The sequence below is a fragment of the Ascaphus truei genome, chromosome 2 (assembly GCF_040206685.1).
Source record: "Ascaphus truei isolate aAscTru1 chromosome 2, aAscTru1.hap1, whole genome shotgun sequence".
Taxonomy (NCBI): domain Eukaryota; kingdom Metazoa; phylum Chordata; class Amphibia; order Anura; family Ascaphidae; genus Ascaphus; species Ascaphus truei.
In genome coordinates, this window is record NC_134484.1 from 473,469,055 (window position 1) to 473,613,233 (window position 144,179).

At 44.9% G+C, this 144,179-nt stretch overlaps 2 protein-coding genes across 4 annotated transcripts; both read right to left on the bottom strand.

Moving 5' to 3' along the window:
* Positions 1-36,276: 36,276 nt before the first annotated feature.
* On the bottom strand, positions 36,277-96,100 carry LOC142488332 (uncharacterized). Of its 3 annotated transcripts, none has more exons than XM_075588710.1 (7): positions 95,965-96,100; positions 91,954-92,064; positions 91,640-91,767; positions 88,381-88,483; positions 85,070-85,183; positions 67,405-67,518; positions 36,277-42,968 (listed from the first exon to the last, which is right to left on the bottom strand). In XM_075588710.1, exons 4-7 carry the CDS (start codon positions 88,397-88,399, stop codon positions 40,291-40,293), a joined length of 2,925 nt encoding a protein of 974 aa, XP_075444825.1. In that variant the 5' UTR covers positions 88,400-88,483; positions 91,640-91,767; positions 91,954-92,064; positions 95,965-96,100; the 3' UTR covers positions 36,277-40,290. The 3 variants fall into 3 exon arrangements, with proteins under 3 accessions (XP_075444825.1, XP_075444824.1, XP_075444826.1); XM_075588709.1 differs by having other exon boundaries at positions 95,669-96,100; XM_075588711.1 differs by lacking the exons at positions 91,640-91,767; positions 91,954-92,064 and having other exon boundaries at positions 95,669-96,100.
* A 31,507-nt stretch (positions 96,101-127,607) lies between these two features.
* LOC142488329 (uncharacterized) lies at positions 127,608-133,166 on the bottom strand. The gene has a single exon (XM_075588705.1). It carries the CDS (start codon positions 133,067-133,069, stop codon positions 129,551-129,553), a length of 3,519 nt encoding a protein of 1,172 aa, XP_075444820.1. The 5' UTR covers positions 133,070-133,166; the 3' UTR covers positions 127,608-129,550.
* Between the last annotated feature and the right edge of the window lie 11,013 nt (positions 133,167-144,179).

Genomic DNA, 144,179 nt, shown 5'->3' on the forward strand with positions numbered 1-144,179 from the left:
ATTTGGTGGTTTATTGCATACTCCCACAAACATTTTCTTTATATTTTTACCTCCACTGCTAATTTCTATCCACAAAGACTCTACATTTTCATCACTCCCTTCATAGACATCATCCCTTATAATAGGTTTTAGATCCAGTTTAACAAATAAACTTACTCCACCGCCCCTTCTATCTGTTCGATCCTTCCGGAAAAGAGAATAACCCTCTAAATTAACTGTAAAGTCATGAGTTTCATCCCACTATGTTTCAGTAATGCCTAGGGGCAATCTGTCTACCCCAGGGGGGCGCAAACTTTTTTCCCTGCGCCCCCCTGCCGGCTGTCCCCTCACTCCCGCGCCCCCCCCAACCCCAACTTACCCTCGCACGGCGTAATGACGTCACGTTGCCATAGCAACGTGACGTCACATGACCTCGCAGCGTCATTTTGACGCCGCGTTGCCATGGCGACGCCGGGAGGAAGCAGCCGGAGCCACGGGTAAGTATGGTTTACAGAGGCCCTGCAGCTCCCCCGGCACTTAATTTAAGTGCCTTCGGGAAGCGCGCGGGGCCTCTGTAAACCCCGCGCCCCCCGTCGGCAGTCTCGCGCCCCCCCTGGGGGTCGCGCCCCACAGATTGCGCACCGCTGGTCTACCCGATCCACAATGTGCCGAACCTGAGCACCCGGGAGACAACAAACTGTTCGGTTCATGCGGTCCCGGTAACAGATTGCCCTATCTACCTGTGAAGAAATTAACCTCCTTCATTCTTACAGCGGCGAGATGTGAGGTAGCGGCCTCCTGTAAAAAGGTATCTACCCCCTCCAAGGGAATGATAAAAAAGAGGATCAATGAGGTGATGCTCATGGAAAAGCTGACTGCTTTCCTTAGGCAAAACACAATAGCCTTCTACAAAATTTGTGAACCATGGCTAATCTTATAGATGAGTTCGGACATTCACCCACTTTGTATGAAAATAGGATAATATAAAAAGGAGGGCCAAGACACCCTGACCTCAAACCCGAATTGATAGACTTAGTGGCTCAGAAAGACGGAGGAGTCCCGTATCAGTGACCACGACCGTGAGAGGCGGATGAGCCTACCACTTGTGGAAGTAACTGGTGGCTGATCCAGGTATTCTCCGGTACAGATGGAGGTACCTTCCGGTGCCAATGTCCATGTGGATGACGACAATGCCACACCCGTGCAACGACCGGATGTCGATGTTCTGCCGGTGAGGGATCTGGAGATGTACCAGAACCCCGCGAGACCTGCCGGAGATGATGTCTTACTACTAGCGACCGCTGGGGCGGATGAGAAGAATCCGATTCCTGCTCCGGTGAGTAATGCTATAGCTCCGGTGAAAGGAACCGTCTTTATACAGTCCAGGAAAGAAAGTTTGGCCCGCCAGGATGCAGCCGCTGCAGGGGGCAATAGGGCCTTGACCCCTAAAGAAGTGGCCTATTATCATGCCCACTTATTGGCATGTAGTCCGTATCACGTTGGTGACGGTCCAGGTAATATATCCACTCAGGACATTGACCGGGACTCTACTACATTTAAAGCCCCATACCCATCGACTAGTATTACCCCTTCTTTGCGACCCGCTAAGGGCAGTGTATCTACTGCCAGGGTGGTGCCCCACCAGGAGAAGCTGACCGGGCCTCTAGAGACTATTACTCCAGCAAGAAGAGCCGGCGGGCCGCTAAGACCTTAAAGTCTTCTAGTGATTACCGGGATTGGGATTCTGAGGGTGATGTGTAGGATGATAAGGCCGAAAGTGTTACTTCTGGGGTAAGTCAACGGCAATGTCTGTACATTCTAAGGGTTCAGGGTTCTCTTCGTACACTCCCTCACACACACAGGGTCATCCTTAGCAGCTCCAGTTGAGTCCCTAGATTTCAGGGTTATGTGCCGTACATGGATTGCACCCATTTTCTGTTAGAAACAGATGACATAATAGATCATTGGAGGGTGGAAGGAAAGTTCAGCCCGAGAAGGCCGCAGAGGCATGAGACACAGACATCAAGAGATAAGGCTGGGTATAGTGCAGCCCAAGGGAGTGGCCTTAGATGATTACGAACCCCCTGTTCAGGAACCATTGTTCTGGGTTCAGCCAGGCCAGGCTGAACGTCACAGGTTAACTAAAGTCCGTCAAGCTGAGCGGCATGTAGTACAAAAGTATCGGCATTCGCAAGGGTTTGAGTACCCCTATGTTTCGGAACCGTTGATGAGGGAGATTGACAAGAATCGGGAGAGGTGGCTGATAGAGATTGTCAGGGCCTATGTTATGGAAGACAGTAGGAGCACCTTTCATAATGTGGAGGAAAGCGTAGCCTATGTTGTGGGGGTCTGGAAAGTGGGGAGGTCAGTTTACATGGACCGGGTAGAGTATGTGTCTGAACGGCGGCCTGATGAGAGAGTGTTCTCTATCATGGTGCCTGATGATTCAAGAGCTCTAGTAAGTTAACCAGACCCAAAGCACTATTACTGATGAGGTTCTCCAGGTTGAGTGGGACTTATGTTTCTGTCAAGCAGCTATTTGATGGTTATCTTCAAATAACGCTGTAATGTACTGTGATCACAGATAATGTTATCATGCATATAAAATGTGATAATCATTGTGTGAAATGTTTTTCTGTTATGTTCAGGTTACCTTTAAGGAAGGTACCAGTAAGTCCTGGTAAAATCAGGCTTCCAGTAGTCAATATGGGTTTTCCCCACTCACTGGTGCTGCACTTGAGTGACAGGGGGAGGCGGTGACATCAGGCCTGAGCATGGCCAATCATGGGACAGACCTGATGCCCCCTTCCTGGCTGTACTTAAGGCCAGTGCCACCCCAAATTTAGCAGTGCCTCAACCCCCTTGAGAGAGGCAGGCTGCACAGCCAAGAGCCTATTGACTATGGGCCTTCTCTGGTCCTCCTCTTCCATTCGGGGGAGAGTGAGTGTGGGCCATACCTCTGCCTCTGCTAGAAGGGCAGGGAAGAGCTGGGACTGCTGTGGGTGCCCTTGGCCTGTAGTGAAGGTCCAGAGACCACCCTTCAGTGGGTAGCTGAGAATGAGACTGTATTGGGTAGAAGATTGCCATGTACTGCTGTTGGTGTACAGACAATAAACCGTTCCTGTTATTATACCTCTGGCCTGGTGTGTGATCTTACTGGGAGGAGGAGAGGTAATCGGTTCTACCGTGGGAGATCATCTTCAATTCCCTGGAGCCTATGGCAGATGGAGGCGTTGCCCTGCTAAAGATATGTAGAGTATGAACCCCAGAAGCCTAGTCCGGTGTCCCCACTACCATCGGCGGACAACTCAGCTCTCCTGTTACTAGCAGGTATACACACCATACATGACCAGTAATGGCAGAATCTCCCAGAGGGTGGGGGAAACACTGTTACATATGCAATGCAGGGAAAGCACTCAGGCATGCAACACCTTCTCTTACATTTCCACCCTACTATCCCATACTTTAGGTTATGTTTCCTTTCTTGTCATACTAATGTAGCCATGTATAAGATTGGTGTACATATCTCTTTCTCATGTTGGCAGTAAACCTGGTAAGTATGCAGGATTGCCAGCAACAATCAATGGAGGTTTGCCCTCACACCCTGGTGAGGTGTCATATGTCCCCAAAGGAAGTGACAACATGCAGTGTTGACAACATGCAGTGATACATGACAAGTGACAACATGCAGTGATACAGAGCATGTTTGTTCTCCGGGGGGTGATATAAGATACAGCACTGCCTAAAGTTAGAAGTCAGTTTCCTGTTGTTGTGCTGCTCTGTTCACTGAGAGGCACGTGAAGGTCTGCAACAATGTTGCAGTGTCTCCTGTTAGCTGTGAGTCAGTGAGCAGACGCAGCAGAGTTAGAGGAGCTGAGAGAGACAAAGCAGCTCAAGAGAGGAGTTACAGCAGCCAGAGAAGCTGGGGAATCTCTTTAAGAGTAGAGGTGGAAAGCAGATCTATTAGGGTAAGGGACCTTCCTAATGGAGTGCTGCAAGGAGATGAGCGGCTGAGCTGCTAGCTGTGAGGGGCAGCTTGCCCATACCACCAATAAAGATGCCCTGTTTGAATATACCTCCACTGTGTGAGTGTGAAATTACTCGCAAGTGGATGGCACCACCAAGAAGGAGTTCCTCACCAGGACCATCTCCCTGCGGAAGCATAGACCCTGATGAGGTGGAGGCGCTGCACAAGATGTAAGTTGAACTCGCACCCACTACCTCAGCTACCTGCCTGTTGATAATCCACTACTAACATCAAGCGGGAGACTCAGGAGTTCTGTTGCTTACAGGTGCACCACCAGACACATACACGTAATGGGGGATTGGTTAATAGAGTACCCGGGCCAATGTGAGATTGGTGGGGGATAAACCCGTTACAATTGGAGGTGCTGCTGAGAAATATATACCTATCAACAGGACATGCTTTTGCTAGGCACGCTAGGAAACAGGGAAAGTGTATACTGCCACTTTGTGCTGCGTTGGGAAGGAACCGCAGGGAGACCCTGGGAACCTGAGAGGAGTGAGTGGGTCTGGAGAGGGACTATAGCTGTCCGAGTCACCTTGAGGTCGCGCTAGGGGTAGGACGCCTGAAGGGATAGACTGGTAACTAGGTCAGGAATCCTGGAGAGGGTCTGCACTAGGCTGACCAAGAGAGGTAGACGCCCAAGTACTGCATGGGAGCCCCAGAGTACTCTAGCCATTCCAGATCACTTACCAAAGGGAGGCCAGACTGGGAGGAAGGAGATACAGTAGACACTGAGAGAGTGAGCCTAGCCTGAGGTAGTGCACACACGAGTTAAACGTATGTTAGGTACACAAGGTGGTGCACAAGGCATGTTTGTTGTATCGGTATGGCAGCTGCCCCGCAGAGAGGAGCTCCATATACAATCAGAACAAACACCGCAATCAAAATGGCGACGGCGTTGGAGTCAGTAGTAATGTTCACTCAGTCCGTTGCGTGTGAAGAGGACATAGGACAATTGATGAAGCGGTACTACAGTCTTCGTCAGAAAGACGGAGAGGAGCTATTTGATTTCCTCATGCGCATTAGAAGAGTCTTGTGGGAGATACGGAATAGGGATTGTATTACGGACACCGAGATGAATGTGTGGTGTTGTGATCAATTTCTGAGAGGAGCGACACCTGACCATCCTATTGTAGTCAGGACGAGGTGCTCCTGGATGCGGGGTGAACCCCTTTCCTGGGCGAAGATAAGGGATGAGATACGGAAATATGAACTTACCCCTGCTGCTAATGGGGGTGGCAGATCGATCCAAAATGGCGGTTCCCGCTTCCCTGGGAGACCGCGTGGGCCAGTTGCAGAAAATTCTGCAAATGCTAAAATTGCAGAAAGTTGGCCGGGATTGGCGCCACAAGGAATACCACACCCTGCGGGGAGGTATGGCGCGAAAGCTGAGGCCGCGCCCTCAGAGACTGTGACGGACTCAGAGCCAATTAGGGGCCATGATGTGAATCTGTGTGACCCTCCCCAAATCTTCACCAGGGGGAGCGAGAGTTTTGAGCAGTCATCAGCCATGTCTGTTCACCAGGAGGAGGAGCCGGGACTCTATATCACTATGAGTGCTGCTGAAGTTCAGGCTGTCTTCAGGAAGAAGTTACTTAGTGCCTCCCGCAACCAACACCCAGCTGTGGTGATGTCCCAGCCGGCGGACCACACCAGTGAAGCTGGAGATAAAGAATCACCTACCTCAGCTGTGGAGGTTGTGGAGGGCCCGTGTGCCCAAGTGAACATTTTAGACCCGGTTCCCGAGCAGGAATCACCTGCCCCGCTATCTATGGAACCAAGCGAACCATCGGCGGAGAAGAGCGCGACCGCAGTGGAGGTATCGGAGCACGCCAGCTTCGTACCTATATCCACTGGTTGTATCACAGAAGAACCCGGTGACTACCTTGCGGAGGATCCGATCGTGATATCCTCCGAGGCAGAGGTTAAAGTCCCATCGGTGGTGATGCGCCTACCGGCGGACCACTACAGCGGTGTTGGAAGAGAACCAGCCCTTACCTGTGTAGCGGCGGAGTGGAGTCTCGTGTCGCCGGTGCAGAAACAACCTGAGAGGCGGAGTCCCACGGCCGTGGTGACTGATGGAACAGACGGTGGAGAGGAACCCATCCCGAGCCGACGGAGCGGTGAGATACATCCTTACCCTCCCGAGGCACCGGTGGTGGCAACGGCGGAGAAAGGCCTAGCCCAGACCCGAGCGGAGCAGAGAGCAGAACCATCACTTCCGGCGGCGGATGTCGTTCTGGAGGAAGAGGTTCCGGTTGGGAACCCAACGCAAGATGGCGGCGAGTCCAGCGAGATGGCCGTGTCCTCTCGGCCAAGCAGCTATACCCGGTTGCCGGGGTCCGAGAAGAGCCAGCAGGCCCTGGAGAAGCCTAGGAGTAAGGAGGCGAGTGAACTGGAGTGCCAGTCCGATGGTACTGGGCAAGGTAGCGAGAAGTTGCGGGTCGTAGCCCCGCGTATGCCGGCAGTGTTTCCCTATGCCCAACCCCCGGCCATAGTTAAAATCCCTGCCCCTGTCACTTTTTCCTACGGGTCCCAGTTTAGCCAAGGGTTGTCTGGGGAGTCCCGAGCCACTTTTGAAGAATGGACTGGGGAAAATCTGGACTGGGGTGACTGTTTTACCTCTGATGAGGGATCGGGGAGGAAAATGGCTATGCAAAGGATGTTATACAGCCCTAATGATGACAATCGTGCTGTTGGGGTGGGATGTGATTCTAAGAGCATTGGGTCAAATTTTGGGTCTCCAGGAACATTGGGAGTTTCATCTGGGGATTTGGGTAATGTTGCTCATATGGTGCCTATTGCCCGGGGAGCCCCCTATGTGCCTTCACTGTCAGAAAGAGTTACTAGGGATCGCCAAAATTGGGTACGTAATTTTCACCATTCCTGGGAGGGCGAACTTACGTTCGAGATGGGTTCCCTTGATGCAGAAAATTGGGATCCTGGCGGGTTAGATGAGATGTGGTGTAGTCACGAGGGGATATGCTACATCTTCAGGAGATGCCTTCGGGAGGTGTATGGGCATGATCCTTTCGGTCCATTAGCATCCATGCCAGAATTTTGGGCTGATTGTGGGTGTCCAGTATGTCACCTAGAGTGTTACAGCATTGATGCTCTAAGCCCAGTGGACCATGCTGTGCGCAAGCCACCTTAAGAGGGTATGGTAGTACCAGTAATAGATACTCCAGCATGGAGAAATCCTAGTTGTTACACATCTACGTTAGGATGTATCTTTAATAATGTGTTGTTATGTTTTGCAGTGCTACCTGAAGGAAGGTTCCGCAAATTTAGGTCCCAAGCGAGGACGTTGGGGTTCCACCAGGGGGAGAATGTGGCCATGTATAAGATTGGTGTACATATCTCTTTCTCATGTTGGCAGTAAACCTGGTAAGTATGCAGGATTGCCAGCAACAATCAATGGAGGTTTGCCCTCACACCCTGGTGAGGTGTCATATGTCCCCAAAGGAAGTGACAACATGCAGTGTGTTCCCACTTAGTGATACAGAGCATGTTTGTTCTCCGGGGGGTGATATAAGACACAGCACTGCCTAAAGTTAGAAGTCAGTTTCCTGTTGTTGTGCTGCTCTGTTCACTGAGAGGCACGTGAAGGTCTGCAACAATGTTGCAGTGTCTCCTGTTAGCTGTGAGTCAGTGAGCAGACGCAGCAGAGTTAGAGGAGCTGAGAGAGACAAAGCAGCTCAAGAGAGGAGTTACAGCAGCCAGAGAAGCTGGGGAATCTCTTTAAGAGTAGAGGTGGAAAGCAGATCTATTAGGGTAAGGGACCTTCCTAATGGAGTGCTGCAAGGAGATGAGCGGCTGAGCTGCTAGCTGTGAGGGGCAGCTTGCCCATACCACCAATAAAGATGCCCTGTTTGAATATACCTCCACTGTGTGAGTGTGAAATTACTCGCAAGTGGATGGCACCACCAAGAAGGAGTTCCTCACCAGGACCATCTCCCTGCGGAAGCATAGACCCTGATGAGGTGGAGGCGCTGCACATGATGTAAGTTGAACTCGCACCCACTACCTCAGCTACCTGCCTGTTGATAATCCCCTACTAACATCAAGCGGGAGACTCAGGAGTTCTGTTGCCTACAGGTGCACCACCAGACACATACACGTAATGGGGGGTTGGTTAATAGAGTACCCGGGCCAATGTGAGATTGGGGGGGGATAAACCCGTTACACTTAGAGTTGATGTTATCTGAGTAAGACAGACATGTCTAAGCAAATTCATATTGGCGGCCATATTTAAGGGATCCGGAAAAGGTTATCCCATAAATATGTATGTAAAATGTAAAACAGCTAAACACACTATTCTTATGGTCACTATATAAATACCACTGGAAGAGTGTTTTTTGTTGTTGTTTCAAACAGTTTTTTTTATTTATTTTTCAGTTATAATCCAGGTGGGGGGCTACAGAACAAAGAAGGGGTGGGTTGGGAACAAAAAAACAATCAACGTAATTAAATTGACAATACATTACAGAAACAATAATAATAACAGTATTACAGGAGAACTCGTTGTGCATTGTCTAAAACCACTCTCTAGTCAGTCTGTTGAGAGAGCCATTTTGCAATCCTATTGGTGTGGTTAGATTTGTTTACGGAAACCGATTAGGTTAGGTATTTAAAGGATCCATTCCTCTTCTACAGAATAACTTAATCCTGTAATCAGAGGGGTTTGTGGGGAGTGATATTTTATTTCACATTAGAAAATAATTATAGTCAACAATATTTTAAAGTTAAGAAAGTATTTAAAAAACGTATTAGAGAATGTGAAACAATGTGTTAAATTATTTCCTCACTATGAAACTATTACAGGGCATATGTGGTATAGAAGAGGTTAACAACTTGAATTATTTCCTTCTGTAGCGGTGTTTCCCCCACCCTATGGGAGATATGGCCGCTATGGTGTGTGTGTGTTGCGTTACCTGTGGCTCACAGTAGGCCTGAACCTCCGCCGCTGGGAGCCTGGGGTGTACTTTTCTCTCTTGACTACGCCTCCATTAAGGGATCCCAACTTGGTGGGATAAGACAATTACAGGAACAATACCAATAATACACACACTCATGTATATGCCAACAACCTTTATTGAACACAATAATATCGGTACCCTGTACCACACAGTAATATAGGCCCCAGCCTGATACCACCAGTGAGTGTCCCCAAATTACATTGGCTGCCAAGCACCAATACCATGATGTCCCTTTTTCCCAATGTCAAGGCCCACCCAAAGTGTAGGAGATAGCGCTATCCTGTGAAGTGTTGGTGCACTTAGGTGGGTACCTACCCGGGAGCTCAAGCACCCGGGTGATGCAGATAACGAAGAGGATCCGTTTGATCCAATTTTGTCATCCGCGATGGCGTCCGTCTCCGCGTGGGGGGAATTCCGGTGTGGATTATATCACCTTGCAGTCTCTCGCAGGGAGCTATTCTGGTCCCAGACCACAGGCCACAATCACCGTGCAGCATCTTCACTGTGTCCCTGACACTAGACAGTAAATGGGGAAGCGTTCCTATCTAAGGGGCCATCGCTGAAGAAACCACAAGCTATTGTGAGTCGGGGTCTGGCTGGGGCCTAATGGGGGGTCTGTGGCCTAGTGCAGGGGCCTACTGACACCACGCACATACACCCTTACCCTCTGATGTCCCCGCTCCAACTGGCGTGGTCCCACCAGCGCGCCAAATTTATCTTCTTCATGGCCAAGATTCTCCTAGCCCTATTGGCTGCCAGGCAACACATGGTATGCAACCCCTGAGGCTGCATGGACTTATAGTTCCCCTGCAGAGCTTTTGGGTGTAATGGCTGCCGCAACTATCTTAATGCGCATGTGCGAGGTGGCGCAAGATGGCCGCCACGCTATTGCGATCTATTGCACATGCGCGGCATGTATGGCTCATGCGCTGCCCTTAACAAGATGGTGGAGCCCCGGCGACCCGCTCGCCACTCCCTGACACTAGCCACCTCCACAATCCAACAGCCGCCTCCCTCCCGCAGCCCGGAGGTAAGAGGGGGACCTGGCTACACTTCTAAATATAGTGCTCATGTAGTATTAATAAGTCTAATTAATGTGTTGCACATGGCAGTCTGGGCTAATAAAGTACTGCACTTTTTATCTTTATTCTTCCTATAGCAGTGATGTGTGTATTATGCTGTACAGTAGGTACAAGAGGAAACATATCACACTGTAATGCTCACTATCTATGCCAGGGTTGCGCAAACTTTTGCCCCTGCGCCCCCTGCCTCTTGTCCCCTGGTGCTCGCGCACCCCCCCTTCACTCAGTGTGGCATCAAATGACGCGTGGAGTCCTGCGACGTTATGTCACATGGCGCCGCATTGCCATGGAGATGCTTCCAGACGCCAGCTAAAGCAAGGTAAGTGTAGGTTCCAGAGGCCTCATGCAATCACCCGGCATTTAATGTTAATGCCTTGGGGTCTCTGCAATTGCCCACGCCCCCCCAGAAAAATCTCGCGCTCCCCCATGGGGGTGCGCCTCCCCCCAGTTTGTGCACACCTACTCTATGCTGTAGTATAAGAAAGTGTTACGCTGTGCTCAACACGGACAACGAGGGACCCCGAAACTGAGGAGAGATGGGTAACAAACTGCACCCACAGCTACGGGGACACGCCTGGAAAGTGGAAATTAGGCGTCTGGAACCATCTGGGAGTATAAGATAAAGTAAGATACTCGCCAGACGAGAAGGGAGATTCCAGAAGATAGGTGGTACCGAGAGCCTGGGGTTCAGAGCCGGGTGGTAGGTCAGAATCCGCAAACCTGAGCTAAAGGGGTCGGGGTGTCCAGAAGGTCAGGATACAGACCAGGGGTAGAAGAGCAGGGCGGATCCACAGCCAGGCCAGTTCGGTACACAAAGGACCACTAAGGAGACAAAGAGACAGGGACTGAGACAGGCACGACCGTGGTTAACACAGCACATACAAAGCTATGCTCAGCCAAAGAATGAATGGCTGAGCAAGGTATAAGTAGGAGGAAGGACCAATAGGGAGAAGGGGAGTAACGAGGGAGCGGCCCCAGGGAAGATAGGGATTGGTAGGGAGACTTACCACAGGTGTATCAGATGTGCAGCTTGTGAGCGGTGCACGCGCATCAGGCGTGTGTGCCGCGCGGGAGAGACGCCCGCGGCCTCAGCTGGGGGTGGGAACTCCCCCTGAGGGCGGACGCAAAGGTCCCCTGCCGTGCGCGCGCATGCGAGAAGTTAGCAGCCGCTGCGGGAAGCGGAGGAGAGAGGAGATCCCGCCCGCGACGGCGTGGAGGCACATCAGGAGCAGCGGCGATCACAGCCGCGGGGGGGAACCCCTCCAGAGGAAGGTGCCCCCCTGGACCTCACACCGCGGCGACGTGAAGGCACACCAGGAGCGGCGGTGAGTCCCCTCGTGGGGGGAACCCCTCCAGAGGGAGGTATTCCCCTGGACCTCACAGTACCCCCCCCTTGAGGAGCGGCCTCAGGACGACTCCAATATGGCTTTTGGGGAAATTTGGAGTGAAAGAGCCTTAACAGTCTGTGGGCATGTATTTGATGGTAGGGTACCCAAGATCTTTCCTCTGGGCCAAAGCCCTTCCAGTGAACCAGGTATTGTACCGAACCCCTCGTTCTCCTGGAATCCAGAATAGACTGGATTTCGAACTCTTCCTGACCCTGAACTATAACTGGTTTAGGGTCAAACAGTGTCCTATGGAACCGTGAACTCTGGGACACAGGTTTCAGCAGTGACACGTGGAACACGGAGGGTATCCTCATGGATGGAGGAAGTTCCAGATGATAAGCCACAGGATTGATTTGTTCCATTACTGGGAATGGACCCAAGAACCTAGGAGCCAGCTTGTAGCTTGGAGTCTTCAGTGTAATATTCTTGGAGGAGAGCCAGACCTTATCCCCTGGTTTGAAAACTGGTGCCCGACGACGGTGACGATCTGCCTGTGTCTTTTGTCTATGGGTTGCGTTCCTCAAAGCCTCTTGGATCCTTTTCCAGGATTCCTGAAGATCCTTGATTCGGTCATCGGTTGCTGCAACCCCGGAAGGAACCAAGGTGATGGGCAGCTGACCCGGGTGAAAGCCATAATTAATGAAAAAAGGGAATTTTAACGTGGAGCTATTCTTTAAAGCGTTATGGGAAAACTCTGCCCACGGAAGTAAATCTACCCAATTGTCTTGGCTGTCTGCGATGAAGCATCGGAGGTATTGCTCCAGAGTCTGGTTCGTTCTCTCGGTTTGCCCATTAGTTTGGGGATGATACCCGGACGAAAAATGGAGGGCGATATCCATCCGGTGAGCGAAGGCTCGTCAAAACTTCGAGACAAATTGTGTACCTCGATCAGATACGATGGAAAGAGGAACTCCGTGAATGCGGAATATATCTTTAACAAAAATGTCTGCCAGGTGTGACAGGGTCATTGACTCAGTATATGTTAATAGGAGATGGCAGTATGCATGCTTTCCAGTAGACGAGGGGTTAACCCAGCTTGTTAAGCAGACCACAGGTGATTCAAATTAAGCTAGTTCACCTGCTTTAAAACAGGAAGAGGAAATGCCTCTGGGGCGGCAGTCTCTCTCTCTGAGGTGCAGAGAGAAGACAGAGGAGTGTTGACAGACAGACAAGCTGCACAGATTGACCCTGTCCCAAGGGGGAGAATAAAGCTCCCAGGTAAGGAGCCAACTGCTATTGCTGAACCTTGTTGGGCTGGACTAGGTTAGCTAGCCAGCCAGGTAGTTAGCCTGCACTTTTTGTTTAGCCAGTGCCCCGACAGGGGTTAGGCTTTTGTTTACGTTTCAATTTAAAGGGACAGTGTACCCATTGTTTTAGTTACTTTTTTTTGGACAAATAAATCCACCAGCACTATTTCACCAGAAAAGTCGTGTTGTCTCCTCACTTACCACGACCATCCTGCCACACAGGGTAGGGGAAATGGGTAGGCCTTTGATGGGGAATGAAATGGGCCTGTTTGGAAAACGATCCACGACAACCAAAATGGTGTTCATCCCTTTAGAGTTTGGAAGTTCCACCACAAAGTCCATGGACAGATGACTCCATGGACGTTCTGGTATAGGGAGGAGTTGTAAAAGGCCATACGGCTTTTTACCAGCGGTCTTAACCTGGGCGCAGATTGGACAAGTCTTTATGTATTCTGAAATGTCCTGCGACATGGTTGGCCACCAAAAGGTGCGACCAATGAGGACAGAAGTCCTGCTAATGCCTGGATGACCGGCTGACCTAAAAGAATGACCCCACTCAAGAATCTTCTTAAGGAAGCATGGGGCTGCATACAGACGGCCGACCGGTACTTTAAGGCCCCTCGGAAGATTAGACTGTGCTGCCATAACCTGATCCAGGATATCAAAAGAATTGGCTGAAACAATATATTTAGAAGATAAGATTGTGTCGGAGATAACCTCGGAATTGTCCTCAAACAGGAATTGACGTGAAAGTGCGTCTGCCTTTTGATTTTTTGAACCAGGAATGTAAGATATGAGATAGTTAAATCGCGGAGACCATCGAGCCTGACGTGCCCCAAGGCAACGTGCACTCTCAATGTAAAGTAAATTTTTATAATCAGTGATCATCGAAATGGGGGTTTCCGTTCCCTCCAGGAGATGTCTCCATTCCTGAAGGGCAAGTTTGATGGCCAGGAGCTCTCTGTTTCCGATGTCATAGTTCCGTTCTGCCGAAGAATTTTTTTTTTAAAAGAACCCACAGGGATGGAGTTGGGCCTGTGGGGACTGTCTCTGAGAGAGAATGGCGCCAGCACCGACGTCGGATGCGTCTACCTCTAGGGTAAAGGGGAGCCCGGGATCAGGGTGACGCAAAATAGGAGCAGAAGCAAAAGATTTTTTGAGGGAGTTGAAAGCTTGGAGAGCTACAGGACACCAGACTGCTGTATTAGCTCCCTGTTTGGTGAGGGCAGTAATGGGGGCCACGATAGAAGAAAAATTCTTGATGAATTTACAATAGTAATTCGCAAATCAGAAGGATCGCTGTATGGCTTTCAGGGAAGTGGGTTGTGGCCATTCTAAGACAGCCTTAAGTTTGACTGGGTCCATAGAGAAGCCAGTGCTAGAAATGATATATCCAAGAAAGGGAATGGAAGAAAGATGAAAAGAACATTTCTCTAGTTTAGCATAGAGATTGTTCTCCCGAAGGCGGGATAGGACTAACTTGGTGTGTTGAATGTGGTCAGAGAGGGATTTGGAAAAAATAAGGATATCGTCAAGGTATACGATGACGAAGCTGTCGAGAAGATCACGGAAGATCTCGTTGACAAACTCCTGGAAGACCGCCGGGGCATTACACAGGCCGAAAGGCATGACCAGGTATTCATAATGCCCATCCCGGGTGCTAAAGGTGGTTTTCCACTCGTTGCCCTGGCGGATGCCGACAAGGTTATAGGCTCCGCGGAGATCAAGTTTGGAAAAAATCGTTGCCCCCTGTAGACGATCGAAGAGATAGGAAATGAGTGGCAGGGGGTAACGATTCTTGATCGTAATCTTGTTAAGACCTCTGTAGTCAATACAGGGGCGCAAGGAACCATCCTTCTTCTTAACAAAAAAAAACCCAGCACCAGGAGATGAAGAATTGCGGATAAAACCCTTCCGTAAATTATCCTGAATATACTCGGTCATGGCCTTAGACTCGGGTATGGATAAGGGGTAAGAACGGCTCTTGGGTAAGGTAGCACCGGGAAGAAGGTCAATAGGACAGTCAAAGTCTCTATGGGGAGGTAACACTTCCGAACGTACCTTATCAAAAACGTCCGCCAGGTGCCAGTAGACCGTTGGAAGGGAAGTTTTATACTCTACGGGTAGTTCCACTCCGGATAACATCCGTTTGGGGAAAAAAAACGTCTAAGGCACTATGGGGGTTCCATCGTATGGGCTCCTTACAAACCCAATCTAATTGTGGGTTATGAAGTTGCAGCCAGGGGAGTCCCAGAATTACATCTACCGATGGAGTGAGGATCACGCCCAAGATAATCTTCTCTTGGTGACCGTCCTCCGTGGAGAGGGATAGGGAACAAGTCTCCAGGGAAATAAAGGCTGGTTGGAGTGGACACCCGTCTATGGCCTCCAGACCAACTGGAACAGCCTTAGATCGGAAGGGAATCCCATTCTTATAGGCAAAACTCTGATCAATAAAGTCTCCCTGAGACCCAAAATCTATAAATGCAGAAGCGGGGATCAGGAAATAATTCCAGGCCAGAGAAATAGGCAGCATTATACAAGTGGGAAGTACTTTAGAAGAAGAAAGAGGAGAAACGATTACACCCAACGAGATCCTCTCATACCTTATTGGGTCCTGGCGTTTCCCGGTCACAGAGGGCAGCTTACCTTGGGTCCCGGCGTCTCTCGGTCGCTGAGGACAGCTTACCAGCAGATGGCCCGGATGACCGCAGTAATAGCACAGTCCACCATCTCGTCGGCACTGTCTCTAAGACGCGGATAGACGATGACCTACGAGCTGCATCGGTTCTGGCTCATCCATGGGTTGGGGGACGTGATGGACGAGACTACGGCTGGAAGATCGGGAGGAGTTGGTAAGAGGAAGAGTGCGTTCAAGTCTTCTCTCTCATAACCGCTGGTCCACGCGGATGCAGACCGCAATGAGATCCTCCAATCTGGTGGGTCTCTCCATAGTGGCCAGCTGGTCCTCTCCATAGTGGCCAGCTGGTCCTTGATGTCATCCGACAAACCCTGCCAAAAGGCTGCTGACAGTGAGCCATCATTCCAGGAGGTCTCCACCGCGATGGTCCGGAAGTCCAAAGCATACTCGGCTACAGGACGAGTACCCTGGGAAATGTGGAAGAGAGAAGAATCTGCCATACTTTGACGACCAGGCGTATCGAACACTTGCCTGAATTCTCGAAGAAAGCGCCTCTAGCTGGAGAAGTCGCTGCATAGGGCTTGGTTGCTCAACCTCTTTGGGGTCCATGTCTGTTGGGCTGAGCATAATGTTAAGCTGTGCTCAACACGGACAAGGAGGGACCCCGAAACTGAGGTGAGATGGGTAACAAACTGCACCCACAGCTACGGGGACACGCCTGGAAAGTGGAAATTAGGCGTCTGGAACCATCTGGGAGTATAAGATAAAGTAAAATACTCGCCAGACGAGAAGGGAGATTCCAGAAGATAGGTGGTACCGAGAGCCTGGGGTTCAGAGCCGGGTGGTAGGTCGGAATACGCAAACCTGAGGTAAAGGGGTCGGGGTGTCCAGAAGGTCAGGATACAGACATGGGGTAGAAGAGCAGGGCGGATCCACAGCCAGGCCGGTTCGGTACACAAAGGATCACTAAGGAGACAAAGAGACAGGGACTGAGACATGCACGACCGTGGTTAACACAGCACATACAAAGCTATGCTCAGCCAAAGAATGAATGGCTGAGCAAGGTATAAGTAGGAGGAAGGACCAATAGGGAGAAGGGGAGTAACGAGGGAGTGCTTCAGGGAAATTTGGGATTGGTACGGAGACTTACCACAGGTGTATCAGATGTGCAGCTTGTGAGCGGTGCACGTGCATCAGGCGTGTGCGCCGCACGGGAGAGACGCGCGCGGCCTCAGCTGGGGGCGGGAACTCCCCCCCGAGGGTGGACGCAAAGGTTCCCTGCCGTGCGCGCGCATGCGCGAAGTCAGCAGCCGCTGCGGGAAGCGGAGGAGAGGAGATCCCGCCCGCAGCGGCGTGGAGGCACATCAGGAGCAGCGGCGATCACAGCCGCGGGGGGAACCCATCCAGAGGAATGTGCCCCCCTGGACATCACACCGCAGCGACGTGAAGGCACACCAGGAGCGGCGGTGAGTCCCGTCGCGGGGGGAACCCCTCCAGAGGGAGGTATTCCCCTGGACCTCACAGAAAGGGGACAAATCAGGCTCATAGGAACTTTTTCTGGTCAGACTAATAATTGTAGAAAGATATCCTAAGGAAATAATCTATTAGAAAGATTCACTTATTTATTGGGAATTTATAACCAGTCCTCGACAAATCTGGTCGGAACGGGCGACTAAATTTTGCCCGCTGGCAATCTGTGCTGCGGTTTTCTTAAAATTCCCCGGCACGCACCGCAAAAAAAAAAATAATTAAAAAATTCCCCTACCTGATTGCGTGTTGGAGTGCTGCCAGGACTTTGGTACAATTCACACAGGACCCACCCACCGTAGAGACGGAGGCGTCGCGGTTCGCCCCTCTGAAATCGTGGATCTCATTTTTTTTTTTATAACTTTGGTTTTATTGTATTTTTCATCAGCATACATGTACAGTCATTGCATCCGCAGACATTGTACCAAAACATTTTGTTGTACTTTGACACTTATCCAAAACGGGTAAGGGGAAAAAGGGGAACACAGGGAGGAGAAAGGGGGGGGGGATGTGGTGCGGGGCACTCTCCCACCGGATCGATTGGTATTTGTTAACCCCGACTCCTGGGTGTTCCAACGCCTTACTCCCTTCCGGGCTCTCTCGTCGGGTAGGGGGCCTAGGCTCCAGCTCTGTTCACTCGTCGAGGGCACTCCTGTCGCCGATTGTCCCTAGTAACTCCTACTCTGGGCCTCGATCAAGGGAAAACGCATCTACCACTATCATAGCAGGATGGAATCCCGCTCTACTCCCGGGATGTCCATCTGGGCCAGCCAAGGCGTCCAGGTGTTTAGATAAATTTCGCCAGTGTCATTAACTAAACTCGTTAATTTTTCCATCTGGCATACGAACCAAATTCTGTTCCGAATCTTGGGAATTGGTGGAATTTCGGGTTGTTTCCATACTGCTGCGATCTCACACCGAGTTGCTGTTGCGAAATAGGCAACCAGTTTATTACTTTATTTAGTCAACCCCAGTGTCGGCCTGTTCAGCAGGAACCGCCATGGGTCCAAAGGGATTTTGAGGTTAAGAATCCTCCCGAGCCAATCTCTAATTTCTCGCCAAAGCGGTCTAATCCTCGGGCAGGACCACAACATATGTAACAGGTCATCTGTTCCCCGCACTGTCTAGGGCACAGCGGGGAGTACCCTGGTACAAATTTCGATAATTTCATGGGAGTGTGATACCAGCGCATTAATACTTTATATGCGTTTTCCCTTAATGTCATGCAAATAGAACGCTCAGCAGTAGCCATAATAATCTTAGCCCACTCCTCTACATCTAGTACCTCACCTAGATCCCTCTCCAATTGATCCATGTACTTCAGTTTGTGGTCGACCTTTACCCCTGAACCGATTACTTCTCTGTACAATTGCGATGTGAGTCCCCGGGTATCAGTCTCAACTAGACAGAGCTTTTCAAACATGGTTAGTGGGGGTCGAGGGGTAACATTAGTATCGAATGCTCGCAGTTGGAGGAATCTGAATATCTCTGAGGCGGGGATGTTTGTTTCCTTTCGAATTTGTGCAAAGGGCTTGATATCTTTTCTCCCCTCCAGATCTCGGAGCCTATGTATGCCCAATTGTTTCCAGATTGTAAATTCCTTTCTGTAGAGGGCTGGAGCAAAATCCGGGTTGCCCCAGAGCGGGGTCATTAGCGATCCTCTAGATGACAGAGTGCACCTACATTTTTGGCCTCCCAGATAGCCAGCGAGTTAGCCATTGAGGCCAGCGGCTTTTTCATCAGCTTCAAGGCTGTTTTGGGTAACCAGATCAAGCTTTTCAACTCTATTGGGGAGCAAGCTTCACTTTCCAATGCAACCCACCTTTTCGAATCCGGGCTTGTGTGCTATTGGGAGATTTGGCATAATTGTGCCGCTTTGTAATAAGATAGCAAACAAGGTACCGCCAGGCCCCCCTCCAATGTTGTTTTTTTTAGAATCATACCCTTTACTCTCAGCTTTTTCCCCTCCCATATGAATTTGGATATAGCAGACTGAAGTTAGAGTATGTCCGTCAGTCTAAGTGGCACCGGCAACGTCTAAAACAGATACAGGATGTGTGGGAGGAGATTCATCTTAATGCTATGTATCCTACCGATCCAAGATATTCGTGGATCCCATTTTACAGCTGGAACCTACCTTCTCTGACCCCTGGACCTCGACTACACACAACGACCATTCTGACCGTTCTACTTCTGGACCCCTGCTACGCACAAAGACCATCCGACTTCTCCTATCATAGACCGCGGCGAGGACGACGACTATTCTGACCACTCCTATCCTGACCCAGCTACATGACTACAACTCTAGAATCCGGATGTGGTTGCGCGGTTGTTGGTCGGTGTTCTCTAACGCACCCACCTCAGCCCTGCGGTCCCATCCTGTTTGTGGTAAGCACCCATTACAGTATGCTCAGCCCCACAAACATGGACCCCGATGAGATGGTTGAGTACTGCACAATCACTCTGACATGTTTAACCAAATATAGAAACAGCTTGACCAGAATAGTCGGAGAATGGAGCAACTTCTACTTACAGTACAAGCTTTGACTGACCAGGTTAAAAATGTCCCATGTGGAACCTGTCCCCTCAGCGGTGTCTGCTCCCACAGCTTTTCCCATGAACGGAGCCTACAAACCCAGACTACATACACCCAACCGCTATGGCGGCGAACCTCTGGGTTGTCGCGGGTTTCTTAACCAGTGTTCTAATCAGTTTGAATTTATCCCGTCACGTTTTCTATCCCAGCGATCTAAGGTGGCCTATATTGTATCCCTGCTAGTTGAGGATGCCTTGGTGTTAGCTTCACCCATCTGGGAACAAAGGCCGGACCTCACGTGCGACATAGGCCGCTTCACCAAGGAGTTCCGCAGAGTATTAGACAAGCCCAGACGCAAGGTAACTGCTGCCTCATCCCTCTTCCATATTTCCCAAGGCAGTCACCCCGCGGCCCGGTACACAGTTGAATTTTGGGCCATAGCCACTGAAACCGGTTGGAACGATGAGGCATTGGCGGCAGCATTCTGGCAAGGTCACTCCGAGAACCTTAAGGACTAACTTCCTGCGCAGGAACGCCCCATGGAACTAGAGGAGCTCATCGGCCTATGCATATGAGTGGATTTAAGATTACAGGAAAGAGGGGCAAAAGAAATCAACGCAAATAAGGTATGCAGTCCCTCAAAAGAGGCCCTGGAAGCTCCGCTTCCGGATCTGGAACGACCATGCAGGCTATTGCCCTGTGAGAAACAGCGCAGACGTAATGCCGGACTCTGCCTTTATTGCGATAATACTGGACACCAGGTAACTGCTTGCCCCCAGAAGTTGGGAACCACCAAGTTCCCAGCAAGAGCCGGGAGGATCACAGTGGGAAAATTAGCTACTTCTCCTACCAAGATGCCGACCAGGCTTTTGATACCTACAGTATCAACCAAGCCGGTGACAACTTCAAGGCCACAACTCGGGCCTTTCTGGACTCTGGGTCAGGGGGAAATTTCATGGACCAGGGGTTCACGGAAAGAAACAAAATCCCTTTGGCATGTAAGCGTCAACTAATAGGCCTTGAGGCGATTGACGGTCGACCCTTACAACCCGCCTTTATTTGTGTTCAGATGAAAAAAAACTCTGTGTGGTGCTCAAATAACAAAGCAGAAAATCGTGATGGTCACTTATGATTGAATAAAGTCTTAAGTGGAGTACCCCTCCAATATCCTGAATAATAATCTAATGAAAGACCCAATAGAGATGTATGACTGGAGTTTATATCCCACAAAGCAAATGAGGTAAGAATAAACCACCTTCTGGTGTCCAGAACTAGGTAAACATCTATATATAAAAGGGTATCATCATAGACAATATAGCCAACATAGATGGACTCACATGGATGAACTTCGTCCTGATGGTGATGTCCACTTGTCCAGGGGTACTGTGTGTGCTTGGTCTGTTGTAGCCAATGAGTAAAAACAAAAAGGAAGGCAGAGCACTACATCGAAGGGTTGCAAAGGATTACAAAAAGTGCTTTCCGACGAAAGAAACATTTTTCCACCTTGGGAACGCGGAGATAGCATGTGAAGACAGAGCACAGCCAGTGACTTCCAACTTTGAAGAGAGGAAAAAAAACAAAGGCAACTCCAAAATGGCAAAATAGCATATCAAAATTTATTGCAAGCTATAAACAATCCATGGACTACATGAACGCACCCACGCATTTTATGCAACAGCCCTTTATCAAAGTTTACAAGATCACATAATGTTTGCCTATTTATACACACCTGAACCGTCCGTCACGCTGCCGAGGGTGACGTCATCAGCGCATGCCTACAGCCGTGTCGCGCTGAAGCAACAGGCATCCCCATAGGCCGGACGTGTCAGGTGGTATGCTTTGTTTCTTAAAATAAACTTTATTGTTAAAAAACAACAAACAATAACAGACAAATAAAAAAATGGAACTCCCAATGCATGTTAAAGAGATGAAAATCAATAACTTATGCAAACCCCTGAGATTGTGAAAGCACACAAAGCCTAGATATAATAATGTATTGACAGAAAAAAAGAAAAAATCTTAACTTATGGTAAATATTACATATTGTTAGATAGTAACATTAGCTATAAACACTATATATATAGCATAGGACCAGCACAGATAACATTCCAATAGACACTGTTTATAGTATAGCTTTTGCTTGCTTCATTCATTGTAACATCGCCGGAAGAGATCAGTGTATCTCGAAAGCTCGCACAAATAAAAGCATTTCGTTAGCCACAGAACGGTATCATCTATTTATTTTTTTGATTATTGAAGCTTGGCTAACACGGTACTGATACCTCTACATGTATATGTATATATATATATATATATATATATATATATATATATATATATATATATATATATATATATTTATTGGGTCCACTATAATGGGTTCACAATGTCTGCAAAAGTCCAGAGTTGAAAGGCTCAGTGTCTCTGAGGTGTCAGGTTGGGAGGAGTAGCCCATGAACCCCCATCCTAATGTGAAGTCCGGGCCGTTGGCAAATGGTTGCCCAGGCCAGACTTACTGTCGCCAGGTAAAGGGGCTCAGAGGCTAAGAGGCAAAGGTGCTATGAAGCAAAGGTGTTAGGAGGCAATGCTAAGAGGAAAAGGTGCTAAGAGGCATAGGTGTTACATAGTTACATAGTAGATGAGGTTGAAAAAAGACTTCCGTCCATCAAGTTTAACTTATGCTAAATTTAGACAACAGATACTTTATCCTATATCTATATTTATTGATCCAGAGGAAGGCAAATAAAAAAACCCATTCAGGGGGGAAATTAATTCCTTCCTGACTCTAAGAATTGGCAATCGGATTAATCCGTGAATCAACATCCTTCACATGCATTTGCAGGAACTGCATTGCCATGATATAGTGAGCCATTTAAAGTGAGATTTTAAGTGACAAGTTATAGTTCGACTATAGTTAATATACTTACTTTCTTCATGCAAGACCAATAACCTCAGCTGATATGACATGGATCTAATTGCATTCTCTTCACAGGTATGTTCCTGATGTGCAAGTCCTGTTTTAAAGATTGACTCTGGCCTTTAGCATTGATATAAGTATGTTCCTGATGTGCAAGTACTGTTTAAAAGATTGACTCTGGCCTTTAGCATTGATATAAGTTAGTATGTTTAATATAAAAAGGTGTTTCCCCCCCCCCCTCTCTTAACTCTGTGCTGTTAATTGACCAACTGGAACAAGCTGATTTATTGGGGAGGGGGAGGGTCATGTGACTGCTTTAGCTGTATAAAACTATTACCCCTCCTGCATTTCCAGGAACTGCATTGCCATGATATAGTGAGACATTTAAAGTGAGCTTTTAAGTGACAAGTTATAGTTAGACCAGTGTTTCCCAATCTGTGCGCCGCGGTGCCCTGGTGTGCCGTGGCTTGCCTAGAGGGGCACCGCGATTAGCCTCCCCACCATCACTACGATTATCCCTCCCCACCATCACTGCTTCATGCCGGCCAGGCCGCAGGGGATTGGCTGCAGGTCAGAGGAAGCCGGGGGCGGGGCTTCCGCTTTGTAGAGCACACGGTGAGTGTATGTGTCTGCCTTCCTGCTCCTGGCTCCTGTGGCTGCGCGGTGTCCCAACCCCTTCTGCCCCGGGTGATATGAGAAGGTAGGGGGGTGATAGGAGAAGGTGCGGGGGGGAGGGAGAGGTGTACATTTGCCTGTCCAGTGACTGTGTGCAGGGAGCTGCCTGCACGGATCGCATGCCTTTCCTCCCCCTCCTCCCCCCCCAGTCACTCACATCCATCGCTGCCTCTGCTCTCCACTGCTCTACAATGTGTGTATCTATCTGTGTGTGTGTGTGTATCTGCATCTGTGTGTGTGTATTTATTTGTGTGTGTGTGTATTTGTGTGTGTGTATTTATTTGTGTATTTATTTGTGTGTGTGTGTATTTATTTGTGTGTGTGTGTGTGTGTGTGTATTTATTTGTGTGTGTGTATTTATTTGTGTGTGTATTTATTTCTGTGTGTGTGTGTGTGTATTTATTTGTGTGTGTGTCTGTGTGTATTTATTTGTGTGTGCGTGTATTTATTTGTGTGTGTGTATTTATTTGTGTGTGTGTATTTATTTGTGTGTGTGTGTATTTATTTGTGTGTGTGTGTGTGTGTATTTATTTGTGTTAGTATTTATTTGTGCATGTGTGTATTTATGTGTGTGTGTGTGTGTGTGTGTATTTATTTGTGTGTGTGTATGTGTATTTATTTGTGTGTGTATTTATGTGTGTGTATTTGTGTGTGTGTGTGTGTGTGTATTTATTTGTGTGTGTGTGTGTGTATGTATTTATTTGTGTGTGTGTGTGTGTGTATGTATTTATGTGTGTGTGTATTTAGCTGCCTGCACGGATCTCCTGCCTTTCCTCCCTCCCTGAGAGTGTGTGAGAGAGTGTGTGTCTGAGAGTGAGAGAGAGTGTGTCTGAGAGAGTGAGTGAAAGAGTGTGTCTGAGAGAGTGAGAGTGAAAGAGTGTGTCGGAGAGAGTGAGAGTGAAAGAGTGTGTCTGAGAGAGTGAGAGTGAAAGAGTGTATCTGAGAGAGTGAAAGAGTGTGTCTGAGAGAGTGAGAGAGTGTATCAGTGAGAGAGAGTGTGTCTGAGAGAGTGAGAGTGTGTGTCTGAGAGAGCGTGTCTGAGAGAGTGAGAGTGTCTGTCTGAGTGAGAGTGTCTGTCTGAGTGAGAGTGTCTGTCTGAGTGAGAGTGTCTGTCTGAGTGAGAGTGTCTGTCTGAGTGAGAGTGTCTGTCTGAGAGAGTGAGTGTCTGTCTGAGAGAGTGAGTGTCTGTCTGAGAGAGTGAGTGTCTGTCTGAGAGAGTGAGTGTCTGTCTGAGAGAGTGAGTGTCTGTCTGAGAGAGTGAGTGTCTGTCTGTGAGAGTGTCTGTCTGTCTGTGAGAGTGTCTGTCTGTCTGTGAGAGTGTCTGTCTGTCTGTGAGAGTGTCTGTCTGTCTGTGAGAGTGTCTGTCTGTCTGTGAGAGTGTCTGTCTGTCTGTGAGAGTGTCTGTCTGTGAGAGAGTGTCTGTCTGTGAGTGAGGTCAGAGAGAGAGAGAGTGAGGTCAGAGAGAGAGAGTGAGGTCAGAGAGGGAGAGTGAGGTCAGAGAGAGTGAGGTCAGAGAGAGTGAGGTCAGAGAGAGAGAGTGAGGTCAGAGAGAGAGTGAGGTAAGAGAGAGAGGTCAGAGAGAGTGAGGTCAGAGAGAGAATGAGGTCAGACAGAGAGTGAGGTCAGAGAGAGAGTGAGGTCAGAGAGAGAGTGAGGTCTGAGAGAGAGTGAGGTCTGAGAGAGTGAGGTCTGAGAGAGAGTGAGGTCTGAGAGAGAGTGAGGTCTGAGAGAGAGTGAGGTCTGAGAGAGAGAGGGAGTGAGGTCTGAGAGGTCTGAGTGAGGTCTGAGAGAGTGAGGTCTTAGAGAGAGAGTGAGGTCTGAGAGAGAGAGTGAGGTCTGAAAGACAAAGGGAGTGAGGTCTGAGAGAGAGGTCTGAGAGAGTGAGGTCTGAGAGAGTGAGGTCTGAGAGAGTGAGGTCTGAGAGAGAGGTCAGAGAGAGAGAGAGAGTGAAGTCTGAGAGAGAGAGTGAGGTCTGAGAGAGAGTGAGGTCTGAGAGAGTGAGGTCTGAGAGAGAGAGTGAGGTCTGAGAGAGAGTGAGGTCAGAGAGAGAGAGAGAGTGAGGTCTGAGAGAGAGAGAGGTTTGAGAGAGAGAGTGAGGTCAGAGAGAGAGTGAGGTCTGAGAGAGAATGAGGTCTGAGAGTGAGGTCTGAGAGAGAGAGTGAGGTCTGAAAGTGAGGTCTGAGAGAGAGGTCTGAGAGAGTGAGGTCTGAGAGAGAGAGTGAGGTCTGAGAGAGAGAGAGAGTGAAGTCTGAGATAGAGAGTGAGGTCTGAGAGAGTGAGGTCTGAGAGTGAGGTCTGAGAAAGAGAGTGAGGTCTGAGAGAGAGAGTGAGGTCTGAGAGAGAGAATGAGGTCTGAGAGAGAGAAAGAGAGGTCTGAGAGAGAGAGTGAGGTCTGAGAGAGAGAGTGAGGTCTGAGAGAGAGTGAGGTCTGAGAGAGAGTGAGGTCTGAGAGAGTGAGGTCTGAGAGAGGTCTGAGAGAGAGTGAGGTCTGAGAGAGAGAGATTGAGGTCTGCGAGAGAGTGAGGTCTGAGAGAGAGAGAGGTCTGAGAGAGAGAGGTCTGAGAGAGAGGTCTGAGAGAGAGAGGTCTGAGAGAGAGAGGTCAGAGAGAGTGAGGTCTGAGAGAGTGAGGTCTGAGAGAGAGGTCTGAGAGAGTGAGGTCTGAGAGAGAGTAAGGTCTGAGAGAGAGTGAGGTCTGAGAGAGAGTGAGGTCTGAGAGAGAGAGAGGTCTGAAAGAGAGTGTGAGGTCTGAGAGAGAGTGAGGTCTGAGAGAGTGAGGTCTGAGAGTGAGGTCTGAGAGAGTGAGGTCTGAGAGAGAGTGGTCTGAGAGAGAGTGAGGTCTGAGAGAGTGAGGTCTGAGAGAGAGAGTGAGGTCTGAGAGAGTGAGGCCTGAGAGAGTGAGGTCTGAGGGAGAGTGAGGTCTGAGAGGTCTGAGAGTGAGGTCTGAGAGAGAGAGGTCTGAGAGAGAGTGAGGTCTGAGAGAGAGTGAGGTCTGAGAGTGAGGTCTGAGAGAGAGTGAGGTCTGAGAGAGAGAGTGAGGTCTGAGAGAGAGAGTGAGGTCTGAGAGAGTGAGGTCTGAGAGAGAGTGAGGTCTGAGAGAGTGAGGTCTGAGAGAGAGAGAGTGAGGTCTGAGAGGGAGAGTGAGGTCAGACAGAGAGAGTGAGGTCATAGAGAGTGTGAGTGTGTGAGAGTGTCTGAGAGACACCAACTGCGCACTGCAACTGTTAGGTATGTATATACACCTTTGTTTTTACTTTGGGCGCCGCGTAAAAATCCTGATCGCCTTGGGGAGCCTTGAACCGAAAAAGTTTGGGAACCACTGAGTTAGACTATAGTTAATATACTTACTTTCTTCATGCAAGACCAATAACCTCAGCTGATATGACATGGATCTAATTGCATTCTCTTCACAGGTATGTTCCTGATGTGCAAATCCTGTTTAAAAGATTGACTCTGGCCTTTAGCATTGATATAAGTTAGTATGTTTGAATATCAAAAGGTGCCCCCCCTCTCTTAACTCTGTGCTGTTAATTGACCAACTGGAACAAGCTGATTTATTGGGGAGTGGGAGGGTCATGTGACATCTTTAGCTGTATAAAACTATTACCCCTCCTGCATTTGCAGGAACTGCATTGCCATGATATAGTGAGCCATTTAAAGTGAGCGTTTAAGTGACAAGTTATAGTTAGACTATACTGTCCAGGCCGAGCTGAGTCTTACAAAAGACGGGCTCCGGCCGGGCACGCGACGGGCAAGTCGCGGAAAGTTGCGGGCACGCTCCCCGCACGTTCCCCGGACTTTTCCACGCGTCAATAGATAAGCGCTATGGCGCTTTCTATTGAAAGCGCCCGAGGCTAGGGAAAGCGGCCGTGAACCTGCCCGGTTATCAGCGGGTGGCGGCGGCCGCGTTTTTTTTTAACCACGGTGACAGCCGCTTTAGATTCAGTTGTGCCGCCACTGTAGTTAAGATACTTACTTTCTTCATGCAAGACCAATAACCTCAGCTGATATGACATGGATCTACTGTAATAGCATTCTTTTCACAGGTATGTTCCTGATGTGCAAGTCCTGTGTAAAAGATTGACTCTGGCCTTTAGCATTGATATAAGTTAGTATATTTAAATATCAAAAGGTGTTTTTTTTTTCCCCTCTTAACTCACTAGAACATTTAAAAACTTTAACCCACAACAGTTTCTGGATGACCTTAACAACTGCCCATGGCACAGAATCGATTTAATTCCCAACCCTGATTCTGTACTCGACTATTTCCAATCCGAGTTCTTAAAACTCTGCGATACCCATGCTCCACTACGCAAAATAAGGGTACGGGGGGCCAACCTTCCATGGGTTACAACTGACCTTATTGCACTCTACCAGCTCAGGGATACCTTGTGGAAAAGCTATAAAGTAACTGGCACTACCAAGGAATTCAATCACTACAGATGCCTACGGAACATGTGCACAAGGCAAACAAGGCATGCAAAAGCACAATATTACTCTGACAATCTCCACCAAAATACATCAAACCCAGCTAACTTCTGGGAGGTTATCAACAATATATTCCAGCCTCCTAACCATCAACAACCAAGTAATATCACTAAGGGGGATATTACTCTGACAAACCCCACTGACATTGCAAATGCATTCAATGATTACTTTGTGGGGTGTGCCACTAACTTATTAGCAATACGCAGCCCAAACCACAAATTTGAATCTCATCCTGGGAGTACCACTATAGTCCCACCCCCTCCCAATACTGCCCACAATTTTCAATTTGGCCCAGTATCTGAAGAGGAGATTATACAAGCGCTCCTCAAACTAAAACTAAGCAGCCAATGTGGACCTGACTTACTACAATCTAGGTTCCTACGACTTGGTGCCCCAGCCATTGCCAAACCAATTGCGTCCATAGTCAACTCTATCCTGTCTGCAGGCCATATCCCTAAGACCTGGAAAACTGCCAGAGTTGTCCCAATCTTCAAAAGTGGGGACAAAAACACTGTCTCAAGCTACAGGCTAATCTCATTTCTCCCAATTCTATCCAAAGTCATGGAAAAATGTGTCCACTCCCAATTAAGCGATTTCTATACCAAGACAAATTTCCCTAGAAAATTCCAATCTGGGTTTCGTCCCAAACACTCCACCGTAACTACCCTGCTAAAAGTTTGCAATGAAATCGCGTGTGGAATGGAACGGGGACAATTCACTGGTGCAGTATTCCTAGATTTTGCAAAGGCTTTTGACACAGTTGATCATGCTATCCTGCTTAAACTCCAGAGCTCCGGAATAGGGAAGCATGCTTTAAACTGGTTTCAGTCCTACCTATCGGGAAGATCCCAACATGTGTCCATCTCAGGCTCTAACTCCAACCACCTGGATATCACCTGTGGTGTCCCTCAAGGCTCTGTTCTGGGGCCCCTACTCTTCTGTGTTCATTAATGAACTTCCCACAGCTTGTAAGGAAGCCTCAATACACATGTATGCAGACGACACAATCCTATATGCACACAGCCATAGCCTCTCTGACCTTCAACACATACTTCAGTCTGACTTTTTGAGACTCGAAAACTGGATTTCCCAAAACAAACTGTTTTTAAACACTGACAAGACTGTAACAATAGTATTTGGGACCAAGACTAAATTTGTAAAGCTTCCAGTGACTGAGCTCCTGATTAGAACCAACGCTAAAACCACCCTAACCCGTCAGTAGTTTAAAATACCTGGGCTTATGGTTTGACTCCCACTTAACATTCGGGATGCACATTGATACCCTGACAACCAAGACCTATGCCAAACTAGGGGTACTTTACAGGAACAAATCCTCCCTAAGTCTCCTGGTCAGAAAGCGTATCGCACAGCAGATGCTAATGCCAATTATTGACTATGGAGACATAGTATATGGCTCGGAACCTCAAACTCACCTTAGCAAACTTGACACCCTCTACAATTCAATTTGTCGTTTTGTTCTCCAATGCAACTACAACACACATCACTGCGAAATGCTCAAAGAACTAGATTGGTCATCACTAGAATCTAGGCGCAAAGTTCACCTTTCCTGTCTTGCCTTTAAATTCTTCATGGGCAAGCTACCCAGCTATCTGAACAAGCTCCTCACCCCTACCACTTGCAGCACTTATCACCTGAGATCAGACTCCAAAAGACTGTTCATGGTCCCAAGGCTCAACAAAGTATCCGGACGTTCCTCCTTCTCCTACCGTGCACCCCAAAACTGGAACAACCTACCAGAGACTCTCACATCCACCACCAGTTTAAGTTCTTTCAAATCTAAGGTTGTCTCACATTTTAATCTGGTCTGTAACTGTTTCATACGCCCATAATATATATTTTCTTTAACTGTGCACGCAATGTCTTGTATATAATGTATACCTTGTTCATTTATGTAACTGTATTTGTAACCATGTATTATTTGTTTTACTCTGTGCCCAAGACATACTTGAAAACGAGAGGTAACTCTCAATGTATTACTTCCTGGTAAAATATTTTATAAATAAATAAATAAAATAATGTATACTTATTTGGTATAGCCATGTATACCTTTCCCATCTAAAAAGATGTCCAACCTTTTTTTGAACAAATCTATTGTATCTGCCATCACAGTCTCCATGGGTAATGAATTCCACATTTTAACTGCCCTAACTGTAAAGAACCCTTTCCTTTGTTGCTGGTGAAATTTCTTTTCCTCCAACCTTAAGGGATGGCCCGAGTCCTTTGTACTGCCCGTAGGATGAATAGTTCTTTTGAAAGCTCCTTGTATTGTCCCTGAATATATTTGTATATAGTTATCATATCCCCTCTTAGACGTCTCTTTTCTAATGTAAATAAATCTAATTTAGCTAGCCTCTCCTCATAAATTAGAATGTCCATCCCCTTTATTAATTTGGTGGCGCTTCTCTGCACTCTCTCTAGTTCCATAATGTATTTTCTTAGGATTGGTGCCCAAAATTGTACTCCATATTCAAGGTGTGGTCTTACTAGTGCTTTGTAAAGGGGCATAATTATGTTTACCTCCCTTCCATCCATTGCCCGTTTGATGCAAGATAAGATCTTGTTTTCCTTTGCAGCTACTGCATGACATTGGGCACTATTGCTAAGCCTGCTGTCTACAAGCACTCCTAATTCCTTCTCCATCAAGGATTCCCCCAATATATCTCCATTTAATTTGTAAGTCGCCTTTTTATTCTTGTATCACAAATGCATAACCGTACATTTATCCGTATTAAACCTCATCTGCCATTTACCTGCCAACGTTTCCAGTCTCTCCAAGTCCTTCTGAAGAGAAATTACATCCTGCTCTGATTCTATTACCTTACACAATTTAGTATCATCAGCAAAGATGGAGACTTTGCTCTCGATCCCAACCTCAAGGTCGTTAATAAACAAGTTAAAAAGCAGGGGTCCCAGTACCGATCCCTGAGGTACTCCACTCACGACTTTAGCCCAACCTGAAAAAGTTCCATTTATGACAACCCTCTGTTGTCTGTCCTTTAACCAATTTTCAATCCAGGTGCATATATTATTACTGAGTCCAACTTTCTTTATTTTGTACACCAACCTCTTGTGTGAAACCGTATCAAAAGCCTTTGCAAAATCTAAGTAGACCACATTAACTGCATTACCCTGGTCTAAATTCCTACTTACCTCCTCAAAGAAACAAATAAGGTTAGTTTGGCAAGATCTATCCTTCATAAATCCATGCTGACTATTACTAATAATTTTGTTTTCCATTAGGAATTCCTGAATATTATCCCGTATTAAACCTTCAAGTAGTTTCCCTACTATTGAAGTCAGGCTTACAGGTCTGTAATTTCCCGGGTGTGATCTAGCTCCCTTTTTAAATATAGGCACCACATCTGCTTTACGCCAATCTTGTGGTACTGAGCCTGTGGAAATGGAGTCCTTGAATATTAAATATAATGGTTTTGCTATTACTGAGCTTAACTCCTTGAGAACTCTTGGATGTATGCCATCGGGGCCAGGTGCCTTATTAACTTTAATTTTTTCAAGTCGCTTATGAACTTCTTCCTCAGTTAACCAATTGTTTATTAATATGGAGGTTGTGGCTTCCTCCTGTGGCACTACTATTGAACTTGATTCTTCCCTGGTAAACACAGAGGCAAAGAATTTGTTTAATACCTCAGCATTTTCCTTATCTCCAATAATCTGCCTACCCATCTCACACTGAAAGGGTCCTATATTTTCTTTTCTCATTTTTTTTTTGTTATTAAGGTACTTAAAGAATTTTTTAGGGTTGACCTTACTTTCTATTGTAATCCTTTTTTCATTATCCATTTTTGCTAATTTGATTGCCCTTTTGCAATTTTTGTTACATTCCTTATAATTCTGATATGATCTCTCTGTCCCTTCTGACTTAAAGAATCTGAACGCCTTCCTCTTCTTGTCCATTTCCTCCCCTACCTGTTTATTTAGCCACATTGGTTTTGACTTATTTCTTTTATACTTATTACCCAAGGGTATACACTGATAAGTTTGCTTTTCTAACAATGTTTTAAAGACTGCCCATTTATCTTCTACATTTTTCCCTGCAAAAACATCATCCCATTGTATTACTACTAGATTAGACCTCAGTTTATTAAAATCTGCCTTTCCAAAATTGAAGGTCTTTGTTGAACCCAAGTAATCTGTTTTTTGATAATTTATTTCAAATGAGACCATGTTATGATCACTGTTACCCACATGTTTCAGGACTTGAATATTTGTTATTACTTCTACATTGTTTGATATGACCAAATCCAGAACTGCCCCTCTCCTGGTTGGTTCCTCAATAATTTGGGTCATATAATTGTCTTTAAGCATCCCCAAAAAACCTGTTCCCTTTTGTTGTAACGCTAATCTCATTGCCCCAGTCTATGTCTGGACAATTAAAATCCCCCATTATGCAAACATGACCCAGTTTTGATGCCTTCTCCGTTTGCAAAAGTATTTTAGCTTCCTCAATCTCACAGATATTTGGTGGTTTATAGCATATTCCCACAAACATTTTCTTTATACTTTTACCTCCACTGCTAATTTCTATCCACAAAGTCTCTACATTTTCATCATTCCCTTCATAGACATCATCCCTTATAATAGGTTTTAGATCCGGTTTAACATATAAACATACTCCACCTCCCCTTCTATTTGTTCGATCCTTCCGAAAAAGAGAATAACCCTCTAAATTAACTGTCCAGTCATGAGTTTCATCCCACCATGTTTCAGTAATGCCGATGATATCATACTGCTCCCTTGCAGCTATTAATTCAAGCTCCCCCATTTTATCTGTCAGGCTTCTTGCATTAGCAAGCATGCATTTAAGTTTTTTTTCAGCCTGTACTATTATCTTATCTGCTCCTTCCTTTCTGCGCCCACTTTGTTTAGTCTTTAGAAGTTTTCTAGTATTATCTGTATTTACTATGGGTGTCTCACTGCTTGTCAAACTTGCACTTGCTCCCATTCTACCTCCATACCACCTTGTATCCTCATCTATTCCATTTAGGTCATTATCTGTTTAATTTCCCTCCCCCCTCCAACCTAGTTTAAAATCTCCTCCAACCTTTTTAGCATTCTCCCTCCTAGCACAGAAGATCCCTCTTCATTGAGGTGCAATCCGTCCATATAATATAGATGGCACCTCTCAGAAAAGGAGTCCCAGTGCTCTAAAAACCCAAACCCCTCCTTCCTGCACCACTTTCTTAGTCATGCATTAACCTCCCTGATCTCTGACTGTCTCCCTGCGGTAGCGCATGGCACTGGTAGTATTTCAGAAAATACTACCTTGGAGGTCCTTGCCTTAAGCTTTTGGCCTAGATCCCTGTAATCATTTTTTAGGACCCTCCATCTTTCTCTAACTTTGTTATTGGTGCCAACGTGTACCAAGACTGCCGGGTCAATCCCAGCCCCCCCCCCCAACAATCTGTCTACCCGATCCGCAATGTGCCGAACCCGAGCACCCGGGACACAACAAACTGTTCGGTTCATGCGGTCCTGGCAACAGATTGCCCTATCTACCTTCCTAATAATGGAGTCCCCTACCACCACAATCTTTCTTTGTATCTGAGCATCCTGAGTCCCCACTGTGCTGGAGGAACTATTCCCCTGGCTGCTAGAGGAATTAGTCTCCCCCAGCCTTGCCATTTCTGCTCCAACATTCCCAATATCTTCACAACATGGCAAATCTATTGGGATGTGTCAGCTCAGAAACGACCTGCCTCTCCCTATTGCCCCTGCTTCCCCTTCTAACTGTCACCCAGCTACCTACCTGCTCCTCGCTAACAGCAACCAAGCTACCTAGCTGCTCCTCACTAACAGCGCCACCAACTGCACCACTAATAGAAGCAAGGGCCTGCTCAGTGAGCTCTATTTCCCTTTCAAGATTGCCAATGTCCTTCAATATTGCAAGTTGCCTCTTCAGATCAGCAATATCTGATTCTAAAGAGACCACCCGCTCACACTTTTCACAGCGGTATGCTCCTTGGAACAGCTGCTCCAAGTGCACATACATGTGGCAAGATGTGCATTGAGTGGCATTTTCAATCCTGCTCATTCTAGCAACTATGAAGTTTAGAAGTACTAACAGTAAACTGTATTTCAATAACTATACCTTGTTTAACCGCTTCCTTGTTCAAACGGCTTCTGGTTCTAACTGCACACACTTTAACCAACCAGCACTTGAAATCAACCACACATATCAGTCAGTACACGCAAGCTCAGGATTCGTTAGAAGCCTCTGTTTAAATAGGGACACCCACCAGGTGTGTTAGGTTATCAATTAACTAACCCCACCCACCGCAGGTGTGTTAGGCCAGCCAATTAATCAACCACACCCACTCTGCCTGAGGCAGGAGAAAGGGAAAAAAGTTACAGGCTTCAAATTACAGCTCACTTTAAAAGTAGATTAACCCACTGCACACTCCCAAAAAACAGCCACGCCTGCTAATATACCCAGTACTTCCCTTTCCTTCTGGTTCTAACGGCACACACTTTAACCAACCAGCACTTAAAAACAACCACACATTTCAGTCAGTACACGCAAGGTTGGGGCATGCCCTTAGCAGAATAAGAAGCCACCCCTGCCAGGTTTCTGAAGTATTGGCAACTCCGGGATAGGTGGGAAAAGTTATTCCCACAGAGAAATTGGCTGCTCGTTAGGTATAGGGTTCTGAACCCTATAATAATTCCTGCAGCCCATCAGGAAACAGATTCATCTTAAAGTTCATCAAGCTTCATAAGTTTCATCAAGATTCCAAGTGCCATTACAGCAGCGGCAGATTTGAGAACAGACCAATGATTTCGCGAGCAATTCCCGCTCCTGGGAAATTACTCCTACAACTTTATTTTACAAGATTTCGTTCTGGAAACAAATTATTTTGTTTGCCCCCGTCCCAGTAAGTGTATTTTGACTGTAATTGTGGAACATTGTGTGTATGTCTTTTCATGAAATAAATTACAATTTATTTGATCTCCTTGCTTTGCTCAATCATATGATCCCAGTATAAATGTGTTGATAAACCTCGTCTCCCGTGAAACCCAAGTCATTGTGTCAGATTGAGGTTCACAATTTATCTAAAAGTTCTGGCGGGCCTTCTGCAAACAACAAGGGATCTCCCTTCACTTTTCTTCCGGCTATCATCCTCGGACTAAGGGTCAGACGGAGCGGATGAATCAATCACTGGAACAGTTCATCCGCTGCTTCATTTCCGATACCCAGGACAACTGGGTAGATCCCTTGCCGTGGGCCGAATTCTCTCATAACAATCTGCTTAATGAGTCGACTCAGGACTCACCATTCCTTTCTAACTTTGGCTTCCACCACTCAGCTCTTCCTACTGCAGGACCTGGATCCATGGTACCAGCTGCGGACAAAAGGATTCTGCATGTTCAGGAGTCATGGAGAAAGATTCAGGAGAATCTCAAAAAGGCAGTCTCCATGCAGAAGCAGGCCGACCGGCATCGCCGTGAAGCACCTATCTACAATACAGGGCAAAAGGTATGCTTGTCCACCAAGAATATCCGGCAGAAGGTTCCTACAGCAAAATTGGCACCTCGATTTATTGGCCCATTTCCTGTCACCGAGAAGGTCAATCCGGTGGCCAGCTTCCATGAGGACTCCTTCTGTCTTCCACACCTCTCTCAAGTCCTTCATCCTGGATTCCCAGTTCCCTGCTTCGACGCCTCCTCCTGAGCCTCTCCTGGTTGAAGGTCAGCAGGAATTCGAGGTCCAGATCATTCTGGACTCCAGGATCACCAGGGGGAAGCTGCAGTACCTGGTCCATTGGAGGGGCTTCGGTCTCGAGGAGCGTTTGTGGATTCCAATGGACCAACGCCATGCTCCAATGCTCGTTCGGGCCTTTCACCACAAGTTTCCCTCCAAGCAATCCCTGGGACACCTGGTCATCTCTGAAGTGGGGGGGTACGGTGAGGATTGGACCTCGGTCCCGCCCTGTGACACGTTGGGTGACACATCGTGCAAGCGCCGCAGTACGCCTACCAGGACCAGGCTTGACTCCGCCCTCACGAGCCATGATGCAACAGAGGACATCACTGTTCCCACTTTATGTCGGCGCCGCAATACCAGGGGCACTCGAGGGGTTAGAGCTGCCAATTACTCCACAGCTGTAATACACTCCACCCCTGCCTACCAGTACACAGCCTACCTGTAATTATGCGTGACTCACAGCCTGGAGGAGCCTTCCCATTGGCTCCCTGCTCCTTAAATGCTCAGCCAGCCCTGAGGCAAATTGGCTGAGCATAAACCCAGTGTTTGTTTTGTGTGCTTCTCGCAAGAATCCTGTTGTTACTTTGCATTACCTCTGACCTCAGCTTGTACCTGGACCTCTACCTTCTCTGACACCTGGACCTCGGCTACGCACAAGGACCATCCAACTTTTATCCTAGACCACGACTATTCTGACCTCTCCTACCCTGACCCAGCTGCACGACTACGACTCTGCAATCCGGACGCGGTTGCGCGGTTGTTGGTCAGTGTTCTATAACATCCCCACCTCAGCCCTGCGGTCCCATCCTGTTTGTGATGAGCATCGTTACAAAAATAAGGAGAGCGGGGAACTGTACCAAATGAGAAGAGAACTACATAGAGCAGTACAGTTGGTAGCAAGTCACATTGATAAGCCCTCCAATGGTCCTACTCACATTCTGGAGAAGTAAACAAACAGTATCAAAATCTGTGGCACTCTGTATTTCAAGGTAGGTGATGTTGTGGGTGGTTCCGATGTGCTCAGGAAGACAGAGACACAACAATAGTGTAGACAGAAAATGAATTGTTTACTGTACCAACAAAACCTCCAAATTCATGACTTACATTAGTGAGAATAAAAACAGGCATGTAATGCATAAATGGAGTCCCGGGAGCCGGGTGGGCTGCAGTCTCACCACCAGCTCTGTGAGCACCAGTTGCGTCCGTGCGTCCCGTTACGTCACTTCTGGTATTCGGTTTCAGCTGTTAAGAGGAAAGGGGGAACTGCTGCTGTTTCTCTCCACGTCCTTTGCAATCACCGACAGGCTCCAAAACTCTACGCATTTTGCGAGAACCACTTCATCAGGACTATTCATCTCCACCCACAAGCTGTAAATACCCTTAATCTAATTAGAACCTCCCATCTTGCACTGTGATCTAGCGGAGAATAGGATGCAAAGTATGGGGGCACGAGCACTGAAATGTTTACACAATATATGCTCAAAATCCAATGTGAAACATCATATTATACACAAATATTACATTTAATACATCAAATAATAAATGGAAGAGATTAACTAAAAAGACCATAGTCTATAAATATGCAATGATAACACCATAAAAGAAACAATTATGCTCATTATAATAAATGAATTATCCTAGAGTATGACTATAACTCTTGACAGCTTACTAATCTAAATCTACCTAGTTGTTATAAATCAAAAATAAAAATAGACAGTTGCATAGGAGACGTAGAATACATTATTTATTTTTCCTTGATTTCTTCATAGAAACATGTAAAAATGGAAATAGAGATCAAATCAATCAAATGAAAAAATACAAACTGACATGTCACTAGTTCAATAGGATATAAATGATGTGTAAATATATGTGCCCATCACCAGTGATACACAACAGTGCACATAGTGGATAGTAGTAGCCAATATGTCTAGTCATATAAAAGTATTGGAGGGCAAAGAATAAGCCTAATAGATCTTGAAACCGAGATGTAAACATATTTAAATGTGTTCTGGTTTAAGCATGATATTCTTAATTAAATTAATTATCGAAAACCAATTAAAGGTATTTCATGAGTTGATACAATATAGCTATAGTATTGCGTACATGCTTAAAAACAGAAAGGGAAACTCAATTTCATACACGAAGTCCAAAATTAGTATACTTGAAGCAGCCTAGTAAAACATTGGGGAATGGACTGGTGGAACTGTATGATGTATCCATATTGTTACCCTTGCGGATAAGACGCAAATCCTATCTGACAATGGATTAGGAAAGGAACACTCCCAAATCTATATCCACATTGAGTCCTATGGGAACCGGAGTCTTAAGTTGGTGGATCCAAAAAGTTTCCCTCTTCGTAAGAGAAAGTTGGCGTCGCACCACCCGAACAAAGGCAAAGTAGAGAAGGTAACTCCAAAATTACGTTTAATTGACCATAAAAAAGAGGCAAAAACGGGCCAACATGTTTCGCGCTGCAAGCGCTTTATCAAGGTCCCTATGTGTGTAACCCTCAGCTCAGAGTATTTAAGTGTAACGCAAACCCGGATGTGAATTGGTCACGCCCTGTCAGAGCAAGCTAAACCAATCAGCCACCGGTTCTGACGTCCACCTGAACACCCACATAGTTAATTTCAAACAATCACAAACACTTTACAAGACAAACAAATTGCAAATACAGAATCACAATAACATAAGTGAATACATTTGTTGCATACTGTTCTGTCTCATTTGCAATTTGCAATCTGTCACTAACAAATAAAAAGGTATAAAAACAAATCATTAAGCTAAAGAATTATAGCCTCATGCACATCACATGATTGGAGATATTTGTCAGAACAACCCCAAGAACATTTATATGCAAAAAAAGGGCTCTGGTTGGATTTGTGATTTAGATAAATCAATCACCTTAACCCTCATGCATCCTAATACGCCTATAACCGACCCAAAAGCAAAGAATGTCTATATGCATAATTCATGACATCTCAGACCACATAAGGATAGAAAAACAAAAGGATTTGTAATCACAAAAAAACATGCAATTCATCAAGACTATGCATAGACAATATAAAAATAGAATGAATATTAGAACTTTTCACCTATTTTGTAAGATCAATAAAACTGAATATATAAATTAATTTTAACATTGCATACATTCTAATGCTGACAAAGGTGAAATCTAATCTAAAAAAAAACCCCCACATATATGGTTGATTACCAATTCAGCCAGGGAAAGAAATATAAAATAAATAATTTGTTTAAGAAAGTCTTCAAATCTTGCATTGATATTTATAATCTATTTCCATCATGCTATGTGCCCACAATCCCACACGGAAAATGGGGCTGGAAGCGACTGCGTGTACCGGAGGTGTCTTTTTACATGTGAGTAACTTGTTAATCTTATTTTAAATTAATAAACTGTATTTTTATACTTTCCCTGCGGCTATCTGTCATCCTTATTGGGTCTATCATGAGGACGCCGGGTATTGGTGTATATACTATACACAGAGAAAAAACAGGACAACTCTATAGCTGAGGTGTATATACTATACACAGAGAATGAACAGGACAACTCTATAGCTGAAGGAAGGAGACACTCCAGTGTACAAAGAACCTACTTTGTGAGTTAGTCTCACACATGGCCGGGTGAGTACAGCAAAAAATTAAAATAATATTACACACTCCCACCACTTTGAGTTATTTTTCATTTGATTTCATTGGTGCAAAACGGTCACTGATCATTGTTTATTTACATTCTTTTCTCTTGAGCTCCCCGTATTCTATTTCCTTATTTCAACATATTTGTATAATACATGTTTCATGGCTCTACACCCCTGTTCATGTCCTATGGAAGTGTAGAGATGTCACATCACATGTAGTTAGTATCATTCCTTCCTCCCATTTGTAATTATCCAACGCAATTAATACACCAGTAGCATCTTTTAAGTATGATTTCTGGGACTTAACGTATTTGTGTAGGTAAACATCAATGTACTCAGATTGGAGGTTAGGGAGTTTATACCTGATATTATTGTACTTCCAGGAGGATTTGTCAAATTTTTATGGATCTTAGGTATGAAATAGAAGATTCTGAGTCGGCTTCTCCTTTAATAGATATGTACATTCTTTTTCCTTTAAAATCCCGATATTTTTTCACCTTATGAGTAGCTCTCGTAAATCATTAGAGAATTGATTTGTGGGGTCACTTTTCAATTGGATATATGTATCTGTATTCCCCAGAATTCTGTTAGACTCTCCCACCCCCACTTCTCTTTTACCATACCCATCCCTACTACTTTCTCATTTCCACACCTGCCCCTACTTCTGGCTCTCTCTCTCTGTCAGACCCACCACCACGCCTCTCTGCCAGACAGTCAACCACCCTTCTCTCTGCCAAACCTGGCCTACTCCTCGCTGTCAGATCTTCATCCTCCTCTCTCTGGCTGAGCAGCCAGCACACTGCTCTATCTGTACGACCCATCCCAATCCACCCTTTTTGCCTGATCCACCCCCTTGTACTCTGCCAGACCTACCCCAAATGTTCTCTCTTCAAGACTCAGTCCCACTCCTCTGTCAGACCCGCCCCCACTCTTCTCTGCAAGACAAGCCCCCACTTTGCTCTGTATGACCCACCCAATTCTCGCTCTGTGCCAGACCTGCCCTCACTCCTCTGCTAGAGCTATCCCCACTCCTTTCTCTCTATTCCAGAACTTAATTCACAACTCTGTCTGGAGACCCACCCCCTCCTCTCTCTCTGAAAGACACATCCCGACTCAGCTCTCTATAGTCGGCATATATAAATATCATGGTAATAAATAATGGTAAGTATCGAGATACCAACCACCTTTATTAGCACGACATTACTATGTTATCAGTATGTTGCCCAACACTAATCTGAAAAAGCAAATTTATCACCTGTATAAATTTAGTACCTGTATGAATCCTCTGATGTGTGAGGGAGTTGCAATTATACTGTAAGAAAAGCTTTTCCCACACTGTGAAATGTTTCTGCTCTGTATGAATCTTCTGGTGATAAAGGAGATTGTTCTTAATACTGAATGGTTTCTCACTCTGTACATGTGAATGGTTTCTCCCCTGTGTGAATCTTCTTATGTGTGAGCAGGTTGCTCTTCTGTGAAAAGCTTTTTCCGCACTCTGTGCATGTGAAAAGTTTCTCCCCTGTATGAATCCTCTGGTGATCAAGAAGGCACCTCTTAGTACTGAACTGTTTCCCACACTCTGTACAATTTAAAGGTTTGTCCGCTGTGTGAATACTCTGGTGTGAAAGGAGATTCCCCTTCAGTGAAAAGCTTTTCCCACACTCTGTACATGTGAACGGTTTCTCCCCTGTGTGAATCCTCTCATGTATGAAGAAGTGGCTTTTCCATGAAAAGCTTTTTCCACACTCTGTACATGTGAAAGGTTTCTTCCTTGTATGAATCTTCTGGTGATAAAGCAGATTGTTCTTAATACTGAATTGTTTCCCATACTCTGTACATGAGAACGGTTTCTCCCCTTTGTGAATCCTCTCATGTGCGAGGAGGTTGCTCTTCCATGAAAAGCTTTTTCCGCACTCTCTGCATGTGAAAGGTTTCTCCCCTGTATGAATCCTCTGGTGATCGAGAAGGTACCTCTTAGTACTGAACTGTTTCCCACACTCTGTACAATTAAAAGGTTTGTCCGCTGTGTGAATACTCTGGTGTGAAAGGAGATTTCTCTTCAGTGAAAAGTTTTTTCCACACACTGAACATGTGAACGGTTTCGCCCCTGTGTGAATCCTCTCATGTGTGAGGAGGTTGCACTTCCATGAAAAGCTTTTTCCACACTCTGTACATGTGAACGGTTTCACCCCTGTATGAATCCTCTCATGTGTGAGGAGGTTGCTCTTCTGTGAAAAGCTTTTTCCGCAGTCTGTGCATATGAATGGTTTCTTCCCTGTATGAATCTTCTGGTGATAAAGCAGATTGTTCTTAATTCTGAATTGTTTCCCATACTCTGTACATGAGAACGGTTTCTCCCCTGTGTGAGTCCTCTCATGTGTACGAAGGTTGCTCTTAAGTGAAAAGCTTTTTGCACACTCTGTACATGAGAACGGTTTCTTCCCTGTGTGAATCCTCTCATGTGCGAGGAAGTGGCTTTTCCATGAAAAGCTTTTTCCACACACTGTACATGTGAAAGGTTTCTTCCCTGTATGAATCCTTTCATGTGTGAGGAGGTTGCTCTTCCATGAAAAGCTTTTTCCACACTCTGTACATGTGAATGGTTTCTCCCCTGTGTGAATCCTCTCATGTGTGAGGAGGTTGTTCTTCTGTGAAAAGCTTTTTCCGCACTCTGTGCAGGTGAATGGTTTCACCCCTGTATGAATCCTCTGGTGATCGAGAAGGTACCTCTTCCTACTGAACCGTTTCCCACACTCTGTACAATTAAAAGGTTTGTCCGCTGTGTGAATACTCTGGTGTGAAAAGAGTCTCCCCTTCAGTGAAAAGTTTTTTCCACACACTGTACATGTGAACGGTTTCACCCCTGTATGAATCCACTCATGTGTGAGGAGGTTGCTCTTCTGTGAAAAGCTTTTTCCACACTCTATGCATGTGAACGCTTTCACCCCTGTATGGATCCACTGGTGATCGAGAAGGTACCTCTTAGTACTGAACTGTTTCCCACACTCTGTACAATTAAAAGGTTTGTCCCCTGTGTGAATACTCTGGTGTGAAAGGAGATTCTGCTTCAGTGAAAAGCTTTTTCCACACACTGTACATGTGAACGATTTCTCCCCTGTGTGAATCATCTCATGTTTGAGGAGGTTGCTCTTCCGTGAAAAGCTTTTTCCGCACTCTGTGCATGTGAATGGTTTCACCCCTGTATGAATCATCTGGTGATCGAGAAGGCACCTCTTACTAGTGAACCGTTTACCACACTCTGTACAATTAAAAGGTTTGTCCGCTTTGTGAATATTCTGGTGTGAAACGAGATTCTGCTTCAGTGAAAAGCTTTTTCCACACTCTGTACATGTGAACGGTTTCTCCCCTGTGTGAATCCTCTCATGTATGAGGAAGTGGCTTTTCCATGAAAAGCTTTTTCCACATTCTCTACATGTGAAAGGTTTCTTCCCTGTATAAATCTTCTGGTGATAAAGCAGTTTGCTCTTAATACTGAATTGTTTCCCATACTCTGTACATGTGAACGATTTCTCCCCTGTGTGGATCCTCTCATGTGTGAGGAGGTTGCTCTTCTGTGAAAAGCTTTTTCCGCACTCTGTACATGTGAATGGTTTCACCCCTGTATGAATCCTCTGGTGATCGAGAAGGTACCTCTTACTACTGAACCGTTTCCCACACTCTGTACAATTAAAAGGTTTGTCCGCTTTGTGAATACTCTGGTGTGAAAGGAGATTCCCCTTCAGTGAAAAGCTTTTCCCACATTCTGTACAGGTAAAGGGTTTCTCCCTAGTGTGGGCACAAACGTGTGTGAGAAATTCCCTATCTAATGAGAAGCCTTTACCACACTCACAACAGACAAAAAGCTGGCCATCTCTCTCATATCTTCTGCTTGACCCATACTTAGACCCAGTTTGTACTATGTGCTGTACACGGCCGGTAAATTCACCATCATGGGTCACTGATTCTTTGCACTTATCCAACATGTGGCAGGAATCATGTTTTGTTGGCACTTCTGGGCTGCTGTGGGTCAAACCGCTTCTGGACATATCTAGGCTCCAGTTTTGCTCCTCATTCTGGCAGTTCTCTAACAGAAGGAAACAAAAAAGACAGAACTCAAATGTTTTCAAATCTGTAAATAAATGACTGAAAACAAATTACCATTCCAAAATACTCTGCATAATATACTTTATCGCTACTAAATTAACAAAATGTTCTCTTCACTCCTGGCTTTAAAATTGTGGCCCTGGACATCTAGTGGCCCCCAATGACTGATTGTGGTCCTAGAGACTTGACATTTTCTTTCTGGCAGCTCTCACACTGAATTCATTTTGATGCAAATTATATAATTATTTATTACTGTACTGATTATCTAAGTGTACATGACATCCACCCAACCAGACAAATCTATAATGTAAAGATAGGTTGGAGAAGTCTACATAGGCACCTAAACCACTCCAATTGCTCCATATTGTCTCAGTCAAAAAATGACACCTACTGTAAAAATGATTTTTAATCCTATTTGCCAAAAAAGCAGCCTTGGTGTAATATATGACTCCTCCCTTCCCTTCTCACATTCAGGCTGTTGCCATTATTCCCTCCTCTGTGTTTCCACAATCTGCCCTTTTCTAACATGCTCAGGCATACCCTCATAACCCCACTATTGCAACTTTAACCTCTCTGGCCTTCCTTCATCCGAACTCTATACTTAATTTATTACTTTCATAAAAACAAAACAATACACTGTGGTTTGAATAATATCCCTTTCTTTTTGGTCTGTCTTTGCTGTACTTCTCCTAAGGTCCTTTCAGTGGCTTCCCATTAAAACTCTGCATTACTAATAACATTCTCCTTTAAGGCTCTACCATCTTCTATACCCTCTTGCATTTCTCCAAACCCCAGGGGAGCAATGATGAAGGCCATGTAAAGAAAAACATTACATAGTGCAATAATGCTACAGTAAAAACAGTGAAAATGTGGAACATTTTAAGGGAGCTCCAAAATTTTCAGGAGGATGCCGTCATTTGCGTACGGCGAAACGCATAGAGCGTGGCTTGCAGAAGAACTCAGAGAGAGGCATCCCCTGATGGCTCCTGGGGTGAATTCATGTGACCGGAAGTGACACCAGAGGAACAAGACGGATGCGGAAGTGACTGATGGCGCGGGCGGTAGAGCGGTGAGATTGTGACTTACCACAAAGCCACACAATGAAAAAATAGGAGATGAGGCACACAGATTTAAAAAAAAATGGCCATTTATTTAAGCATACACAACGTGTCGACCTAATAGGTCTTTATCAAGTGCAAGAAAGTTGCCGCAGCCGATCGTACATTGAAGGGAGCACAGTTAACTGTATCAATCTCTTTATTATATTGTGGTGTGCCGCATTTATTCCTTGTTTTATTACCACAAAGCCACACCATAAACTTACCCTGCCCATTACTCATTTTCTTATTATTGCTGATCCTACTGTACTACCACACACCATCCAGGGACATCATTGCCACTGGTTGGATTACTGCTTCTATACTTCTACTCAATTGTGAGTAGGAATTTTGGAGCTCCCTTTTATAATTTCACTTTCACCGTGTTTAGCATTATTGCACTATGTAATGTTTTTCTTTACATGGCCTTCATCATCGCTCCCCTGGGGTATGGAGAAATACATTGGTCAAGACTTTTGAAACAGTCTGTTTTAAGCGTTGAGTGAAGTCTGTTTGCCTATTTTATTATTTTTACGTTTTGGTGGTATGTGTATATTGTGCACTTTATTTCACTTGATTATATATATTTATCACTTTATATATTTTTGAATCTAATATACTGAATACATTGTGTATATGTGTACGTATATGTGTACACATATGTATACACACACACACACACACACACACACACATATATATATATATATATATATATATATATATATATATATATATATATATATATATATATACACACATATATATACACAGGCATACCCCGCTTTAAGGACACTCACTTTAAGTACACTCGCGAGTAAGTACATATCACCCAATAGGCAAACGGCAGCTCACGCATGTGCCTGTCAGCACGTCCTGAACAGCAATACCGGCTCCCTACCTGTACCGAAGCTGTGCGCACGCGGGAAGACTATAGAGCCTGTTACAAATGCGTTATTTACATCAGTTATGCACGTATATGACGATTGCAGTACAGTACATGCATCGATAAGTGGAAAAAAGGAAGTGCTTCACTTTAAGTACATTTTCGCTTTACATACATGCTCCGGTCCCATTGCGTACGTTAATGCGGGGTATGCCTGTATATATACATACATACATACATATACATATATACACACTCATGTGAAAAAGAAAGAACACCCTCTTTCAATTCCATTGTGTAACATATCAGGACATAATAACAATCATCTGTTCCGTAGCAGGTCTAAAAATTAGGTAAATACAACCTCAGATGAACATAAACACATGACATATTACACCGTGTCATGATTTAAATAAAAAAAAAAGCCAAAATGGAGAAGCCATGTGTGAAAAACTAAGTACACCTTATGATTTAATAGCTTGTAGAACCACCTTTAGCAGCAATAACTTGAAGTAATCGTTTTCTGTATGATTTTAACAGTCTCTCACATCGTTGTGGAGGAATTTTGGCCCACTCTTCTTTACGACGTTGCTTCAGTTCATTGAGGTTTGTGGTCATTTATTAATGCACAGCTCTCTTAAGGTCCAGCCACAGCATTTCAATCGGGTTGAGGTCTGGACTTTGACTGGGCCATTGCACACCTTGATTCTTTTCTTTTTCAGCCATTCTGTTGTAGATTTGCTGGTGTGCTTGGGATCATTGTCCTGTTGCTTGACCCAATTTCAGCCAAGCTTTAGCTGTCAGACAAATGGCCTCACATTTGACTCTAGAATACTTTGGTATACAGAGGAGTTCATGGTCGACACAATGACTGCAAGGTTCCCAGGTCCTGTGGCTGCAAAAACGAGCCCAAAGCATCACCCCTCCACCATCGTGCTTGACAGTTGGTATGAGGTGTTTGTGCTGATATGCTGCGTTTGGTTTTCGCCAAACGTGGCGCTGTGCATTATGGCCAAACATCTCCACTTTGGTCTAGTCTGTCCAAAAGACATTGTTCCAGAAGTCTTGTGGTTTATTCAGATGCAACTTTGCAAACCTAAGCCGTGCTGCCATGTTCTTTTTAGAGAGAAGAGGCTTTCTCCTGGCAACCTTCCAAACAAACCATACTTGTTCAGTCTTTTTCTAATTGTACTGTCATGAACTTTAACATTTAACATGCTAACTGAGGCCTGTAGAGTCTGAGATGTAACTCTTGGATATTTTGCAATTTCTCTGAGCATTGCACAGTCTGGCCCTGGGGTGAATTTGCTGGGACGTCCACTCCTGGGAAGATTGGCAATTGTCTTGAATGTTTTCCACTTTTGAATAATCTTTCTCACTGTTGAATGATAGACTTTAAATTGTTTGGAAATGGCATTATAACCCTTCCCAGATTGATGGGCAGCAACAATTGCTTTTCTAAGATCATTGCTGATGACTTTCCTCCTTAGCATTGTGTTAACACACACCTGAATGCTCCAGACCAGCAAAGTGCTAAAACTTCGGCTTTTATAGAGGTGGTCACACTTGCTGATGATCAATTAATCAAGGGCATTTTATTAGCAGCAACGGTCTGCTACTTAGCATCTTAATTCCTATGGAAGCAATATGGAAAATAGCTGAAGCGCTCAAATGCAGGTATATCTCAAAATGATAATAAGCCAGACCACTGTACCAGGGTACTAACAATTGATATAGTACCTATTGTGTCATATAATGGGTACTATCCTCCTGAAGACAGGTGGTGTGTGGTGCAACCCACTCACCATCAGTCTCATTGGCAGGTTCCCCTGAAAAATATGCAAATACTCACATCCTGGTAGGGCAGGCAGGCAGGCTGTGCAGCTACTCAATGCAATACAGGGAAAAGGGAGACCAAAAAGCGCACCAGCACAAACGGAGCAGGAAGAAACCAGGACAAAAAAATGATTAAAAGGGCACTTTAATGTGGCAAAAGACCCATCCACTGCATTTCGAACGTCGCAACGTTGAAAAAGAACGCTGCGACGTTCGAAATGCATTGGATGGGTCTTTTGCCACATTAAAGTGCCCTTTTAATCATTTTTTTGTCCTGGTTTCTTCCTGCTCCGTTTGTGCTGGTGCGCTTTTTGGTCTCCCTTTTCCCTGTATTCCTATGGAAGCAGTAAGATTGTACTTAGTTTTTCACACATAGCTTCTCCATTTTGGCTTTATTTTTGTTAAATAAATCATGACACTGTGTAATATGTAATGTGTTATTGTTCATCTGAAGTTGTATTTACCCAATTTTTAGACCTGCTAAGGAACAGATGTAAAACGAGGACTGCCTGTATAGGTATACCGGTTCCCATGAGGAGCTATCCCGCCAACACTGGGATCCTCGCGGGTGGAGGCGCTGCACCCATTCACCCCAGATTCCCCACATGCGGAGGCTTAGTCCCCTGTAAGCCAACAGGTAGCATCGTAGCGCATAACGCCTGCATTTTCCCTTAGGGGTAGAGAAGGGGTGTTACATTTGGAGGCGCTGCTGAGATTCAGACCTCAGGTGCCCTGAACCAAAATTAAACCAAAAGTATTACCATATTTGTACCGTCAAGACAGGAGGTCCACCAGTGGGCTATGGAGTTCCAGGTACCTCCCTGCCACGTGGGGCAGTCGGCCATGTCCTGGCCAATATCCATTCATACAATGTGTGCCTAGCCTGTGGGGGTTGCCAGGGTTAGCCACAGCTCAGCCCCTGGGCCAAAAGTGGGACCCCACTTCTACCTGGAGCATGGTCCTAGTTAATGCCCATTGTGATTTAAGCGAGGAGGGTGGGTCACAAGCCCTACCCAGTGGGTGTCCTATTATCTACCTCGCGCTGATAGTCAAAATAGAGGACCTAAGCCCAGGGCCAGTCCCTAACTTGGACATAGGAACTGACCTTCCCCCTTCCCCAGGAGGCCCCTGCAAGAATGAGGCTAGCATAAAGTCCCGGCAAAGCAGACGATCTGGCCGCAGCGGCTCTGGCTCTGAGGGAGAACCTGCGTTTGGAGAGGCAATGCAGCTACTGGCTGACAAACTCGCGCAGTCATCACAAGCCCACCACTACCGCAAGCTAAAGGCTCTCTCTGGAGTGTGGCCTACGCTGTTGGGAGAAGAAGAGTTTGAGGAGTGGAGAGACCATGCGGTACAAGTGTTGCTAAAATGGTCCTGCTCTGATGCATTCAAGAGGCAGTGGATCGTGGCATGCCTGTGGCCTCCGGCCACCAATATAGTTCGGTTGTACCGTGAGTGTCATGCGGAGGCCGACGTCCAAGCCCTGATCCTGGCCTTAACTAAAGCTTACGGCACTAAGGACAATGCCATTGCTTTACTAGCCCAGTTCCACACCCTCAAACAAGATGAGGGGGAAGAATTATCGGCGCTCCTTCGACGGCTTCAATTGGCACAATGGACCCTGATCTCAAAGAAGGTCATCCGAGGGTCCAATCTAGATGACTTCCGAACCAAACGTTTTCTGCAGGGAACGTTGTCTACACACCCGATCGCTCCTAGGATCAGCTGCACCATTTCTACGGAGAATCCTCCTAACTTTAAAGACTTAATGGATCAAGTGCAAGATCAAGAGGTTATCCTGCGGTTCCATACCCCCACCAAGGCTCGAGACCCTAAGCCATGGGCAGACACAGCCAGCTCTGCGAAAGGAGCAGTTGGCGGGAAAGACCCCACAGCAGCAAGTACTCCAGAACCGCCCCGACAGGCGCTCCCATTGCCTGCTTGAGCATCCCAAAGCCTGGTTCTTTTCAGTCCAGGACTCGAATGTACCCGTCACTGCTATGAGTGTGGGGGAGAGGCATATATAAGGAGAAACTGCCCTCAGAAAGTAACTACCAAGAGTCAGTGGCCTTGACTTTCGTTACTCACACAGAGGTTCAGTCGCCCGACGACCGGAGGAGTGCGGCACCTGCCAGTCCTAAGAAGGAGCTCCCAGCTGACCTCACCAGTCGAATTGGCCCCACAGCACTGATCTGTGTACTAATCGAAGGAATGTATGCTTCGGCCCTATTGGACACCGGGTCTCAGGTGACCATTGTCTACTGATCCTTCTACGACCGTCATCTACAGCATCTACCGCTGAAGTCGGTGGAGAGACCATGACCGTGTGGGGCCTCAGTAGCCAGATTTACCCAATCGATGGTGTGATCAAGGTAGAGATGAACATACCCCAACTCAATACCAACGTGGTCCATCCCATGGAGGTGGAAGCACTGATATGTCCAGAACCCGGAGAACACCCGAGTGCACCCATTATTCTGGAAACCAACGCAGACGTGGTGCGATCATTGTCCCGGGCGTTTCTCAAAGAAGCGGGAGAGATGTCCTTGTCCTCCATGAAGATTCATCCGGCTTTAAAGGAAGAATGCCACCGAATTCTGTTCGATGCGGGCGGTTCTTTAATCTGGAAAAGGGGGTGACCGAGATTTTACCAGGGGGAGTACAGAATGTGATGGCCCAGACCAGCTACCCTAGTAGTGCTTGTTCTGCAATGTTTGTTTGGCTTGTTTTAATGTATTTAAAAAGTATTTTGCTGCTTTGTGTACAAATGTGTGTGTAATGTAATTTTTGATGGTGTTTGCAATAGTTTATTTCAGGGGGAGGGCTTGCTTTTTAATAGTGGCTTATTTTTGGTAGTTAGATTTTGGCTGATGGTGTGATTTTGAACATGCATTTATTTCTGAATGGTTTGGTTTTAGGATTTGAATAGTGAATTGTGTAATTGATGGTAATTTTTGTCTGGTTAATTCTTGCTTTGTTTTTATTTTATGATTGTTTGGATTGCATTGTATCTTGTTTATAATTGTTTCTTTTATTTTGAACATTGATTTGGCATAGTGTTACATGATGCATTATGCATCTATATATATCTATATATAGATATAGACAGTGTTCGACAAATCCAGTCAACTACAGGCCCGTGGCGACTGGATTTGACCCCGTGGCGACCTCCTCATGGCCGCCCAAGCAGGGCGGGATTAGGTGGCAAGTAGATTTTTTGGTTCGGCGAGTAGATTTTTGGGTGATTTGTCAACCACTGGATATAGATATATACACACACATATACACACGTTTTAAGTTATGGTGGGTGAAAAAGGCAACAAGAAACCTCCGACGTATTGCATATAGCAATATTTTTTTCACCCACCATAACTTAAAATGTGATGGTAAACCCTACAGTCTTGAAAATGCAAAGCCACAGTACAACCAAATTCACACTGATGATACTCATTAAGGTTGAAACATGTCTGTGAATGGTTTCTCTGGCTTTGCATCTGATTCCCATGCTGTGCTTTAAAGCTGTGTTAAAGGCGAGCATTAGCTTATATGGGCTCCATGTAACAATGGTTTTTCGGACAAAAGGTGATACATTGTGGGCTCATTTGCATGTCATTTCCCAGAATCCCTTGCTGCAGTGGAAGCACTGTATGCTGGGGATAATGGTGAAAGGCAGGGTTGCAGACCTGCCTAAGACATGGGAATGTGCTCACAAGTGATCTTTTTAATTGAGATACACACGCACGCACGATGAAGCCAATGTACAAATTAATGGGTGCAGGGTGGGGGTACTTGCCTGGGGAGGGTAGTTAGGCCTCGTGGGTTGGTATCGGGGCAGTGTGGGTTAACCCTTTAATTACTTTTGCAGGTTATTAACCGCTAAAGTGATTAAGGGGTTAAATGACATTGCAAATACATTCTGATGTATTTTTCTGGCAACGGAGGAGGACAGGACGGCCTTCATATTGCTGTGATAAGTAGAACTGTATTTTTTTAAATGTATTTATGCCTTTAATGTGTTTAATAATGGACAAATAATTTATTATCCATGTGTGGATAATAGTTATTTTGCCCATTACTGTACTGTATGTGTTTGGTGGTGGGGGTATTAATTTATTTAAATGTATATGACATGTTTATTTTTTTTACATACAGGGATGGTTCCTTAGGTCTGCGGGAACCTCTGGAGACCACCTGGGGACTCACGGACGCCCACGGGTACCACCTGCGGACCCACCCATGGGGTACACCTGCAAGGAAGAACCGGGGGCCCCACAGCTGTGGGAGCCCTGCGGACCTGTAGGGACCACCCGAGGGCCCCAGACCCCGTGGGAACCACCCAAGGGCCCCCAGACACCTGTGGGGCTGACCCGGGGACCCCCAGACACCCACGGGCCCACCCGTGGAACCCATTTGGGGCCTATGGTGACCCGCGGGGAGTACCTGGAGGCCCATGGCGCCTGGCGGGGACAACCCGGAGTCCCCCAGACCCTGTGGGCACCCCCTCTGGTGCACTGTGGGCCTGCAAACACCCATCAGGACCACCGGGGATTACTGTATGTCTGGGGTATGAATCCTGTATGTAAAATAATAAATCATGTTTTTATGGGGGGCACAGGGGGTGGGTGGGTAATGTCTTAATATTTATTAAATATATATGAATGTTTATTGTGGGGCTATTCTGTGTATTGTTTTTATTGTGGGTACTGGGGGTGGGGGAAGGGGGTATTGTTCCCAAGGGTGGGTGGGTAGGCCTCCCGGGTTGGTAGTGGGTGAGGGTGGTTAGGGCTCCCAAGTGAGTGGTGGAGGAGGGTGGGTTTACCCCTTAATTACTATAGCGGTTAATAACCGCTTAGGTGATTAAGGGGTTAGGGGACATTAGATTGGTGCTGAAAAACATACACAAGAATAAAAAGAGCCAGAGAGCAGGGACAGGGTGAGGATGAGGACGGCCTTCATCGTGGCAGCCGGGCAAGGTTGAGTGCATTATGTATATATTTTATTTATTGTGATTATTTTATTTGAAATGGGCAAATGCATTATTATCCATATGTGGATAATAGTAATTTTGCCTATTACTATACTGTATGTGTTAGGGGCTGAGCACTTTGCGCTCTTAAAGCCATCGGAGCTTAGTGAATCGGCCCCTTAGCCTTTTGAACATGACCCCGCCTATTTATTTGTTTCAGTACAGACACTTAGCTAAACTTTGCTAATTCCTATTAAAAAAAAAAAAGTGTAGCCATGCCTGGTTTTGGCTACCAGTCTGCCCTCCCTGTCAGACATGTCCTGGTAACAGTGCAGGCAGTGACAGGACCAATCCTGGCTTTTCCCCACAGAAGCAGCTCCCTTGAGTGACAGAGGAGGTGGTGGGACTAGGCCTGTGTTCTGCCCAACCCTGGGTTCAGACCTGGTACCTTCTTCCCTTGCAGAAATCCGAATACCCGGATGAAACTCGTAGGGTTATCTGAAATTGCGCAGAGACTCGTGAGCTGTGTGGAGCTTTTTGCAGTTCCCTGTGAAACAGCTGTCCTTCCGTCGTAAGACCATCGCACTGCCGCTGACGCTGACCTCGTAGCCTGCCACCTCCCTTACCATTGGAGGAGAGCTGGGGAAGTTCTGTGACGTCAGACGCTGTTTGGTTGCGGAAGAGACAGACTCTATCCAGAGGACTCGTGTGCAGCTGTACTATCGGCGTTGCTCCAAACCCTGAGTTGGTTACACTGCTGTTTATAATCGTGGAGCATGTGAGTGAACTGGAGCTCACTGCTCAGATTTTTTTTGTTTATTAAACTGTATTGTACTATGATCTTTCTCTTTTCTTTTAATACATGTTGATCTGATTCCTGTTAACCACCATTCATCCACGAGAGGAGTTCTTGCGCTTTGTGTACTGCTCCTGTGTTCTGCCCAACCCTGGGTTCAGACCTGGTACATTCTTCCCTTGTACTTAAGGGGCTGCACTACTAAATTTAGCAGTGCCTCTCCCCGCTTGAGAGAGGCTGCTAACACAGACAGTGTCTGTGCATTGGCACCTTCTGTTCCTCTTCCCCTCTGGGGGGGAGTGTGAAACCATTCCCCTGGTTCTACTAGAGGACTAGGGAAGAGTAAGGACTGCCTCAGATGCCCTTGGTCTGGAGTGTAGGTCCAGGGACCATCCAGAGGTTGAACACCTGTGTGTGAGCTGTATTGGGCAGAAGACTATGTTATACTGTGCTGAAGCAGGAGAATAAAGAAGTTCCAGTTTAATATACTCCAGCCTAGTGTGCAATCTTTCTGGGGGGAGTGGAATAGTTCTTCTGCAGGAGGGTGTCTTCATACATCTGGAGCCTGCAGCAGATGGAGGCGCTGTACTGTCAGAGATAGAGACCCATGATGTACCCAGAAGCCTATCCTGTTCTCCCCAGCAACATCGGCGGAGACTCAGATCTACTGTAGCCAGCAGGTATGCACCATCATGCACCATGTAATGGCAGAATTTCCCAGAGGGTGGGGAAACACCGTTACAAAAGTTTGGTCTTAATGCTCAAGACAGAGCGCCCTTTGCGAGTGCATCGTCTTTTTATTTTTTGTTTGTTTTAGTAAATTGCATATCTGTTCTATGGTCTGTTTCTCTCTTATTTCTATGAGCAGAGGAACGGAGGTCTCATATTACACTGGATCTCTGACCCCCATCTTGTAGCTGCAATATGGAGGTTGAAGTCACCACCTTAAGAGGTTTAACCTCTTCATCGCCTTATTGTAGTGCACAGCATGCGAGTGTGATGATTTTGGCTTTTTGTACCTCTATATTTGAAGCGTTTTTGCTGTGTAGCACTATTTTTCTTATTCTTGCATATACCTGGGAGTATTTGCACTCCGTATCCAGTACTGAAGATTGGTGACCAGCAGTGTGTGTGTGTGTGTGGGCGGGGGGGTGGTGTTTGTGTGGGGGCGCGTGTGGGTGGGGGCGGAGGTGTGTGTGTGTGGGGGTGGAGGTGTGTGTGTGGGGGCGGGTATGTGTGTGTGGGGGCGGGTATGTGTGTGTGGGGGCGGGGGTGTGTGTGGGGGCGGGGGGGTTTGTGGGGGCGGGGGTGTGTGGGGGCGGGGGTGTGTGTGTGGGGGGGCGGGGGTGTGTGTGTGTGGGGGCGTGTGTGTGTGTGTGTGGGGGCGTGTGTGTGTGTGTGGGGGCGTGTGTATGTGTGTGTGTGGGGGGGCGTGTGTGTGTGGGGGCGTGTGTGTGTGGGGGCGTATGTGTGTGTGGGGGCGTATGTGTGTGGGGGGGCGTGTGTGTGTGTGGGGGGGCGTGTGTGTGTGGGGGGGCGTGTGTGTGGGGGGGGGCGTGTGTGTGTGTGGGGCGTGTGTGTGTGGGGGGGGCGTGTGTGTGCGTGTGTGGGGGCGCGTGTGTTTGGGGGGCGTGTGTGTGTGTGTCTCTCTCTCTCCCCCCATTCTCTGTGTGTGTGTTTCTCCCCCCCATTCTGTGTCTCTCTCCCCCATTCTCTCGCTCTGTGTGTGTGTGTGTGTCTCTCCCCCCCTCCCCCCATTCTGGAAGTGCTGTGTGCTGGGTGATAATGGTGAGAGGCGGGGTTGCAGACCTGCCTAAGACATGCAAATGAGCATACAGGCATATTTCCATTTGCTATATGCTTTGCTGTGGAGGGGTTTTGTCACTTTTTTACTCACCATAACTTAACTAAGTATGGTAAACCCCATCCTCATTGCTTCAGCTTTGCATAGCCAGTGTAACCAACCCCACACTGAGACCCATTAAGGTCGAAACAGCGTGAGGCCCCGCTGGCCAGGGCTGGGGGTGCAAGCCCCGCAACTTTGACGGAAGAGAAAGCGCTTTTGTGTTGCTGGTAACAGAAAGATTAAGAAGATGCAGAGGAGGAATGCTGTCCAGTTTGCCCTGCGTGATGATATCCGGATGGATCGCCTGAACTTCAGTCGGTTGGTGTTACAGAAGTTATTTGGCTTCAGCCCCATGGAATTGGACTACCCTATTTCCTCGATTCTAAGATTCTTAATTTAATAAAAAAAATTGAGGAAAAAAACCCCAATATATTAAATGTGCAGAAGAGAGAGAAAGAGAGCAAGAGAGAGAGAGAGAGAGAGAGACACAGTTGGGGGAAGAGATAGAGGGAAGAGAGAGAGAGAAGAGAGAGAGAGGGAAGAGAGAGAGAGGGAAGAGAGAGAGAAGAGAGAGAGAGAAGAGAGAGGGGGAAGAGAGAGAGAGGGAAGAGAGAGAGAGGGAAGAGAGAGAGGGAAGAGAGAGGGGGGGATAGAGAGAGGGGGATAGAGAGAGGGAAGAGAGAGAGGGAAGAGAGAGAGGGGAGAGAGAGAGAGGGGAGAGAGAGAGGGGAGAGAGAGAGGGAGGAGAGAGAGGGGGAGAGAGGAGAGAGGGTGGGGGAGAGAGGAGAGAGAGGGGGGAGAGAGAGGGGGGGAGAGGGAGAGAGGGGAAAAGGGAGAGAGGGGGAGAGGGAGGAGGGGGAGGAGGGGGAAAGGGGAAAGGAGGGAAATGGGGGACAGAGGGAAATGGGGGACAGAGGGGAATGGGGGACAGAGGGGAATGGGGGAGAGAGGGGAATGGGGGAGAGAGGGGAATGGGGGAGAGAGGGGAATGGGGGAGAGAGGGGAATGGGGGAGAGAGGGGAATGGGGGAGAGAGGGGAATGGGGGAGAGAAGGGAATGGGGGAGAGAGGGGAATGGGGGAGAGAAGGGGGAGGGGAGAGAATGGAGAGAAGGGGGAGGGGAGGGGAGAGAATGGAGAGAAGGGGAGGGGAGAGAAGGGGAGGGGAGAGAATGGAGAAAGGGGAGAAGGGGGAGAGAGATTGGAGGGAAGGGGAGAGTATGAAAGGACACACACACACACACACACACACACACAGAAAAACAGAGAGAAAAACACACAGAGACACAGACAGACACTGGGTGGGGGTGGCTTGTGGTGTCGGCAGAACAGCTGTGAATAGCAGAGGCAGACAGAGGGAACGTGGAGCACGCAGCCACACACTGCTGAATGAATCTCTCCTGTGTGGGACGGCACTTCCAACGAGCAGAGCGGGGGAGGAGGGGGGCTTGTGGAGCATGCAGTGAACATACACTGCTCCTTTGGGGACCAGCACTTGGAGCAAGGGGGAGGGGGGGCTTGTGGTGCCGGCAGCACAGCTGTGAGTAGCAGAGGCAAACAGAGGGCTTTTGGGGCATGCAGCCACACACTGCTGAATCAATCTCTCCTGTGTGGGGGCGGTAATTCCAGCAAAAGGGGGGGGGGGGGAGAGGAAGCACGGGGCATGCAGCCGAATATACACTGCTCCTTTGGGGACCGGCACTTGGAGCAAGCTAGGGGGGAGCGCGGGGCATGCAGCCGATCATACACTGCTCCTTTGGGGACCGGCACTTGGAGCAAGCTAGGGGGGAGCGCGGGGCATGCAGCCGATCATACAATGCTCCTTTGGGGACCGGCACTTGGAGGAAGGGGGGGGTTTGGTGGCGAGTCGCGGGGCATGCAGCGGGACACACTGCTCCTTCTGTGTGGGGGCAAAGGGTGGCAGAAACGCAGGGCAAACGCTGAAAGCTGCTGTGGCTTCTGCAGCGCCCCCTGGCTGTTTTTTTTGTGTGTTTTTTTCAGTACATCGATTCTAGGACGCAGTCCCTATTTCAGCCACGTGAAAAAGGGAAAAAAAGTGCGTCTTAGAATCGAGGAAATACGGTATATCTTTGAAGCGACACCAAGTACTGCAAGTGTTACCAAGTGATCTTTCTAAACCCAGCTGCACATGAGAAATGTATGAAGCTGTATTCCCTGTTTAAGAGGGAGGGACAATTGGATAAGATTTTCTTGGAGGACCTGATTAATAGGACTAGGAAAAATGTGTTTGTTATGATTTACAACGAAAATTTAAATACAGAGGATGTAGCCTTTTGGCTTAAACAGTATTGTGCTGTGGTATATGAGAAGCCAGAAAGGTGTGTGGATAAGGACCGCATTAAAACCGGTGTAATGAAGTACACTGTACTCCTGAAAGAGGACAGAGACATTAGAGCTGGTACATATACCGAATGCAATACATATTGGGCAATTGCATGGACCAGTATTTCATGCGGGACAGCCAAGAAGGTGCAGGCAATGTGGGGCACCTGATCACTTGCAGAAGGATTGTACAGAGGAATTCTGTACAAAATGGAACCAACTGGGACACAGTAAACATGGAAGTACGGAAGAAATGAAGTGCAATTTGTGTGGCAAAAACGGTCACAGTTTCAGACAGTGTCCCCAATCACAATACTCTGATGGGCTGGGCAATAATCAATTATACAAATGTATGAACATAATAGAGTTCGTAATGGATAATGAATACATAAATACATAAAGAATTGACAGTGATAAAAAATATATAAATATATATATAAAATGTTCATACATTTGTATAATTGATTATAGCCCAGCCGATCAGAGTAGCCAATAGCTTAATTGGTGGTACTATATATATGGGAGGTCTGTGGGGTTAACCTTTATGATTCCTGAGGAAGTGGCAATCGCTACGAAACGCGTAGAATCGAATCTGTTCTACTTGTTGGACAGTGTTTGGAGAGAATTAGTGTGAGGAGGTGCTGGCAAGAAAGCTGTAGAGATTGGAGCGGTAGAGAGCCTCTTCCGCCCTGACTGCCGCGTCACAGGAAGTGACGTCACCAGAAGTGACGTCACCGGATGTGACGCATGTGGAAGGATCTCCGAGTGATTGTATCAGCAGCGTCTCCCCCACGAGTCACCAACGGTCCTCTCCAACGCCTGTATACTTTGTACAAATGTGAGTGCATTACCACTGTGTCTTTTGTGCTACATTATACCCTTATATACTATATTATTGTGTGCTCTCTTTCTTTGCTACATCCCTCACTCAGCATGTATGGACACATCTAGCCCACCTGACATACAGCTCTAGCATTACCAGCATCAGATGTATGGACACATCTAGCCCACCTGACATACAGCTCTAACAATACCAATACCAAAGGGCTTCCATCATTAAAGGGCTCTTGTCAGAGAGAGAAGGATCTCTGACACGTCTGTTACCAGTCCATTCATTGTGAGTGAGACCTATTTAGAGGTTATTGTTTGCATATACATTCATTTATTTATTGATCTGCACTATTATTATTTCTTCCACTTTTTTCCCTGTACTATATCTCGAGATCTGAGCGCTCCCCCCACCTGGAAGACATCGCAAGAATTCTGGACCTGGACAGTCCTTTAAAGGGTGTAGAGCTGCTGTTTATTATATTATTCACATTTTGGTGAAGGATATTGTATTCACTATATTTATTTATATATTTTTGAAGTTCACATTTATATATCACTTTATTTACTTTATATCACTTTATATCAATTAGTTTATTATTAGAAGCGCCCGGTATCATTTTTCTTTGTTGCAGTGTCCCCAATCGTATGCAAACCGAGCCAGAGGAGGTTGGAGGAGAGAGGAGACAAAAACAGAGGAGGAAAAAAAGATGGACGCTACAAACGAATGCCATGAGGAAGAAAAGATGGCCGCTACAAACGAATGACATGCGGCTGAGGAACCAGCTACAAACGAATGCCATGCGGCTGAGGAACCACAGAAGTCAGCTGGAAAAAGTGGAGTGGAGCAGTGTGTGGCCATAGAGCCAGATACTCCCACCCCAGGCTCAAGCAACACCTCAGGCCTGGGGAAGCGGATGCTTTAAAGGAGGATGCTGGGGCGGAGCAGTTTGTAACCAGAGGAAAGAGAAAGTTACAAAGCCAAAAAAACAGTTAAAAGAACAGTGTAACAAGTGGCAATGGATCTGAGTGGACTGGACTCTGATGAAAGCTCAGTTGATGAGGACTTTCCAGCAACCCCAGAAATGGGAAGCTGGGCAGATGAGGAGGAAACAGAATCAGAGGAGAGTGAATCTGATGGAGAGAATGGTGAGGAATGTAGGGAAGTAAAAAAAGAAGGTTGGCATCGAGCCCCACGTTGGGCGCCATAATCTGGGCTCGATGCCAACCTTCTTCTCCCAAGTAATGCCTCGTGGTAAGTTATATCCTGCCCTAAGCAGAGAACACAAACCACGATGTCGTACTTGCAGACTCTCGGCCACACTCTCGAATATGTAAGAGTATTGTGAGATTATTATAAAGAAAGGTCACTCAGAGTTTGTATAAGATAAGGTTTGTTGTTTATTGTATCACAACAAAGAAATAACCAGTAATATCACAACAAGCTAACTTATAAGCTTAACAGTAAGTTAACAATCCATTTCTAACTATGCAGAGATTATTCAGCTAACATGCTTGTCATACTCACAAAACCCAAAGATATTATGATAGGTCAGCCAGTCTCAGCTAAGTCTCATCTGTGTGGTTTCCCACCTCGGTTCTAATCAATATGGAGTCATGCAAACTTATATATAGCATCTTATTGTTTGCTGCGTACGTGATATGATACCATACTCTGTGGTTACTGACGTATGTTGTTTACCAGAATTTACAGTTTACTGACGTATGATGTGTTTCAGCATTTACCGCTTGACCACGGCCTGTTTACGCGAGTTAGTTCCTCTTTTATGTGTATGTACCTATGTCCCAATATCCTGTCACTTTTCAGCAAAACAACCTATTATTTCTAAGACAAAAAACTAGGATTTTAACAATATGCTGTAAGCTGTACTAGGCCTTATAATGATACTATATATGTACCTGTGACCTGTATTAATTATGCGTTATATGCCATAAAATACCTGTAATCCATAACACTACCAGAGACTCTTACATCCACCACCAGTTTAAGTTCTTTCAAATCTAAGGCTGTCACACATTTTAATCTGGTCTGTAACTGTTTCATACGCCCATAATATATATATTATCTTTAACTGTGCACGCAATGTCTTGTATATAATGTATACCCTGCTCATTTATGTAACTGTATTTGTAAACATATATTATTTGTCTTAACTCTGTGCCCAGGACATACTTGAAAACGAGAGGTAACTCTCAATGTATTACTACCTGGTAAAATATTTTATAAATAAATAAATATGGAACGTTTAAGCTTGATTATGGATGATTGGAAGGGAAGTCCAGAGAAGTATGAAGGAATACTGAATGATTATTGTTTTGTTTGCTTGGGGAGGAGAGAAGGAGAAAAAAAAGGATGTTTATTCAAAGGACATTACAATTTGGCATGCAAGGTTTATGAATATGAGGAGTTCAAAGCTGCGATGCCTCACATGCAACCTTCTTTGATGTTGAGTTTGTTTGATGAAATGTTAGAGACAGCAGGGTTTGTAAGTAAGAAATGTTATGTTGATTTCTTTGACAAAAGGAAGTTAGTGTGGTAAATGTTATAATACAGTATGCTAGTTTAGTTTTTTGCTGTGATAAAGTGAGAATTTACTGGTTAGAAATGTATTTGTTTGTTTTTAGTTCAGTATTTTAATGTAATATAGGAAGTTATATTGTAATGCGTTTTTTTTGGTTATGGTTTTTATCTGAAGAAAGAATAGTTAATTAGCACATTGTATTGTATTGTATTGTATGTCTTTATTTATATCGCGCCATTAGTGTACATAGCGCTTCACAGTAGTAATACATGTGGTAATCAAATAAATAACAGATAATATAAATAACAGATCATGGGAATAAGTGCTTTAGACATAAAAGTAACATTTCGGAAGAGGAGTCCCTGCCCCGAGGAGCTTACAGTCTAATTGGTAGGTAGGGAGAACGTACAGAGACAGGAGGAGGAAGTTCTGGTAAGTGCGTCTGCAGGGGGCCAAGCATTATGTATCGTGTTTAGAATATCCACAGTGCTATTCATATGCTTCTTTAAGCAAGTGTGTCTTAAGGTGGGTCTTAAAGGTGGATAGAGAGGGTGCTAGTCGGGTACTGAGGGGAAGGGCATTCCAGAGGTGTGGGGCAGTCAGTGAAAAAGGTGTAAGGCGGGAGAGGGCTTTAGATACAAAGGGGGTAGAAAGAAGACATCCTTGAGAAGAACGCAAGAGTCTGGATGGTGCATACCGAGAAATTAGGGATGAGATGTAAGGAGGGGCAGAAGAATGTAAAGCTTTAAAAGTGAGGAGAAGAATGGAGTGTGAGATGCGGGATTTGATCGGAAGCCAGGAGAGGGATTTCATGAGGGGAGATGCTGAGACAGATCTAGGAAAGAGTAGAGTGATTCTGGCAGCAGCATTTAGGATAGATTGTAGGGGAGACAGGTGAGAGGCAGGAAGGCCGGACAGCAGGAGGTTACAGTAATCAAGACGGGAGAGAATGAGGGCCTGAGTCAGAGTTTTAGCAGTCGAACAACAGAGGAAAGGGCGTATCTTTGTTATATTGCGGAGGAAAAAGTGACAAGTTTTAGAAATGTTTTGAATGTGAGGGGCGAATCTGAGAGAGGGTCGAATGTGACCCCTAGGCAGCGTGCTTGGGCTACTGGGTGAATGATTGTAGTTCCAACAGTAATGTGGAAGGAGGTAGTAGGGCCAGGTTTGGGAGGAAGTATGAGGAGCTCTGTTTTAGCCATGTTGAGTTTAAGGCGTCGGAGGGCCATCCAGGATGATATAGCAGAGAGACATTCAGAAACTTTGGTTTGTACAGCAGGTGTAAGGTCAGGTGTTGAAAAGTATATTTGTGTGTCGTCGGCATAGAGGTGATAATTAAACCCAAAAGATGTTATTAGGTCACCTAGAGAGAGTGTGTACAGAGAAAAGAGAAGAGGTCCCAGGACAGAGCCCTGGGGTACCCCCACAGAGAGATCAATAGAGGAGGAGGAGGTGTTAGCAGAAGAGACACTAAAAGTACGATGGGAGAGGTAGGATGAGATCCAGGATAGAGCTTTGTTCCGAATACTTAGAGTATGGAGAATGTGGAGGAGAAGAGGGTGGTCCACGGTGTCAAATGATATAAGTTTAGTCCTGTATTTTCTAATGATTAGGAAATAATGTTTTCTGTTTGTGTATTTTACATTTTGATGACATAAGCTGTAATTTTATATTATGAAAATAAACAAATTTATTTCAAAAACGAAACAGCTGTCTGTGGGTGGGTTTACTGACTATGCATCTGTAGCCTGGTCCCCTCTGGCTCCCCAGACATTCGGTTCTCTCTCTCTTACCTACGACAGCGTGTGGGCAGTTGCAGGGGTGATCACGTCACCGGGGGGCTCCCGGTGACATCAGCTACAGGGCATCGCCATCTTGTGTGCGTTCGCGCATGCTCAGAAGCATGCACACGCGCAGCATAGCCCCAGAAGCGACACGGTGGCCATCTTGGTTTGGCGTTAGGCTCGCGTATGCGCAGATGCGATGCGGCGGCCATTACAGGGAGTGAGAAGAGGCGCACCATAGTCAGGGACATCCCCCAGTTCGCACATGGGCAGTTAGCAGCGGCGGCGGCCATTACAGTTCGCGCACGCCGTCCCAATGTTAAAGAGGGCTATAAAAGACTACAATTCCCAGCAGCCTCTGGGGACTGCACTTTCACTGAGGTCACATGCAGCCAGACAGCCAATGGTGCTTGTAGCTTCTCCTGCTGGAGAAGGATACATTGTTGTGTGCAGTGTCAGGAAGCAGACTGTGAAGCACATGAGTTAGTAGGAGCTGGGAAACAGAAAGGGGAGGGTGTGTTTGTGCAGGGAGGAAAGTAGCCTCCTGCACTAGGCCAGAAGTCTCCCCTTAGGCCCCAGCTAAGGCCCTACTCACCTCAGCTTGTGGTTTACTACAGGGACTCCCCTTAGAATAGGGACAGGGTCCTGTAGAACCTAGGTAAGTGAGGGTTCAGCCAGGAAGCGTGTATATCCTGGCACTGCTGTGGAAGGTGAATTATCCTCTGCTGTAGCAGAGGCAGACACTGTCTAAAGGTGGATCACTCCATGCGGGAGCCACCCAACGGTGATTAAAAGGTGGAGGTGTCTTGGATCATCTCCTGAAGCAAGGGATTCCAAGCAAGCATCTGCGCGTCCGGGTGTGGGCATACCCGGCAGGTATCTGCATCATACACCAAGTGCACCAACCTCATCTCATCTAGTGGGCTGCGCTGTCTCACACTTGGGTGGGAGGGGACTCTGGGGACACTTGGGACTTTGGTATATGGTGTGGGATTATCAACAATGGGGAGCAGTGTTACAGGGTGACACTGAAGTACTGTTGATGACATGTGATGTTATGTTTCCTATACAGTAAACTGTTCTTATATATACTTCGGTGTATGTGTTTATGTGTTTACTGTGTATGTGGGTCCTGTGTACGGAACATTCTACACTCCTAGAATCCTACACAGGTGGAGGCGCTGCAAGTAAGATCGTTCCAGAGGATTCACCCCAGGTCCCCATCAGCGGAGGCTCAGGCCTCCTGTGAACCTGCAGGTATACGCACCACACCTGGTAACATATAGGTTCCCCCTCACATGCACTCTATCTGCGATTGGGGATGGGGGAATACCCATTACACATCTTAACCCTGGCTGTGCTTAAAGCTGTGACCATGCAGAAAGCTTAAGCCTGTAGGGAACCATGTTTAAAATGGTTTTGAAGCAAAAAGTAGCACTGTGTGCTCATTTGCATGTCATTTCCCAGAATCCCTTGCTGCAGTGGAAGTGCTGGGTGATAGTGGTGAAAGGCGGGGTTGCAGACCTGCCTAAGACATGCAAATGAGCATACAGTTATATTTCCATTTGCTATATGCTTTGCTGGGTTTTTGTCACTTTTTTTTACTCACCATAACTTAACTAAAAAAAAAAAAACACACACGTCATGCATGAAAACATGCCCTATTAAAAAAATCCTGTGCTTTCTTACATCCCCCGATAACCCATTAACTTTCTATAATCCTTGTGCTGTTTCTTACAGCCCGATAATGAAATTTCTATAATTCCTGTGCTGTTTCTTACAGCCCGATAACCAATGAACTTTCTATAATCCATGTGCTGTTTTTTTTACGGCTCTGGTAACCCATTATCTATCTATAATCCCTGTGCTGTTTCTTACAATTAGATAACGCCATTAACTTGTTAAAAAAAAAAAACTGTTAAACAGAAAGAACTCAAAAGAATGGGTTCAAAGCACCCCACTATTTGCACTCGTTGCCTAGATAATAATCAGATGCCCCTTAATGCCAAATGGTCTGATCCCTTGTCAGGGAGCTGTCAGCGACGAAAAAACAAAAAGTTTTATTGCATAAGTCATTAATACACTCAATAATTAAAATATATAAAATTCCCCTAGAGGAGTGATGGAGAAGATGGGATTACCTCATCTGCATTACTATATTAGCGTCAATAGTCAGTGAAGATCCCTATCTTCCCCTGCGGTTAATATAATCATGCGATATCCACTGATTAGTATCCGTGGAAAGGTGATTATGTGAAATTGCAGTTTAGGTAGTGTGAGTTGCAATTTATTATTGCCTGTTGTCAAGTTAAGTATATATCAAACTGTGATTTTCCTCACCGAGACAAAATAATTCAAGGTACGTGGTCCTATACGTGATCTAGGTACTTATACAAAGTGTCAGCAGAGTTTGAACAAGTCAGAGTCTCACTCTGTTAGAACAGCACAATCAATTTGTATCCGTTATAGCCACCAGTATGTACAGAGCAGCACAGGGTTACAGCGAACCCAAGCAATATACAAGCCCTGTGTGGCTAGTATGTACCAACAGTATCAGTAAGGTTGCAACAAGTTGTATCACACTGTTAAATTAGCATAGCCTACATAAGTATAGTAAATCTGTTCCATCCATTGATAGTATAAACAGATATAGGGCAGCACAGGATTACAGCGAACCCCAGAAGTATACTAGCCCTGTATGGCAAATGCCAATTGACCAAACTAACAATATATTACATTCAGCCTGTAAATGATTACCAAGTTGGTTCTAACTGCTAATGGTGTATAGATGCCGGAACAATACCGGATTACAACGACCCAAGCACTGATAGTAAAAGTTATACAAGCCGTGTGTTTCAATTGCATGCACCGCCGCTCCTCTGTGACGTCACTCTCGCGACGTCTAAACTGTCCAACACATGTTTCGCGCGTTCTACGCGCTTCTTCAGGGGGAGGAGTCTTCTAATCAGACCCTGACGTCGGTATTTGTAAGGAGGTCTCTATTCTAATTGGCTGGTACGGGGTGGTCCATCTTTACTCTATTCGAGTGATTACTTAACCCTGTCAGATCGGGTCTAATCTGGTGACCTGTCATTTTGCCTAAAGAGCATCTTAATACATTCTGCTTATGCATCATTCATCTCATGTACAGTGTAGGAGTGTATGTATAAATTACGTGATCTGCCCCTAGGGTCAATACGGATCTTGTCTGAATTAACCAACTGTATACCCAGATCCCCAAAATTATGTAATCCAAAAAAATAAATCACAGGGTTAAAACGGGAACATATAGCTTCAATGAGGATATATCCTGAGTGGAGGGCACTATATTGCATATTCCATATTGAGTGTCTATTCTTTCAGTATTATACCCTATGAACACTGGCATAATTGTGTACACCATAGGAATGCCGAGTACATAAATCCTTCATTAAGACCATGGGGTGACTGGGTCTGCAGTAAAAATATCCATCGGCATTCCCGCTGAAGTAGTATTTTATCCCAATCACCGCTTCGTTGTATGTGTTCAATGGCTGTAAAACTCATAACATGTTGGTTCCCTTGGTGATGCTCAATAATGTGTCTGGCTAGAGGTGTGTCAACTGAATTTCTGACATTACCTACGTGTTCTAATACACGTGTTTTAAAAGGTCGGTGTGTTTTTCCTACATATCTCTTGCCGCATACACAGGTCATTAGGTATATAACTCCACATGTCTGGCAGCTGATGAACTCATTTATTTGGAAAGTTTTTGTGTGTTGTTCGTGAAGGATTTTGTGGCCCGCATAAATGGGCAAGCTTTGCATCTCATGCATTTAAAATAACCTTTTGGTTTCTCTCCCAACCAGGTTTTATTTGGCCGTGCCTGGAAATGGCTGCGTACCAGTCCTTGATGTTTCCACTCCGTCTACAACACATACTTGGCGCATCAGTAAGAATTTTCCGCAGATCAGAGTCCTCCAGCAAGATATGCCAATGTTGCTGCAGGATTTGTCTGAGCTCTTGCCATTGACTACTGAACTTGCCAATAAATCTGATTGTATCATCTGTTGTCATCTCTTTTTTATTTGCAAGTAATTCAGTTCTTACCGATGTTAGTGCTCTATATTAGGCTTTTTTAATGATTTTATTTGAGTAGCCTCTTTCACTAAACCTGAGTGTCATGTCTTTTGACTGTTATTTAAAATCAGATACGGAGGAACAATTCCGCCTTAAGCGTAAAAATTGTCCTATCGGTATATTATCCATAGTGTGCCTTGGGTGGTGACTTGTTGCCATTAGGAGTGTATTGGTAGAGGTCGGCTTCCTATAGATGCTTGTTTCCAAAGTGCCAGTGTTGGTCTTAAATATGGTAATATCCAAAAAGTCTAATTGGGTTTTACGAATTTGGAATGTTCGTTTCAGGTTTTGTTGGTTTTCATTCAGACATTTGATAAATTCTTTTAACAATTCCTCTGTCCTGTTCCATATTAGCAAGATGTCATCTATATACCTGACACACAACTCCACATGTATTGTGAACCTTTCATTGTCTTCTACAAAGACAAATCATCTCCTCCCACCATCCCAGGTACAGGTTGGAATATGTGGGGGCACAAGTCGTCCCCATCGCTGTGCCCTGTACCTGGTGGTATATTTGGTGAGCAGTTTTATTTAACCTTCTTTGTTTAAAAAAAATAATATTAACAATTAATGAAAAATACATCAGAAATTTCTCTCCATAAATTATCATTGATATTCCCAACGGGCTGGCAGTAAACCCTGGTACTATCAGGTTGCCAGTAATTGGTATGGGGTTTTATAAACCTCAGAAATCACATTTTCAATAGTTGACTTGTCCATATTCTCACACAAGCACAACTCAACTCTTTATAAAGTCATTAGAACAGTATCCAGGCAGAATAGGTTATTTGGACGTGGCCCAAGGATAGGATTATAGTATGCATGGTGGTGCTTGCATGCGCGCGTCAAGATCAACTTCCTGATTCCCAATGAGTGCGCCCCTAGTGCGCGTGCACGGACGCACTAAGGAGAGTGCTGGCGCACTACGGAGAGCGCTGGCACGACCGCGTTTTCAAAAGACAAACTTTCCTGTCTTTTCAAACGATGGCCGTTTAACGTCCACGTAACTTGAGCGCTTCAGCCAATGAGGGCGAACCAGTTTTGTGACGCGTATGCCACGCTTCCTCAATCACCTGCAGCCAAGTTCACAGATCGCTGGGGATGCAGGACTGTGCGAGTTTTCCCAAATGCGCTACATCCCATCCATTGATGGTCAGAGACCCATAACCGTGCATTTCCAACCTTTATAATTATTTGAGAGAGAGCCATATTGCTCCTCTACCTCTGCTGCATGTGGCTTGTTCTAGAACACCCAGCATATCTAAAGACTTCTAATGAGAGGTAATTAACCCTGAATATTCACGAAAGGTGACCAAACTACCTGGTACTAGATAACCTTAATCTACATAAAAGTATGAGGAGGTACTCACCATCAACCGGAAATGTAACCATTTCACTCTTCATTGTGGTTAGATGATCCTCAGTGTTCAGCTCTTCTTTCTCTGACTTAATCTCTAACCTCTCCGGTACAATCACTGGGAAACCTGGCAATGAGAAAAGGAAAATCCATCATGTAAAGAAGCGGAGAGTGGAACCTCTTCCTGTGATATCACTACATAGAAATACTTTATACCGATTCCTGAGGGGAGAAGTCACTGATTGTACCCAATTATTAACCCTGTACCCAATTATTAACCCTGAGTGATGAAAGTTATCACCGAGTGCTGAACACATGTTGAAGTTTTTGTTGCTCCCAATGTTGAAACCTCAATAATAATCATGGACGGCCCTCTGCGGATTCAAACATAGCATGTTAGAGAGAGGTCCTCCTAAGCCTGGCCATACTGCCCCCTTCTACATTATTGTTGGCAGGACTATCATAGACCCAGTATCACAAGCAAGCTGCAACTCTTCTAAAGTAAAGTTTTTACTTTTCTACCTTCCTGAAGATGATATACGAATTCCAAATTGTCCAATTGTCAGATCCCGTGAGATCTTTTGCTAGCTAAGACCACGGTGTTATAGTGATGACTACTTTATACTGCATACGGGGCAAGGACCCTACAGACCACCTACAGATGCAGCGGCCATTATTTTAACAAATCATAGCGCCGTTTTCTTGTGCGCTGCTATACTCCACGCGGCATTAACGCAGCCAATCACCCCAGGCACATGTGTTTATCGCGGTTGCTTTGTTTGAATTTCATGGATTGTGGGCAATTAAATGCAATAACATGAATGAATTGTAATGTGTACAGTACTGTGCTCCTGTGTCAATTTCAGGTGTTTAAAAGCCAGAACACTAAAATGCCATTTTATGCACTCACGTCTTAACGCGGTACGGTTGGAAGAGATCGCGCACCATCACATGGGAATTCTGAGGTATACACCGTGTGATTTGTTCGAATAATGGCCGCTGCATCTGTATGACCCCAAGTTCCAGTTAGAGGCAAGTAAGCAGTCTCCCTCTGAGGACGCGGGAAGGTGAGTATATGAACTCCATATGTGGCCTCAGATATATCTGCTGTTGATAGTATTTATCCGGTCTACAACCAATGCACATATAACCTACCCAGCCTAGAAATATTTCAAAGCAAGTATAAACCAACCTCACACTGATGATACCCATCAAGGTTGAAACATGTCTGTGAGTGGTTTGTACTTGCTTTGCTAGTCCCATGCTGCGCTTAAAAGCTGTGTGAACGGCAATACATCTGCTAAAATGGGCTTCATGTGAATGGATATTCCAGGCAAAAAGGTGACACGTGTGCTCATTTGCATTTCATTTCCCAGAATCCCTTGCTGCAGTGGGAGCACTGTATGCTAGGTAATAATGGTTGAAAGGCAGGGTTGCAGATCTGTCTGAGACATGTGAGTGTGCTCACAAGTTATATTCTTTATTGGCTATATGTGTAAGGAATCCGCTCCGCGGTTTACTGGTTGCTTTACCTTGCAGACTTGTGCAGTCCTGGAGCACCTCTCCTGATGTTTGCTGCAGCCTGGATTCACTCACCAAAGCAATACACACTCCCTCTGGTATCTATTGCACCTGTGCAGCCTTTCATTGCAAACTATACTTGCATTCACTCATTAGGGGCAGTACCTTCACACCCCCGCCGGGGATTGGCCCGCTGGCCTTTAAGTATTGCTTGCCCATAATGCTCCTTGCCGAGCATAGTCCTAACTGGATGTCATCTGTTTTGCCACAAGCTCTCGCTTGTTCCCCTTTGCTGATACCAGGTCACGCCCTGCGTCCTTCAGCTTCCTTCAAGCCGCTTGTTCTCCCATGCTGATTCCAGGTTACGTCCTGCATCCTTCAGCTCCCTTCAAGCCGCTTGTTTCCTTGTGCTGATCGAAGGTATTCCCTGCGTCCTTCAGCTTCTGTTCCCCTGTGCTGAAGCAGAGGTTTCGTCCCTGCGTCCTTCAGCCTCCTGGATTCCTGCACTAAAGTAGAGGTTCGTCCCTGCGTTCTGCAGTCTCCTGGATTCCTGCACTGTAGCGGAGGTTTCCCTGTATCTACAGCTTCCTGGTTCCTGGGGCCTACTCTTTCCCTAATATAGAGAGGCCGTGTCCTGGTTCCTGCGCTGAAACAGTGGATTCCCTTGCCCGCTCAGGACTTTTGCGTTGTAGCACTGGTGCACCCGTACAGCAAGACGGTGTGCCATTCTGGTCTGCCTACCATCTCCTGTGACCAGCACCATGGGCCATGGTCGTCGCTCGCGCAAAGGCCAACCCCGCGCTCCTAAGCTGAAGCGGGTCTCTCCTATCTCCTTGTTGCCAAACTCCTGCATGGACAATGTTTATCCTGACGTCTCCTGTTCTGACCCTGGCTTGTACAACGACGACGCTGTCTTCTCCAATCCTGATCCTGCGACATACGACTACGAACTGCGCAACCCGGATCAGCCTGCGCGGTCTCAGGTCGGTGCTTTTACAACCCCACCTCAGCCTCGCGGTCCGGTCCTGGTTTGTGGCGAGCAGAACCTTGACAGTATGCTCGGCCCTACAAACTCGGACCCCGCTGAGGTGTGGGTTGGTAAGTTTTTTCCTAAAAACCTGTCCCAGCCTGTAGACCAGTCCCAGTTTGAGGATAATTATTTGTGCGATATAATACCTCTGATGGAAGATCCGTTTATGTTGGAGGGCTTGACTCCCTTGCAAAAGAAATGCCGTAATAATCTGGTTTATAAGGCTTACTGCCTCAGAGACTTAAAACAGTATCTGGCCAGTGTTTTGGCCATTGCTAAAATTGCCTGCTCCCCTGATTCCCCTTTAACTGGGGAGGAGCTGTGTCCTGTGGAACTAGTCAACGCCTGTAGTACACTCAATGCCCTGACAAAATCCTTGGACATTCCTATAGTATTCCTGGAACCTTCCGTCATGGTGGCTCTCGCTCACGAGACGATGCATGTACTTTCCCGTGCATTGGATGATTGCTTGTTAAAACAGGATCGTCTCTTAGCCGCTCACGCCGTCGTTTGGCGGTATCCCTCGGCTACCAGTCCTGTTGCTAAACCGGGGGACGTATCTCTCTCTCCGGGAGATAACCAAACAGAACTATTACCAATATCTCCCAACGTAGTAACTGCCACAGTCCCAAGCTCTGATTGTATACCCGGGTTCCCTTACACTAATGATATGTCTACATTAACCCCTGCCGATCAGTCCTGTGAGGTCCCCTTGGAGAACACATATGTGTCACTAACTAACACTAAGGTTCTTGTATCAGAGAATAAGTCCCTTAGTTCTCCTATTTCTAGCTTTGAATCCCTCTCTCTAGGTCTTGAGGGTTTTCCAGCTTTAACCTCTGCTAGGCAGTCCTGTGTACTTTCCCCGTCAGAGAAAGAATCCCTAAGTTCTGTTCCCAGGGTCATTTCTGTATTAACCCCTGAGGGGCAGCTCTCTGAGTCTCCTTTGATAATTCCCTGTTCTCTGCCAGCCACGGGCACGCCCCTAGCTCCAGAGGAGAGATCCCTTGTCTCTCCTAATACAGAGAAAAAATTACCTATGTATTACTCTCAGGCAATGTCTGCATTAACCCCTGTAAATTCTTGCTGCCTCCAAGTTAATGCTTTCGTTGTAGCCTCAGAGAATGAGTCCACAAGTCAGACAGCAGAGGTTGCATTGAGGGATTCCCATAACCGTACGGAGTCTCTAGATATTCTTTGCTATAAATCCCCTGCTTCAGCTCAAGTTTCCGCAGTTTCGTCTCCGGAGACTTCGGCTAAAGTTCTGGTTCCTGTTAAATGTATTCAGGAGTCAGGTTTTTCCCTAAGCTTAGTCACAGAGTTCCTTCTCCCGGGTATTTCACTGAACCAGCCTGTCGCCCACATAGCGGTGATCCCTGCTTCAGCGCATAGTTCCCACATTATGGAGTCTGCAGTAAGTTCTGGTTTCCCAGACATCCCTTACCAAATACCTACTTCAGAGACCAGTACAGTTATGATTAACCCCCGTGTACTGTCTGAGTTCTCCTCCTCTTTAAGCTTAGGGTTAAAGGCATACTGTAGTCTGTATGTCTCTCCTGGGGTTCATATTATGTTCCCAGGAATGTTTGCTGACGCACGGTTTTCTCCCAAAAGTGACGCTTTTCCATATAGATTAGTAAAAAGCTTGCACACTCTTTCTCTTTTCGCTGAATTGTGTCTTTCTAGTTTTGAGACTCTGAGAGGTAATGATTCCCCTTCTGATTCTGAAGCTCTTTCTACAAGGAGTATCCTGTCTGGGGGTCCCCCTGATTTCTCTCTCCAGGCTAATTCTCCAGGGATCAGCATATCTGTGGTCACTCCCTTAGTACTGTCTGAGGTCACCATGCATATATTACAAGTCCTGGGGTTTAACTCTGAGCTGTTTAGCTGTCCTGCCTTTGCTGAAACCCAGTCCCTCAGTACTGTGTCTAAATATGCCCCAGCAAACACGGGGTTACTCTGGGAAGAAATTAAAGCTCCTGTCTTAAAGGGTATTTTTTCTCACATGTCCAGCAAATTTAGAATCTCAGTAAGTGTTTCTATGTCACTTATCAATACATCTGATTTTTTCTCTAATCAAACCCAGATACCCTCACTATCGGTTAGGAGTCCTGTGATCAGAGATTTTGCACTAGAAAACACACCAATTCATGTTTTTGTCAGGTTAGGTACCCCTGTGGTTAGGGCCATTGCAGTTTTAGAGAAGACTCTTTGTACTCCTAAGGTGCATGTCATTAAGAGTTTTCATAGTTCATACTTGCTGCTTGTTGATTCTCAGGGCCCTGTCATTGAGGTACAGACTTCAGATTCTGATGTTAGCTTCCCTCCCACCACTACCCTGGCTCTGCCTTTTTCTCAAGCTACTGATTTGAAGATCCCAAGGACTATTCCTGATTCACTGACAATATATTCTCCCAATGAAGATTTCCCAGTATTAGAGAGCTCTACTGTTGTTCGCTTCTCTGCTCCTGCTAAACCATGGTTTTGTCCCTCGGAATTTTCGGTTGCCCCTGTTATTTCCTCTCAGTTGGAAATACTCTGTACGTATCCCAAGATTTCGGTCCCTATGCCAGGTTTACTGCTTGCCTTGTCACCTTCCATACCAATACCGGGAGATGCTTCTAACCAGCCTATACCTTTACTAACTATTACTTGGGAGCCTTCTAGAGGAAAAATTCCTCGCAAATTCCAACATGCAGTGGTCAGCCAAGACTTTTTCTGTTACAAAGTTTCTCCTGGTGTATTCGATCAACTATCAGGGCCGCTGATTCTAGATTCAGGTTTCTTTATTAAGGACTGGGCTTTCAGTGGGGGTTCTTCTACCGTTTTTGCTCTGGAACTCTCTGGTTCTTCACAGCCCTGGATTTCCAAGACATTTTGCAAGGCAAGCCATGTACCAAGGATGTTTCTTCCATCAATCTCATATCCTAGAACTGTACTCACCAAGGAACTGCTCGTTTACGGATCCCCTTTCCACCTAAAGAACTTTAGGAACAACTCGATGTCTCCGAGACCCATGGATGGCCCTGTCTGGCCGCAGTTTTCACCATGGGGTGGGGGTACACTAAGGAGTAACCACGAGTCTCTGGACCACGACTCTACCCCCAATCCTAGACGGTTCAGCAACAATTCCCGGTCCCCCAACTCTAGGTGTGCTCATGTTCGCCCGGAGGTCTCGCGTAAAGGGGGGGGTACTGTAAGGAATCCGCTCCGCGGTTTACTGGTTGCTTTACCTTGCAGACTTGTGCAGTCCTGGAGCACCTCTCCTGATGTTTGCTGCAGCCTGGATTCACTCACCAAAGCAATACACACTCCCTCTGGTATCTATTGCACCTGTGCAGCCTTTCATTGCAAACTATACTTGCATTCACTCATTAGGGGCAGTACCTTCACACCCCCGCCGGGGATTGGCCCGCTGGCCTTTAAGTATTGCTTGCCCATAATGCTCCTTGCCGAGCATAGTCCTAACTGGATGTCATCTGTTTTGCCACAAGCTCTCGCTTGTTCCCCTTTGCTGATACCAGGTCACGCCCTGCGTCCTTCAGCTTCCTTCAAGCCGCTTGTTCTCCCATGCTGATTCCAGGTTACGTCCTGCATCCTTCAGCTCCCTTCAAGCCGCTTGTTTCCTTGTGCTGATCGAAGGTATTCCCTGCGTCCTTCAGCTTCTGTTCCCCTGTGCTGAAGCAGAGGTTTCGTCCCTGCGTCCTTCAGCCTCCTGGATTCCTGCACTAAAGTAGAGGTTCGTCCCTGCGTTCTGCAGTCTCCTGGATTCCTGCACTGTAGCGGAGGTTTCCCTGTATCTACAGCTTCCTGGTTCCTGGGGCCTACTCTTTCCCTAATATAGAGAGGCCGTGTCCTGGTTCCTGCGCTGAAACAGTGGATTCCCTTGCCCGCTCAGGACTTTTGCGTTGTAGCACTGGTGCACCCGTACAGCAAGACGGTGTGCCATTCTGGTCTGCCTACCATCTCCTGTGACCAGCACCATGGGCCATGGTCGTCGCTCGCGCAAAGGCCAACCCCGCGCTCCTAAGCTGAAGCGGGTCTCTCCTATCTCCTTGTTGCCAAACTCCTGCATGGACAATGTTTATCCTGACGTCTCCTGTTCTGACCCTGGCTTGTACAACGACGACGCTGTCTTCTCCAATCCTGATCCTGCGACATACGACTACGAACTGCGCAACCCGGATCAGCCTGCGCGGTCTCAGGTCGGTGCTTTTACAACCCCACCTCAGCCTCGCGGTCCGGTCCTGGTTTGTGGCGAGCAGAACCTTGACAATATGCTAACGGTGAAGGTTTTTTGTTGCCTTTTTCACCACCATAACTTTAAAAAAAAATAATTATATATGCGACTAGACTTTATCACAAGGATACAGACAGGAACACGCTCTTGTATGCCACCAGCCATCACCCGACACCGCTCAAGAAGGGACTAGATTTTTCTCAACTGCTTAGAGAGTTAAGAGAATTATTTCGACCCCTGAAGTAGAACTTGCACTCATGGATATGGCACAACGTTTTCGCGACAGGGGCTATGGCTCTAAAGATATAGACGATGCCCTTGAGAAAGTAACACGAATTGACAGAGAGGCATTGTTAAAACCACATGCCAATAAACCTACACAGGAACGTTGCCATTTCGTTAGTACCTTTTCTACTGCATCCAGTCACATTAAACGCAGCATCCATAAAAACTGTCATATTTTGTCTAATGACAGCCGAATTGGAACAATCTGCAAAGATCCTCCCTTACTCTGCTATAGACGCGGTCGTAATTTGGGGGATATGCTGACGCAAATGGATCCAGTTGACAAATATGAACTCGCCAAGTCTTGGCTCAGTAGAAAGCCTGGGTCATATCGATGCCATGGATGCACCAATTGCGGTTTTATGCAGACGGGTTCCAGTTACTCACATCCTCAAAGTGGGGCTCAAATCAGGATCAAACATTTCCTTAACTGTGAATCGCGTTTTGTTGTATACATGATAAAATGCCCATGCGGTCTCCACTATGTGGGAAAAAACTCACGTATGTTAAAAGAGAGGATCGCGATTCATCGTTCTACTATTAGAAAGGCACTGAACAGCACTGATGACAACACTGAGCTTAAGTATCTACCTGTTGCTAGACATTTTAAACAAATGAGGCATTCCCTGGCTACTATGCGCTGTATGCCTATCCTTCCAGTACAGCCCCCGCCACAAGGTGGAGATAGGAACAGGATACTTCTGCAACAAGAAGCAAGATTGATTTATGAACTCAGGACTATGTCACCACTCGGACTAAATGAGGACTTGAAGCTGGGTTGCTTTCTGTGATATTTTATTTTTTGTAACATTCTTCATTGCATTGTCAAATTTCTTCAATGTTCCCTTCCCCTGTATGTTTTATTTTGTTCACGAATTTGCACTTTGGTGTCTTTATCACTTGGTGTCCTAGGTCAGGCTTCCTCTAGCGTCTCTTTATGTTGATACGCACTGGGATATTTCTATGTGTTTATTACTGGGGTGTTGGGATGCCTATAATGTGTGGTATCTCCTTAATCTATTTTGCTGACACATACAGAACAGATCTTTAATTTCAGCATCTGTTCAGCGTTCGTCGCTATTGGTATGTAGGTTAGCACATCTGAGATATGGGACACATACACATGTCCGGTCACAGTGCGGTAGCTGATGCGTGCCATGTACGGGTCATTTGCGTTGTCAGGTGATGCGCCAATAGGGGCACTGCTGTTATATACCTTACTATCTATTGTATGTATTTGGCACTGTGACCGGACAGTTTGCGTGCGCATACCTTCCCTTATTGTCATGGACGCCGTCGGGTTGCCAGTAGCCATACTCAGAAGCGCATGCGCAGCTCCCCACAGAGGGAGGATTCGAGCATGGGCTTCAGTACGCCGGCTGAAATCATCACGCATGCGACACGGTGCTCTAGTTGATGCGCGCTCCCTATGGATTGCTATGCACGCGATCGGGTTGTCCAGTGACGTGTCAGCATAGACGCTTGGGTAATATACGCATCTTGTGTTTACCTTTGTCAGCAGGTCTAAGATGCTGTGACTCTATTGGTGCTGGTTAGCATCATTGCTTCCTATTGGTTTTAGTATGAAGTGGGCTGTACCTAGGACTGCAATTTGGGTTTTCAATATTGGTTTCAGGTGATTTTATACATGGTGTTAGGGGTATATATGGGTGCCTGGATCAGTCACTTGTGCACTGCCCTGAGGAAGGTCCCTCTATGAGGACCGAAACGTTGGCGGCCCTGTGTTCACAATACACATTTTTTTGGATTACCATTGCGGCGTGCTGTCTTCTGTCATCAGGATTTCCCTGGTTATCACATACATATATATATATACACACACACACACACACACACACACACATATATATATATACACACACACACACACATATATATATATATATACACACACACACACACATATATATATATATACACACACACACACACACACATATATATATATATACATACATACACACACACACACACACACACACACACATATATATATATATATATATATATATATATATATATATATATATATATATACATATATACACACACACATATACATATACACACACACACGGAAATATACTGTATGCTAATTTGCATGTCTTAGGCAGGTCTGCAACCCCGCCTTTCACCATCACCCAGCACACAGCACTTCCACTGCAGCAAGGGATTCTGGGAAATGACATGCAAATGAGCACACAAGTATAACTAAGTATACACACACACACTACTATTGTGCTACGCGTCTTTTTCCCTGAGCACAGGACAGTCCTTGGTTACCCATTCTGAAAATGAACCTGCTACTTACCCCAATTCTGCCATTTATTGTGGCCTCAAGCCTTTCTTTATCTACTGAATGTTGGTGAAGCGAGCTGAAAACCAGTACACCCAGCACCACTCAGTCTAATGGCAAATATCACAACTTTACAGCCTGCAAACAATTATTAACAGGTATATTTATACTGTTAATCTCTTTAGCAGGGCATATTGAATTCAACCCAGGCCCCCCTTTTCACCTCAGTCCCAAACCCTTGATAATGGCCCTTTCAATTGACAAAAGGACTCTGTGCACCCATATAAATATTCAAAGCCTGCTGCCCAAACTGGATGAACTAAGGGCATGGTGCCTCGTACATAAGCTTAAAGCCATAATTCTCACCAAGACATGCCAAACTCTTAAAACCCTCGATGTTTCCATTCAGGGATACTCCATTTTTAAGAAAGCTAGTTCAAAGAAAGGAGGAGGGGTGTTATTTTATATTGAAGATTACTTACAATTTACACTTGTAAATTGCCCCTCAAGCCCATCTTTTGAAAGGCTAGTTTGTAAAATGTGTCCCCCCTTTGTATAATGTGTCCATTATTATTGCTGGTATCTACCGCCACCTTAAATCCCAACTACAATCCCTGACTGATATCCCATTCAGAGAAGAAATTGTGCCAAGAAAGAGGGATAAGTGAGCTGTTAGTTCTTGGGGATTTGAACCTCAATTGGCTTGACGCTAAAAACAACAAAATCTGGGCACAATTCCAGTCACTTAAATTTAATCCAACTAATTTCCCAACCCACACGGACAAACCTAAAATCTGGCTACCATTCTTGAAAGATTGTATACTATCCTCTTGCCCAAACAGAATCCAATACTCTGGTATCTCCTACCTGACAGTGTAAGTGGCCATGCAATAGCTTATTGTGTAAGGAAAAATCAAACAACTCGTCAAGCCCTAAAGTTCTACTCGCTCGAAAATGTACAAACTTTAACCCACAATTTCTGGCTGACCATATCAACTACCCTTGGTACCGAAACAACCTAATACCTGACCCTGATCCTGCACTTGATTATTTCCAGAGTACTTAAAACTCTGTGATACCCCTTCTCTGCAGAATAAGAGTACGGGGGATCCACCTTCCATGGGTAACAACCAACCTTATTGTACTTTACCATTTTATGGCTGCCTTGTGGAAATGTTACAAGGTTAGGCTAGGTCCCCTGTGGCCACGGCGTGCGCGCCACACACACGGTACATTCTTCTATGGGTCATGCCCCAGTCGGCGTGTGTGCAAGATTTTGGTCTTTTGGCGTGGCGGCCGAGCATTGGCTATGTCACAGCAGTGATTCAGCCACTGAAGGTGAACCAGCCGCATGACGTCATGGCCACGCACCTGCTACGCCCCCTCGTCGGATCTCCTGCTCATCACTGGAAGCACAACCGCAGACCACAGGTCGCGGCTGAAACTGTTGCATGTGTTGCCAGACGCTTCGACGCTCGCGTGCACGCAGTGACTGGGGACGTAGCCTTACAAAGTAACTGGCACTACCAAAGATTTGAATAACTACCAATGCCTGCGGACAAGATGCACAAGCCAAACAAGACCCTCAAAAGCCCAATAATCTGGATCAATATACATCAAACTCAGCAAAATTCTAGTCAACAATATATTCCAGCCATCAACAACCATCCCATATCAAAATGTATGATACTACACGGATATCACACTGACATTGAAAACACATTCCATTAATACTTTGTGAGCTGTGCTACTTCCCCATTATCAAAAGCGCAACCCTAACTACAAATCATGAAGCTCAAACTGGCCCCCTGCACCCCTATAGCTCCACACACTACCAACAGTGCTTTCAATTTTCAATTTGTCCCAGAATCCGAAGAGGAGCTCACAAAAGGTGCTCTTAACATTAAAACTAACCAGCCAATGTGTACCTTACCTACTGCAATTAATGTTCCTACAACTTGGTGCCCCAGTCATTGCTAAACCGCTTGTCTCCCTAATCAACTATTTTTCTTCAGGCCATATCCCACAGATTTGGAAAACGGTTGTCCCAGTCTACAAAAGTGGGGACAAAAACAGTGTCCAATCTCTCTTCTCCCGATACTATCCAAAGTCATATAAAAATGTATCCATTCCCAATTACGTGATTACTATACTAAGACAAATTTCCTTAACCAACTCCAATCTGGCTTTCGCCCAAACCCTCCACTGTAAGTACCCTCTTAAAAGTTTGCAATGAGTTTGGGAGTTCTCTCTCTCTGTTCCTTTGTTGTCCACCGGATGTGCTGCTGTTTGTCTGCTCTGGGGTTTCCGCTGTCTGTCTCCTCTTTGGTGCTCTTATCTTCTGTCTCTGTCTGCCTTATAGTTTCCTGTTTCCTGCTCCGCTTTGCCTTTGCTTTGTGATCCTGACTCCTTCTGCCCTGATCTGTTCCGTATTGAGTCCCGATTACTTATTAAAGGTCCTTGCCTATGTACTGGCTTGTTCCCTGTCTATTTCCTGCTTTTGAGTCCCAATCCTATTCCTGCCGCTTGCCACCGACTTCATCCTGTGACCCCGATGATTCTTGTCTGCCACCTGCCCTGGACCCCTGCCTGCAACGATCCGTCGATCCTTGCCTAATGTGAGGATCGGGCACAGACTCCGCCCCTGTCAAGCTTCAGTCGCCTGATTGGGTCTAGCTTCTCTCCTGCCTGCAGGAGTAATCCTGCATCCGATTCGTCACTCCTGCTATTTAGGCTCAGCCTCTTCCACCAGGAAGTTGGCTGACCATAATCTTGTCGTGACGTTGTGCTGGTCGCAAGCACTCTGCATTGCCTTGCCTTATCCTGTTTTTGACACCGCTGATTTCTCCAATCCTCGACCACGGCTAGTGACCCCTACGATCCAAACCTCTCCTATCCCTGACCTCAGTTAGTGACCCATACAATCCGCACCTCTCCGTCCCTGAACCGGCTACATGACTACGAACCTGCACACCGGACGCGGCTTCAGGTCGGTCTGTCAATATCCCCACCTTGGCCCTCTGGTCCCATCCTGTTTGCGGCGAGCACCCGTTACACCTTGGGGCTTACGCAACCCCCTTTGACAACTGAGCACACAAGCGCTTTTGGAAGTTTTAATATTAGTTTTGTGTTTTCTTTGAAACAAAAAAATGTATTTATTTTTGTATTAGTAGAGTAGTGTATCATTAGGACTCTCTCTCAGAGGTCCTACCCGTTCCTGGAGCCTCCTGTGTGATATTTAAACTCTTCCTATCCTCCAATATCTGGGAAGTCTCTCATCCTGCATCTCACTATGCCCTCCCTATTGCTTTTTCTGTTTACTGTTTCTCACTCCTTTGTAAACATTTCTGTTCTCTCCTACTTCCCCACTCCCCACCTATCCACATTTCTTCACCTCTCCTCCTCTCCACCTATTGCTGTGCCCATACACTGCACCATTATTTATACACCTCTCTCCCAACAACTTCTTTACCCCTCAATAAGAAGCACCCCCACAAATCCTCTATTCACACCCTCTATCCTTCTTGCTGCTGGGGATATCTCTACTAATCCGGAACCTACCCATATACACCTGTTCTCAACCACGCCTCCCTGCCACCTCTTCCCCTGCTAATGGTGTTAACCTTCTGATTTAATACTGACCAACCTTAAAACTTGCATCACAATTCAAGCATTCCAATAGCCTGGCCATTTTCCCACACCCATTCCTATCAACCGTTGTGGCCAAGCACTGCCATCTACAGCACTTATTTCCTCACCTGCTGTCTCTGTAAGTCTCCCAACATACAGTACCACTTAGATTGTAAGCTCATCGGGGCAGGGATTTCCTTTCCTATTATCAGATTGTGGTGCGTTTATTGTAGTATAATTCCCTGTATTGTATTCTTTGTGAGGTGCTGAGTACACCTTTGGCACTATATAAATAAAGATATACATACATACATACATACATACATACATACATACATACAATGAGATGCAGTGGGGAAAGGAACTGGGAAAACTAACTGGTACAATATGCCTAGATTTTGCAAAGGCTTTTGATACTGATCATCATGTTATCTTGTTAAAGAAGCTTCAGTGCTCCGGAATAGGGGAACATGCTTTAAATTAGTTTCACTCATACCCATCGGTAGATTCCAATGTATAGTTGCTCGGGCTCCAACTCCAATCCTTTGGATACCACTTGAGGGGTTCCACAATACTCTGTTCTGGGGGCACCTAAATGTTTCAGTCTTCATTAATGATCCATCTACAATTTGTAAGGCAGCTGCAAAGCACATGTATGCAGATGGCAAAATCTTATATGTACACAGCCCTAACCGCACTGACCTTCGACACGTGATTCAATCTCATTTTTCAAGACTTAAATACTAGACTTCCTAAATGGAAGTCCTAGGATGGAGAGGGAGGGAAATGAAACAGATTACTAACTAAATAGAATAGATGAGGAAATAGAATGGGGGCAAGTGCGAGTTTGACAAGCAGCGAGACACCCATAGTAAATACAGACAATACTAGAAAACTTCTAAAGACGAAACCAAGTGGGCGCAGAAAGGAAGGTGCAGATAAGATAATAGTACAGGCTGAAAAATAACTTAAATGTATGCTTGCTAATGCAAGAAGCCAGACAGATAAAATGGGGGAGCTTGAATTAATAGCGGCAAGGGAGCAGTATTATATCATAGGCATTACTGAAACATGGTGGGATGAAATTAGCAGTGTAGGTAAAAATATAAAGAAAATATTTGTAGGGAAATGCTATAAACCACCAAATATCTGTGAGATTGAGGAAGCTAAAATACATTTGCAAATGGAGAAGGCATCAAAACTGGGTCATATTTGCATAATGGGGGATTTTAATTATCCAGACTTAGACTGGGGCAATGAGATTAGCATTACAACAAAAGGAAACAGGGTTTTGGGGGTGGTTAAAGAAAATTACATGACCCAAATTATTGAGGAACCAATCAGGAGAGGGGCAATACTGGATTTCGTAATAATCAAACAATGTAAAAGTAATAGCAAATATTCAAGTCCTGGAACATGTGGGTAACAGTGATCATAACATGGTCTCATTTTAAATAAATTATCACAAAATAGATTACTTGGGTTCAACAAAGACCTTCAACTTTAGAAAACCAGATTTTAATAAACTGAGGACTAATCTACAAGGAATAAATTGGGATGATGTTTTTGCAGGGAAAAATGTAGAAGATAAATGGGCAGTCTTTCAAACATTGTTAGAAAAGCACACTTATCAGTGTATACCCTTGGGTAAAAGTATAAAATAAATCAGTCAAAACCAATGTGGCTAAAGAAACAGGTAGGGGAGGAAATGGACAAGAAGAGGAAGGCGTTTAGATTCTTTAAGTCAGAAGGGACGGAAGCATCGTATCAGAATTATAAGGAATGTAACAAAAATTGCAAAAGGGCAATCAAATTAGCAAAAATGGATAATGAAAAAAGGATTGCAATAGAAAGTAAGGTCAACCCTAAAAAGCTCTTCAAGTACCTTAATAACAAAAAAATGAGAAAAGACAATATAGGACCCTTTCAGTGTGAGATGGGTAGGCAGATTATTGGAGATAAGGGAAAAGCTGAGGTATTAAACAAATTCTTTGCCTCTGTTTACCAAGGAAGAATCAAATTCAATAGTAGTGCCGCAGGACAATTGGTTAACTGAGGAAGAAGTTCATAAGCGACTTGAAAAAATTAAATTAAATAAGGCACCTGGCCCCGATGGCATACATCCAAGAGTTAAGCTCAGTAATAGCAAAACCATTATATTTAATATTCAAGGACTCCATCTCCACAGGCTCAGTATCACAAGATTGGCGTAAAGCAGATGTGGTGCCTATATTTAAAAAGGGAGCTAGATCACAACCGGGAAATTACAGACCTGTAAGCCTGACTTCAATAGTAGGGAAACTACTTGAAGGTTTAATACTGGATAATATTCAGGAATACCTAATGGAAAACAAAATTATTAGTAATAGTCAGCATGGATTTATGAAGGATAGATCTTGCCAAACTAACCTTATTTGTTTCTTTGAGGAGGTAAGTAGGAATTTAGACCAGGGTAATGCAGTTGATGTGGTCTACTTAGATTTTGCAAAGGCTTTTGATACGGTTTCACACAAGAGGTTGGTGTACAAAATAAAGAAAATTGGACTCAGTAATAATATATGCACCTGGATTGAAAACTGGTTAAAGGACAGACCACAGGGGGTTGTCACAAATGGAACTTTTTCAGGTTGGGCTAAAGTCGTGAGTGGAGTACCTCAGGGATCGGTACTGGGACCCCTGCTTTTTAACTTGTTTATTAATGACCTTCAGGTTGGGACCGAGAGCAAAGTCTCCATCTTTGCTGATGATACTAAATTGTGTAAGGTAATAGAAGCAGAGCAGGATGTAATTTCTCTTCAGAAGGACTTGGAGAGACTGGATACGTGGGCAGGTAAATGGCAGATGAGGTTTAATACAGATAAATGTAAGGTTATGCATTTGGGATGCAAGAATAAAAAGGCGACTTACAAATTAAATGGAGATATATTGGGGGAATCCTTGATGGAGAAGGATTTAGGAGTGCTTGTAGACAGCAGGCTTAGCAATAATGCCCAATGTCATGCAGTAGCTGCAAAGGCAAACAAGATCTTATCTTGCATCAAACGGGCAATGGATGGAAGGGAAGTAAACATAATTATGCCCCTTTACAAAGCATTAGTAAGACCACACCTTGAATATGGAGTACAATTTTGGGAACCAATCCTAAGAAAAGACAGTATGGAACTAGAGAGAGTGCAGAGAAGAGCCACCAAATTAAAAAAGGGGATGCACAATCTAACTTATGAGGAGAGGCTAGCTAAATTAGATTTATTTACATTAGAAAAAAGAGGCGTCTAAGATTGAATATGTTAACTATATACAAATATATTCGGGGACAATACAAGGAGCTTTCAAAAGAACTATTCATCCCACGGGCAGTACAAAGGACTCGGGCCGTCCCTTAAGGCTGGAGGAAAGGAAATTTCACCAGCAACAAAGGAAAGGGTTCTTTACAGTAAGGGCAGTTAAAATGTGGAATTCATTACCCATGGAGACTATGATGGCAGATACAATAGATTTGTTCAAAAAAAGGTTGGACATCTTTTTAGATGGGAAAGGTATACAGGGATATACCAAATAAGTATACATGGGAAGGATGTTGATCCAGGGATTAATCAGATTGCCAATTCTTGGAGTCAGGAAGGAATTAATTTTTTCCCTTAATGGGGTTTTTTGTTTGCCTTCCTCTGGATCAATAAGCAAGTATAGATATAGGATAAAGTATCTGTTGTCTAAATTTAGCATACGTTGAACTTGATGGACGTACGTCTTTTTTCAACCTCATCTACTATGTAACTATGTAAAAAGCTACAATTGCGTGGGGCTCACTTAAGAAACTTTGGGCCAGTAAAGTCAAACGCTTAAAGACAAAAGACGGCATTTACAAAGCTGTTATTCTACCGACTTTATTATACGTTGTGAAACCTGGCCGGTAAAGGTGACACACCAACATAAACTGGACTTATTCCAAAATCGGTGCTTGCGCCGACTTACAAAAACCAAATATACGGATAGGGCGTCCAATGCGGAAATTCAACGAAAATGCGACGTTTCCGAAAATGTGTCGGCCATTATAGAACATAGACGGTGGCGGTGGTTAGGCCATACATTGCGGATGCAGACATATAGAATTCAAAAAATAACCCTAAAGGCTGAACCTGGTCCAACATGTAAACGACCGAAGGCTGGTGTTAGGCTTACAACATTGAGATACTTTAAGCGAGAAGTTGAGGATCTCGGTATGCGCCCTTTCAACCTTAGCCGAAGAACATTTAATGAAGACTGGTTATACCACCTAACAACTCTAGCCCAAGACCGCAAACAATGGAGACAAATTTCTGTGGAAGTCGCCTATACCCACCCTGGGTGAAGAGGCGAAAACAAAAAAAAAACTTTTCTGTATTTAGAGCTTTTCTCCATTGTGTGTTATATTACTATGTCACCTGTATTACTGCTGTGAAGCGCTATGTACCTGGATGGTGCATAATAAAGATATACTTACAACAATAATAATCTCTCAATATAACCTTAGACAAGTCATGTGTGTATTTTTCCCATTAGAATGTGTAGCTTGTAATTTCATCCATGTTTCATGCTGTTTTCCCTAATATTGTAGAAATTTCAGTCCATTTTTAAACAAATTTAATAAAAACAAGTGAGGGTGTCAGGGTACTTACCCCCAACAGGAAATGGATCTATTTCCCTCTTTATTGGGATCAGATTATCCCCAGTGTCTGTCTCTTCTTTCTCTGACTCAATCTCCAACCTCTCCAGCACAACCACTGGGAAACCTGGCAATGAGGAAAGGAAAATCCATCCTGTAACGCTGGAGGGAGGGAGGGCTCTTCGTCTGATATTGATATAAATATAGCACCTCTTGTAAAGAAATGTGTTACTCTCAACCTTCTGGCACAAAATGACTAAAATAGCTGAAGACATATTATATATCTTACCTGCTGGTGGTTCTATAAGAAAAAACAGGATTAGTTTAACTAATAGTTCCAGCACACCTGACTATAGGAAAAGTATGCAACAATGGGAAATGCCAAATCAAATAAGTATTTAATAAATGCACAAGTTATATACAAGGAGCAAAGTGACACCAGCACAATAGAAAAAAAGTACACTAAATAATGGGAGAAAAGAAAGGGGGGAAAAAAGGGGGGGTGTTGCAAAAATGGGGGATAAACAGGGGGGCAATGTTTTGGGGACAGGCCCGGTCCCCCTTGTCCCTAAAAGGAACAAGAGGTACTTCCCTTACCCCAATACCCCTAAAACAACAAAATAAGCCCCATATAACTAAGCCGAAAAAGATAATCTAACAAGCAAAAAATGCTAAGATGCACTGTAATGTAAACAGAACAAGAGAATAAGAGGCGAGTACAAAAATAATTCAAAATCAAACCACAGGGTATGGAATGGCAATAGTAGTCTCTAACCCTCTCCTCTCCTGCTCAAATGGGGCTGCAACAGGGGAGGAGAGAGTTAGAGACTACTATTGGGGTAAGGGAAGTACCTCTTGTTCCTTTTAGGGACAAGGGGGAACGGGCCTGAGGAAACATTGCCCCCCTGTGTATCCCCTATTTTTGTAACCACCCCTTTTTTCCCCCTTTCTTTTCTCCCATTATTTAGTGTACTTTTTTCTATTGTGTTGGTGTCACTTTGCTCCTTGTATATAACTTATATATTATTTGATTTGGCATTTCCCATTGTGGCATACTTTTCCTATACTCAGGTGTGCTGGAACAATTAGTTCTGTTGGTTATTGTATAGGAGGATATTGGGTCCTTCTTATGTTCCTTTGCACCCTGCATTCAGCATTACTACAGGCATACCCCGTTTTACATACACCCGCTTTACGTACACTCACAAGTACGTACATTTATTGTTAGTTGCACCTTACCCCTGTGTACGTACACGTGCATCGCGAGTACGGACACCAGGGGGCGGCGTGCGCACCTCAACACTCCTGCAACCTCCTTCATGCTTGTCTTCATTATGGAGCGCTCGATCTCCCTGTTCCCTCTGCCCTCCCATCTGTGTCCGTTCCCCCTCCCATCTGTGTCCGTTCCCCCTCCCATCTGTGTCCGTTCCCCCTCCCATCTGTGTCCGTTCCCCCTCCCATCTGTGTCCGTTCCCCCTCCCATCTGTGTCCGTTCCCTCTCCCATCTGTGTCCGTTCCCCCTCCCATCTGTGTCCGTTCCCCCTCCCATCTGTGTCCGTTCCCCCTGCAATCACGCTTCCTAAAGCAGCAGCTAAACCAGTGAGTCCGCCCGTGACTGTGCTTGCTCCTTCTCCCTTCTCCCCCCTCCTCCCTCCTCCCTCCTCCCTCCTCAGAGCTCTGCGAAGCTTTGCATGTGATGTGAATTACAGACTGCAGTGTGAGGGGGAGAAGATCTTCTGCTGCAGTCTTTGCTTGCTTGTGTGTGTGTGTGTGTGTGTGTGTGTGACTGAGTGTGACTGAGTGACAGTGTGTGACTGAGTGACTGTGTGTGTGACTGAGTGACTGTGTGTGTGACTGAGTGACTGTGTGTGTGACTGAGTGACTGTGTGTGTGACTGAGTAACTGAGCGTGTGACTGAGTAACTGAGCGTGTGACTGAGTAACTGAGCGTGTGACTGAGTAACTGAGCGTGTGACTGAGTAACTGAGCGTGTGACTGAGTAACTGAGCGTGTGACTGAGTGCGTGTGTGTGTGACTGAGTGCGTGTGTGTGTGACTGAGTGCGTGTGTGTGTGACTGAGTGCGTGTGTGTGTGACTGAGTGCGTGTGTGTGTGACTGAGTGCGTGTGTGTGTGACTGAGTGCGTGTGTGTGTGACTGAGTGCGTGTGTGTGACTGAGTGCGTGTGTGTGTGACTGAGTGCGTGTGTGACTGAGTGCGTGTGTGACTGAGTGCGTGTGTGACTGAGTGCGTGTGTGACTGAGTGCGTGTGTGTGTGACTGAGTGACAGTGTGTGACTGAGTGACAGTGTGTGACTGAGTGACAGTGTGTGACTGAGTGACAGTGTGTGACTGAGTGACAGTGTGTGACTGAGTGACAGTGTGTGACTGAGTGACAGTGTGTGACTGAGTGAGTGTGTGACTGAGTGACAGTGTGTGACTGAGTGACAGTGTGTGACTGAGTGACAGTGTGTGACTGAGTGACAGTGTGTGACTGAGTGACAGTGTGTGACTGAGTGACAGTGTGTGATGAGTGACTGAGTGTGTGACTGAGTGTGTGACTGAGTGACTGCGCGTGTGACTGAGTGTGTGACTGAGTGACTGAGCGTGTGACTGAGCGTGTGACTGAGTGACTGAGTGTGTGACTGAGTGACTGAGCGTGTGACTGAGTGACTGAGCGTGTGACTGAGTGACTGAGCGTGTGACTGAGTGACTGAGCGTGTGACTGTGTGTGACTGAGTGCGTGACTGACAGAGAGAGAGAGAGACTGACTGAGTGAGAGACAGAGACTGAGTGAGTGAGAGAGACTGAGTGAGAGAGAGACAGAGAGACTGAGTGAGAGAGAGAGAGAGACAGAGAGAGAGAGACAGAGAGACTGAGTGAGAGAGAGAGAGACTGAGTGAGAGAGAGAGACTGCGAGAAGGAGAGAGCTGCTATACAGTACTGACCCGCGTGCGCGCCTCTCACCTCCTTGCTTCCTCCCATTCATTTTATTTGAATAAAGCCTACTGTATTTATTATGGTTACAAATGTGTTATTTACATCAGTTATGCACGTATATGACGATTGCAGTACAGTACATGCATTGTAAAGTGGAAAAAAGGCAGTGCTTCACTTTAAGTACATTTTCACTTTACATACATGCTCCGGTCCCATTGCGTATGTTAAAGCGGGGTATGCCTGTATATTATTTTATTTGACCGTGAGTGCTGTCTATCATTTCTGTTCTTGTAGGATTAGTTTGGGTGTGTGACTCACATAACGTCAAAATAATCAGATATTCCCACCTTGCAGATTTCAAAGCCACCAAAATATCTCCCGTACTCACTTAACAAGCGTGGATCCATGCTGGTAGGGGGCAGTGCTCCTCTGGAAGTGCAGAGATACTCTAGGAGGTTCCTTGATTTATATTTTTGGGATGCCGGGTGTGCCTGTATAAATGAGAAACAGAAGAAAGGTCATGTGTATGATCGGTTTTTATTGAACAAATATACAGAATTTAGTATAACCTTTCAAACCTAAGATTTCTTAAAGCAGAAAACTGCATAGTACATATGGGCCTATATCTTTAATAAATCTGGTGCTGTTTCTCCATTCCAAAAACCTGAAAACAAGCGCAATACTCTCTCAGGTCCAGCAGTTCTGCTCCATACTGACACTGTCTCTCTTATTTATTTGATATGGTGAGAAGTGGGTAATTCAGAGGAAACAGTGCAGTAACTTCCCCTCACCTGACCCCACGTCTCACTACATTAAATAGGGGGGTTTGATCCCTCCCACCCCCATCTGCTCATTATTTTCTTTCATATCAGTCACCTTCACTCAGCTTCTTTGTACCTGGCAGTAACATCCTGCAATACCACAGAACAGTATGATATATTTATAAATGTATTTCAGCACATTTTATTTAACCAAAGAAATGCTCCTTTGGAGAAGTAAAAACCGACCTTTGCCACTTGATGTAACTTATAAGGAATCCCTGGGGAAACCCAATTTCTCTGCATATTTATAAAGAACCCATCACAACACACAACACGTAGAGGTCATGTGTCCTCTGTATGAACCTGCCGCAAGATTGTACAATCGTCCCTAATGACCTTTATCACCCAGACTGTGATCCGCACCAGGACCTCTGTATTAACCCAAACCCACCTTAGCAAACTAGACACCTTCTACAATTCAATATGCCGCTTTGTCATCCAATGTAACTACAACACAGATCACTGCGAAATGCTCAAAGAATTAGATTGGCCATCACTTGAGACTAGGCGCAAATTGCATCTCTCCTGTCTTGCCTTCAAATACCGTACTTCTTGGGCAAGCTACCCGTCTATCTGGACAAGCTCCTCACCCCTGCAACATGCAGCACTTATCTGAAATCTGACTCCAAGGGACTTTTCATGGTCCGAGTGTTCAACAAAGTATCCTCCTTCTCTTAACATGCACCTCACAACTGGAAGAACCTACCCGAGACTCTCACAGCCGACACCAGTCTAAGTTCCTTCAAAACTAAAGCTGTCTCACATTTTAATGTGGACTGTAACTGTTACATACGCCTATAACTTATTATCATTAACTGCAATCTCTTGATGTTTAATGTTTAACCCTGTTTCCTAATGTAAAGTCTTTATATATAATATACAACCCTGTTCACCTAATGTACCCATGTCTTGGAAACCATGTATCAGTCATCATAACTCTGTGTCAAGGACATACTTGAAAACGAGTGGTAACTCTCAATGTATTACTTCCTGGTAAAACATTTTATAAATAAACAGTGAGATCTTTATATGATGTATATATTGTGACAGAGACACTGTCTTCGTGGACTAGAGAGCTGGTGGAGTGTGTAGGTTCCAGTGTGCAGGAGGTTACATTCCCCTGTGGGAGCTTGCTGCACCTGGAACTAATTAAGCCAGCACTACTAAATGAAGGTTTAAAAGGCAGGAAATGCCCTGCACAGATGAGCCAGTTTTCCCCCAGGAAGGTAGAGAGGCTTCTCCCAACCAGGGGGGACCATGGTTGTTCTGGACCCTTGGACTGCAGGAAACAGGCCTGTGGGGTTCAGCTGGGACTCCCCCCCAAGGATAAAGATTGCTACGGGCTGGACACAGCCTTATCCCCGGAACCGGCGTTTTAGGCTTGCTGAAGGAGCTACATGGAGACCCAGGGAGAGAATCCCCTTCAACGCCAGATAAGAACTTTATAACTTTCTTTTGCATAAAGACTGTTATATTTCTTGTTGGACTGTTGTATTGCAGCATATGTTTTGGGTTGGTAGCCAGCTTACCTGGTGGCCCAGTTAGAAAGGGCCAGAGTGTTTAGTTAGTTTCCCTAAAGGGAATAGGATTTCATTTTATTGTTACTTTTGCCTTAAAGGGACGGTGTACTCCTTCTTTAGCGATATTTCTGGATTAATAAAACCACTATAGTTAAGCCTAACACCTGTCTTACTGACCCTGCCGCGAGGGCGCCTGCCACAGTATGTATGTATATTTTTATAGCACCATTTATGTACATAGCGCATCACAGCAGTAATACATGTGACATAATAAAACACGTAAGAAGAATAAGCGCTTCAGACATTACAGTAACAATAGGAAAGGGGGTCCCTGCCCCAAAGAGGTTACAATCTGAGGGGTAAGTAGGGAGAGCTTCCACAGGCAGTAGGAAGGTGTTATGGTAAGTGCGTCTGCCCTTTGGAGCAGCAGTCCATAATAAATGGGTAAGTGCAAATAATGACAAGCGCAAACTAATTTTACCAATACATATTTTACCAATATACAGTATAAGGGACCAAATAATTGAAGATCCTAATTAATATAAATAGTGAAATATACACACATACAATGTAAAGTGACCGAATATATATATATATATATATATATATACATATATATATATATATATATATATATATATATATGTATATGTATATGTATATGTATATGTATATGTATATGTATATGTATATGTATATGTATATGTATATATATATATATATATATATATATATATACGCCTATATAAATATAGATATATATATACATATCCAGTGTTCGACAAACCTATACATTTGCTCGCCCCGGGCGAGTGGATTTAACCCCCGGGCGAGTAAATATTGGCCCAAGCAGCACACGTTTGGTACTAGGTGGCGAGTAGATTTTTTTGTGTGGCGAGTAGATTTTTTGGTGATTTGTCAACCACTGTATATATCTATATATATATATATATATATATATATAACAATATTAAAAACCTCTAGTGAAACTGCAGCTCTGAGAAAATGTTTTTAAACAACACAGAAATACAGCAGGAAAACAAAGAGCAAGATCACCAGAGTGTGTGTAATAAATACAAAAATAAAATAAAAAACACAATAACCGTGACAAAAGAGGTAGATGTGAAGTGAAAAGAGGGTGAATCTCACACTCACATGTTTAAGGAGCAAGGTAAATCAATGGGGATTATACTGCAGATATGGTGCTGCAAGCAACCAATGTATGGGAAAAAGAAAAAGCAAAAATAGTGCAATAAAATAAAAAGGAAAAAGGAAGGAAGGAAGGAGGGGGAAGTAAAGCACTTACACAGACAGACGCAGGTAGAACTGGGTGGAGATGCAGGGGAACGCTGGTTCTTCTTAGTGTCCTCTCTCTCCGTCAGCCCAGCTGCTTGTCGCAGGCCGCGTGGAGAAGGCTTGACTGATTTCCAGAGCCTGATATAACAATGCGGACATGGAAACAGGATGAGGGGGTGAATGTAGCGGGGGAAGGGATCAGAATATCGGAGCGCTCACTGTGAGGTGAGTCACCCAACAAACCACCAACCCCGATATCCCGCAACCCCCACTAAACCTGTGTCACACAGAGACCAGGAGTCTCGGCACTACGCGAGTACTCACTATGAAGATGCCGTCAGAAGTGGAGCAGCCGTGGATCCGTCCCTTGAGCAAGAGTGTTCCAGCCAAGGTATGTAGGAGGATATAAATGCAGAGGAGGCGGTGCACTGATATCTAGATAGTAATGGAGTTACAAACGCAATTGAATGAAAAAAGCGGAGTTTAAAAAACGAGTACGGATGTAAACGTCTAATCGCAACTCTGACAAAGTTCCCACTAGAAACGAAACGCGTTTAAGAGTCAGGGCTCTTCTGCATTTATCCAAAAAATAGCAGACATCTTGCATAAATTCTACGCAGACCTATATAATCATCCAAACAATAACCTGGATCAGCAGGAAGGATTCTGAGAGATGTGAGACTCCCTCAGCTTTCAAGACAACTCCAAAAATATTCCAAACATTCCCTTCACCACAGGAGAATCTCTAGAGCGATTAAACAGCTTAAATCACTTAGAACTTCGAGATCTGATGGTTAATCGGCCGAATATTTTAAACATATGACTGTAGAAATAACATCTGGTAGATGTATATAATCAAATAATGTCACTATGAGAAATCCCAGTAGGTTTTCGTTCCTCTAAGACCAGGTGTGTGTGATAAAGTGCATAGATTAGGAGCAGGGGTGTGCAAAATTTTGAAGCTGTGCCCCCCTGCCTGCTCTCCCCTTACCTCTTTTGCCAGCGTCATTTGACGCTGCGTTGCCATGGCGATGCGTCACACCAAGCTTCCAAACCCCGGTAAGTGAAGTTGCAAGGGCCTCACGCGATCCCCCGGCATTTCATTTAAATGCTTTGGGGACGAGCGCTTGACCTCTGCAACAACCGCGCCCTCCAGAAAAATCTCCCACCCTCCATTTTGCGCACCCCTGGATTAGGGCAGGAGTGCGCAAACTGTGGGGCAGCGCTTACAGAGGCCCCGCGCTCTTCCTGAAAACTTAATTAAATGCTGAGGGGAACGGCGAAGGCCTCTGTAACTTCCCTTACCTTGGCTCAGACGGCTTCTGGCAATGCATCACCATGGCAACGTGGCGTCAACTGGCGCCCTGGGGTCATGTAACATAAGAACCTCGGAGGTGATGAGGGGGGACGCTAGCGGGGGGGGGGGGGGGAGGAGCGCCGGCATGGGGGTGCAGGGGAAAACGTTTACGCACCCTTGGATTAGGGGACTTTCATAGGCCTTTATTGCAAGTACCTCCATTCAGCACAAGTAGAGGGACTGCAGTGGGGCCTATTTTTATGTGCAATGTGTTGAATTGTCTGTGTATGTATTATATGTGTGTCCAGCCATTAGGGCTCCAATGGGTTAACTCATTAGTACACGGTGATGTCTCCTCTGTAGGATCTGGCTAAGTTTGCCTAGACTGAAGCCGTGTGTTTTGATCCTGAGAGTCACCCTGAATAGGCAGTACTGTGATTTTATACAATACAGGCATACCCCGCATTAACGTACGCAATGGGACCGGAGCATGTATGTAAAGTGAAAATGTACTTAAAGTGAAGCACTACCTTTTTTCCACTTATTGATGCATGTACTGTACTGCAATCATCATATACATGCATAACTGATGTAAATAACGCATTTGTATCAGGCTCTATGGTCTCCCCGCTTGTGCACAGCTTCGGTGCAGGTAGGGAGTTCAACTTTGCTGTTCAGGACGTGCTGACAGGCGCATGCGTGAGCTGCCATTTGACTATTGGCCGATATGTTCTTACTCGCGAGTGTACTTAAAGTGAGTGTCCTTAAAGCAGGGTATGCCTGTACAGAAACAGACTGTCAAAACAAGGTAAGAAAAATGCACAAATGCGCACCAGGGTTTAGTTAATGGCAATTTATTAAAAATACACAGATACTGAGGGGATCCAACCCCACCTCAGCTAAAAATGCTTTACAGCTTAGACACAGTGACCATGTAATGTGACCTCTAATACTATCTAAACCCTAAACAGTACAACATACAAAACACAGTAAAAATACACTGAGGCAGAAACACGCGCAGGATGACCTGTCGTGACCTCTACGCGTTTCGCACAACGTGCTTCGTCAGGAGCCCTCCTGACGAAGCACGTTGTGCGAAACGCGTAGAGGTCACGACAGGTCATCCTGCGCGTGTTTCCTGACAAGCTGAGACAGAGCCTGCGAGAGGCACAAGCGGTGTGTTCCATCTTCACGGTGCCGAGATCCGGATCTTCCTGCGGACACCATGAACCCGCATTTCTGCCTCAGTGTAAGTGTCCGTCTCCCCTTGCCAGCTGTTTGATAATCTATGGCGGTTTCACTTTAAATCGTTAGATGGATTTCCATATTTGTTTTATTGATCATATGTATTTTTACTGTGTTTTGTATGTTGTACTGTTTAGGGTTGAGATAGTATCAGAGGTCACATTATATGGTGACTATGTCTAAGCTGTATAGCATTTTTAGCTGAGGTGGGGTTGGATCCCCTCAGTATCTGTGTATTTTTAATAAATTACCATTAACTAATCCCTGGTGCGCATTTGTGCATTTTTCTTACCTTGTTTTTCAGGGTGCCCTCCCCCCTCTTGTAGGGGGGATCACCTTGAATAGGAGCCCTTGGGGAGACGCTCCATGCGCGTGCTGCAAAGGGATCATCCATACTTTACAGCTACAGCACGAGCGCTGAATATCCTTCTTTTTCCGCTTTCAAGACTGTCAAAACATTACATATTTACATCGGGAGGGGAAAAAAATACAAATAAAACAATAGAACACAAATTCAGTGCAATTATTTCAAATATTTACATTTCTCCGCAGTTTTTCCCACTGTTTCTGTTCTATTCTGCTTTCTTCCCTCTGTTTCTGCCCTCTGATCTGAGTAACCATCCCTTGAAATGTTTCCTCCTCAGAAAGTTCCTTTTTATTTACTGACACAAGAACTCTTGATATCCAAAGGTGATACAAAATGGTGGCATTGATCACTCTCAGGGTGCTGGTGTTAACAATAGGCAGTACTGTGCCCCAGGACTGGCTGACCGGGGGAACCCCTGTGCTTGTTATCCAATTCTTACATACTGTGCAGAGTGGGGGCTGGTGGCAGATACAACAGATCTCTTCAAAAAAAGAAGTTGGGCATTTTTAGGAAGGAAAGGTGTACAGGGATATACCAAATAAGCAAATATGGGAAGGATGTTGATCCAGGGAGAAATCTTCATTTATCTAGTCAGGAAGTCATTTATTTTTCATCTTATGAGACATCATTGGATGATGTGTCACTGGGGTTTTGTGTTTGCTTTCCTCTGGATCAAAATACTGTAAATACAAATATAGGATAAGTAACTGTCGCCTAAATTTAGCACAAGTTGAATTTGATGGACATTTGTATTTTTTCATCCTGATCTACTATGTAACTACGTACAGTCATTTTGCCTCTCACCGGGGTCTGAATCCTGAGCAAGCAGCAGTACCGACACCATGTAAACAATAACACTGAGTTTGAATCGGGGGAACCTGGTTCAATTCCTGGTGTCAGCTCCTTGTGACCTTGTGCAAGTCACTTTATCTCACTGTGCCTCAGGCACCAAAAACATAGATTGTAAGCTTATCTGAACAGGGACTGTGTCTGTAATAATACTATGTGCTAATGAGGGAAAAAAGTGCTATATTACAATACAGATTATTATTATTATTATTATATACATACAAATAAAGAAAACCTAAAATAGGGATTAAGCAGATATATTAATATATTCTCATGATTACCTTGTTGCTGCTTGTGAGTGTGTCCTGCCGGCCTGTGATTACTCCCTGTATTCCTCCCTCACTGGTCCCAGTCCCCTGCTGCCCAGTACATTAGTGGCTATTTGCCCAGAGTGCAGGTCTCAGGAGGCCGGGATGTGAGCAGCTAATGAATGTCTGAAGCTTCCTATTGTGCAGGAGAAGAGGACAGTCCCACTACCCTTATGGGGGTTACTGCCCCGTTTATCCTCTGCCCCTCCTTTATCAGCCCCTCAGCAGCTGCTCATTTCCCCTGCATGATAACACAGCCCTGTCTGTACCTGGGGAGGGGACGCCTCATATTTACTGGGATCTCACTTCCAAACCGGAGGACAGAGCAGTTATTCCCTGCAAGCTGTGATCTGTGTGCTCACACCTCCCCCTGCTAGCTGTGTCCTCCCCTCCCTCCTGTGTTCCCTCCCCCTGCTAGCTGTGATCTCTGTGCTCACACCTCCCCCTGCTATCTGTGCCCCCCCCCCCCCTCATGTGTCCCCTCCCCTCCCTCCTGTGTTCCCTCGCCCTGCTAGCTGTGTCCCCCCCCTCCTGTGTCCCCTCCCCCTGCTAGCTGTGTCCTCCCCTCCCTCCTGTGTGTCCCCCTGCTAGCTGTGTCCTCCCCTCCCTCCTGTGTCCCCCTGCTAGCTGTGTCCTCCCCTCCCTCCTGTGTGTCCCCCTGCTAGCTGTGTCCTCCCCTCCCTCCTGTGTGTCCCCCTGCTACCTGTGTCCTCCCCTCCCTCCTGTGTCCCCCTGCTAGCTGTGTCCTCCCCTCCCTTATGTGTGTCCCCCTGCTAGCTGTGTCCTCCCCTCCCTCCTGTGTCCTCTCCCTCCCTCCTGTGTCCTCTCCCCCTCCCTCCTGTGTCCTCTCCCCCTGCTAGCTGTGTCCTCCCCCCCTGCTAGCTGTGTCCTCCCCTCCCTCCTGTGTCCCCTCCCCCTGCTAGCTGTGTCCTCCCATCCCTCCTGTGTCCCCTCCCCCTGCTAGCTGTGTCCTCCCCTCCCTCCTGTGTCCCCTCCCCCTGCTAGCTGTGTCCTCCCATCCCTCCTGTGTCCCTCCCCTCCTCCCCTGCTAGCTGTGTCCTCCCCTCCCTCCTGTGCCCCCCCCCCCTGCTAGCTGTGTCCTCCCCTCCCTCCTGTGCCCCCCCCCCCCCCTGCTTGCTGTGATGTTCTGCCTGTGCTCACACCTCCCCTGCTTGTTCTGTGCAGACACAATTTGCATTTACACAGACAGGAGCTGATACACAGATCAGTGTTTAACCTTTTTTTGGTTAAGGAACCCTATAATTATATTATGAAATTCTGAGGGACCCCAACCCTCTCTAATTAGGGTGACCAGATTTACAAAAGTAAAAACCGGGACACATTATTTTTTTTTTTAAATAAAACATGACATCACCAACTGCACCCCTTCTCCTTTGTGTTTCTCCACCCCTCTCTGTCCCCCCTTCTCTCACACACACATCCCAAATTCTCTACCCCATCCCTCCATTCTCGCTCCCCTGTTCTCTCTCCCCCTATCCCTCCATTCTCTCAGTCCCCACCCCTCCATTCTCTCCCCACCCCATGCCTCCATTCTCTTTCTCCCCCCCCCCCATGCCTCCATTCTCTTCACCCCACCCCATGCCTCCATTCTCTTACGACCCCCCATGCCTCCATTCTCTTCCCCCCATGCCTCCATTCTCTTTCCCCCCCCCATGCCTCCATTCTCTTTCCCCCCCCATGCCTCCATTCTCTTTCTCCCCATGCCTCCATTCTCTTTCTCCCCCATGCCTCCATTCTCTTTCCCCCCCATGCCTCCATTCTCTTCCCCCCCATACCTCCATTCTCTTTCTCTTCCTCCCCATGCCTCCATTCTCTTTCCCCCCATGCCTCCATTCTCTTTCCCCCCATGCCTCCATTCTCTTTCCCCCCATGCCTCCATTCTCTTTCCCCCCATGCCTCCATTCTCTACCCCCCATGCCTCCAATCTCTTTCCCCCCATGCCTCCATTCTATTTCCACCCTTCCCATTCTCTGTCTCTCTCCCCCATTCTCTGTCTCTCTCCCCCATTCTCTGTCTCTCTCCCCCATTCTCAGTGTCTCCCCCATTCTCTGTCTCTCCCCAATCCTCTGTGTCTCTCTCCCCCATTCTCTGTCTCTCTCCCCCATTCTCTGTGTCTCTCTCCCCCCCATTGTGTGTGTGTCTCTCTCCCCCATTCTGTGTGTTTGTGTCTCTCTCTCCCCCCCCCCCCATTCTCTGTGTGTGTGTCTCTCTCTCTCCCCCCATTCTCTGTATGTGTGTGTCTTTCTCTTCCCCCATTCTCTGTGTGTGTGTGTCTCTCTCTCTCCCCCCCCCATTCTGTCTCTGCGTGTGTGTCTCTCCCCCATTCTCTCTGTGTGTGTCCCTGTCTCCCCCATTCTCTGTGTGTGTGTCTCCCCCCCATTCTGTGTGTGTATGTGTGTCTCCCCATTCTGTGTGTGTCTCTCTCTCTCCCCCCATTCCCTGTGTGTGTCTCTCTCTCTCCCCCACACCCCCATTCTGTCTCTGTGTGTGTGTGTGTGTGTCTCTCTCTCTCTCTCTCTCCCCCATTCTGTGTGTGTGTGTCTCTCTCTCTCTCTCCCCCCATTATCTGTGTATGTCCCTCTCTCCCCCATTCTGTGCGTGTGTTTCTCTCTCTCTCTCCCCCCATTCCGTGTGTGTGTGTGTGTGTGTGTGTGTGTCTCTCTCTCTCTCTCTCCCCCATTCTCTGTGTGTGTGTCTCTCTCTCCCCCCCATTCTCTGTGTGTGTGTCTCCCCCCATTCTGTGTGTGTCTCTCTCTCCCCCCATTCTCTGTGTGTCTCTCCCCCCCCCATTCTGTCTCTGCGTGTGTGTGTGTCTCTCCCCCATTCTGTGTGTGTGTCTCTCTCCCCCCATTCTGTGTGTGTGTGTGTCTCTCTCTCTCTCCCCGATTCTCTCTGTGTGTGTGTCTCTCTCTCCCCTATTCTGTGTGTGTGTGTGTCTCTCTCCCCCCATTATCTCTGTGTGTGTCCCTGTCTCCCCCATTCTCTGTGTGTGTGTGTGTGTGTGTGTGTGTGTGTGTCTCCCCCCCCCCCATTCTGTGTGTGTGTGTCTCCCCCATTCTGTGTGTGTCTCTCTCCCTACCCCCATTCTGTCTCTGTGTGTGTTTGTCTCATTCTCCCCATTCTGTGTGTGTCTCTCTCCCCCCATTCTGTCTCTGTGTGTGTGTGTCCCTCTCTCCCCCATTCTGTGTGTGTGTGTCTCTCTCTCCCCCCATTCTGTGTCTCTCTCTCTCCCCCATTCTCTGTGTGTGTGTGTGTGTCTCCCCCCCCCATTATCTCTGTGTGTGTCCCTGTCTCCCCCATTCTCTGTGTGTGTGTGTGTCTCTCTTCCCCCCATTCTCTGTGTGTGTCTCCCCCCATTCTCTCTCTCTGTGCGTGTGTGTGTCCCCCATTCTGTGTGTGTGTCTTTCTCTCCTCATATTCTCTCTCTCTCCCCCATATTCTCTCTCTCGCTCTCTCTTTCTCTGTCTCTCTCTCTCTCTCCACATTTTGTCTCTCTCCCCCATTCTGTCTTTCTCTCTCCCCCATTCTGTCTCTCTCTCTCCCCCCATTCTGTCTCTCTCTCCCCCCCTCCCCCCATTCTGTGTGGTAAGACCGATGTACCTCTTATTGCAACAGCATATAAGCATATAGACAACGAATTCTGAGTTGCAATTGATAAAGGTAGTTATATTGTGTAACCTGGTGCTCTCCGCATCTGTAAATGTTTTAGATTTAAGTATGTATGGACAAATTTTACATCGACTACAAGGATAGCAGCCTGTTAGTTTTGGAAAGAACTCTCTCCTATTGCGAGTTTTATCAGTTTTAATTGCACTTGGAGAAATGATATTACCCAATGTTTGTAATTTTTTAAAGACAAACTTTGGATTTGTTGCTGTGATGTCTTTCAAAAGGGGGTCAGTGTTGAGAATAGACCAGTGTTTGTTTATAATTTGTTTGATTGCATGTGCCTGATTACTGAAAGTAGTTATAAAATAAGGAGGGTCCAGGTCAGACATCGGTTTATCTTGTCTTGCTCTCGTCAATTTCAAACGGACTTGACCACCATCCAATAATTCCTTTCTACTTTGATTGAGAGCATTCTGATTGGCTTCAATTAGTGTTTTTTTATTATATCCTCTTGCAAGGAAACGATCTGTGAGCTCTGTAGCTCTGAGATGATTATCTTGAAGGTTGGAACAGTTTCGGCGTAAACGTATAAATTGGCCAAATGGTATACCTCTGAATAGAGTATGACTGTGTGCACTGTGTGCGTGGAGAAAGGTATTTCTAGAGTGTTCTTTTCGGAATATATCCGTATGAACCATTTGGTTTAGGCCTATGAATAGCCTGAGGTCAATATAGTGTATGTGATGTGAATGGTGTTGTGAAGTGAATATGAGATTGAGTGAGTTACTGTTGACATAGTCAAGAAAGGCCATCAGCTGTTCAACAGAACCGTTCCATATCAACAGTAAGTCATCAATGTAGCGACGATAAAAGTGTATGTGGTAATGATAAGGGTTCTTTTCTCCAAACACGTGGGACTCTTCCCACCACCCCATGAAAAGATTCGCATAGGATGGTGCAAAACATGTGCCCATGGCAGTCCCATGTGTTTGAAGATAGAAAGCCCCTGAAAATGAATAATAATTATGATTAAGTAAAAAATGTATGCTGTCAAGGATAAAGGAAATATGTGCCTGTGATAAAGGTGAATATCGTTCCAGAAAATGTCTGGTAGTTTGGAGACCATCCGAGTTTGAAATGATGGTGTATAGTGAAGATACGTCTAGTGTAACCCATAAAAAATCGGGAGACCAGAGGTAATGTTGAAATAAAGTGAGAAGGTGAGATGTGTCCTGTAAGTGTGAAGGAAGTGCATAAACAAGTGGTTGTAAATAGTGATCAATGTAAGTGGACAAGTGTTCACCCAGTGACCCTATGCTGGATACAATGGGACGTCCAGGTGGTGCATGAAGGGATTTGTGAATTTTGGGAAGGTGATGAAAAATGGGAGTGATAGGGTGAGTGCAGTGTAGATAGTCATACTCTTTGTCAGAGAGGACTTGGAGAATTTTACCTTCTTCAAGCAGATCGTAGAGCTCTCTGAGAAAGGAGTTGGTTGTGTCAGAGTCCAATGAGATGTACGACAGCCGATCCTTCAGTTGTCTTGTCGCCTCAGCACAGTAGTATGTGCGATCCAGAATAACGACCGCTCCCCCTTTATCCGCATTTTTTACCACAATGTCAGTGTTGTTTTTGAGGGAAGAGATAGCATGTCGCAGTTCTGGTCTAATACTTTAAGTTCTGCCTGTGATAATTGATATTTTGAAATGTTGATGACGTTAGTATCTTCTATTTTCAATAGCGACTCCTTTTTGATGGATTTGTTCCTGGATTGTGATTCCGCTCTGTATCCCTTCCTTCTCCGTTTTTTGACGAAGTGTGGTGTCTACTAGATGAACTCTGACTTGTATATGATTTTCCTGAGGTGCTGGCTTCATCAGCTGATGATGCTAAAGAATTGTATTCAGAGAAAGAGACACCATGTGTCGTAGATTCGTTGTCTGTTATTTCTGAGTCTGTATTTCTCTTGTCAGAATGTTTACACTTGTTTTGCTTCTTTAGGATGGATTTAGATGGCTTGTTGCCTTTTTGTGAATCTGTCTCTTTTTTGTTCTTCTGTGGAAATTTTTTGTTTGTTGTGGTTTATGCCAGATAATACAGTTGAAAAAGTTCTTTGTATATGTAACGGGTTTCCCCCCCCCCCCCCCCAATCGCAGATTTATACTGTGTGGGTGCAGGAACATATATTGTTACTCAGTGTGGTGCATAACCTGTTGGCTCACAGGAGGGCTGAGCTTCCGCCACGGGGAACCTGGGGCACTTATACTATGGACAACTTACTTATAACGATGCAGCGCCTCCACCTGCGATGTCTCCCGCCAGAGGGGGAGTGGTTCCTCGCAGGACAATCAATAATCACATAGACAATGATTATATTAACTAATACCTTTACTAACATGCATAGAGAATATCATCACATCAATCATAACCTGTGTCCCTCTCACGAGGAGAAACCTACTGCGTCGCGCAGGACGCTTCCCCAACACCAAGTGAACCCACCCAGTGTCCAAAGAAACCCCACCCAATGTCCCGCACTCTTGCCGAGAGTCAATGGGTGACTGCGCAGTCACAGTTAAGCTAAGGGCCCGGTGGTGCACTTATGTATCAGATACCTGCCGAGCACTCCGGTGCTCGGATCAGCAATCTTCACAAAGGCTCAGTTGGCGATGACTCCTTCAACCCTCCAACCGAACTTCTGCACGTGGACCGCTAGAGCGGTCCCACTCTGGAACAGGCTCTGTGGACCCCAACGTGGGTCCAACCGCTTCACGAGCAATCTTCACTGTGTCCCTATCTATCTAAGGGCACGTGCTACACTATAGGCCGTCCCTATAGTACAGCAACCTGTAGTGGCTTGGGGAACTCCTATGGGCCTAAAGGGGCCTCTATTGTATGTGGTTAAAAAGGCTGTTTCAAAAATATTAGTATTATTTTTCACAACATTATTTGGGACTAAAAGATCCTTTCTTTGTAATAAATTAGCCTTATCTAATGCTGTATCCAGTACAGTGTTTCTATACTTTTTTTCTAGGAAACGGTTCTCTAAGATCTTACATTGTTCCTTAAAAATATTATCGTCAGTACAGTTCCGGCGTAATCTTCTGTACTGACTATACGGAACATTGTCCATCCATTGATGGTGGTGGCAGCTGGAACGCAGGATAAAATTATTACTATCCACGTTTTTAAAATGTGTTTTTGTTTTGACAATACCTTCTTCTATGTAAATGACCAAATCTAAATACTCAACAGAGGTTTTGCTGGTAGTGGATGTGAATTTAAGATTTAAGGACCTGTCCCACTCCCCTAACTACCCAAGTTCCTTCAGCCTCACTAACCGCTGACAGCCAACGTGCTGCGCAACAAGGTGCCTGCCTGCCAGACCTCACAGCACTGACCGCTGTGACCCTGACAAGGCAGCACTCTAAACTAAGGGCAGCGTCCCTATCTGGGGCCTCCCTTAGTAATTACCCACTACCCTAGTGGGGGGTTGGGGCCTATCTGGGGTGCGGGTACCTATAGGGCCGCAGGAGCTGTACTCGCTCCCCGCGCCCTTCCTTCCCTCACAGCTCCCCTGCTCCAACGGATTAACCTGAGTGGCAGGGTCCCTCTCTCTAGAGCAGTCCCTGGCAACACTCTCTCTATCAGAGTAACTAACTACCTCAGACCCTGGGGGTGCTGGCCTAGTACAGCGAGTCCTGGACTCCTGTACCCTACCTCCTTCCTGGGCTGCCTAATTGCTTATATTCACATGCCTTACATGATGAGCAGCCGTAGAACCCCTCTACCGTTTTCAACCACCCTTTATCTTTAGAGTCTATTTTCTTCAAGGCACTAGGTGCCACCCGATTTTTTATATTTTGTGCCTTTTTATAAATTATTTTTGGGTATTCTGGAATTATCTCCTTTAGAAATGTATCTGCTTTAAGAACATGCCAGTGTTTATTTATAATCTTATTAATACTATTCGCTTCTCTATTGTATGTGGTTAAAAAGGCTGTTTCAAAAATATTAGTATTATTTTTCACAACATTTTTTGGGACTAAAAGATCCTTTCTTTGTAATAAATTAGCCTTATCTAATGCTGTATCCAGTACAGTGTTTCTATACTTTTTTCTAGGAAACGGTTCTCTAAGATCTTACATTGTTCCTTAAAAATATTATCGTCAGTACAGTTCCGGCGTAATCTTCTGTACTGACTATACGGAACATTGTCCATCCATTGATGGTGGTGGCAGCTGGAACGCAGGATAAAATTATTACTATCCACGTTTTTAAAATGTGTTTTTGTTTTGACAATACCTTCTTTTATGTAAATGACCAAATCTAAATACTCAACAGAGGTTTTGCTGGTAGTGGATGTGAATTTAAGATTCATCGTGTTTTCATTAAGATTAGAAATAAAATAATCTAAACTATCCTGATCGCCTTGCCAAATTAAAATGACGTCATCAATGTAGCGCCGACATAGGACAACACCCTCCCCCCCCCCAGCGTGCCGTCCGACCAGATGGTATGGTCTTCCCAAAATCCCATGAAGAGATTGGCATAACTGGGGGCGAATTTCGTTCCCATGGTGGTGCCACACTTCTGAATATAAAATACATCATTAAATAAAAAGAATTTTTTTTCCAAAATAAAAGCAATGCTATCTAATAAAAATTGGACTTGTAATTCTTGTAACTCCTCGTCTCTCTCTAAAAAATATTTGACAGCTTTACACCCTAAATCATGAGCAATTGAAGTATACAGGGAAGTAACATTTATTGTTGCAAGTATATAATCTTCTTTCCATTCAAAAGATTCTAATAGAAACAGGATATCAGTGGTATCCTTAGGATATGATTTTAGTGTCTTAACATATCCTTGAAGGAAACTATCAATATATGCTGATAGATTTGAGGTAAGTGAATTAATGCCCGAAATTATGGATGATGAAGAATTTGTGAAAAATTGGTATGAAACTATGGACAAATGCTCATTTGATTTAATGCTGTCTTTAATTAATCAACACAAGAAAAATATCAAGATCATAGATGAGGAAGTCAAAATTATTGAAGAAAAACTGGCCCATCTAGAAGATACTGCAGAATTTAAAATTAAAGACAGGGAGCTTAAAAAGAAAATAGACCAACTGGAAAATGATTTATATATCAATAAGACCAATACATTTTTGAGGGATGAGGAAGATTATCAAAGAGGAGAACAAAGGGAATGGAAGAAAAAGAAAAATAATTTCCATGTTGAACGTAAATATGATAATTATAACAAGACAGATTCAAAATATAATAAACCCAATTACTCAAATACCTCGCATCGTGGAGAAAACACTACTACACAAAATAATTCCAGAACTAATATAGCTCAAAAAGACATTAAAGATCGCAGATTCCCTGATCCACAGAAATCAACAGAAAATAGTTATTCACATTATAAGACTAATGTTGATAAGACACTTATATCAGATAGAGGACAAATAAAAGAGCAAGAACTGTTTAGAGAGAGAGCGCGCGAAAGAGAAAATAGGTTGGAGAGTGAGAGACGCAGAGATAGAGAGAGACAGAGAGAAAGAGAAAGACAGAGAGAAAGAGAATTGAAGACACAAGAACATAAAGATAGGGCTGCAAAAGATAGAGAACATTATAAAAGTAGAGAGTCTCTAAGGGAGAAAGAACATCTGAAAGCCAGAGAAGTACAAGAAAAAGAACGTAGAGAGATAGAATATCTTAAAGACAAAGAAATGAAGAGAGATAGAGAGTTAAGAAGGGAGAGAGAAGAGAGAAGAAGGGAGAGAGATAGACCTCAGCCTAGCAGGCATCATCAAACCAGTAGATCTCGTTCCCCAATTGGAGCTACTGGATCTGATGATTTTTTAGACAAAGCAGTAAGCATGTGGGAGTCATCGAACCCCTACAGTATACTCCTCTATTAGACAAAAGGGAGGACAGTGCATACCACAGAAAATAAAACATCAGAGAGGAAAACAGGGAAGAGGAAGGAAAAGAGAGAGAATAAATAAAGAAAAATACAAAGGGAATAATAACATTTTTAACCTTAGTTCAACTATTTTATCCACTCCACAGTTGAATTTAATATCTAAAGGACTGTTTTTTGCTCCTACAGTGGGACCTAATAATTTTGAGTTATTTTTAGATGCTAATAGATATTTGAGGAAACTAACAGTAAAGAGATTTTTTTTGAGTAAAAATGTGGAATCTAGAATCATTAATCCAAAACCGGCGATTGAGATAGAAGCTGAGAAATTTAAACACACCACACTAAAGAGTAAATCAACTTTTTATCCATCTTATTACAAAGGAAACCATTTGGAAGTCTTTTACGATCTAATTGTTAAAGATTTTGAAACTTTGTCCAAAAATACTAAATCTAAAACTAGAAATACAGTAATATAACAAAAGAAGAAAAGGATGCTTTAGGTGAGATCACAGAGAACACTGATATAATAATCAAACAGGCGGATAAAGGAGGAGGAATAGTCATTATGAACAGAACTGACTATCTAAAAGAAACTGACCGCCTGTTAGGAGACTCTAACACCTACTGTATGAGGTTTTAAAAAAGAACCCTACTAAAAACTTTAGCACTGATCTACAAATACATTTGGATAAAGGAAGAGATGTGGGCATATTAACAGAAAAAGAATATAAATTCTTGTTAAACAAAACGCCACAAATACAAATATTTTATATACTTCCAAAAATTCACAAATCTTTAACGAATCCACCGGGTAGGCCTATAATTTCGGGCATTAATTCACTTACCTCAAATCTATCAGCATATATTGATAGTTTCCTTCAAGGATATGTTAAGACACTAAAATCATATCTTAAGGATACCACTGATATCCTGTTTCTATTAGAATCTTTTGAATGGAAAGAAGATTATATACTTGCAACAATAAATGTTACTTCCCTGTATACTTCAATTGCTCATGATTTAGGGTGTAAAGCTGTCAAATATTTTTTAGAGAGAGACGAGGAGTTACAAGAATTACAAGTCCAATTTTTATTAGATAGCATTGCTTTTATTTTGGAAAAAAAATTCTTTTTATTTAATGATGTATTTTATATTCAGAAGTGTGGCACCGCCATGGGAACGAAATTTGCCCCCAGTTATGCCAATCTCTTCATGGGATTTTAGGAAGACCATACCATCTGGTCGGACGGCATGCTGGGGGGGTGTTGTCCTATGGCGGCGCTACATTGATGACGTCATTTTAATTTGGCAAGGCGATCAGGATAGTTTAGATTATTTTATTTCTAATCTTAATGAAAACACGATGAATCTTAAATTCACATCCACTACCAGCAAAACCTCTGTTGAGTATTTAGATTTGGTCATTTACATAGAAGAAGGTATTGTCAAAACAAAAACACATTTTAAAAACGTGGATAGTAATAATTTTATCCTGCGTTCCAGCTGCCACCACCATCAATGGATGGACAATGTTCCGTATAGTCAGTACAGAAGATTACGCCGGAACTGTACTGACGATAATATTTTTAAGGAACAATGTAAGATCTTAGAGAACCGTTTCCTAGAAAAAAAGTATAGAAACACTGTACTGGATACAGCATTAGATAAGGCTAATTTATTACAAAGAAAGGATCTTTTAGTCCCAAAAAATGTTGTGAAAAATAATACTAATATTTTTGAAACAGCCTTTTTAACCACATACAATAGAGAAGCGAATAGTATTAATAAGATTATAAATAAACACTGGAATGTTCTTAAAGCAGATAAATTTCTAAAGGAGATAATTCCAGAATACCCAAAAATAATTTATAAAAAGGCACAAAATATAAAAAATCGGGTGGCACCTAGTGCCTTGAAGAAAATAGACTCTAAAGATAAAGGGTGGTTGAAAACGGTAGAGGGGTTCTACGGCTGCTCATCATGTAAGGCATGTGAATATAAGCAATTAGACAAAAAAAGCTTTATTTGCAACAACACCAAGGAAATATTCAAAATTAAACAATATATGAATTGTCACACAGACTTTGTAATTTACGTTTTGCAATGCCCATGCGGGCTACAGTATGTGGGGAAAACCACAAGATCTGTTCGGACCAGGATCCTAGAACATTTGAGCAATATACGACGTGGAATTCTTACACATAGTGTATCCAAGCACTTTGCCAAATGTCATAACTCTAACCCCAGAGGCCTAAAATTTACTGCAATTGAGAATGTCTTACAACATTGGAGAGGACGAAGTAGAGAACTAGATCTAAGTAAAAGAGAGATGTTTTGGGTTCACAAATTAAATACACTTATCCCTAACGGCTTAAATGATGATTTTGAAATCATTCCCTTTTTGATCTAATTTCTCTGCCTCTCCCCTCTTCCTATTTGAGAATGCTAGTGTCTATCTCTTTTTTTGTTTATTTCTTTTTTTTGCTTATTACTCCACTGTTTGCGATTTTGCACATATTTTATACTTTTGTAATAATTTATTATATCCTGATTGCACTATACATATTTTGTATGCCTTTTTAAAAATACCATTTTATGACAGTTTCAACCCAATTTGATTTTATATATTTAAATTTTGTCCACTAACCCTCTGTTTTCTCTCTCTCTTCCATTTCATCGTTTTTTACTGCAAGCGTCAGACACATATATAATTTTTTTAATTTTTATTGTATTTGTGTTATATTCTATTATGTGATTTGTAATAAAATTGAACATTGTAATGCCAGGATATTTAATGGCTATTTTTGGACCACAGAGTTATGTGCCACTTGTGTGGCAACCTGTGGGTTAATTCTATGATCTATCAGTACAGACGCCCAGTCTGTTAATTGATTTCAATCAACTAGAGTATATAACAGCCAACACTTTTAATGGACACTATCTGCTCCTGAGGAAGCTGTTTGAGAACAGCGAAACGCGTTGAGCCAAGCCGTCAGTCTACTGCAGTTATTCTGAGCGTGAAGACGTGTGAGGTGCCTGCTGTCCACACAAGCGATCTGCTGAGACCCATCTTCCCCGCTCCCTACCGGATGTCATCACCCGTGTTGTCGGAAGTGACGTCAGACGCCATACCGCGACGGAGAGGTGGGAGCTAAGGGAAGATATCCAGCCAGCTTATCACCGTTAAGAGCCCTCTACTGTCTCACGATACTGCTACGTGTACATCTTAAATGTACTTATTGTAAGTACGTTTTTTTCACCTTGCTTGATTGGATAAATTGTACTTTGTGATCTGTACTATGGTCCGTTTCTCTTTCTTATGATACCAACATTCTGCGTGAATCTGAGCTGATATACCCTAAAAGCATCCTGCATGAAGATATATCCATCCGGTATCCCCCTCTCTGCTAAAATCCGAACCTACATCCTTCTGACAGAGTCAGACCATTGCCTGCTTTTATTTCACCTGTTGTAAGTAGGAATTGCATTAGAGCCAAGATTCATCTATTCCCCCACTGTTTCAATATACTGCACCATTATTGTGTTTATTTTTATTTTCCGGTGTGTTCCTAACAATACCGCTCCCTTCCCCCCCCGCCCCCCGTGGATCAAGACGCGAAGCATTGCAGCCATTATCAATTAACACATCAACCGCGCGTCAGCCGGGCATGACCCCTGGCTGGGAGCGCGGCATGCTCCGGGTGAACAGCGTGGCATTCCAGGAACATGCCAGGGACAAACCGGTGATTTGTTAGAATAAAGTGTGCCGCAGCAGTAGGCTGCAATGCTTCGCGTGTCCGCCAGATGGCAGAGATTCATGAATTGTAATGCGCCGAATCAGTAATGTGTCGGCTTGCAGGTGTTTCGTTTAAAAAAGATACTGTACCACAGTGTGCTGTTGTAACTTGGCCTTGGCCTTGAGACTGAAGGAAGAGGTTGCAAAAATGTATCAATTTAGGCTTTTCATACATATTAAAGAAAGACAAAGACCAGTTTCAGTTACAGTATTCTCCAGAGACCCACCCGCCATGAGTGTTCAAGTGCAGCCCGTTTTCCAAAAACCCGACAGAAGTTACGCGTATTTGATATGTGCCGCGATTAATGCAACAGATGATAAGATAGCAACAGTTGCTCAAATTTATCAGTTTTTTTTTTTTTTTATAACTTTGATTTTATTGGGTGAAATAAAACATACATGGTAACACCACCCATTGGCTTCAATGACATCACCTCATTTTATGTTTTTATACAATCAACCAAAAACTTGACACACCAGACTCACAAGACAAACAGGGGGACATGACTCAAGGGTAAGCTGGGAAGGAGGGAGGGGAGGGAAGGGGGGGGGGGGCGAGGAGGTGCAAGGAGGGATCCATAATTACGAAAGAGGGGGGGTGCCGGCTCTCTGGCTTCTCGACGTCCAGGCGACTGGAATCTTCCACAGGGTCACTGTGCGCTTATATGTGTTTAAACCTCTCTCCTAGAGTCCAAGGATCACCTTTCTCCTGCCACTCAGTCTCTAATTCCCTCTTTCTTGGGGTGCCCTATTGTAGCAGGGTTCCTGTTTACTCTCCAAGCTCCCTGTCACTAAACGGTCAGGGATCCGTTTCTTTACCGGAGAACGCATTTACTGATTATCATTGCAAAATTGTGGTATTATCTATTCCTGGGATGTCCGTCTGTGCCAGCCAAGGCTCCCAGACTTTTAGATAATTTGAACCGGTGTCGTTAACCAGACTCGTCAACTGTTCCATCCGGCAAACAAACCAAATTCTGTTCCTGATCTTGGGGATAATTGGAATATCTGGTTGCTTCCATAATGCTGCAATCTCGCACCTGGTGGCGGTTGCCAAATGTGTAATCAATTTATGTGTGGCGTTCGATAGCCCCTCGACTCGTCTGCCCAACAAAAACAGCCAGGGGTCCAGGGGTCTAGCAGTCGTTGAAGCCAATCTCTAATTTCCACCCAAATCGGGGCCACCTTCGTGCAAGACCACAGCATGTGGTGTAAGTCCGCTCTGTCTCCGCACTGTTTGGGGCAGAGCGGAGAGTAGCCTTTGACAAATTTAGATAGTTTAGTGGGCGTATAATACCACCGCATCAGGACTTTATATGCGTTCTCCCTTAATGTGGTACAGATAGAGCTTTTAGCAGCTACCTGCAGGATCCTATCCCAGTCTTCGTCTTCTAGCGTCTCCCCCAGGTCTGCTTCCCACTGTCTCATGTAACTAAGTCTGTGTTGGTCGTCCGTCTCCGGGCACAATACTTCCATGTACATTCTAGAGGTTAGTCCCCTTGTGTCCGTGTCTCTTGAACAAAGCTGCTCAAAATTTGTTCTCCGGGGCCGAATTGGGGCTTCGTTATAGAAAGCCCTGATCTGGAGGTATCTAAAGAACTCGGCGTTTGGTATATTCTGCTCCTCTTTGATATGATCAAAGGTTTTAATATATTGCCTAACCGCCAGATCGTTTAGACGGAGATACCCTGCTTGGATCCACTTTGAGAAAATAGAGCTATCCATACCGGGAGCAAAGTTTGGGTTCCCCCATATGGGAGTCATCAGAGAATTCGGGGATGTGAGATGACACTTAAATTTAACAGCGTCCTAAGTCTTCAAGGAACTGACCATGGCCTGCAGCGGAGTCCGCATAGCGGATCGACTTTTTTGGGGCAACCAGATTAGGTTCTGAATTGCTACCGGTGCGCAGCATTCTTTTTCTAATGCTACCCACCTCCGAAGGCTCGGATCTGTGTGCCACTGCACAATCTGGCTCAGCTGGGCTGCCTCGTAGTAGGCGAACAAGCATGGCACCCCCAACCCTCCTCTCGAGGTCGGCCTCTTAAAGATTGCTTTTTTAATTCGCGGGCCTTTTTTATTCCAGATAAACTTTGTTATTAAGGACTGAAGCGCGAGGATGTCGTCTTTTATCAGGGGGATCGGGAGGGCCTGGAAAAGGTACAGCACCCGTGGCAGGAGATTCATTTTCACGCTATGAATACAGCCTATCCACGAGATGCTACACTCCGCCCATCTCCGGAGATCCTCTCGTAAAGTCCGAAACAACCTGGGATAATTTGCTTTATATAAAGCCTTGTACTCCTTTGTGATATATACCCCTAGGTATTTAATCATAGAGGGTTGCCACTTAAAATTAAAATTTAGTCCAATTAGTTTTTCTACTGGTTTAGGTAAATTTATATTGAGGGCTTCTGATTTGGCCTGATTAATTTTGAACCCTGAGATTTGTTTAAAGGTCCCCAAGATTGAGAAGACATTGGGCAGGGAGGTAAGGGGATTGGATAATGTCAGGATCACATCATCCGCGTAGAGCGCCACTTTGTGTGACTGCCCCTTTACAGCTATTCCCGTAATATCCGCCGCCAAGGGTTCAACGCACAGGGTGAACAGCAAGGGAGACAGCGGGCATCCTTGTCGTGTGCCGCTCCGTATTTGAAATTGATCTGAGGGGAACCCCTGATGCCGCACCCTTGCTGTTGGCCCCTCGTATAAGGCCATGATGGCCTCCAAGAGACGTCCCTCAAAGCCAAATGCCTCCAGCGTCCTCCTCAAATAGGGCCAATCGATCCTGTCAAAGGCTTTCTCCGCGTCCAGACTCAATACCATCTACGGAATATTCTGTTTTTTTGCCAGATCAACCAAATCTATTATTCGTCTGCCGCTTGCATTCCTCCAATGAACCCTACCTGATCTGGATGAACTAACCTGGGAAGGACGATACCCACTCTATTGGCTAATAGTTTGGAGAAAATTTTAACATCCGTGTTAATCAACGAGATGGACCGGTAGCTCTTACAGTCTGCTGGGTCCTTACCAGATTTATGGATCAGGGAGATGGACGCCTGAAGCATCTGAGCTGGAAACGAGGCCCCATGTAAGATTGAATTAAATAGTTTTAGCAGGTTGGGGCTAGAATTTTCAGGTATTTTTTATAGTATAGGTTGGAGAAGCCATCTGGACCGGGCGCCTTGGCAGGCTTAAGTGACTTTACAACTACCGTTAACTCTTCTAAAGAGATGTCTGTCTGTAACGCTTCCTTCTCCACCCGGCTCAATGTCGGTAATTTGGCATCCCTCAAGAATTCCCTGAGATTGTCCCTCGTCTTTTGATTGTGTATGACCTTACCTCCATCGTAGAGCGTCTCGTAGTAGCTTTTGAATTCCGCCACGATCCACTTAGGATTAGAAGTAAGCTCTCCCCCTTGTGTGCGGATGGCTTGTATATGGTAATTCGGAATTTTGTTTCGGAGTCGATTAGCTAACAGGGTGTCCGGCTTGTTCGCCTTCTCAAAGTACCTACGCCTGGACCAGCTCATCTCCTTTTCTGCCTGGGAGGTCAATCTGATATTTAACTGCTGTTTGGTATCTAAGAGTACGCGTAGGGTGCCATCCTCTTTGGTTATTTTATGTGCCTCTGTTAGGGCCGACAATTTTTCCTGTAAGATTTTTATCTGACTCTCCTGTTCTCTCCTGCGTCTAGCAGCTAGGCACATGAGGGAACCTCTGAGGGTAGCCTTATGGGCCTCCCACAGTGTGGTGTGTGATGAGACACTCCCCACGTTCTCGGAGAAGAATTCCGCGATCCTCTCTCCAATTTCTTTCTGAATGATTGGTATTTTTAGTAACAGCTCGTTTAATCTCCAGTTTGCTCCCGGTCTGTCTAGTAAATTTAGTGTGCACCGCAGCTCTATGGGTGCGTGGTCTGACCACAAATATCGTGGATCCCCGTGTGGGAGACCACTGGGACCAGTCTATTGGATACTAGGAAGTAGTCTAGCCGGCTGTAGCGGTTGTGTGGGTGGGAGAAGAAGGTGTAGTCTCTGCTCTGTGGGTGCTGTTCTCGCCAGATATCTAGCAGTTGGCAATCTTTTAGCCCCTGGGTGATTTGCTGAGCATCAAGCTTAGGGGGGAGACTAGTTACCGTGCACCGGTCCAATTTGGGGTTCATTGTCCTGTTAAGGTCCCCCGCAACGATCATATTTCCCTTGGCTTCCTTTTGTAATTTTCGGAAGAAAAGGGAAAAGAAATCAGCTGATGTTTCACAAGGTGCATATACTGATGCTAGTGTGAGAGGCTTCCCTTGGATTGAACCCACTAAAATCAGAAACCTGCCCTATCTGTCAGCCACCTTTATCTCTACTGTAAAAGCTATCCTGTTGTGTATGGCTATAGCAACTCCCCTTTTTTTCACCTGGGCGGATGCTAAATGTACTGCTTGGAAGTCCTTATTAATAAATTTTGGATAGCTATCTCTAGAAAAGTGGGTCTCCTGGAGAAAGAGGAAGTCAGCTTTAAGTCTTTTGTAATCCCTGAGGGCTAACTTGCGCTTCGCCGGACTATTAAAACCCTTGACGTTGTGAGAAATACACCGGACCTTGTTATTCATAGTGCTTTAATTGTAACCTGAATCCGTCGGTGTCCTTCTGAGCCATTCTGATTCCTCTGGGTGGCGTAGGGATCCCGCTCTCTGTATCCCTCATATTGTCATCGTCTTCCATCTTTGCACCGCCCGGGGTAGAGGGCATGTGGTGGGGGGAAATGATACAGAAGGGAAAAACACCAGGGGAGACAAAAAAGGAAAAACAACATAAATACATATAAACAAAATATACTGTGGCATCGGCTCTAGGACGTCCCTGTCCTCTAGCCCAGGCCATTGCCTTTGGGATAGAGGCTCTAGCGAATCCCCGTCCGCGCCCCCAACCATTCCCCCAAAGGACTTCAGCCGGTTCTGGGGGCCCATCCCCCTCCTTGGCCCATTTGAGACCCATGCCGACTCCGGGGTAGTCCACTCGGCTCCCACCCCGTGTCCGCGCTCTATACACCCTTACGTGTAAAGGAATTAAACCCATAACCTAGGATTTATAACTGTCAACAACCCCGCCTGCCTGGCTGCCTGCTGTTGCCATAGCTGATGTTATCTGGCCTATAGATGCCCTGTTCCTCTCACTCCACCGTCTGTCTCCTTGTGCCTGTCATATGATATCCGCTCTCTCCAACTACTTGTCAATATCCGTCTCAGTTGCCTGTGAACTTTCCCTTGGTGCGACCGCTTGCTATCTCTACCCCTCCATCCTCATCAATACTTTTATCACTTCCTTCTAACTTTGCTTTACCTCTCTCTTAGCTTATCTTCCTGATCGTAAACCTTCTCTTTTCTATATCCTCCACCGCCTTCTTTCACTTCCCCCTACCCTCGAATACTTCCTCTTGTTTTCAGCCTCCTGTCTCCTCCTCTATCGCCCCCTCCATCTACTCCAACCTTCCTCCTCTCTTCCCAACTTTCTCTGGTTCCCTCTCCATCAGTGTCCTCTGCCTTCCGTTAACCTACTTCCCCCTTCTGTTTAGCTTGCTCTATCTCCTACCTTTCCTATACCCGGCTCACTCCTCTACTCTTTATCCTCTCCCTGTCCTCTCAGTCCCCTCCCCTCCCCTTCATCTACCTCCCCCTATTTTCGGTTTCTGCATCTTCCCTTCACCTGCGGTCACCCTATTCAGCTATCTCAGCTACCTATCCGGCCTCCGCTTTTGCTTGCTTCCTATCCTTGCTCCTTCTTCCCACTCTCCCTTCTTTTTATCTCCCCCCCTTCTCCTCTTGACCCTCTTGTCTTCTTATTTCTGCGACGGTCTATCGCCTCGCACTTGCTCTGGGGGGTCGGCACTGTCCCTCTGATGATTTTCGGTGCTTTGTGTCTCCTCCTGATGATGTCATCGGTCGTCTATCAGCTCCCGGCTACCTCCTCCAAGATGGCGTCTTTCCTCGCGGCTGCGCCTGATGATGACATCCGGTTTCCTGTTTCCGGCCGCCATTTTGGATGCCACTCTGCCACGAGGAGGATGTGGCGCGCGCTCTCTCTCTTCCCGCCCTTGGGATCTTTCCTTGTTCTGCGCCTCACGCTGGCTCTCTCCGCTCTCAAGCACCGCCGCCATCTTCCTATGCTTGAAGGTAAGGCAAAATCTTCTTGTTTTTGCAGGGATTTCTCTTTTTATTTCTCCTTTGTGTGTCTTTTTCTGATTTTTTCTCCGTTGACACTGCCGCCTTTAAAAGGAGGACTTCCACCCCATCTTTGGGGGCTCATCTATCGGGTAGTTCTGTATGCAGCAAAGGTGTGAGTGGGCCAAAACTTTTATTTGGAGGGCATCTTGGTATGACTGGCAGACATTTTTAGGCAACTTCGTGAACCATGTAACTACACACCAACCGGTGTAACTTCATTAGAGCGCAACCGTGCGCCTTTGTGAACGTTTTGTGAGAGTTTGAAGCGGTATCAGTATTTTATCGAAAACTATGACTTTTACAAATTTTCGCCAACTCCTCATACGTGGAAGCGTGCAGTAAGGAAAAGGTTATGTAGTGATCCCTGTTTTTACCGTATTGAGCCCCAATTTGTTGGAGGGTATTGGTGTGTATCACCGGATTTTTCCCGTATCTATGATCATGGAGGCGGCAAAAGGCGAAGGGTCGTGTTAAAACCAACTAAGAAGCGACAGTCGCTGCCAAGCAATGCACCAGCACCGGCACCGGCTTCCAATGACGGTCCCACTGTCAGTGACAACCTTGAGCCTGAGCCGGATTTCATGTGCAGTTTTAATGAAGCTTGCATGTACCTTAGCGATTTCCAGCCTCACCTACTGACTACAGGTGGACTGGTCCCGCTGCAGACTATCGACGTGGATGATCAAGAAAACTGGACTGGCAGTGGACCGGCGCTGGCGCCAGCTGAATGGGAAATTCTATGGTGAGTTGCCGTATTATTTTGGTGGGACTGGCTGGGTACTTCTTTAGGGGGCTGACCATAACTGTACATTTTTGTTTTTCCTCAGAAAAGAAAACGGCTAATGGGGAGATTTCGATGGATAATATTGTACTGTATGCTGATGTTTTCTGGTCGTACAGTATACTGTGTAATAAACCTGAATAAATAAATCTATGCATTTATTCTACATGTTCAGTATCGTTTCATTATGTGTCTTCTACAGTATACTGTACAGTGGTATACAGTGCCTAACATCAATGGGCAAAAATAATTTTATCTCTAGGTGCCCTAGAACAGAAGTTCCCACGCTAATTGGTCGTGAACTTGACCAAGGCCCTAAGTAGTTCCCACGCCAATTGCGCGAATATAATTTAAAATAACCCGTTCTGTGGGTCTGAGCGGGTTGAAATTCGCCTGGCCCTCATGCGGAAGGACCCTTGCCACAGTGGCAAAATATCAGCCTTGCACGACCCCCGGAACCGGAGGTACCAAAAGACAGTTTAAAAGCACATTACCATCTGAGCCCTCTAGGTTGAACAGAACCGGAGTTATGGGTTCCAGGTTTCTGCTCATTCTGACTTAGCCGTTTCAAAGCAGCGCGGGTTTCTCTGCCATTACGCTCAATGGTAGGACCCTCCTCGCCAGCGTGACCCTTTCTCGCTGCCATTACTGCTCGGACCCTGTTGGGGTCAAGTGAGAGTGTTGCTAACATCTAGGGGCAAAAAAATAATAATTTTATCTCTAGGTGCCCTAGAACAGAAGTTCCCATGCCAATTGACCTAGTTCCCACGCCAATTGCGCGCTCATTGCTCTTTTTTTACAATGTTGCCGAGCTTGCGGCTTTGCGGTCAGGCAGTAAAAAAAACAGTGCAGCAATTCAACATGTTCTTTTATTGGTGGAGTCAGTACAAAAACATTTATTTACAAATACTGTACAATGTATAAACATTTAAAGTGCACAGCAATTCTAACCATCAACACACAATAATACATACTGTATTGCAGACTTTATTAAATTCTTCTGGCAGATTGAAATCGGAGAAACATGTACAAAACATTTGTAAAACATGGAGATACATAAAAATGGACGTTTATTTTGTATGAAGATTAATTTGTCTATGGAAAATCTACTGTTTGTTTTTGGTGCATGGGGCACAGGGAGTTAAAGTGACTTGCTTTGTACAGTACAGTATGTACTGTATTTGGGGGTTTATTCATCAAATTATTATGATGAACTGCCTTTTGAAATTACAGTGCTGTTAACTATTTCAGCCACACATCTCCAGAGTTTTTAATCCCTCCCTAGCCAAGCGTCAATCGGCTGAGTCACCCTAGCCTACCAACCCCCTCTCTCCACTGGGTCGTTAATCTTCTGCATATTGCCATTGTGTTCTTAATCCGCCCATAGCCGAGCTACAAAGACTCAGTACGCCTGCGTCTAATCACACCATCCCCCTCCCCCAACCCTTAGAGGCCTGTTTTGTTAACGGTAACGCTTTGGAAAATCCCCTCTCGAATTGGAAATGTAAATCTGATGTGCACAGCACAGTGAGAATTGAGAGTACACTGATATTGCATCAGGGTGTGAAAACATGTGTCACTCAGTATGGTTTACAGTCACATGTTTTAAATACAATACAGTACATTCTTTAATATCTTTAAAATAAACATATATAAATATAATTTAAAATAATCCATTCTGTGGGTCTGAGCGGGTCGAAATTCGCCTGGCCCTCATGCGGAAGGACCCTTGCCACAGTGGCAAAATATCAGCCTTGCACGACCCCCGGAACCGGAGGTACCAAAAGACAGTTTAAAAGCACATTACCATCTGAGCCCTCTAGGTTGAACAGAACCGGAGTTATGGGTTCCAGGTTTCTGCTCATTCTGACTTAGCCGTTTCAAAGCAGCGCGGGTTTCTCTGCCATTACGCTCAATGGTAGGACCCTCCTCGCCGGCGTGACCCTTTCTCGCTGCCATTACTGCTCGGACCCTGTTGGGGTCAAGTGAGAGTGTTGCTAACATCTAGGGGCAAAAAAATAATAATTTTATCTCTAGGTGCCCTAGAACAGAAGTTCCCATGCCAATTGACCTAGTTCCCACGCCAATTGCGCGCTCATTGCTCTTTTTTTACAATGTTGCCGAGCTTGCGGCTTTGCGGTCAGGCAGTAAAAAAAACAGTGCAGCAATTCAACATGTTCTTTTATTGGTGGAGTCAGTACAAAAACATTTATTTACAAATACTGTACAATGTATAAACATTTAAAGTGCACAGCAATTCTAACCATCAACACACAATAATACATACTGTATTGCAGCCTTTATTAAATTCTTCTGGCAGATTGAAATCGGAGAAACATGTACAAAACATTTGTAAAACATGGAGATACATAAAAATGGACGTTTATTCTGTATGAAGATTAATTTGTCTATGGAAAATCTACTGTTTGATTTTGGTGCATGGGGCACAGGGAGTTAAAGTGACTTGCTTTGTACAGTACAGTATGTACTGTATTTGGGGGTTGTATTTGGGGGTTTATTCATCAAATTATTATGATGAACTGCCTTTTGAAATTACAGTGCTGTTAACTATTTCAGCCACACATCTCCAGAGTTTTTAATCCCTCCCTAGCCAAGCGTCAATCGGCTGAGTCACCCTAGCCTACCAACCCCCTCTCTCCACTGGGTCGTTAATCTTCTGCATATTGCCATTGTGTTCTTAATCCGCCCATAGCCGAGCTACAAAGACTCAGTACGCCTGCGTCTAATCACACCATCCCCCTCCCCAACCCTTAGAGGCCTGTTTTGTTAACGGTAACGCTTTGGAAAATCCCCTCTCGAATTGGAAATGTAAATCTGATGTGCACAGCACAGTGAGAATTGAGAGTACACTGATATTGCATCAGGGTGTGAAAACATGTGTCACTCAGTATGGTTTACAGTCACATGTTTTAAATACAATACAGTACATTCTTTAATATCTTTAAAATAAACATATATAAATATAATTTAAAATAATCCATTCTGTGGGTCTGAGCGGGTCGAAATTCGCCTGGCCCTCATGCGGAAGGACCCTTGCCACAGTGGCAAAATATCAGCCTTGCACGACCCCCGGAACCGGAGGTACCAAAAGACAGTTTAAAAGCACATTACCAAAGTGGCTTTTTTTCTGCCATGCAAGTCAATGGCAGAAACCTGAACTTTAACATTCCCCTGACTCCGTTCTGTTGCCACGAGAGGGTCGCAATTTGCCATGCAATCCTGCCGCAACTAGGACTACATGGTGACCGAATCTGAGACACCTAGTTTGAACAGAGTTATGGGTTCCAGGTTTCTGCTCATTCTGACTTAGCCGGTTCAAAGCTTTCTCCGCCATTATGCTCAATGGTAGGACCCTCCTCGCCGGCGTGACCCTTTCTCGCCACCATTACTGCTCGGACCCTGTTGGGGTCAAGTGAGAGGGTTGCTAACATCTAGGGGCAAAATGAATGTTATCTCTAGGTGCCCTAGAACAGAAGTTCCCATGCCAATTGACCTAGTTCCCACGAAGATTGTGCGCTCATTGCTCTTTTTTTACAATGTTGCCGAGCTTGCGGCTTTGCGGTCAGGCAGTAAAAAAACAGTGCAGCAAGCCTCTACATTCTAGAAACACTGTATTTTGTTATACAGTGCTATCAAAGGAGCAAATGGAAACAATGTACAGTACAGTAAGACAAATCAACATGTTCTTTTATTGGTGCAGTAAGTGATAAAACATTTATTTACAAATACAATGTTGAAGCATTTTAAGTAACAGTAGGGCAAAACATGTACAGTACAATACAGTTCAGCACAACAGTATGGTCTCACTGAAAGTCCTCCACATTGTCCGTCTATGGACGATTCCATGCATGGCGCAAAACGCCATTAATGCAGTCTCTAATGTCTTTCATTACAGGATCTGTAACTGCATAAAAGCGCCGCATTTCTTCCACAATGTTTTTCCTTAAATTGACAGGAAGGGCCTTTTTTGCGCGATTCCCATCGTACTTTGAACACCCACTCGCAGTACAACGAGTATAGAACATGGTGCTTAAAAATGATCAATGCATACTTGTGGGGTACACCAGCACTCTTCACCCTATAATTCTCCCTGAGCGCCGGTGGCAGATTGCACAGGGTCATGTCGGGCACCGTTTCGATGCGAGCGGGTGTAGGTCTTTTGGGAGCGGGTGTGCTTGAGGCGACGGGCGATGGTAGGTTGTCTGGGAGGAAGCTTTCCTCCGGTCATGGTCGCCGTGTTGTCTCCTGGCGTGGTCTTGACGGGGTTGTCATGTCCTCCTCAACGGCATACATGTACACTACATCTTCTGGTGGAGGGGGTGCGCTTGCTGATGGAAGGGGGTCGAAGGTCTCATTCATCACATCCATGTACCCCCCCCCTGCTCTGGCATCAGGGAAACAGGGGCATTAGCACCGAGCAAATAATGTATGCCCGCTATGTCAGCCTCTATCTTCTCCATCCGTCGATCCATTCGTTGTTCCATTTGTAGCATCCGGTGCTCCACATTTAGCATTGTCTCCAGAAGCAGATCTACCTTTGCCAGCACAATAGAATTCCCGGGGAGATCCACACTTATTCCATTCAGCATCCGGTCTAATGAGCTGCTTCTTGTGCATGGCGTCTGGACATCTGGGGGGATGGGTGCAACGGAGGATGAGATGGGGGTTCCATTGACAGAAGCGGCATCGATGGAGAGTGGAGGATGTGACCTGTGGATACTCGGTAGAGGAGAAGCGGCAGCGTCGTCGAAGAGGGATGGAGAATGTGACCTTTGGATTTCCGGGCGAGAAGCAGAGTCGTCCAAGAGCAGAGGAGACAGTGACCCGTGGATTTCAGAGGCGGCAGTGTCGTCAGATGGAACCGGAGAAGATGGGGGTGGAGAAGACGGGCTGAAGTTTTCCGGGACAGCTACAGCAGAGTCGTCGAAGCATATGGGAGGAAGTGGTCTGCGGATTCGATGGTTTGGCTGCCAATCGTTTTGTGTCGAGAGTACATCGCCGTATATCTTCTTCACATAATGAGGCTTACGTCTAAGAAAACCCTTAACCTTTGGGGTCAGCAGAAGGTTTTTTTTATTGGCCTTAGCCTGTCGCTTTGCCCTTGGCGTAGAAACGGCAACCACCTTTCGCTTTTTCAGCATGACAGGCACGGCAGAGGTGAGTGGTATGCTCCATGGAAGCAGGTGGCACAATGCAGTATCTGGACAAGGGCAAGTTCAGATAAAGATCATGGAGTGGTGGCCTACAGTATGCAAAGTGTGTGACCTTTTATGCATGGCGACCAGGTACAGGTGTTGAAAGTGGGCGTACTCTAATGTGAGTCATTACCGTATAAATACACCATCCATTTTGTGTATTGACTGCACATAGAATACACATCGACTAAACATCGAATATACATTCTTGTGTTTGTATTTCTTTCTACTCGCAGCAATGCCTGTTAAAAAGATTTCAAAGGATCTCTGCATGCGAATTAAGGAGATGTACACGAGCGGACACCAAATTGCCGCTATCCAATGCTGGTTAGCTACTTCTGGCCTCGTTGTGCCATTAAATACCGTGAGCTATCATGCATACGGAAAAAACAGAGACCGGAAAAAGGCACCAAGGGATAGGATGTATATTTATATTTATATTACAACAGTATATTTATTGTGTATATTTATATTTGTAGTACAACAGTATATATATTTTGTCTATTTATATTTATAGTACAGCAGTATACATTTTTTGTATATTTCAATTTATCTTACAACGGTACTGTATATATAGGGTGTATATTTATATTTATATTACAACAGTATATTTATAGTGTATATTTATATTTATAGTACAACAGTATATATATTTTGTCTATTTATATTTATAGTACAGCAGTATACATTTTCTGTATATTTCAATTTATCTTACAACGGTATATATAGGATGTATATTTATATTTATATTACAACAGTATATTTATTGTGTATATTTATATTTATAGTACAGCAGTCTATATTTTTTGTATATTTCAATTTATTTAATATTACAACATTATATTTACAGTATATACATTTTATATTGCTGCATATTAATAAAACAATATATTTTCTTTACATTGTAGGGAGACAACTCTTCTGGTGGACAAAATAAGTGAGGAGAATGATGAGAGGAGTGCATTAAGGGTTAAAAACACTCTGCAGGAAAAGCACAATCTGACTGTATCCGAGAGCAGCATAAAGAAGATGAGACGCAGTATTGGATGGAAATATGGACATGTGAGGTTAGTACTGGACAGTACAGGAGGTAAAAGTGTTGTTTAGCAAACTGTACTGCACTGTGCCGCTAAATTTTTTTATTCCTTGTCATTACAGAGCGTACCCTATGATACGGGACGCAAACAAAATCAAAAGAGTGGTCCAGGCCCAGGCATGGATCGACAGTGGGGAGACTTTCCAGGATTGCATCTTCACAGATGAGTCTACTGTGTCACTGGAGAGATTTGCAAGCTTTGCATTCCACAAAAAAGGCTGCATATCTTTGAAGCCGCGGCCAAAACACCCTGTGAAGCTGCATGTGTGGGGTGCCATCTCTAGGCGTGGACCGGGATGCATTGTCATCTTTGAAGGTAAAATTTATCAAATATAATGTCGCCTAATGCACTGTACTTGACTAGTGTTGCCTTACCGTATGCACTGTACTGTACTACAGGCATACCCCGCATTAACGTACGCAATGGGACCGGAGCATGTATGTAAAGCGAAAATGTACTTAAAGTGAAGCACTACCTTTTCCCACTTATCGATGCATGTACTGTACTGCAATCGTTATATACGTGCGTAACTGATGTAAATAATGCATGTGTAACAGGCTCTATAGTCTCCCCGCTTGCGCACAGCTTTGGTACAGGTAGGGAGCCGGTATTGCTGTTCAGGACGTGATGACAGGCGCATGCGTGAGCTGCCGTTTGCCTATTGGGCGATATGTACTTACTCGCGAGGGTACTTAAAGTGAGTGTCCTTAAAGCGGGGTATGCCTGTATTGTGCAGTTTTTTGAGCACTTTTCTTTTCTTGCTATAGGAATCATGAATAAAGCTTTCTTCCAAGACAACATTGTGCAATACATCACACGCGAGTTCCCCGATGGTCACCGCTTCTACCAGGACAACGATCCCAAGCACACCGCGTCAACGGCGCATATCCTTGAGCGCGGCATCAACTGGGTGAAGACGCCAGCGGAGTAAGTGCAGTAGACCGTGTCCCATTTTTGTTCCCCACTGTTTTTAGCTCTTAAACCAATTGTCCTTTCTTTCCAATGACAGATCGCCAGACTTCAATCCGATCGAAATGGTCTGGCATCAGCTGAAGGACCATATCCGGAAAGTGGCGAAACCCTCCAAAAAGGACAAGTTGTTGAAAGGCAAAATGAGTTTTTGGAACGATGTACTCACCGTAGAACGCTGCAATAAATATATAGACCATATTGGCACTGTGTTGCCCATTGTCATCGCGCGTAATGGGCAAGCATCAGGAAAGTAGTACTGTGCTGTAGTATTGTAAGTACAGTATGATACAGGTAAGTATGGCACAGAAGTTTTCTTTCCAGATAGTAAGAGTATACACTACAGTAGTTAGTTTATTCTTTACAGAGAGCAGCACCAGCCATCAGGTTACAGTACAGTACATAGAATTTAACAGTAGTCAGAGTATGCAGTAGTTACAGTATACAGTAGACTAGTTTGACAGTACTACAGTAACTGCGTACTAACTGCTCCATTTTTTTCTTTCCAGAGAAAGCTGCACCAGCCACCTGCAGTAGTTCTGCCATAATACAGTACAGTATGCACATACAGTACAGTAACTGCACTAATTTTTTGTTTTCTTGTCGTTTCAGGAAAAAGGGTGGCCTAGGGGGGGTGGGATGTTGCGTCCAGTCTAATCTGCTTGTACTGTACAGTCAAATGTACAGCATATAAACAGCAGTAATGATGTACACAAAACCTCTCCTCTCTCAATGAACTACTGTACTGCAGACAGAATGAGGAAAAGATAAAGACGGAAAAAATAATATTACTATACAGTATATAGTATATATATATTATACAGTACATTACAGTACTGTATATAGTATTAAATAATATTCTTATAAATGTGCATTACTTATGTTTCCACATGTTTTACAAATGTTTTCCAAATGGTTATCCAATTTCAATCTGCCAAAAGAACTTAATAAAGACTGCATTGTGTATTATTCCTGATTATTTTTATATTTGTATTTTTTGGTTTCTGATAAAATAAAATAAATATTTATTCACTTTCCTGCGAATCATAATCATTGACAACCACCCCTACAGTGCACCAATGAATAAGAATGTTTTGTAAATGTTTCTCCGATTTCAATCTGCCAGAAGAATTTAATAAAGGCTGCAGTACTGTACAGTATGTATTATTCATGATTATTTTTATCTTTGCATTTTTTTTCACACCCTGATGCAATATCAGTGTACTCTCAATTCTCACTGTGCTGTGCACATCAGATTTACATTTCCAATTCGAGAGGGGATTTTCCAAAGCGTTACCATTAACAAAACAGGCCTCTAAGGGTTGGGGGAGGGGGATGGTGTGATTAGACGCAGGCGTACTGAGTCTTTGTAGCTCGGCTATGGGCGGATTAAGAACACAATGGCAATATGCAGAAGATTAACGACCCAGTGGAGAGAGGGGGTTGGTAGGCTAGGGTGACTCAGCCGATTGACGCTTGGCTAGGGAGGGATTAAAAACTCTGGAGGTGTGTGGCTGAAATAGTTAACAGCACTGTAATTTCAAAAGGCAGTTCATCATAATAATTTGATGAATAAACCCCCAAATACAACCCCCAAATACAGTACATAAAAAGCAAGTCACTTTAACTCCCTGTGCCCCATGCACCAAAAACAAACAGTAGATTTTCCATAGACAAATTAATCTTCATACAGTATAAACGTCCATTTTTCATGTATCTCCATGTTTTACAAATGTTTCTGCGATTTCAATCTGCCAGAAGAATTTAATAAAGGCTGCAGTATGTATTATTGTGTGTTGATGGTTAGAATTGCTGTGCACTTAAAATGTTTCAACATTGTACAGTATTTGTAAATACCTGTAAATGTTTTTGTACTGACTCCACCAATAAAAGAACATGTTGAATTGCCTCACATTGTTTCCATTTGCTCCTTTGACAGTGTAACAAATGTACTGTAGAGGCTTGCTGCACTGTTTTTTTACTGCCTGACCGCAAAGCCGCAAGCTCGGCAACATTTAAAAAAAGAGCAATGAGAGCGCAATTGGCGTGGGAACTAGGTCAATTGGCGTGGGAACTTCTGTTCTAGGGCACCTAGAGATAAAATTCATTTTGCCCCTAGATGTTAGCAACCCTCTCACTTGACCCCAACAGGGTCCGAGCAGTAATGGTGACGAGAAAGGGTCACGCCGGCGAGGAGGGTCCTACCATTGAGCGTAATGGCGGAGAAACCCGCGCTGCTTTGAAACGGCTAAGTCAGAATGAGCAGAATCCTGAAACCCATAACTCCGGTTCTGTTCAACCTAGAGGCCTCAGATTCGGTCACCATGTAGTCCTAGTTGCGGCAGGATTGCATGGCAAATTGCGACCCTCTCGTCGCAACAGAACAGAGTCAGGGTAATGTTAAAGTTCAGGTTTCTGCCATTGACTTGCATGGCAGAAAAAAAGCCACTTTGGTAATGTGCTTTTAAACTGTCTTTTGGTACCTCCGGTTCAGGGGGTCGTGCAAGGCTGATATTTTAACACTATGGCAAGGGTCCTTCCGCATGAGGACCAGGCGAATTTCAACCCGCTCAGACCCACAGAACGGATTATTTTAAATAATATTTATATATTTATATATGTTTATTTTAAAGATATTAAAGAATGTACTGTATTGTATTTAAAACATGTGACTGTAAACCATACTGAGTGACAAATGTTTTCACACCCTGATGCAATATCAGTGTACTCTCAATTCTCACTGTGCTGTGCACATCAGATTTACATTTCCAATTCGAGAGGGGATTTTCCAAAGCGTTACCGTTAACAAAACAGGCCTCTAAGGGTTGGGGGAGGGGGATGGTGTGATTAGACGCAGGCGTACTGAGTCTTTGCAGCTCGGTTATCGGCGGATTAAGAACAGCACTGTAATTTCAAAAGGCAGTTCATCATAATAATTTGATGAATAAACTCCCAAATACAACCCCCAAATACAGTACATACTGTACTGTACAAAGCAAGCCACTTTAACTCCCTGTGCCCCATGCACCAAAAACAAACAGTAGATTTTCTATAGACAAATTAATATTCATACAGAATAAACGTCCATTTTTCATGTATCTCCATGTTTTACAAATGTTTTGTACATGTTTCTCCGATTTCAATCTGCCAGAAGAATTTAATAAAGGCTGCAGTACAGTATGTATTATTGTGTGTTGATGTTTAGAATTGCTGTGCACTTTAAATGTTTCTACATTGTACAGTATTTGTAAAAAAATGTTTTTGTACTGACTCCACCAATAAAAGAATATGTTGAATTGCTGCACTGTTTTTTTTACTGCCTGACCGCAAAGCCGCAAGCTCGGCAACATTGTAAAAAAAGAGCAATGAGCGCGCAATTGGCGTGGGAACTAGGTCAATTGGTGTGGGAACTTCTGTTCTAGGGCACCTAGAGATAAAATTCATTTTGCCCCTAGATGTTAGGAACCCTCTCACTTGACCCCATCAGGGTCCGAGCAGTAATGGCGACGAGAAAGGGTCACACCAGCGAGGAGGGTCACAGTCTCCGGGGGTCGTGCAAAGCTGATATTTTGCCACTATGGCAAGGGTCCTTCCGCATGAGGGCCAGGCGAATTTCAACCCGCTCAGACCCACAGAACGGATTCTTTTAAATTATATTCGCGCAATTGGCATGGGAACTACTTAGGGCCTCGGTCAAGTTCACGGCCAATTGGCGTGGCAACTTCTGTTCTAGGGCACCTAGAAATAAAATTTATTGTGCCCCCAGATGTTAGGAACCCCCTCACTTCACCCCAACAGGGTCCGAGCATGTACAGTACTGTACTTTAAAATAAATGAAATATGCAATTTTACTATAGTCGATGGTTTGGGGCACAAGTCCCAATAACAGTGCTCAATCCAATTCAGACTCGTTAACACTGGAATAGCTTAAATCCACATATCATGGTATAAAGGAAGCAAATAAAGCCAAGAGGTAGAGCATTGGACCCAGTGTTGTGAAGTGCAGCAATGACACTATGTAGCATGATAGTCCACGTGTTGGAGTAAATAAAGGGTTAGCATACCATCAATATGTATAACTCCGCCAAACAGGACATCTTTGCTGCAACACTGTTGCTGGTCATCAAGTCCCCATGTGAAGGAGAAATACAATACTCAAAGGTAGCAGCTTCCTTAGGTGCGTGCAGCACGCTCAGAGTTCATGTAGAAGAGAAATCCTGGGATTGCAGCGGTGCACAGCCAAGTAGGAGAGGGGACCAGCAAGGTGTGGGTTAAAAATATATATTTATTAGTATTGCATAGTATAGGGGACACACACTCTGACGCGTTTCGGACAGGGATTGTCCTTTATCAAAATCTCTCAACAACAACAAAAAACACATATATGGTTGATTACATAATCATCCAGGGAAAGAAATATAAAGAACTAATTTGTTTAAGAAAGTCTTCATATCTTGCATTGATATTTATAATCCATTTCTATCATGCTCTGTGCCCACAATCCCACAAGGAAAAGGGGTCTGGAAGCGACTGCGTGTACCGGAGGCGTGTTTTTACATGTGAGTAACTTGTTACTCTTATTTTAAATTAATAAACTGCATTTTTATACTTTCCCTGCGGCTATCTGTCATCCTTATTGGGTCTATCATGAGGACGCCGGGTATTGGTGTATATACTATACACAGAGAAAGAACAGGACAACTCTATAGCTGAGGTGTATATACTATACACAGAGAATGAACAGGACAACTCGATAGCTGAAGGAAGGAGACACTCCAGTGTACAAAGAACCTACTTTGTGAGTTAGTCTCACACATGGCCGGGTGAGTACAGCAAAAAATGAAAAAAATATTACACACTCCCACCACCCTGGGTTATTTTTCATTTGATTTCATTGGTGCAAAACTGTCACTGATCATTGTTAATTTATATTCTTTTCTCTTGAGATCCTCATATTCTATTTCCTTATTTCAACATATTTGTATAATACATGTTTCTTGGCTCTACACCCCTGTTCATTTCCTATGGAAGTGTAGAGATGTCACATCACATGTAGCTAGTATCATTCCTTCCTCCCATTTGTAATTATCCAATGCAATTAATATACCAGTAGCATCTTTATAGTATGACTTAACATATTTGTGTAGGTAAACATCAATGTACTCAGATTGGAGGTTAGGGAGTTTATACCAGATATTATTGTACTTCCAGGAGGATTTGTCAAATTTTTATGGATCTTAGGTATGAAATAGAAGATTGTGAGTCGGCTTCTCCTTTATTAGATATGTAAATTCTTTTTCCTTTAAGATCCTGATATCTTTTCACCTTATGAGTAGCTCTCGTAACTCATTAGAGAATTGATTTGTGGGGTCACTTTTCTATTGGATATATATATCTGTATTCCCCAGAATTCTGTTAGACTATCCCACCCCCACTTCTCTTTTATCATACCCACCTCTACTACTTTCTCATTTCCACACCTGCCCCAACTTCTTTGTCAGACCTGCCCCTACTTCTTGCTCTCTCTCTCTCTCTGTCAGACCAACCACCACTCCTCTCTGCCAGACTGTCAACCACCCTTCCCTCTGCCAAACCTGGCTTACTCCTCGCTGTCAGATCTTCATCCTTCCCTCTCTGGCCGAGCAGCCAGCACACTGTTCTATCTGTACGACCCATCCCAATCCACCCCTTTTGCCTGATCCCTCCCCCTTGTACTCTGCCAGACCTACACCAAATGTTCTCTCTTCAAGACTCTGTCCCACTCCTCTCTGTCAGACCAGCCCCCACTTTGATCTGTAAGACCCACCCAATTCTCGCTCTGTGCCAGACCTGCCCTCACTCCTTTGCTAGAGCTATCCCCACTCCTTTCTCTCTATTCCAGAACTTAATTCACAACTCTCTCTGAAGACCCACCCCCTCCTCTCTCTGAAAGACACCCCGACTCAGCTCTCTACAGTTGGCATATATAAATATCATAGTAATTAATAATGGTAAGTATCGAGATACCAACCACTTTTATTAGCACGACATTACTGTTATCAGTATGTTGCCCAACACTATTCTGAAAAAGCAAATTTATCACCTGTATAAATTTAGTTCCTGTATAAATCCTCTGATGTGTGAGGGAGTTGCAATTATAAGCAAAGCTTTTCCCACATTGTGAAAGGTTTCCACTCTGTATGAATCTTCTGGTGATAAAGGATTTTGTTCTTAATACTGAATGGATTCCCACTCTGTACATGTGAACGGTTTCTCCACTGTGTGAATCCTCTTATGTGTGAGCAGGTTGCTCTTCTGTGAAAAGCTTTTTCCACACTCTGTGCATGTGAAAGGTTTCTCCCCTGTATGAATCCTCTGGTGATCGAGAAGGTACCTCTTAGTACTGAACAGTTTCCCACACTCAGCACATGTGAAAAGTTTCTCCCCTGTATGAATACTCTGGTGATCGAGAAGGCACCTCTTACTACTCAACTGTTTCCCACACTCAGCACATGTGAAAAGTTTCTCCCCTGTATGAATCCTCTGGTGAACGAGAAGATACCTCTTAGTACTGAACGGTTTCCCACACTCAGCACATGTGAAAAGTTTCTCCCCTGTATGAATCCACTGGTGATCGAGAAGGCACCTCTTACTACTCAACTGTTTCCCACACTCAGCACATGTGAAAAGTTTCTCCCCTGTATGAATCCTCTGGTGATCGAGAAGGCACCTCTTAGTAGTGAACGGTTTCCCACACTCAGCACATGTGAAAAGTTTCTCCCCTGTATGAATCCTCTGGTGATCGAGAAGGCACCTCTTAGTACTGAACTGTTTCCCACACTCTGTACAATTAAAAGGTTTGTCCGCTGTGTGAATACTCTGGTGTGAAAGGAGATTGCCCTTCAGCGAAAAGCTTTTCCCACACTCTGTACATGTGAACGGTCTCTCCCCTGTGTGAATCCTCTCATGTATGAGGAACTGGCTTTTCCATGAAAAGCTTTTTCCACACTCTGTACATGTGAAAGGTGTCTTCCCTCTATGAATCTTCTGGTGATAAAGCAGATTGTTCTTAATACTGAATTGTTTCCCATACTCTGTACATGAGAACGGTTTCTCCCCTTTGTGAATCCTCTCATGTGCGAGGAGGTTGCTCTTCCATGAAAAGCTTTTTCCGCACTCTCTGCATGTGAAAGGTTTCTCCCCTGTATGAATCCTCTGGTGATCGAGAAGATACCTCTTAATACTGAACTGTTTCCCACACTCTGTACAATTAAAAGGTTTGTCCGCTGTGTGAATACTCTGATGTAAAAGGAGACTTCTCTTCAGTGAAAAGTTTTTTCCACACACTGAACATGTGAACGGTTTCGCCCCTGTGTGAATCCTCTCATGTGTGAGGAGGTTGCGCTTCCATGAAAAGCTTTTTCCACACTCTGTACATGTGAATGGTTTTACCCCTGTATGAATCCTCTCATGTGTGAGGAGGTTGCTCTTCTGTGAAAAGCTTTTTCCGCACTCTGTGCATATGAATGGTTTCACCCCTGTATGACTCCTTTGGTGAATGAAAAGGTAGCTCTTAGTACTGAACTGTTTCCCACACTCTGTACAATTAAAAGGGTTGTCCGCTGTGTGAATACTCTGGTGTGAAAGGAGATTGCTCTTAATTGAAAAGCTTTTTCCACACTCTGTACATGTGAACGGTCTCTCCCCTGTGTGAATCCTCTCATGTACGAGGAAGTGGCTTTTCCATGAAAAGCTTTTTCCACACTCTGTGCATGTGAATGGTTTCACCCCTGTATGAATCCTCTGGTGATCGAGAAGGTACCTCTTACTACTGAACCGTTTCCCACACTCTTTACAATTAAAAGGGTTGTCCGCTGTGTGAATACTCTGGTGTGAAAGGAGATTGCTCTTAAGTGAAAAGCTTTTTCCACACTCTGTACATGTGAACGGTCTCTCCCCTGTGTGAATTCTCTCATGTAAGAGCAAGTGGCTTCTCCATGAAAAGCTTTTTCCACACTCTGTGCATGTGAATAGTTTCACCCCTGTATGAATCCTCTGGTGATCGAGAAGGTACCTCTTACTACTGAACCGTTTCCCACACTCTGTACAATTAAAACGGTTGTCCGCTGTGTGAATACTCTGGTGTGAAAGGAGATTGCTCTTAAGTGAAAAGCTTTTTCCACACTCTGTACATGTGAACGGTCTCGCCCCTGTGTGAATCCTCTCATGTACGAGCAAGTGGCTTTTCCATGAAAAGCTTTTTCCACACTCTGTGCATGTGAATAGTTTCACCCCTGTATGAATCCTCTGGTGATCGAGAAGGTACCTCTTACTACTGAACCGTTTCCCACACTCTTTACAATTAAAAGGTTTGTCCGCTGTGTGAATACTCTGGTGTGAAAGGAGACTTCTCTTCAGTGAAAAGTTTTTTCCACACACTGAACATGTGAACGGTTTCGCCCCTGTGTGAATCCTCTCATGTGTGAGGAGGTTGCGCTTCCATGAAAAGCTTTTTCCACACTCTGTACATGTGAATGGTCTCACCCCTGTATGAATCCTCTGGTGATTGCGAAGGTACCTCTTAGTACGGAACCGTTTCCCACACTCTGTACAATTAAAAGGTTTGTCAGCTGTGTGAATACTCTGGTGTGAAAGCAGATTCTGCTTCAGTGAAAAACTTTTTCCACACTCTTTACATGTGAACGGTTTCTCCCCTGTGTGAATCCTCTCATGTACAAGAAAGTTGCTTTTCCATGAAAAGCTTTTTCCACACTCTGTACATGTGAAAGGTTTCTTCCCTGTATGAATCTTCTGGTGATAAAGCAGTTTGCTCTTAATACTGAATTGTTTCCCATACTCTGTACATGTGAACGATTTCTCCCCTGTGTGAATCCTCTCATGTGTGAGGAGGTTGCTCTTTTGTGAAAAGCTTTTTCCGCACTCTGTACATGTGAATGGTTTCACCCCTGTATGAATCCTCTGGTGATCGAGAAGGTACCTCTTACTACTGAACCGTTTCCCACACGCTGTACAATTAAAAGGTTTGTCCGCTTTGTGAATATTCTGGTGTGAAAGGAGATTCTGCTTCAGTGAAAAGCTTTTTCCACACTCTGTACATGTGAATGGTTTCTCCCCTGTGTGAATCCTCTCATGTATAAGGAAGTGGCTTTTCCATGAAAAGCTTTTTCCACACTCTGTACATGTGAAAGGTTTCTTCCCTGTATGAGTATTCTGGTGATAAAGCAGTTTACTCTTAATACTGAATTGTTTCCCATACTCTGTACATGTGAACGATTTCTCCCCTGTGTGAATCCTCTCATGTGTGAGGAGGTTGCTCTTCTGTGAAAAGCTTTTTCCGCACTCTGTACATGTGAATGGTTTAACCCCTGTATGAATCTTCTGGTGATCGAGAAGGTACCTCTTACTACTGAACCGTTTCCCACACTCTGTACAATTAAAAGTTTTGTCCGCTGTGTGAATACTCTGGTGTGAAAGGAGATTCCCCTTCAGTGAAAAGCTTTTCCCACATTCTGTACAGGTAAAGGGTTTCTCCCTAGTGTGGGCACAAACGTGTGTGAGTAATTCCCTATCTAATGAGAAGCTTTTTCCACACTCACAACAGACAAAAAGCTGGCCATCTCGCTCATATCTTCTGCTTGACCCATACTTAGACCCAGTTTGTACTATGTGCTGTACAGGGCCGGTAAATTCACCATCATGGGGCACCGATTCTTTGCACTTATCCAACATGGGACAGGAATCATGTTTTGTTGGCACTTCTGGGCTGCTCTGGGTCAACCCGCTTCTGGACTTATCAGGGCTCCAGTTTTGCTCCTCATTCAGGCAGTTCTCTAACAGAAGGAAACAAAAAAGACAGAAATCAAATGTTTTCAAATCTGTAAATAAATGACTGAAAACAAATTACCACTCCAGAATACTCTGCATAATTTACTTTATCGCTACTAAATTAACAAAATGTTCTCTTCACTCCTGGCCTTAAAATGGTGGCCCTGGACATCCAGTGGCCCCCAATGACTGGCTGTGGTCCTAGAGACCTGACATTTTCTTTCTGGCAGCTTTCACACTGAATTCATTTTGATACAAATTATATAATTATTTATTACTGTACTGATTATCTAAGTGTACATGATATCAACCCATCCAGACAAATCTATAATGTAAAGATAGGTTGGAGAAGTCTACATAGGCACCTAAACCAGCCCCAATTGCTCCATATTGTATCAGTCAAAAAATGACACATAAAAATGTTTATAAATCCTATTTGCGAAAAATGCAGCCTTGGTGTAATATATGACTCCTCCCTTCCCTTCTCACATTCAGGCTGTTGTAAATATTGACATTATTCCCTCCGCTATGTTTCCACAATCTGACCTTTTCGAACATGCTCATGCATACCCTCATATCCCCACTATTGCAACTTTAACCTCTCTGGCCTTCCCTCATCCCAACTCTATACTTAATTTATTACTTTCATAAAAAACAAAACAAAATAAACCCACTGTGGTTTGAATAATATCCCTTTCTTTTTGGTCTGTCTCTGCTGTACTTCTCCTGAGGTCCTTCCAGTGGCTTCCCATTAAAACTCTGCATTACTAATAACATTCTCCTTTAAGGCTCTACCTTCTTCTATACCCTCTTGCATTTCTCCAAACCCCAGGGGAGCGATGATGAAGGCCATGTAACAAAAAACATTACATAGTGCAATAATGCTATAGTAAACACAGTGAAAGTGTTGAACATTTTAAGGGAGCTCCAAAATTTTCAGGAGGATGCCGTCATTTGCGTACGGCGAAACGCATAGAGCGTGGCTTGCGGAAGGACTCAGAGAGAGGGCTACCTCTCCTTGATAAAGGCAATCTATTTGCCGAAACGTTGGACCTTTGGTGCACAATAAACTGCACCTTTAGAAAGACCGTGTGCCTGCTTCCATTCCTTTGCTTTATTACCACAAAGCCACACCATAAACTTACCCTGCCGATTACTCATTTTCTTATTATTGCTGATCCTACTACCACACGCCACCCAGGGACATCATTGCCACTAGTTGGATTATTGCTTCTATACTTCTAGTCAATTGTGAGTAGGAATTTTGGAGCTCCCTTTTATAATTTCACTTTCACCGTGTTTAGCATTATTGCACTATGTAATGTTTTTTCTTTACATGGCCTTCATCATTGCTCCCCTGGGGTTTGGAGAAATACATTGGTCAAGACTTTTGAAACAGTCTGTTTTAAGGGTTGAGTGAAGTCTGTTTGCCTATTTTATTATTTTAACGTTTTGGTGGTATGTGTATATTGTGCACTTTATTTCACTTGATTATATATATTTATCACTTTATATATTTTTTAATCTAATATACTGAATACATTGGTATATATATATATATATATATATATATATATATATATATATATATATATATATATATATATACATACACATATATATATACATACACATATATATATATATATATATATATATATATATACATACATATATATATATATACACATACATACATATACACAGTCATGTGAAAAAGAAAGTACACCCTCTTTGAAATCCATTGTTTAACATATCAAGACATAATAACAATCACCTGTTCCTTAGCAGGTCTAAAAATTAGGTAAATACTGTACAACCTCAGATGAACAAACACGTGACATATAACACCGTGTCATGATTTATTTAACAAAAATAAAGCCAAAATTGAGAAGCCATGTGTGAAAAACTAAGTACACCTTATGATTTAATAGCTTGTAGAACCACCTTTAGCAGCAATAACTTGAAGTAATAGTTTTCTGTATGATTTTATCAGTCTCTCACATCGTTGTGGAGGAATTTTGGCCCACTCTTCTTTACGACGTTGCTTCAGTTCATTGAGGTTTGTGGTCATTTGTTTATGCACAGCTCTCTTAAGGTCTAGCCACAGCATTTCATCGGGTTGAGGTCTGGACTTTGACTGGGCCATTGCAACACCTTGATTCTTTTCTTTTTCAGCCATTCTGTTGTAGATTTGCTGGTGTGCTTGGGATCATTGTCCTGTTGCTTGACCCAAGTTCAGCCAAACTTTAGCTGTCGGACAGATGGCCTCACATTTGACTCTAGAATACTTTGGTATACAGAGGAGTTCATGGTCGACTCAATGACTGCAATGTTCCCAGGTCCTGTGGCTGCAAAAACAAGCCCAAAGCATCAACCCTCCACCACCGTGCTTGACAGTTGGTATGAGGTGTGTGTGTGCTGATATGCTGTGTTTGGTTTTCGCCAAACGTGGTGCTGTGCATTATGGCCAAACATCTCCACTTTGGTCTAATCTGTCCAAAGGACATTGTTCCAGAAGTCTTGTGGTTTGTTCAGATGCAAATTTGCAAACCTAAGCCGTGCTGAAATGTTCTTTTTAAAGAGAAGAGGCTTTCTCCTGGCAACCCTTCCAAACAAACCATACTTGTTCAGTCTTTTTCTAATTGTACTGTCATGAACTTTAACATTTAACATGCTAACTGAGGCCTGTAGAGTCTGAGATGTAACTCTTGGATATTTTGCAATTTCACTGAGCATTGCACGGTCTGACCTTGGGGTGAATTTGCTGGGACGTCCACTCCTGGGAAGATTGGCAATTGTCTTTAATGTTTTCCACTTTTGAATAATCTTTCTCACTGTTGAATGATAGACTTTAAATTGTTTGGAAATGGCCTTATAACCCTTCCCAGATTGATGGGCAGCAACAATTGCTTTTCTAAGATCATTGCTGATGACTTTCCTCTTTAGCATTGTGTTAACACACACCTGAATGCTCCAGACCAGCAAAGTGCTAAAACTTCGGCTTTTATGCTGATGATCAATTAATCAAGGGCATTTTATTAGCAGCAACGGTTTGCTACTTAGCATCTCAATTCCTATGGAAGCAGTAAGATTGTACTGATCGACATGTCTACAAAGTACATAATACAGGACCTGATCACCAAAGGACATATAAGAAAGCCAAGAAAAAAATATGCTTTTAAATACAGGCATACCCCGGTTTAAGGACACTCACTTTAAGTACACTCGCGAGTAAGTACATATCGCCCAATAGGCAAACGCCAGCTCACGCATGCGCCTGTCAGCACGTCCTGAACAGCAATACCGGCTCCCTACCTGTACCGAAGCAGTGCGCAAGCGGGGAGACTATAGAGCCTGTTACACATGCGTTATTTACATCAGTTATGCACGTATATGACGATTGCAGTACAGTACATCCATGGATAAGTGGGAAAAAGGAAGTGCTTCACTTTAAGTACATTTTCGCTTTACATACATGCTCCGGTCCCATTGCGTACGTTAATGCGGGGTATGCCTGTAGTGTGTGTTGAGCATGCGCATTTTAAGTGAAACGACTGCGTTTTGTCACTGTTTTGTCACAGAAATTGTATTTGTGATGGTGATGTTTTTAATTAAAAATCAAAACAATTTCAGTGACAAAAACGCAAAGAAGTTTGACTTAGAACATGTGTGCGCGGCACACCTCCCCCACCCCCCCCCCCCCCCCGGCTCAGCTTTACCTATTTGCACTTCTATATGTATAGTAACTGTGAATTCCTCGTGTTTCTGTGTATCTCTGTGTGTCTGTGTGCACTGCATCTGTGCCTGTGCGGTGTCTGTGTGCGCCCGCACTTACTGCGTTGAGCCGGCGGCAACGTCTCCAGTGCATTCATACCGTGTGTGGGAGGCCTTTGCATGAGCGCCGAGCTGGCAACACTGATGGCCTCTTCTGCTAGCAGTGACATCACTTCTGTGACTGCAGTTCTGTCACCATGAATGTGATTTACTCCAAGGGAAATTTTCATTTATTAATTATAAAATGTTTTACCAGGAAGTAATACATTGAGCGTTACCGCTGGTTTTTTTATTTTTTTTTCAACTTCAAATTTTCTTTATTGGGGTTACAATCTCATACATTGTATCACTTCCTATTGTGTTACTTCCCCCCAATAGTGTTTTCAAACATACATATGTCCTTCTTTAGCTACAACGGTACAAAACTAGGACATCACATACAAGACAAACCGGACAAGGGACAAGGAAGGGGGGGGGGGGCAGAGGGGGAGGAGGGGAACGGGGGGGGGGGGGGAGGGGAGGGTGATGGTCGACTCCGGGCCCTTCTGCTGATGTATTTTCTCTTGCTTGCTTCTTTGCTTTTTGGTTAGTCCATCTCTCTTCCTCCTCGGGTTTATCCTGTCTTCCCCGTTGTTCTGGGGGGCTACTACTCGGGGGGCTGTCAACTACCTGTTCATCGCTAATTGTCTTCAGGTCTCTGACCTCCAAAGGAGAACGCGTCTGAAGCTATTAAAGCAAGATGGCGGTGGCATCTACCCCGGGGATATCTGTCTGTGCCAGCCAAGGCGCCCAGACTTTTAGAAAATTTGTGCCGGTGTCATTAACTACACTCGTTAATTGCTCCATCCGACAAACGTACCAAATCCTATTTTGAATCTTGGGGATAAATGGAACTTCTGGTTGCTTCCATAATGCTGCAATCTCGCATCTAGTGGCTGTTGCAAAATGCGCGATCAATTTATGCGTCGCATTTGACATACCCTGGATCCGCCTGCCCAGCAGGAACAACCACGGGTCCAGGGGGATCTCCCAACCAAGAATCCGCTGTAACCAATCTCTAATCTGTTCCCAAATCGGGACCACTTTTGTGCAGGACCACAGCATGTGTCGCAAGTCTGCCACCTCTCCGCACTGTTTTGGGCAGAGCGGGGAGTAGCCCCTAATAAATGTAGCCAATCGAGCTGGGGTGTAGTACCATCGCATCAGGACCTTATACGCGTTCTCCTTTAGTGTGGTACAGATGGAGCTTTTTGCTGCTGCTTGTGTAATCTGCTCCCAGTCTTCGTCCTCTAACGTCTCCCCTAGGTCAGTCTCCCACTGTCTAATGTAGCGTAACCTGCTCTTGTTTGGTGTCTCCGGACAAACCACTTCCCTGTACATTCTAGATGTGAGTCCCCTTGTGTCCGCATCTCTGGAACACAGCTGCTCAAAATTGGTTCGTGCTGGTCTGATTGGGGTTTTGTTGTAAAAATCTCTGATCTGGAGGTACCTGAAAAATTCCTTATTTGGGATATCCGTTGTGGATTTAATTTGCTCAAATGTTTGTATATATATCCTGCCCTCCAGATCCTTAAGGCGGGTGATGCCCGCTTGTATCCAAAATAACAGGTTTTTGCTGTTCAGCCCTGGAGCGAAATCTGGATTGCCAATGATTGGCGTCATGAGTGATGCGTTGGTAGTTAATTTACAACTAAATTTAGTGCCCTCCCAAACTCGTAGTGAACTGGCAATGGTCTGAAGCGGTGTGCCTATCTGGCGTGCCCCTCTTTTGGGCAGCCAGATCAGCTTCTGGATGTCAATCGGTGCACAACACTTTTTCTCCAACTCTACCCATCTCCTTAAGCTTGGGTCCGTGTGCCATTGGAGAATTTGAGCCAATTGGGCCGCTTTGTAGTAAGCTAACAAACAAGGTACCGTTAGCCCTCCTCTTACTGTGGGTCTCATTAATATACCCTTTGCAATTCTTGGGTTTTTCTTATTCCAAATGAATTTCATGATTGTTGACTGTAGGGAGAGGATGTCAGAGTAAACTACAGGTATAGGCAGGCTCTGGAAAAGATATAGCATCCTTGGGAGGAGATTCATATTCACGCAGTGTATCCTTCCAATCTATGAGATGCCCCCTTTCGACCATACTCTGAGATCCTCTCTCAATGTCTTTATTAACCTGGTAAAATTTGCTTTATATAGTGTTTTATAGTCCCGTGTAAGATATACCCCTAAATATTTGATAGCGGAGGGTTGCCTTTTAAAGTTAAAGTTGAGATCAATCAGTTTTTCAACTTCTTTGGGAAGATTTATACTGAGGGCTTCTGATTTGGACTGATTAATCTTAAAGCCGGAGATTTGGTTGAATTTGCCCAGGATTCCAAATACGTTAGGAAGGGACGTGAGCGGTTTAGATAGTGTCAGGATGACATCGTCCGCATATAAAGCTGCTTTATACTCTTGATCTCCATTAGAGATTCCTGCTATATCTGGGCTATTGCATATGTGTGCCGCCAGTAGTTCTATACAAAGGGCAAACAGCAGCGGCGACAGCGGGCATCCCTGTCTTGTTCCACTTTTTATGTGAAATTGATCAGAGGGAAAGCCCTGGTGCCTCACTCTCGCCGTCGGGCCCTCATACAGCGCCAGGATGGCCCTCAGTAGGCGTCCTCTAAAGCCAAACGCTCCCAATGTTTCCGTTAAGTAGGGCAAGTCTATTCTATCGAAGGCTTTCTCTGCGTCCAGACTCAGCACCATAGAATGTGTATTTTTCTTTTGGGCCAAATCGATCAGATCAATAATTCTTCTGGTGTTGTCTGCCGCTTGCCTACCTCCGATAAACCCCACCTGATCCGCGTGGATTAACCTGGGAAGGACACTACCCACCCTGTTCGCTATAAGTTTAGAATAGATTTTAATGTCGGAATTAATCAGTGAAATGGGCCGGTAGCTCTTGCAGTCTGCCGGGTCCCTTCCAGGTTTGTGGATCACAGAGATGGAAGCCTGGAGCATTTGTGCTGGGAAGGAGGCCCCCTCCAGAATACCGTTAAATAGTTTTAGCATATGTGGGGCTAGTATTTTAGCGTATTTCTTATAACACAAATTTGAGAAGCCATCGGGCCCCGGCGCTTTGGCCGGTTTTAATGCTTTGATGACTTCCAATATTTCCTCCAGAGTAAAGTCAGCCTGCAGCGCCTCTCTCTCGGCTCTTCCCAAGGTTGGTAACTTTGCCTCTTTTAGGAAGGTGTTCAATAACTCTCCCGTTTTAGTATTATGAGTGACCTTGTCTCCATTATATAGTTTCTCGTAGTAGGTTTTGAATTCCTCTACGATTTTCCCAGGTATGGAGGTAATTACCTCTCGTTTTCAAGTATGTCCTGGGCATAGAGTAATGATGACAAATACAGTTATATAAGTGAACAGGGTATACATTATATACAAAACATTGCATGCACAGTTAGGGATAATATATATTATAGGCGTATGTAACAGTTACAGACCAGATTCAAATGCGAGACAGCTTTAGTTTAGTTTTGAAAGAACTTAGACTGGTGATGGCTGTGAGAGTCTCCGATAGATTGTTTCAGTTTTGGGGTGCACAGTAAGACAAGTAGGAGCGGCCGGATACTTTGCTGAACCTTAGGATCATGAACATTCTTTGGACTCAGATCTCAGATAAGTGCTGCATGTGGTAGGGGTGAGGAGCATGTTCAGATAGACGGGTAGCTTGCCCAGAAAGTATTTGAAGGCAAGACAGGAAAGATGAACTTTGTGCCTAGACTCAAGTAATGACCAATCTAGTTCTTTGAGCATTTCGCAGTGATGTGTGTTGTAGTTGCATTGGAGAACGAAACAGCATATTGAATTGTAGAGGGTATCAAGTTTGCTAAAGTGGGGTTGGAGTGCCGAGCCATATACTCCACATAGTCGATAATTGGCATTAGCATCTGCTGTGTGATATGCTTTCTGACCAGCAGGCTTACGGAGGATTTGTTCCTGTAAAGTACACCTAGTTTGATACCCTGAAATCCAAAACCTATGCCAATGTGCATCCCAAATGTTAAATGGGAGTCAAACCATATGCCCAAGTATTTAAAACTAGTAAAGGGAGTTAGGGTGGTGTTAGCGTTGGTTCTGATCTGGAGCTCAGTCATTGGAAGCTTTAAAAATGTAGCCGTGGTCCCAAATACCATTGTTACAGTCTTGTCACGGTTTAAAAACAGTTTTTTTGGGAAATCCAATTTTCACGTCTTAAAAAGTTAAATTGAAGTATGTGTTCAAGGTCGGAGAGGCTAGGGCTGTGTGCATAGAAGATTGTGTCATCTGCATACATGTGTATTGAAGCTCCCTTACAAGTTGTAGGAAGATCATTGATGAACACTCTCTTGGCCCTCAGGACAGAGCCATGCGGGACACCACAGGTGATATCCAAGGGGTTGGAGTTAGAGCCTGAGATAGACATGTTGGGATCTACCTAATAGGTACGAATGAAACCAGTTTAAAGCATGCTTCCCCATTGCAGAGCACTGGAGTTTGTTACGCAAGGTAACATCATCAACAGTATAAAAAGCCTTTGCAAAATATAGGAATATTGCACCAGTGAGTTGTCCCAGTTCCATTCCACACTGGATTTCATTGTAAACTTTTAGCAGGGTAGTTACCGTGGAGTGTTTTGGGCGAAAGCCAGATTGAAATTGGCCAGGGAAATTTGTCTTGGTATAGTAATCGCTTAATTGGGAGTGAACACATTTTCCCATGATTTTGGCTAGTAATAGGAGAAGAGCGATTGGCCTGTAGTTTGAGACAGTGTTTTTGTCCCTACTTTTGAAGATTCGGACAACTCTGGCAGTTTTGCAGGTCTTAGTGATATGGCCTGCAGACAGGATAGAGTTGACTATGAAACCAATTGGATTGGCAATGGCTGGGGCACCAAGTCTTAGGAACTTAGATTGCAGTGTCAGGTCCACATTGGCTGCTTAGTTTTAGTTTGAGGAGCGCTTGTGTAATCTCCTCTTCAGATACTGGGAAAAATGGAAAATTGTGAGTAGTATTGGGAGAGGGTGGGGCTATAGGGGTACTCTCAGATGAGGTTTATGTTTGTGGTTTAGGTTGCGTTTCGCTAATAAGTTAGTAGCGCACCCCACAAAGTAATACTTATTGTATACAATGATTATATCATATTCTGCATAGTGGAGCATGGGTATCACAGAGTTTTAAGAACTCGGATTGGATAAAGTCGAGCGCAGAATCGGGGTCGGGAATTAAGTTGATTCTGTACCAAGGGCAGTTGGTAAGGTCTGATAGAAACTGTTGTGGGTTAAAGTTTCTAAATGTTCTAGTGAGGAGAACTTTAGGGTTTGATTGAAGTGGTTTCATTTTCCTTACACAGTACACTATTGCATAGTCACAGAAAATGTCAGGAAGGATGCCTGAGGATTGGATTCTGCTGGGATTTGAGGCGAGAATCCAGTCTAGAAAGGAATGGTTGTGAGATTTCAAGTTTGTCCATGTGGGTTGGGAAATTAGTTGCGTTAGGTTAAGTGACTTGAGTTGTATCTGGATTTTGTTTTTAGGGTTGAGCCAATTGTAGTTGAAATCCCCAAGAACTAGCAGCTCACTCTTCTCATTCAGAGAGGAAATTAAGCCAGGAAACTGGTCATAACAGTCAGTAACTGAACGGAGAGGGGCTTTAGGGGGGCGGTAGATGCCAGCAACCAAGACGGTATTAGAAAAGGGGAGACAGATTTTGCCAACTAGGATTTCAAAAGAGGGTGGGCTTGGGGGACAATTAAACAGCGTAAATTGTAAGTTGTCTGCAATATAAAATAACACCCCTCCACCTCTCTTTGTCCTATCTTTCCTAGAAATGGAGTATCCCTGCATGGCAATATTTGCATCGAGGGTTTTAGGGTTAGCCATGTTTCTGTGAAAACGATGGCTTTGGATTTATGCATAAGGCACCATACCCTTAGTACATCCAGTTTGGGCAACAGGCTCTGGATATTTATATGGTCGACAGATAGATTACCCCCTTCAAGTTCCAAAAAAGTCTATGTTGTATGGGACAGAGTTGAAAAGGGAGGGCCTGGGTTAAGTTCAATATCACCTGCTACAGAGAGTAACAGTATGAGTAGAAATTTGAGTCGTTGTTTTCAAGTTGTAAATTTGTGATGTTTGCCATTAGAGTAAGCGGTGGTTGGTGTGCTGGTTTTCAGAGTACTCCACCAACATTCAGTAGATAGTGCAAGGCTTTTGCGTAATCCAGGGTGTATAATGATATTGGGTGTGGGCCAGGAGGGAGGGGACTGCAATGGATAGAGAGAGTAACATTTCCATGAGGCCACAAGAAAGAACCTTAAGGTGTCAAGGGCTTGTGTTGTAGATCCCGCAACGTGGGACCCTGTTGCTGTTCTTGACCTTGCTGGGAAGCATGGCCTGGCTGGACCTTAAGCCAGGAAGGTACTGTGTACCAATGCAAGGGGAGAGGGTAATGCTGCCCTCACATCCACTGGGAGGGATTGCTCGCTAGACACTGGGTTACAGGTGCCCGAGCACCCTAGGTACTATTGGGGTTAGCTAACCCAGGACTATTATTGCACTGTTGTTATTGTGTTTGTATTGCATTGCTGTGTTGCACATTGGTGTCTGTTGCTATACTGTGGGATCACAGTAAAGACGTATTGCATAACCTGTGCGAGTTTGATTTCTGGGTATACAGCATAGGTATACCGGTTCCCATGAGGAGCTATCCCACCAATGCTGGGATCCTCGCGAGTGAAGGCGCTGCACCCATTCAGCCCAGATTCCCCACATGCGGAGGCTTAGTCCCCTGTAAGCCAAAGGGTAGCACCGTAGCGCATAATGCCTGCATTTTCCCCAAGGGGTAGAGAAGGGGTGTTACATTTGGAGGCGCTGCTGAGATTCAGACCTCAGGTGCCCTGAACCAAAATGAAACCAAATGAAACCAAAAGTATTACCATATTTGTACCGTCAAGACGGGAGGTCCACCAGTGGGCCATGGAGTTCCAGGTACCTCCCTGCCACGTGGGGCCGTCGGCCATGTCCTGGCCAATATCCATTCATACGTGTGCCTAGCCCTGTGGGGGTTGCCAGGGTTAGCCACAGTTCAGCCCCTGGGCCAAAAGTGGGACCCCACTTCTACCTGGCGCATTGTCCTAGTTAATGCCCATTGTGATTTAAGCGAGGAGGGTGAGTCACAAGCCCTACCAAGTGGGTGTCCTATTATCTA

Coding starts and splice junctions, on each gene's coding strand:
- LOC142488332 (XM_075588710.1), bottom strand. Junction 67,519..85,069: donor AGATCCATTTCCTGTTGGGG/GTAAGTACCCTG, acceptor TCTCATTGCCAG/GTTTCCCAGTGATTGTACCG. Junction 42,969..67,404: donor GGTTACATTTCCGGTTGATG/GTGAGTACCTCC, acceptor TCCTTCTGTTAG/AGAACTGCCAGAATGAGGAG.
- LOC142488329 (XM_075588705.1), bottom strand. CDS start 133,069: ATGTTGGATAAGTGCAAAGAATCGGTGCCCCATGATGGTGAATTTACC.